The sequence below is a fragment of the Dama dama genome, chromosome 1 (genome assembly GCF_033118175.1).
Source record: "Dama dama isolate Ldn47 chromosome 1, ASM3311817v1, whole genome shotgun sequence".
Classification (NCBI taxonomy): Eukaryota; Metazoa; Chordata; class Mammalia; order Artiodactyla; family Cervidae; genus Dama; species Dama dama.
The window spans coordinates 51,963,962-52,082,205 of record NC_083681.1 but is presented as its reverse complement, the minus strand read 5'-3'; the positions used below and the strand labels follow the sequence as shown (position 1 = coordinate 52,082,205).

Below are 118,244 nucleotides of genomic sequence, written 5' to 3'. Positions count from 1 at the left end.
TAGCCAGCCTGGTCCTTCTTTGAAAACCCACACCAGAGTTGTCAGACAACCCTCAGCTCTGTCTGGCGGAGATGGGGCTGGGGGTTGGGCGGGAACGGGAGTGCCAGACTCCAGCACCAGCCGCTGTGTGACTCAAACTCGGACTGGACCCCCTCTGCCCTCGGAGTCTGGGCTCCCCAGAGCAGCTTGGGGAGCAAGGGAACATGTTGTCAGCGCCGCTGTCAGGACCCAGAGCCTCAGCGGGGAGCTTCCTCTGCTGGCCCGGGATGAGACCCTTGCCTGAGGAGCCCACAGCAAGCACCAGACTCGCCCCTACACACAGGGGTGGCCTTGAGGATTCACCCCTGACCCCCAGCACACACCTGGGAGCACTGAAAACCCTGGGACAAACCTCCCTGTGTATCTTGGCACACAGTAGGCCCTCAGCCTACAGTGGCTACCATTCCTTCCTGCCTGGCCAACACAGATATGACCACGGGAGAAGAGAGGATAAGGGCCAGGCTGGCCTCATCCAGCTGGGCGTGCAGTGCCGATGAGGATCCACCCCTGGACCTATTCCTAGAAGCGAGAAGGGGGGCAGGTAGCACGTGGACCACACAATGAAGAAGGACTAACATTGGGCCGGGAGAGTTCCTGGGAGAGGGGGTGGGGGTGGGGCTGTACCCTGAATGATCAGGAGGGTTCTAGAAAGGGGAGCCAGCAGAAGGAAAGGCAGAGCACAACCACAGCATCTGGTGGAGAGAGATAAGGCTGAAGATATAAAGTTCAAAAAGGTCCTGGAAAGAAAACCTCAATGACAGGGTGATGAGTCTGGACTGTAAATTGTTGGCCAAAAGTACAGGTTGCCTTAGGGAGGCCACTCTGGCGGTGGGCAGGGATGGGACTGGAAATGGAGGCAGAGAGGCCAGTACAAGAGTCCAGGCAAGGGCAGCAAGGCCAGAGCTGGAACATAAGAGGCGCCCTGGTTTTGCGAAGGCATGTCTTGGGCCTGCTCCCAGTCCTGGGCCACGTCCAGCCTGCTGGGGAACATGTGGCAGGATAGAAGGTAGGTCCCCTGCCTGACGGGTGAGAGCCAGAGCACCAGGGTGGTGGGGGCCTTGGGTAAATTCCAGCAGTTCTCAGAACCTCAGTCTCTCCCGCTTGTACAATGAGGCTGACCCTGTGAGCAGTGGCTGTGGGCTGAAAGCTTCCCCTCCTTGGCGAGAAACAGGCACCTCCCTCCAGCAACTGTTGCACCAATCCCAACTGGGGCCCCACTGGAAACCCAGCCTGGCCCCACCATCCCTGTCATTCATGGCGCCCAAGTTCCCAGAAAAGTCTGGCTTGGGCAGGGCACAGGGTGGGGCCGGGACCAGAAGAGGAGGTTAACTCTTGCTTAACCCTTCCCCTCGCCCTCCCCTTCCTAGGCCCTGAGCTATTTCCACCTCTTTGCTGGGGACGGAAATAACCCAGGCTCAGTCCCAAGAGACCAAGACAGCTATTCTGATCAGCCCCAAGAAGCACAACTCCAGTCATTACAGAGAGGACAGAGGGACACCCTGATCCCCAGCTCTAGCTCTCAGCCACACAGCAGCAGGGGTCTCTGGGAAGAATGTGGACGCTGAGGCCCGGAAAGTGTAGGCACAAGCTCAAGGTCACTCCCGGCCTGTCCCCCAACTCCTGCAGCATGTGGGTGGTTTTGGAACAACTCTGGATAGGGACATAGGTCCTCACAGGTATGGTGAAGGTCAAGTGGGACTCCAATTCTTCTCCCACTCTTGGAGCCTGGGCTATGCTGCTGACGCCCAACACTCCTCAGAGCTATACAAACACTCCTCAAGAGCTATACAGACTCTTCCCAAACCAGTTACAGGCTCTAGAAGGCAGGAGACAGGCCTTTCTGGTGACCTCTGGGTAGGGGCTGAGAGCTAGTGGGAGGGAAGACGGGGAGGAACAGAAAGGCCACATAATCTACACACCCATAATGTTTTAGACATGTATGCAAATACATACCATACTCAGAACTCGCAATGGCATATACCCTGCCAAGGCCACATTGCCAGCCCAGGTTGAGAGAAAGAAGCCCAGATGAGCCATGAGCAGCTTATTATGAAGGGAAGTGGCCCTCACCAAACATCTCACAGGGCTTCAGGAGCAGGAGACCTGAATTCCAGTCCCGGCACTGACCTGACTCTGCGTGACCTTGGGGAAGTCACTTTGCTTCTCTGAGGCTGTTTCCTTCTCTGGAAAAGTCACCGCATCTCAGAACCACTGTGAGGATTCACCAAGAGCACACCATAAACTGTTCGGCATGGCACTTGGAACCCTCGCCCCCACTCAGAATACAATCAACGTTTTCAAAGGGTGATAGCAGATGAGAGAACTTCCAGATCCCTCAGCAGGTGCCCCTTTACCTCTCCTAATTTCCATTTCACTTTGCAAGAACCTATAAGATCCTCTTGTGGGGGAGGGGGCCTCAGGAGGGTCTAGCCCAGATGGTGAAGAGGCCCTGTTCCAGCTCTCCAAATCAGAGACTACTCATGGGGACCCTGCCTCCTCTCCCCTCCATGAAGGGAACCAAAGAAAGGAGACAGGGACCAGAGAAGTCCGTGTCTATTGTTCAGAATTTTCAGCTTTGTTCGAGGAGGTGTGCTTCCAATCCGGTCACCACACTTGGGTGCAACCCCTGAGCCACTTTGTCCCTAGCAGACAGCCTGCCCCCATCCCCCACTGCAGTCTTTCCGCCTGAGGGAGGTAGGGGAGAACGGAGACAGTTGACCCAAAAACAATAGAGGATCCCAAAGTGATGATTCACAGTCTGTTCACAGCCCAGCACCTCTGAGTGCAGACAGGGAGACTGAGGCCCGGTGAGGGTGGGACCTCAGCGCAAGACTATGCCTGGGCCCAGTGGGAATACAGGTTACCCGGGGGCAAAGCTTTGCCAGGCCTCCCAGACTTCATGTGTGTGTGTTAAGACAGAGAAGGGTGGAGACTTCGTGTGTGTGTGTGTGTGTGTGTGTGTAAGACAGAGAAGGGTGGAGACTTCGTGTGTGTGTGTGTGTGTGTGTGTGTGTGTGTAAGACAGAGAAGGGTGGAGCCTGAGGCTACCTCAGGAGCCCTCTGCTGCTGCCAGACTTGGCACCCCAGGAGATGCCACTCAGCCTTAGCCTCACTCCCTTCTGCCAGGGCAAGTCACTCAGGACACAACCCCCTCACTAAACTGAGCTCCTGAGGGGGTGCCCTCTTGGGGACAGTCCTGGAGAGACTCTTGTCCCCTCCCTTGAGCCCCCCTTCCTTCCAGACCCCCATCTGCTAGCAGGTGTTTTGAGGTCCCTCCTTTCCACCTTGTACTCATCTCCCCGAGGTGCAGACGCGCACACAGCACAACTTGACCCCACAGCACACTATGCTTCAGGGGCTGGTTCTCACAACCACCCGGGCCTCTCTCCCTCTATTCCACGCTCACCCACGTTAATGAGGGCCCTGGCCCTGCCCTGCTCACGTCCCGGGCCACACACACACACACACACACACACACACACACACACTCAGTGACCCCAGTGACCCGGGGTCTCACTCATAGCAGGCGGGGGGGTCACAATCACCCGCAGTGACCCGGGGTGTCTCACACACAATCACACGCACACACTCTGCCTGTCACAGACACACAGTGCCCCTCTGTGTCTCCCGCTCGGCCCGGCGTCACCGCCCAGTGTCCCGGCCACACGTTCGCCCCGGCTGGGCCGCCTCACGCGCCGTGTCGCCCACAGTCACGGGCTGACACCGCTCAGAACCCCCTCCAGCCGCTCCGCGCCGCAGCCGCACTGAGGTGCCACGGTCCAAGTTTCCCGGGCCGGGGGCGTTTCCGCGGCCCGATCGCTCCTCAAACTGCAAGTCCCGTCGCCGCTTCCCCACCGCGCACAGCCGGGCCTGGAGCCGCGGCCGAAGGATGCGCAGGTCCCCGGCTAGGGGGGCTCAGAGACAAAATGACGCGGGGGCGGGGGGGCGCGGGGCCCTGGCTGCGGCATCCGCCGCGCCGGCGAACTTCCTCAGAGACGCGGGGAGGCAGGAGGCGCCGCTCGGCTCCGCATCCCTCTGGCCCCTACCGCGGGGAACGGACTGCGGGCTGGGGCTCCGCGCGACCTCCTTACCTGGCCGCTCCCTCCTGCAGCCCAGCTCCCGGGTCGACGCGGTGCCCGGGCCCGTATTGGCGAGCGCCCGGGCGGCCGCGCAAGCTGCGCGCCTTTTGAATGAATCGCCGCCCGGGCCTGGAAGACGCACGGCCCCGCCTCCGCGCGTCACGGCCGCCGGCCCCGCCCCCGACGTCAGAGCCCGGCCCGCGACCCCCGCCCCTGGAGGCTGCCTTGGGGCGAGAAGGCGCTCTGCGGCCCGGCCGTGCTGCTCTGTGTCGCCATCTCTCGTGTCCCGTAGGAATTGCAGGGGCTGTGCCAGACCAGCGCCTTCTGGGGTCAGCCCCATCTGGGCTCCGAACCAAGAAAGGAGTTGCAAGATAAACTGGAGACTTGGATGCTACTCTGAGACCTGTCATCATTGCCAGTGCAAACGGGGCCACCGCTGCTCCTCACTGGGTCTCGTTTTCCTCCTGGAAATTGGCAGCCAGGGTGAACGACCTCACTTTAGTCTTGTTGAGGAGGCCCAGGCCCGCCTCCAGACACCCCACCCATTTGGTGAGAAAAGGCCTGGTGAAAGTTAATCTATAGTGGAGGCCCACTGTGTAGGCTTCTGCCATTCTTCAGGGCCCAGCCCGAATCTCCTTCCTCCAGGAGGCCTTTCCTGTCTCCACCCCACTACCCTCCGCAGGGATAGTTAGTCCCTCCTTCCAGCAGGACAGGTGATACACTGCTTGCTTTCTGTTTCCTACCGCCAGCCGTCCCACCCTGCAGATTGCCAACCTCAACCACTGGGTGTCCAGCAGGGGGGCACTGATTGTATTGTATTTCCAGCTCTGTGAATCGTGTCCCTTGGAGCTGTGCCTTATGGTGGGCCAGAACTGAATGCAGCAGCTCAGGGGCCAAGGTTCCCCCCACTCAGTACAATTCAGGGGTCACCAGAGGCCCTCCCAGGACAGCAGGGCTGGATGGGGATGCAGACAGTAGGGAGAGCCTTGTGCTGGGAGCAGAGGCCTGGCGGGAATTAGGATAATCACAGCTCATGGCAGAGGTGGAGGAAGGGAAATTAGTTGTTAGGGATAGATTGTGAGGGGAGGTGGAGAATTCTAAACAAATTGAGTCAGAGAATCTGAGCCATGGGGTGAGGGGGTGGAAAAGGTCAGGTCCCCAGGGTCCAGGAGATCCAAGGAGGAGAACTGGACACCTGCAGAGGGAGGGGGGCAGGGAAAGAGTTTCCATTTCCTCGGGCCAAGCCCAGGATATGGGGGAAGGGCAGAAGAGGCTCTGGATGGCTGATGTTAGGATCATAGCCCCAGCCAGGCCCCTCGCATGACTACAGAGACCCCCAGGGCTAGATCAGGGGTGGTCCCAGGGTCACATATCCCACATCTGAGCCCACAGAGGTCCGTGCTGGGGACCTAGTGAGGGAGCTAGAGCAGCCCAGGATGCCCTTGTCCCTGCAATTGTTTTCTTTGTAAGAGGAACTTCTATTCCCCCATTCCAAGTTCAAATGGTGGCATTTCACATGCACTCAATAGGCCAGATGGGGATATGCTTTTTGGTAAAGCACCGGCCATTAACCAGACGTCCTATAGGGCTGGGATCCCCAACCCCTGGGCCACACAGCAGGAGGTGAGTGGCGGCCAGCGAGTGAAACTTCATCTGTATTTATAGCCCCTCCCCATTGCTGGCACTACCATCCTCCCCACTCCCACCCTCCTCCCTTGGTCCGCGGAAAAACTGTCTTTCTTGAGACTGGTGCCAAAGGGGACTGCCACTATAGAGGGTCCAGACCTGTCTCTGCTACCAGCTCCATGTGAGGCTTTGGTCAAATCCCTTCCCAGTTCAGCTTCCCCATCTGAAAATGAGGCTGCCTAACTTGTTGCCTGGAGGTCATACTAGTTCTCTGTGTGAGGAGGCCCAACCTGACCGCGTGTGAAGGGTGAGCAGCCACCAGAGCCCCGAGAAATGACCGGGGATGGAGGAGCCAAGCAGTCCCTCTGTCCTCCGAACCACAGCAAGCTGCACCTGGAACCCTGCCCAAGAGTCTGGGAACATTCAGCTGCTACAGAGAGGAGACAGGGAAGGAGTTGTGGAGGCCACAGGAGAGATTTAGATCGGCTTTTTACGGAGCTTGGAGAATCACAGGTTCGGGAAAACAAAGGACTCTTAGAATCACAGGCTTTTAAAACTCCTGGCATCTCAGATGGGTCCTTGGAATCTTAGCATTTTAATCCCTGAGCTCAAGCATCTCAGAGACAGACGATCGTGTTGAACCTCTGATAGGGAAGCCGGAGAACTGAGCCCAGAGAAGTCCTGCACCTCATCCTAGGTGGCACAGCACAAGACTCCAATAAGCTGGGCGAGCTGTGGTGACCCAGGGGCCGGGACGGGGGCCCCACTGAAGCTTTGCCTGAGGTGGGGATCCTGGGCGGCAGGATCAGAGAAAAGGGGCTGTTTGCAGGGGATCTGAGCAGATGGCAGCCTCTGGGGTTATGAGGGTTATGGGGTTAGGTGGCGCTAGTGGTCAAGAACTTGCTTGCCAGTGCAGGAGATATGAGACTGGGGTTCGATCCCTGGGTCAGGAAGATCCCCTGGAGGAGGGCACAGCAACCCACTCCATTATTCTTGCCTGGAGAATCCCAGGGACAGAGGAGCCTGGCAGGTTACGGCAAGAGTCAGACAGACAGGACTGAAGCAATGTAGCATGCACAGGGTTATGGACCAGAAATGGTGGCGCCCTCTGTGGATACCCTTAAATTCCAGTGTGACTGTCCAAAGCAAGAGGAAATGTCATGACTCAGACTTAAATTTCAAGACTCTGCACTTGGCTAACCCCCTAACTGGCCAGGTTCTATCCCTCAGAAGGCGGGCCGTCCTCCCGTGTCTGTTCCTAGCCTCCAGAGGGAGGGTGAGCTTGGTTTAAGGAAAAACGGGCTGGGAGGCAAGGACAAGGCAGGAGTTGAACTGAGGCTACCAGGTTTGAGAGCTGGGTTCTGTCCGCATTTATGTCCAGAACCTGGCTTGGGTCTGTAATCTCACTGGGATGGGGCTTTGGTGTCACACAGTGAAGGATCAAGTCCTAGTTCTGCCGTTGTCAGGCTGCATGGCCTTAAGCTAGTGACTTCACCTGAGTGCAAATTCACTCTAAGGGCATTGTGAGGATCTGCTGAGACCCCACACAGGAAGCACCAACTTATTCTACGCTGCAGGCTCAGAACCTGTTCTTTCTAGTCCCCATGCCCTGTGTCCTCTCCACAGCCCAGTGTCTGGGCTCTGCCCTTTGGGCTCTCCCCAGTGCCTACAATATTGCCCCCTCCCCATTCAGCCCTGCATCCTGCCCCTGACCCAGCCCCTTCACTTGCCTTTGCCAGGCAAGGCTCCTCGTTGGCCATAATGGGCCCAAAATAGTACTTCCCCTTGCTGTTTCCTGCAATCTGGCCTGTGGCTTAAGGTCTGTGAGGCCAGAAGAGAGACTTGGTGTTTGGCAGGCATGCAAAAGATGTGAAGAGCTCTCGGAGGTCACCTGGGTCATTTTTTTACTTTTCTGACCATAGGAAACCTTCCTGCCTGGTTCTCCTCTACACCCACCCCCAGTCTCAATGCTGCCTTGCTGTGTGACGTCAGATAAATCTCTGTCCTTTTCTGTACCTCATCTTCCTTGTGAGGCAGATGTCTAGCTAAACCCTGCTGTTTCTATCTAGCCCAAGGAAACACCTGGAGAACCCCCCTTGGAGAAGAGGTGGCTTTTGGCCCTGACTGTCTCATCTGAAGTCAGGATGTCCTTCCCAGGCTGGGTATGAGGAACATGAGCCAGATACATCATGAGTGGCTGGATGTGTCTTTGGCTGCTTGGACTGTCTCCTGTCCTCCAGCCACCCCATGTCACTGCCCTTACTCTCCTCCATGAGGCAGAGACCTCAGCAGACAGATCACATGCACATCCCAGCTCTACTGCTTAGTAGGAAGGCAACCTTGAGGAAGGCGTTTAACCTCTCTGAACCTCAGTTTCCTCATCTGAAAAAAAGGATAATGGTACTAACCTCCCAGGGCCACTGAGGATTAAACTGGATGATCCAAGCTCCTGGCTTGCAATAAATAAATGGGAACTGGGGCTATTATTCAGTGACATTCAAGACCTACAGGGGAACCTCAACTGAATTCTCTAGATTTAACTAAACAAATATTTACTGAGCACCTACTTTGTGTCAGGCACTGCAGGTGGCCTGCGGATGGAGCAATGAACAAACATCCCCTTTGCAAAGCTCACATTCTAGCTTCCTTGCCTTCTCCTCTTTCCTCACTGCTCCAGCTGGGCCTACACCTCAGACCTCTTGCTCCAGGTTTCCCTACCCCTCTTTGCTTTGACTCAAGCTGTTCCTTCACTCCTCACATCAAACCCGAGTCCCACTACCTCCACCCCAGTGGCATGGCTTGTGGGATCTTAGTTCCCCAACCAGGGATCAAACCCGGGCCCACGGCAATGAAAGTGCAGAGTCTTAACCACTAGACTGCTAGGGAAGTCCCTGGCTGTGCCCTTTAAAGCAGTGGTTCTCCGCCTCACTAGCAGAACTAAACCACGGTGTCAGAAGCCAGCGTGGTAGTTACCGGAGAAAGGGAGAGTGGGTGGGGGTACGTGGGAGCTTTCAAGTGGTGGAATGTTCGGTTTCTTAATCTGGGTGTGTTTCTTAATAAACTTATCTGGCTGCCCACTAATGACTTGAGTACCATCCTATACAAATGTTATACTTCACTTAAGTTTTCCTACAAATATGACTGACACCTGGGTCAGTCCCACCCTCAGAATTCTGATCTAATTGGTCTGGAATGTGACCTGGACCCCCCAGGTGATTACAATGTGCAGGCAAGATTGAGAACCACTGCTTTGGAGGAGCTGATGCTTCTAGGCTCTCCCCTTGGCCGGGTGCCTAGTGATCGATCGTGCATCCCAGGACCACCCTGCCCACAGCTGACCTGCTCAGGGCTGCTCATCTCTCCATGGGCTGCCCCGTGTCCTGGGATGTAGCCTTCTAAGGAGCAGTGGGCTGGGCCGGGCCCATTCCTACCGAGGCATATTAGGGAAAATGCGGAGGATCCGGCCTTGGGTAACCAGTGCTGAAAGTGAAGTCTCTCCAGAGGCAGAAGAGGGCCTCATGCAGCAGAAGTTGTGAAGCAGAAAATGGCGGCTGACTGGTGGTGAGGCAGGGATCAGAGACTCAAGGTGGAGAGTCCAGGGGTCTTAAGATGGGGCAGCAGTATATGGACCACTGTGCTAACAGCTATTTGATTCTAGGTCACGTTTCCACTAGTCAGCGCCCCCTTTATTTCTGGGCAGAACAAATCTTCCCTGCAATCCAAAGATCTGTGCACACCAACCAACAGTCCTGTGGGGGAAAGGATTATCAACCCCAATTTACAGATGACGAGATGGAGGCTCACAGGGAATACAGCTCATCCAAAGCTGCATAGCCGGTTAGTGGCAAAGTCAAAGTTTCCGTTCAGCTTCAAAACCTGTGCTCCTTCTATGCAGTTTCATCATAAATCCCACGTGAATGTAGCCTTCTACTCTGTGATGTATCTCTGTTTTCTGTTACCCTCTCCTCCAGATCATCCCAGTAGTGATGCTGCCAGATGTTTCATGCCTGTCCCATGGCATCAAGGGCCTGGCAGAACTAAGACATGTGAATACCAGTGTGCAAAGTGTGAGCCTGCACTCCTCTTTAGCAAATGATTTCTGTAAAGTCTTGATTGTTCAGGTTGGAAAATGTTCAAACATATGTTCAAGAGAGCTGAAGCCTGATCTGTTCTTTTTCTAGAAGTCATCACCTTGAGTCTTGCTGGTGCGCCCTGGTGGAAAGGGCTCTGTGCCCCTGTGAAGAACAGTCCTGTGTTGTCAGCCTTTGCATTCTCCTGTCTGATTTAATGACCAGAAATCACGGCGATTTGGAGTCTACCCCTGCTCACCTTGGCCTCTGTCAGATTCTGAGCCTCCTGAGCCTCCGCTGGAGAGCACCAGTTCTTATAGGAGCTGTAGACAGGCTCACATTCACCTAGTTTTCCTTGTAGCATGTGTCAGCTTCAGATTCCCAAGCTTTATCCCAGGCCTACTGACTCAGGAGCTGGGGGAGCCTGGGAATCTGTATTTACATACACATAATTTATGTATCATGCTTTGTATTTACAATGTTAACCTGTAAGGGGCTCTAAAATGCAGCCCTGGTTATAAAGCATCTGACTAGCACAACTCCTGGTTTTCCTGATGAGGAAGCTGCAGCCCAGAGAGACACAGTGACCTGCCTGAGATAACACAGCAAGTCAGTGGCCGCCTTGCCACCACAGCACTCTTCTGGGTCTCTGAGTCCTGCTCTGTCTGTCCAAGTGGGTGGGTGTCGGGGAGCCCACGCAGCTGGGGAGCTCGGAGGTTGTTGGCAGGAGGCCTCTGTGGCTGCCGATGGGGACCAGTTGTTTGGTGTTTCTATTTATTGACTCTTTAAACTTCATCATCCAAGGAAAGTTAATACATGACTGTTTGGTAGCAAGAAAAACATAATCTAAGACCGCAATGACCCACCCACCCCAAACAAAAACAGAACCAAACAAACCCCATCTGAGACCAGACCTTTGGAGCTGCAGCTGAAGAAGCGTGGGGGCTGGGGTCAGACTGGCTTCTGTGGTTCGGGGGTCGGGGGGGGAGTGGGGGCAGGGGAAGCTAGCCTCCGGAGTAGCCTTCCCAGCCAGGGAGGCCATGTCTGGCCCCTCAGCTTTGGGCGTCCTTCTTGGAACGGCTGCCCCTGCCAGGGGAGGGTGTGGAGAGAGGGAGTCAGTGGTCAGCCTGAGGGGCCCCTAGGCCCACCCTCTGCAGTGACCACGGGTGCCAGTGCATGAGACACAGGGGCTGGGGTGCAATGTGCCAGGAGAGGGCCCTGGACTAGGCCCCGACAGGGTTCCCACATTTGGGAACCACTAAAGGCACTGCCGACAAGCAAGGAGACGCCGAGGCCTGGGGAAGCCCCCCGGATGGGAGTCACTGCCCCACCCACGGTCACTGCCTTGTTCGTGATGACTGAGGGGACTTGGTCCTTTGCTCTGGATACTGGAGGGCAACCCAGTCAGGACAAGCTGTGGAAAGTTTATGTTAAGGGACAGTGTTTCAGTGCCCCAAACATGCAGTGTGTGTTTGAGTACATAATGAGGGGGGACTGGTCCCTCCAGGAAGGCTGGTTGGGGTCCCAGGGTGACTCCCAGGGCAGGAATAGGGTTGTTTTTTTTTTTTCTTCCTCTTCTGTCATTTTCTCCAATCAGTCCCTGCCCCAGGTCATTGCATAAATAAGTGCTTGGGAAAGTACACATCTAAAAAGAAACATAAATACTGTACACGGGAAAGGATTCCATCCCCCAGCCCTCCCACTGTCCCCAGGAAAATCCTCCAAATATTGCACATGGCCCTCCCCAGCCCTGTGGGGTCCAGGCCTGGCCGTGTCTTTGGTAGAAGCTCCAGGGACAGAGGTCCTGGGCAGCCCACATGCCCCCCTCTCCACACGCCCCCCCATCATGACTGGGTGCACCGAAGCAGCCAGAGGGCCGGGAAAGGCCCAGACCCCGCTGGCCAGCAGGTGCTCCATTGGGAATGCTTCCGCAAGGATGGGAGGCAGTCTGCAGGCACGGGTGTGCCCCTGGTCAGACACTCGTGTGAGGGTCTGCCGGTGGGCTTGGAAGAGGCAAGCAGGCGGAGGGCGGGTGGGTGGGCGAGTCCTGGGCCCCCGTGGACAGGGTCACACCCTCCATAGGAGGAGGTGGTTTGTGCTGTCGTCTCGGCCCACCGTCTCGCTGCTGCCGCCACCCCCGCTGCTGAGCCGGAAGTCCTCGTAGCCATCGCCTCCACTGATTACCAGCATTTTAGGCCTGGCCGAGGCAGGGCCTCGGTGCCGAGGGGAGTCCCGATGTTCCAGTGAGGGCAGCTTCTCCGGGCCTGGGGGACAGAGGGGAGAAGCCATGAGCCGGGGGGTGACCGGCGGCAGCACTATCTCTTGGTGCTCATCTCCTGCTTCCAACAGCCCTTCCCCAGGCAGGCAGCTTAAGTCTTCTCTGGACCCAGACAAGACCTGATCAAGGCCTCCCTGCTTCCTGATGCCCACAGCCATTTCCTCTTGGGAGTACGGCTTCCTGTCCTGCCAGAGCAAGACCTGGCCAATGGCAACCTCCTTAATGTACATCATTACCTACTAGGTTTCACTCTAATCCTCACAGTCCCTTTCCTATCCTATCTGCCATTCTACGTTCTGCTTTCTGGTGCTATTTCTGTTTCTCGCTCTGCCCTATACAGCATTTCACTTCCGGCCCTATACATCATTTCTAGTCCTGTTTTATTTCCTGTTGTATATATCCATTCCTGTGCCATATTCTAATTCTTAGTTCACTTCCTCATCTTCGTGACATTCTCTGGACAGAATTTTATACATATACACACAGTATCCTGATAGATTTTTAGTTTGGGTTTTCTATAGCCTACTTCCTATAATATACACCACTTCCACATCTGTATTACATTTTCCCTCCCTCTTAACCCTCCTCTGGCAGGGCAGCAGGGCATCCTAAACCCAAAGCCCAGGTCCTTGGATTGGCATAGGAGGTGTAGACCCACCTGTGTCTAGGGGAGGTGGTGGACTTGGGCAGAGCAGGTTGAAGCCATCTGGAAGTTGGACTGCGGCCAAGAAGCGGACGTGGCCAGTGTGTCCCTGGCCGAGGCCAGCAGGGCTGAGAGGCGCCCGTGGACAGCTGATGGTACTGGGTGAGGTGGGCATGGTGAGCACCACGCCAGCACTGGTGCCCACCCACAGCAGCTCTTCACACACCAGCAGCGCTGTGATCCTCAGGCAGGCAGCCTTGTGCTGCCTGATGATGGCGTCTGAGCCTGGGGTAGGAGACAGACCAGCGCTGGGGCCAAGTCCTGGCCCTGGCTTAGCATCCTCACTGCCAGGGACAGAAAAGCTCCAAGGGAAGGGGCAGTAGGAGCCTGAGGTCAGTACCTGCCAGCATCCTGTGCACAGGAGGTGTGACATCTACCTCTGCCAGCTGCTCAAATGTGTCTGGATGGTAGAGACACACGTGGGCACTACCTTTCAATGTCACCCACACGCCCAGGCTGGAGTCCACCATGCAAGCCACGCTGCGACTGGAATCCTGCCCCACGGAGAACGTATGCTGGGGTGAAGGTAGAGAACAGATGGGTGACTGACAGGCCTGCCTTCACTGGCCCCTCCCGGCCTTGTGCTTCACCAGTGCCCTTTCCTCCCTCCCTACAACTCATGCCAAATCTCTCCAGAAAGCCCACTGGATTGACAGCAAAGGCAGCCTTGCTCCTTGACCTGGATGATTAACCTTTCAAATCTTAGTTTCACTGGAGCCTCCCCACTTAAACCTCAGGAATTAAAATGGAAGTGCCCTTTCCCCAAGGAAGTTGAGTGAGTTAATGATCAGAGAAGTTAAAAGCTTGAAGAGTCTTAAGAGCAATCATTGGCCTCACCCTGTACAGCTGAGAAATGAGTCTAGAAGGGGAGGGAACCTGTCCAAGGGCATCGACAAGTCAGTCACAGACCTGGGCCTGAACCTAGTTTCTCCACCTCTTCACTCCCAGCCCCACCAACGATGGGACCAGTGAGAGGGACATCAAGGGAACGAGTTACTCCTGTATACGACCAGGCTGACAGCTACTGATGTACATGTAAATAAAATCAGGACTAAAGGCCAGAGTGATGATAAGGGGATGCTGACATCAGAAAGGAACTCTGTCCACCCACCAAAGACCACAATACCTTAGTTGAGAAATAGGGCTGGGGTGGGGAGGAGGACTAAAGTATTCTAATTTACAAGTACCTGTAGCCTTCATCAGCTAGAAGGAAATAAGGATTAGAGAAGGCCAGGGGCTGGCCCAGATTCACACAGTGGTCGGGGGAAAGCCCCGACCTCTCAGCTGGTTGCTTTTTTACGGACCTGTGGATCTCACCTCCTCTCTCATGGGCCTGGCTCACCCCAAGTCACCAATTCCCCGACCCCACCCACATCCCCACTACCTCCAGCTGCAGCGTGTCAGGGCTCAGGACAAGGACTCGGTTCTGGCAGCCACACCACAGCCGCCCACCCACAGACACCATCTTGGTGATGGGGCTCCCCTGAGCACCCAGGGTCACCGATTTGAAGTTATGGGGGTCCCAGAAATGGCCTAGAGTGGGAGTGAGATAAAGAAAACAGCAGATTCAATCTTATATTGCATTTGAGCCTCACTCTCCCCTGAAATAAGGTGCTAACAAATAACCTCAATTTATCAATGAGGACACCAAACCCCAGAAAAGACCTGGGAGTTACCCAAAGTCACATCTCCAGACTTGTGGTCTGGAGGCCCCGGCTTGCTCAGGAGGGAGATCCTGCTCAGGGTGGGGAGGGGAACAGTGGGAGGGGGACACTCACCTGCTTCTCTTTGGTAGACTACGAGCTCTCCATTGGCCAAAGACACAAACACCTGGTTATTCAGATACCTAGGAAAGGGAAAGGAGTCATGAGGGGTTTCAGGAAGCCAAAGGAGGTCACCTGAGCCCAAGGAATCAGACAGAATGACTATGGCTTCTGAAAGACCACCTCCTCCCACCCTGTGTTCTCTAGGTGGTGGGCACCTGAGTCTAAGAAGAGGCAGTGACTTGCACAAATGACACATGGTGTGTGGGAGACACAGTTAGCCTAGGGCACGCCTCTGTGCTCTGTGCCCAGGAGGTCCAGGTGAGCAGGAGGAGGTCTACAGGTATAGCTGAGAAGGGTGTGAACCAGAAGAGCCATCTGGGGGGCCTTACAGGATGCAGGTCACAGAGGCCGAGTGCTGGAGCTTCAAGCTGTTCCTGCGATCACGGATGCTGTCGGAGGACTGGTACACGTGGACACTGTGGATCAGTGGTGTGTACCTGTGACAAGTGCTTGGGCACACCAATCCCTCCACCTAGCTGCCTCCACCACCATCTCCTCCACGGCAGGTGCCACCCCAAGGAACCAAAATCCCACAGCCTCCCTGGGGGTTTCAGACCCTCTGGCAGCCCTGGTTGGCAGTACCCTTGAGATCTGACCCAAAGCCCTCCTGCTTCTGCTTCAGGATGCAATATGACTTCTTAAACAGGGACTTCAGGTTCTGTCATCAAGACTCCAGCCTCTCCTGTGTCCCTACCAGCCATCCTCGGTGCCCAGCCACACAGAACTCTGGTAGGCCTCAGGGTCAACGCTCAGCAGATCCTCCAGGCTGCCACGGGTGAAGGAGCCACGACTGGACCGACGAAGGGCTCTCCCATCCATGGGGCTGGTGCCGCAGGGACCGCCAGGCCCGAAGGAGCCAGACAGTGGCAGGAAGCCAGGCTCCTGTTCCTCCTCTGAACTGGTGGTCTCTGCTGTGGCCTCCTTGGAGCTTGGGGTCTCCTCATCTGATGGAGACAAAGGGCTCTTTCTCCCACTCTGCCAGGCCCAAGACGTGGTATCTTTCTAGGCCTCACACTCCCCTCAATTAACCCTTCTGGGCCAAGGTCTTCCACTGCTGTTCTCCCTGCCCTCTAGCCTCCGCCATCAGTTCAGCCCTTGTTACCCTGATGACTGACAGCTCAGTGCTACAGGCTCCTAGTCCCAGCCTGGCCATCTCCAATCCACCACCACGGACCAATCACCACCACCTCCCCCAACAACTCCATCTTCCTTAACTGGCCATTGCAGGGGCCTCAGGATCCAGTCTGACTACCCACTGCCCCTGGGGCCCTTGGTATCACAGCCCCGGCCCACCTTGCTGGGCCCCAGCGCTCTCTGCACTAGTGTCCTGAGACTGAATTCCATGGCTGTGCTCATCCTGTCTCTCTCATCCAATCAGCACTGGCTGGGCTGCCCCTCCCTGCCCCAAGCTGGGCACTCACTGCCAAAGCTAGAGGAGATGGTGGACCGGCTGGCTTGGCTCTGCAGGGTCCCCGAGGGGCTGGGAGAAGACTCATCATCCGAGTCGCTGTCAAAGGGCACTAGCTCCGGGCGGGGGTCACCCTCGGCGGGGCCTGGCGCCATCTCCAGGCCTGAGCCGGCTATGGAGATATGCAGGCATGGCTGGGGCCCTGGCTCGGCCAGCGTCGCTGCTTCCTCGTCCGCCGCCTCAACGTCCAGGTCTGGCCCGGTAGGTTCGGGTGCCGTCTCTGTGGGGTTCCTCAGCGATGCAGTCTGTTCCCTGGGAGACGAAGGGTTGGGAATGAGTGTCACTAGGAGCTAGGATCTGCCCCACACATCCTCATGCCCCTAGGCCCCGCCCACACCCACAGGACACGCCCACCCTCTGGCCAGGGGCAGGGACTCTGCCCCAGGCCCCGCCCACTACCCCGCCTGCCCCCGTCTGGCGGGCCTCACCGGTGGCAGCAGCGCTGCAGGCCTGGCACCGCCCCGATGCAGAGGATGCGGGCGGAGCAGACTGCGATGCAGGCCTCCACATCAGGCTCAGCGCGCAGGCTCAGCAGACACACCTGGCCCACGTAGCCGTCGCTGTTGCACACCCACACCTCGGGCGTGGGCTCGGGGCAGCTGCTCAGTGTCGGGGCTGCGCATGAGAACTGCGGAAGGCGCCAAGGGACAGGGGAAGGTGGATGGAGGAACTATTGCCAGCTCTACACCGCTCTCCAGGCCCTCCTGGATTCTCAACACACGTTCGGCATACATGTGCACACGTGACTCTTAACACATCAGATGCACACATCCCTCTGTGACATACATTCATACATGTGTGTTTACACATATATCCACACACATATATATACCCCAAATATGATCACACACACATGTATATGTGTAACAAATGAAAAAAATGGTAACTTTGTCCGTATGTATATAGACTCATACAAGCATATGAATTAGACACTTGCATATCAATGGTATAGCCTTTGTTCACATGCAAAGATACATAAATGCATGGATGTACCCATATACATATGACACATATGTAGTGCCCATGTGCTTGTACAGAGAGCTGTACCCTCAAAGATCTACATAATGCTGTACAAAGAACAAAAACACATGAACACATGCTGGCTTAGAATACATGCACCCAGGTACCTAGGTGCATACACACCTGCATGCCACTGCGGGTTTTCATGATGGGGATGGCCTTCAGGAATTCAGGGTCTAGACAGCTTTTGCTGGAGGCTGTAGAGGAGATGGACGGACAGACAGACACTGCTTAGCATCCACCTCACCCTGGTCCTGACCCTGCCCATTTCCCTTCCTCTTCTGCCCCTCAGGGTCTCTCTAGGGAGAATGAGGTGGCTGGGGGTTATGTCCTGCTTGTCCTTGGCCTCAATTTTCCCATCTGTACAATGTGAGAGGTAGACCCAGAGGTCTCTAAGGATTTTCTATGGGCCCGATCAACAGTGCTCCCTGATCCAGGCCTGCTGTGTGTGTGTGTATATGTGTGTGTGTGGTGGAGGTACGAGGTCCTAGTCACCCACTCCCATGATAGGGCCCCTGCCCTACGCTGACTGTATCCACAGAATCCCTGCCAAGGAGGCCCTAAGTGAGTGAGTGAAAGTTGTTCAGTCGTGTCTGACTCTTTGTGACCCCATGGACTATACAGTCCATTGAATTCTCCAGGCCAGAATACTGGAGTGGGTAGTGGTTCCCTTCTCCAGGGGATCGTCCCAACCCTGGGGAAGTCCTGTATTTCTCTGCAGAAGTCTCAGTCCACCCTTCCACTGGCAGGGACTGGAACACAGGACATGGCAGTCCTGAGATTTCTGGCTCCTGATGTCATACACAGCTGCAAGGCGCTGTCCACTCCTTGAAGGTTCTGAGAGGAGGGCACCATCCTGGGCCCTGGCTTACCCAGTTTCCTCTTGGCCTCATCAAAGGCCTGCTCGAAGCCGAGGCGGGCATCAGGGTGGGGGAACTCAAAGATGAAGGAGTCGGTGCCCTCGGGCCTTGTGGTGCACAGCTCCAGCTTGGTAGGAGGGAAGGAAAGTGCGTAGCACAGGGCCTGCTTCTCCGACAAGTCCCGATGCATGGCAGCCGAGAGGTCCCGCAGCGCGTCATCCAGGCTCTGCAGGGATAAGGGTCCAGGCCTCAGGGCCTCACTTCCCCGCTCAGCCGACTCCTGCCCTGGGGATGGGACTGGGTGTCTGCCTCTTCCCTCAGACAGAAAACGGGACTCTACTTCCCGGAGACCAAGAGGTAGCCTGGATCCCGCACAGACATGGTGGGCCCTCCCGCCTCCCTCAGCTGGTGATGGAGCTGTGTCTCCAACCCGCAGGCCTGGAACCCGACTTCCTTCAGAGACGGGATGAGGCTGTACTCTCCCCCTCAGATAACTGACAGGGATGTCCTTGCCCTCAGGCAAATGACAAGGCTGTTCTCTCTCCCTCAGGCCGGATGAGGGAATCTCAGGCAGAAGACGCAGACCTGGTGGGGGAAACCGAGGCTCTCAGAGAGCTTGCTCATCTGGCCCAGGGTGGTCAGGTCCTCGTCCAGGCGGCTGATCGCCTTCTGGATGTTCTCTCGATTGGCAGCTTGAGATGCCCCTAGTGGGGACAGAGGGAGGCCATGGGCAGATCCAGAGACAGACAAGGTCAGGTTGGAGAGACACTCCTCCCCTCCCCTCCCAACTCGTTGGGTACTGGAAGCAGCCTGACAACCGAGAGCTTGTAAACCGCCGGACCTTGGGTTAGCATGAACCCCAAAGTTTATGGGCAGCTTGGAGAGAAACTCCAGGCCCGAGAGCAGGGGACTAGGCCTGATTCACAGCCACCGGCCACAGGGTGTCGGTCCCTTGGAGAACTCCCTGGAAGAGCACAAAGAACAAACAGCAGGCAGCTCCCAGGTTATGCAGACTCCAGCTGATGCCGCTGTGGTGGTGCAGTCTCCCAAAGGGGAAGTCAGCTGGGCAGGCAGAGCCTCAGGCAGTCAAATGTGCTGACCCAGGGACTCAATACCCGCCCCACAAAGGAGGGGGCAACAGGCTGATGACCTAGATTTCCCTGGTCCTGTCCCATACTTGATCACTGCCAAGTACTGGCCCCACAGACCAGCTCAGCATCCCGCACACCCCACACTGCCTGGCTAGGGGCAAACGCCCCAGACCAGTGGCCCACAAATGGGCTGAGTAGACAGAGGTGGAGTGGACTAGACAAGAGAGGCCTGAGGACATTTGCTCCTTCTGAAGGAAACGGTCCCCCCACAACCCTCTACCACCCAGGCAGCCACACTTTCTTCCCTATGACCCTGCCCCTTTCTGGCCACAGCTGACTGGACCAGGGGTAGACACCTGACCTAGAGGTACTCATTTTATCCACGGGCCTGTTCTCTAGTGAGAAGAGATGAACTGGACCAATAATCAGCTTGCCTTCCTATGTAGGGGCCTGTGTGGGGCAGCCCTGGGTTCACCAAGGGGCTGAGTGAGCCCCTGCCTCACTGGGTCTGACCTGCCTGTTGGTCCCAAGGTGCCCTTACCACCAAATGACCACCCTACTCAGGAGGGTGGACCGCGCCTCCTGGAGCAACTCGGGCTGAGAGCTGAGGGAGAAAGGCCACGACGCACACAAGGCCGTGAGGGATCACGGGAGTTACGAGGAGGCAGACAAGGCCATGATGGATCACGGGAATTACGAGGGGGCGGAGAAAGCAGAGAGCAGTGAGGAGAACTGGCACAGAGGGGGCGGGAGTGTGGTGGGAGTCGGGGGAACATGCTCACACAGCAGAAGGAGCAGCTCTTTGAAGCTGCCTCAGCTCCTGACAGTCTCAGCCCCAAACAAAAGGATCATTCCAGCCAGCTTTCTGATTGGCTTGAGTTGAGTGTATCTGTTCCCCAGGCACCAAACTGCTGGACCAGAACAGTGCGCCATCATCTAAGATGGAGTGTATAAATGCATCTGTGCAGTGAATCAACCGCTACGGGCGTGTCTGCGCTCCCTGTAGTACTGCCGCCCCAGTCCACCTGCCAGTCCACGGCAGGCCCCTGCCCAATCAGAAGGTGGTCAGACTGGCTCCGTGGGACATAACCTGGATCCTGCATGCCAGCACCCTTGGACAGGATGGGAAAGCGAGGCCCGAAAGCAGAAGAGCAGGTGCACAGCCAGCCAACTTGGCCACGGCTCAAATCCTCCAGGTGGGCTTCTCAGAGGAAGACCCCCTAACACCCAGCACCCCCGGTGGGCCCGAGCCAGCCCCACCTTTGATGATGTCTGCGTCGTCCAGCGGCAGCTTCCACAGCAGCTTGTACTTGCTGGCCGTGTCGATGACGCTGGCTGCCGTGTACCTGTGGGGAGCAACAGGGGTGCTCTGGCCAAGGCGGGGGAGCGGGCCCAGGGAAGGACAACGGCCTCAAGCACCCTGGCCACTCACAGGCTCATGGAGCTGCGCCGCAGGGAGCCCGACTTCCGCTTCAGGGTGGTGCAGACGATGAGGTCCGTGAACAGGAAGAGGGACCGGTCCTTCTTGCCACCAACTGCCTTCTGTGGGGCCCGAAGACAGGATTCAGGCCCAGAGGCCCTCCCTCCTGCCCACCCTGCCCAAGGGGGACAGCCAGGCCAGGAGGGGAGGGCCCTCCAGATGCCCAGAGGCAAACTGGGACTTGACCCTGGGCTCCTGCTGGGGTGGAAGAGCAGGAGGCCAGAGGGCAGCAGCTGTGAGCAGAGAAGGTAACCAGGCAGGGAGGTGGGGACAGGGGGGCAGACAACGGGACACTTCTTACCACTTCAATGACCATCTCCTGCCTCAGGAACCGCCGCAGAGGAGCCTGGAGCTGTGGGGCAGGAGGGACAAGGCGTCCTGAAGGCTCACTATGAATCCTTTCCCCTCCCCAGACCCCAGTGACCCTTGGCCCCACTCGTGGGTCAAGTCAGTAGAAGCAACACATTGTCCACCTTCTCAATGCTGTGTCATCAGGCCATGCGACATATGGCCAGAAACAGACATGGGGGAGGACACAGATGCAAACCGAGATGGATGCAAACACACTGCAGCCATGACCACGGTTCCAGGTGACCACAGATGCAGACACAGGCATGGGTGGAGCCAGGCAGGACGGCACTCACATCCTCCATGCCCTCGATGTGGGCCTCAATCTCCTGCAGCACGCGGGCATGCCGCTCTGCCTCCTCGGCACTCCGCACACCCTTGTTGATGCGCTCGGCCACCTGCTTGATGTTCCGCTGCGCGTCCAGCAGGAGAGGGTAGTCCGGGTGGTCCTCAGGCGTATGCTTCAGGAGGTCCTGGGTGGGAATGGGCGGTAAACCCGTTTAGCCACCCCTGTCAGGCTCTGGGGCCCCACAGTGACTGCTGGAACAGAAGAGACTGTGGGTAGACTCTAGAGAGAACTTTCCTATCTGGCTCCTGCGGCTCCACTGGGTGGGGGCCACTGAGTCCCCTGCATCCCCACATGCCTCCAGACTGCCCACCTGCCCACCCAGCTCCATGCCCTCCTGCCCACCCAGCCCCATGCCTACCTGCCCACCCAGCCCCATGCCCACCTTCACCAGAAGCTCGTAGCGTGGGATCCGCTGCACAGGCTTGATCATGAGGTCGGACAGTGCCTGCTTCTCCTTGTTCTCACGCATGCTTTGCTGAAACCCGAAACAGGGTGGATGGGCACACAAGTGAGGCATGACAAACAAAGATGGAAACATCCAGGGACAGACAGGTCCCTGGTGAGCCCCTCCAGGTCTGAGGGGAGACACTGACCCACAAGCTAGGGCTCTGGTGTCCAGGCTGGGGGCTCCTGGGACCCCCAAAGCTGGCCCAAGAAGGGTGGCCGCCATCCCCCTGCCTGGCCCTGGTACCTCCAGGAACTTGAGAAAGGCAGGCCTCGCCTCCTTAGCCACACGCACGGCATCCTTTGCATTGAGGAAGTTATCGATGTAGGCAGAGTAGATGTTGACCAGGACGTCCTTGGAGAACTGTGGATGAAGAGGCAGGTTGGGACCCTCAAGGTGTCCCCTCCCCACCTCATCCTGACAGGTTTCCACTGATTCATGAGCCAACATCTGACTCTCCCTCCATCTGAAAATGACACGGTCTCTGAGGGATCGGGCATGTGCTACTACTGTGATGTCTGTACATGTCATATGTATGACTGTGTGATTAGGCATGTGCATGTATGTGCAGACACACATGTGCACTCAGACCTCCCTCCCAACAGGGCATTTCATCCCCTGGTCTCCAACCAGGCAGGTCTCCCTCCTTGCTGTCAGCCAAGTGACACAAACTTGTTCCTGCTGCTTGGCTTTTGCTCATGTAATTCCCTCCACCAGGAAGGCCCCTCCCCCATCCAAATCTCACCCACCCTGGCAAGGCAGAACTCCAGTTCTGCCGCCTCCAGGAAGCACTCCTACCCTGAAGAGGGCTCAGCTTGGAACTCTACCTGGCCTCTGGCCTCCCTGACCCCCCAAGGCAAGTCTGCCAGTTCCAAAGAGTAGGTGCTCCCATCCCTCCCAGTATGCTCTGCCTGGTGGCTAACACCTGATGGCTGGGCTCAATGTGGACGTTCTTGGCAGAAGCCCTGGCTGGGCATTAGGACACCCCAATGCCTGTCTCAGCTGCACCATGGATGGACTAGCTGACCTGTGGTGGTGTTTCTGGTCCCCTCTCAGTCTCCAAATCCATGTTTCTAGGTTCTTGATGCCAATCCCCACACCACCCCCCCCATCAAATGTGCTGCAGGGCAGAGGCTGAAGCAGCTCAGGGATAAAGACAGCGTCGCCTGAACTCCCCCCAGTCCTGGGACAGGGCATCCTACACTGACCCCTCCGTGGGGACCAGGGCTTCCACTGCTACCCATGGTTAACATCAAGGTCCAGACAGGGAGGGCATAAATCCAGTGACACCGAGGGCTGCGACAGACTGGAGATGTCAGCACTCAAGCTGGGGTCCCACCACCTCCAAGCCAAGGTTCCTGTTACATCAGTTTCTGGGTCAGCAGGCACCTTCCAAGACCTTCTTAGTAAGCCCAAGGCTCACCCTACCACATCACAAACACATGCAAACACACCCACATCCTATAGAAATAGATAAGGTGTTTCTTACTAGTAGAATTTTCTGGAAGGAGTTTTAGAGTTTTATTTTTGAAATTATTTGGCTCTGAGTAAGCATTTAGTTTGTGTTTCGCTGTGATTTCTCATTCACCATCGTGCTTTTTTTGGAATTCTGGCAAAACAAAATGTAACTGAAATTTTTTCAAATGTAATTAAACTCATGTAAATGAATACTAAATTTAACAATTAAAGAAAATGGCATGTTATGTTTTGCAGACATTTAGCTGAATGTTTATTAGTTTCGCTTTTACAGTTCTTTTAAAATTCTGAAGCCAATGCCTTTCCTAAGGTCTCAATCACTATTGTAGGATTTTAAAAAGCTTGCAGGTGGAAGTCTTGTCTGTGGTGAAAGGGACAAGGGGTGGGGTAGAGCATGGGCGCTGGAACCAGGTTTTTGGGGTTGAATCCTCTACCACTTACTGTGATTTAAAAAAAAAAAATCATTCGTTTATTTATTTGGCTGCACTGGGTCTTAGTTGCAACATGCAGGATCTAGTTCCCTGACCAGGGATTGAACCCGGGCCCCCTATATTGAAAGCCTGGAGTCTTAGACACTGGACCACCAGGGAAGTCCCTTACTAACCGTCACTTTGATCAGGTTATTTTCTCTCCCTATGTGGCAAAGTCATCAACTTTATTTTTTGCTTGTGGGGTTTTTTTTTTTTTGGCCTCGCCCCACACAGCTTGCAGGATCTTACTTCTCGGATGAGGGCTTGAACTCAGGCCCTCAGCAGTAAAAACATGGAGTCTTAACCACTGGACCGACAGGGAATTCCCAGAGTCATTAGCTTTAAACTTGGGAATAATCAACCATAGCTACCTCCTTAGTGTCATTGATATATATACTGTATTTAGAATACCTAGCACATAATAAGTGACAAATAGCCATTATTATTAAAACATCTGATGGAGAAAAGAGCTAGTCAAGACTAGGCCAGTGTCAGCATCAAGTCCAAGTCCAGGGTCAGGACCAGGACAACTATTTACATTCAGGTTAAAGTAGAGGCTGAGGTCAGTACCAGCATCCCTTTGAGGTCTGGGTCATAGTCAGTGGCAGCTCAGGGTCAGGACTAGGGTCAGGTCAGTGTCAGCAACTGGTTTGGGGGTTTAGTCGTGTCCGACTCTTTGTGACCCCATGGACTGTAGCCTGCCAGGCTTCTCTGTCCATGGGATTTTTCAGGAAAGAATACTAGAGTGGGTCGCTATTTCCTTCTCCAGGGGATCTTCTCCATCCAGGAATTGAACCTGGGTCTCCTGCATTGCAGGTGGATTTTTTTAACCAACTGAGCTACCAGGGAAACCATCAGCAACTGAGGCTGGGTCCAAGGTCAGGGTGTCTGGCTGGGGTTGGGGTCCATGCCAGAGTCCAGCCGAGCTCTGGGGTTGGGCTGTGTCAAGGTCAAGCCAGGATCTGGGGTCAGTGCCTATGTCTCATCAAGTTCTAGGGGTTGGATCAGGGATCAGTGTCCGTCTCGGAGGTGGGGGTGGGGTCCAAGGCCGCATCCGGTCTCTTCTAGGAGAGGCAGGGACATGGGGTGGGAGGTAGAGCAGTGGACAGCAGGGCCACTCACCGACTGGACTAGCAGGTCTCCCACCTTCTGCTGGGCATGCCAGTTCTGCACACAGTGCCGCACCTGCTCCAGGAACTGCTCATGGTGCTCCAAGAGCTCCGGGATCTGGTCGAAAATCTCATCCACTAGTGACGGGTCACAGAGCAAGGAGTTCTCCGGCTGCTTCAGTGGCTGCATATAGCCCTGGAGGGGCCACAGGGTTTGTGCCAGTCCCCTCAGAGAAATGGCACCCCAACCCACCCGCCCAGGTATACACAAAATCACCTGGGCCTGCTGCTCAGTGGCCCTGCCTCCAGGATCTCCCTCATTAAACTGAGAGCTCCAGGAGGGAGATGGGAAGATCTAGCCCCATGACCTTCACTCAGCAGCCAGGGTCTGGCACAAGTTGGGGGTGAGGGGTGTCAGGAAAGGTTTGTTGGATGCATGAATGAACAGAGCTTAGAATGAGGAAAGCAAGAAGACTGGGCTCCCGGGAAACTTCACACACTAATTCAGCAAATATTTTATTGAGCATTTACTATGTGCCAGGTACTATTCTAAAAACTGGGAGACAGTAGTGAACAAGAAAGGCCAAAATCCCTGCCCAGATTGAGCTTACAATCTAGTCAGATTAAATACACAAATTAAGTATATAAATAAATAAAAACCACATCATCGAATCTAAGATGCATCATTACTCTTCTTTACCTCAAAAAAAAAATGCTGTCAATTAAGTTATTATAGGCCATCAACTATGGGATGAACCTGGATTTCAGAGATGGTAAAACGTGAAGAATGTGTCTTAGAATTAATTACATGAAGAAATCCTGTGGTAAATTAAAAGACCATAATTGCTGTGGGTTAAATAAAGCAGAGAGAGGTACGGAGGGGTATATGGAAAGTTATTGAAGGCTCATTTGACAATATCCGAAACACTGTTTTCAGATCTTCTGGTCAATTAGTGACTAAAACTCCCATTTTTCACTTCAAATCCGCATTCAGAGGTATTTCCTGAGCTTGAATAGCCCTGCTCAGTGGCTAGTGGCTCATGTAGATGTCGCCCTCTACTGGCCTAAATTGTAACTACATGCCAAAGAAACTAGGCTGATTGAAAAAGTGTATGGAATGCTGCAATAAAATTTACATCAAACATTAAAAAGAAAACCTAGTTTGTTCTAAAACAAGTTTGAGAAAGTAAAGCTCAACAGAATCCTCTCGCCTGGTTTGGGATTCCGGAAAGGCGGAGGGGTCGTGGGTGACAGGACACATGTAGCCTTTCTCTCACAGCTCCTAGGCTAGTCTGAGCCCGGGCAGGATCTCTGCCAGGGTCTGTTGCCCAAGGAGTAGGAGTTAAACCGCTCACTTCTGGGTCCTAGCGCCTCACACAGAAGCCTGCACACCAGTTGGAGGAAAGAATAAACAGTGACAGGGAACTCGATGCAGAACCTGCTAGGAGCCAACACCTGCACTCACCCACCACATACTTGCTGAGCAACTACTGTGTGCCCTGCTTTCTAAGCATGAGCTGCATCTGTGGGCAGGCAAAAGCCCCTGTGCCTGTGCATCTGACAATTTAGTGGAAGGAGGGGGATAACAGTACCCTAAATGACAAAATTATCACACAGTGTATTAGAAGGTAGCAAGTGCCGTGGGAAATAAGACAGAGCGATTGGTCAGGGAAAGCAGTGTTATTAGCTGGGAATCTGCAGGTTGAAGAAAGACTCAAAGGGTGACGGTGACACTGAGGAAAGGATGCACCCTTAGGACCTGGGTTCAAATCCCACCTCTTTCTGGCTGTTAACCTTGGCATTTAACTTCTTCCTTCATTGTGAACTCCTGGCCCTCAGGAATAATACAAATCAACTTGAGTGGCAGCAGGCACTGCGAGGGATCACCAGGGCTGTAGAGGTCAATCTCCACCCTACAGTGAGACTGACAGGGATTCAACCCGGGCTATGGCACTCGTCCCCACTGTGAACCTGAACGAGTTGCTTTACCTCTCTGTGATCAGTTTCATCATCTGTAAAATAGGGGTCTATAATGAGGTTTATATGAATTAACATATAGAGCACACATATTAAGCACCCAATAAATGTTAGCTCTTAGTATTACTGCTTGCTATGGTCTGAATATGTCCCTCCAGAAGTCATATGTTGAAACAGAAGCCCCGATGTGGTGGTATTTCGGGGTGGGGCCTTTGGCAGGAGAGCAGGTCAGGAGGGTGGAGCTCTCACAAATGGGATTTGTGCCCTTTGAAAGACAGCTCCCTCAGCCCTTCCGCCACAGGAAGACACAGTGAAAAGACAACTGTCTACAGACCAGGAAGCTGGTCCTCATCTGCACTTAATCTGCCAGCACTTTGATCTTGCACTTCCCCACCTCCAAAACCATGAGAAATAAATTTCTATTTGTTTAGGTCACTCTATCAATGGAATTTTTACTATAGCAGGCCAAACAGACTAGGATCTCATTTAATAGATAGATGACTCTGGGCAGGTTTCTTCCTCTTTGAGCCTTCATTTCCTCAGATGAGGAAGAGCATTATTATAATATCTGCCTCACAAGATTAATACAAGGATTAAAGGTGATTTTATAGACACACACACACATGCGCATGCATGCATGCAGGCAGAATTGCCAGGCAGTATGTTAAATTATACATGCATCTCGTAATCTGCACCTGACACAGGTCTTATTATTATTCCCACTCAACAGGCGAGGAAACAGAGGCAGAGACTGGCTATATAACTTGCTCCAGATCACATGGCTCACAGATTACATCCAGATCAGGAGGTAGTGCCAAGTTTCCACAGCAGTGGCCTGGCTCCAGAGCTGTGCTCTGGACCCCTGGGCGGGACGTCAGTCCTTCCAACACAGGGCTGCACTGAGTGACGGCCGGTCTCAGCTGACACTGTCTCTCCTGCCTGCACCCATCTCCACCCAACGCTCTCCACTGGTGTCCTCAGCACCGAGCTCCCTCAGCTCTTCCACCCGCAGGCCCTGCAAGCCTCCACGTGTGCAGCCTGGCAGCCGGAGGTTCAGAGGGAGAGAGGCACGCCCACCCCCTCACCTTTTAATCTTCACACTGAGAGGAGGGTATGATTAGTTATATTTGCAGGACAAAAACGTGGAGGCTCAGAGGAGTGAGATTATTAGGCTAGGCATCACCCAGGAGGGAGCAAATGACTAAACCCCTGGACTGATTCCCACGCCTTTGACTCCCACTTAGGGACAACCAAGGACCCCCCCGAGACCCCTGCACAACTATTCCTGCCTGGCAGCCAGGGACACCTCTTAAAGATGGAATTCTGGCTGTGGGCCTCCTGTGACCTCCTTATGCTCACAGTAAAGGCCAGTTCCTTGCCCAGCAGCCACACTGGTGACCTCCCTATTCCTGGTTGCTCTAGGTTTCCTCCCGCCACCCAGCGCTGCTCCTGCTGTGCCCTCCGCCTGAAACAAGTCCCTCCAAGCTCTCCCCTTGCTTAAATCCTACCTACCTGTCAGGTCTCAGCTAAATACCCCACACCCTGGCCCCCAACACCAGGGCAGACCCCCATTCTGTGTTCTCACTGCGCTATGCATCTTAAAAAATACACACACACACACACACACACACACACACACACATATATAAACACTATTTTCGTGCTGTGATATATATTATGTATATATATAGCATAAAGTTTGCCATTTTAATCATTTTTAAGTGACTGGTTCAGTATACCCACATTAAACTACATTCATGTTATGGACCATCACCACCATTCATCTCTAGAACTTTTTTCATCTTCCCTGACTGAAACTCAGTGCCCACTAAATACCAACTCCCCATATCCCCCTCCCCAGCCACCAGCAACCCCATTCTACTTTCTGTCTTTATGAATTTGGTTGGCCATTCTAGGTACCCCATATAAGTGGAATCATTCAGTATTTGTCCTTTTGTGACCTGCTGAGTTCACTAGCATAATGTCCAGAACTTGTTGTAGCATGTGTCAGAATTTCCTTTTTGGCTGAACAAGATTCTGTTTTAAGAATACTCTCCATGCACTTTTACATCACCATGTGTCCTCACGCATAGCCTGTCTGGTTATTGTCAGTCTCTGCCACAGACTGTGAGCTCCAGGAGACAGGACCTCATCACTCACATTCACTGCTGAACCCTCCAGAGAACACTGCCTGCTTCGTGGTGGATTTGTGGAGTGAATGAGTGAATCCTTGGGATGTTTCCCCAGGATCTCCCTTCCACCCTTTGCTCTTGCTCTGCCCAGGTGGTTTGAGAAAACCTGTCCCCTAGTTGTGACCACCAGGTCCCACTTTAGCTCAGACCCACACTCTCTATCCTGGGCTCCAGACCCTGGGCTTTCCAGATCCCCACGTCTGAACCTCAACTCACCATCTCATCCCCTCTTTCTCACAAAGGGCTTCTTTAGTGCCTTAGTCACCTAAGCCAGAGCCCAGGCACCATTCTGGGCTTCCCCATCTTGCCCCACAGCCAACCAGTTACCATGTCTGGCCTGATCAGTCCACTTCCTAAATATCTGTCCCCAACTGCCCTCTCTGCAGTTACCCTCCGGGTGGTGGCCTCTCCTCCCTTGCCAGGCCTCAGTGGCCCTGACCTCCTCTTCTGCTACCCTCCTCCCAGCAGTCAGATAGACTTTATAAAGCGTGAGTCACACTACACACTGCCCCTGCTCAAAGCCTTTCAGTAGTTCCTAGGACCCTTGGTAGAGTCCAAATTCTCCTCCTGGTACTGAGGGTCCCCACCACGTGATCTCTGCTGGCTCCCTCAGCATCACCACAGGACTGAGCCCTGTGCTCTGTGCTGGCCGCATGGACTCCTGAAAGGGCCAGGTCTCTCCTTACTCGACCTTGCACAAGCTGTTCCTGCTGCTGAGAAGACAGGGCAGAAGGAAGCCAGCACTTCCTCCAGGGAAAATTCCTTGACTCTTTACCTCCCAGGTGCCCCCCCACCCCAACCTGATGCCTTAAGAGCCCATATACTCAACTATGTCCCTAGCAGGACTGTCAATTCCTGCAGCAGAGGCTTGTCTCTTATTTGTCCCGGTGTTTCCTGCACCTGGAACAGGGCCTGGCACATAGCGCATGCAAACATTTAATTCCATTCAACCAACATTTTTCCAGTCAATGAATGAAGTGAAGGTGGGAGTGGGGGTGGGGTGGGACCAGAGGGAGTTCACAGATCTAAGCTCAGACCCAGCACTGCCAGGAGAGGTGGAAGGTCAGCAGGAGGAGGAAGCATCTGCCCTGGGTGCCCCAGTTTGGCGTCCTTATGGCCCCTCTGCATTCTCTCCTGCCCTGGGGGGAGCTTCCTCTATGGATGGGTGGTATGCCCCAGGGTCATTCCTCTCTAACCTCGGTCCCTGGTGTTCCCACATGTCCAACAGCCACCTGGACTCAGAATGGCTGCATTCAGGGACCCAGGCCACCCCAAGTCTCACCTGCATCAGAGTGCGCAGTGACTCCACATAAGACTGCTCTGTGTCCAGCAGGGTCATGGTCACATGCTTCCGCATATCCTGGGGGGACAGAAGGCAGAGGGTGAGCGGTGCCTTGTTCTCACACGTGCCACCTGCAGTCACACGGGCCCAGAGAGCCCATCCACACCCTCTCCTAGGTCTTCAAGGTCTGTCCTCCCCAAAGCACCTTGGACCTCCACTCTACCAGGTCTGTGCTCACGTGCTCCCCCTGCAGGGAGCACCTCTCCCTGCAACTCACATGCCTGCCTCCCCAGACTGCGCTCCTCAACCTTTGTCCCTCTACTCCCCTCTCCAGGGCTATTGGCAGCTCTGGAGATCTCCTGTTTACTTCTTGGCTCCCCTGTTGGACTCCTGAAAAGGACTCAAGAAAGTGAATAGCTTCTCACATTTGCAAAGGGCAATGCCTCCAGGCCACCCCTATTCCAGCTGCCAACTCTGAAAACCCCACTTCTGGGCTGAGTCCTGTGGGGTGAGACCCTACCTTGGGCTTCACATCATCCCGGAAAGTCAAAACTGTCACTTCCTGCTACAATAAAGAAAAGGTGGCCCAGAGAGGTAAGGGCAGTGCTAAATGACACGCAGCAAGGCAGGGGCAGGGCTCAGTCCCTCTCAACAAGGCTGGGTCCCGGTTCGCTCAGTAAAAGAGGTTAACTGAGCCTTACTCCATGCCAGGCACTATTCTAAATGTCATGCACTATTTTCTCCTTCTGACCATCCTGTGAGGTATGTGTGATTATTCTTCCCATTTTAAGGAGATCCAGGCAGCGGTATCTCCATTTCGAGGCTCCAATGATCTGCATTATGGAGACTCCGCACTCACGCCCTCAGGGACAAGGTGCACATCCTTGACAGGGCAGTCCCTGTTCTCTGGCAACGCTTTTCTGGAAGTCAGTTTAGGGATGCTTTCTCTGTGTTCCATCCTGGGACTCCACTTACCCGCCCCTTGCCACCAGTTCCTATGCCTCTGGCCCACTCCTCCTCCAGGAAGCCTTCCCAGATAGCATAGCTCTAAGAGCTTCTCTCCCCAGGCAAGGACTCCACTCGAGGTCTCCTCCAAGCTCCTGGAGTGGTCCTAAGCCAAGTCCCAACTCCTCCAGGCCTTATTCCCCCTCTTTACTCTCCTTCCCTGTCAGTCCTCAGCTTGGTCTCAGTGGGAGCTTGAGCTCCAGCCATGAGGGCCTGCCAGTCAGCATGGATGCTCTTCATGTGTGACGATGCCATGGTGGGTATCTGTGTCTGTGGCCTCCCTCTAGTCCCCACCCCGAGAGCCTCTCAGGGCTGGGACTCAGACGGTGGAGCAGGGCTGATCACTACTGTGCCCACGGTCTGTGTCTGCTGAGTGGCCTAAGCACTGGGCTTGCCCAGTCAGCCTGATTCAGCCACTGCTCACCCCTCTACTCGTAGACACCTCAGGTTCCCCCCTCCTTGACTCAGGACTGAGCGGTCAGTCTTGTCCCCAAGTCTGTACTACAACAAGGCATCCTTTAAAAAGTAGGCTTCTATGCTAGGAACTCAGGGATGGGGGTGTGAATGGCACCCCCTAGGGTGAGGGGAAGAGGCTGGCTTGCCCCCTCCTCAGCACTGTGCTCTGATGGGTAAGAAGGCACTGGATTCTGTCTCAGAGCCCCCAGCTACAGCCAGACCACCTATGCTCAGTGCTTCTGAGGCCTTAAAAAAACCAGGGCAGTTTCCAGTGGGAGGCAGCACCGGCTAGGCCACTCTAGGATGACAGCTTGGGAGGGAGGGCATCAAGGGCCAGAAGGGCCTCCCAAGGAAAGGCCCAAATGCCCAGCCTCCTGCAGGGAAACACCTCAGCGTGTCACAGACGTGGCCTCACTTCAGCCTCACACCCACAGCTCTATGGCAAGACTTGTCATCTCCAATACACAGGTGAGGAAGTCAAGTCAGAGAAGTGGCCTGACTTGTCGGAGGTCACACAGCCAGTGGCTGGCAGAGTGGGTAACAGAGTCTCTTCAGCCACCTCATGCTGAGTCTTAGGGCCCAAGAGCTCAGAGTTCTCACTCAGACTGCCCAGCCAGCCATGAGCCACAGGGTCCCCAGTCTGGCCCCTCCCAGCTGTGTGACCATGGGTGGCCACCTAACCGCCTGGACTTCTACATTTTCCTCTATGAAATGGAACAAATAACACCTCCCTCCCAGTGCTGGGAAAGTGAGGACCTGGGGAGCAGGGCAGCTCTCCACACACACTGGGTCTTTAAGGTCCAGCCTCCCTGTGTCTCGGCAAGGTTGTTTATCTACATCCGTCTCCCTGCTGGACAGGGAACTCCGACTGTAGGATCAGGCCAGACTCGGCCCTGGGTGGCACAGCCCCCTCCCCCACCACTTCCCCAGCCCAAGCCTGCCAGGCCCAGCAGTGAGGGCCATGGGTAGGGAGGCCTCCTGAGGGAGGCAGGGTGGCTTGCTGGGCCTGATGGCCCAGAGCTGGCGTTAGTAACTCATGCAGGGAGGCTGACGCTGCAACAGCCGCCTTTCCAGCCTCCTCCCTGCTCAAAAGCACAGCGGGCCGTCACTCAGCTGTCAGGTAGAGGTATGGAAAACAAGGCCAGCTCCCTGTCACTGCATTGAGCGCCCCGTCCGCACGTGCCCGGACACGGGTGTGAGTATCGGTGGGGGTGGGGGCCAGGGGAAGCAGGGGACAGGCAGTGCAGCTGTCAACCAGATCAGCAGGCACACCTGTTCTGGGCGGGACAGCCCTGCAGGCCCAGCCTCCCCCAGAGCCTCTCACTCCTCAGCAGCCCCAACCCCAGACCGTCACTACACGGGGCACTGAAGGGGGAGGGGATGTGGAGCCCAAGGGATACAGCAGGAGGATGGGGTGGGAGTGGGGGGCTCTCCTACCAGTATAAGTGGGACATCATGACCCAAAGCCCAAGACTCCTACATATGCGGCATGAAGACAGAGACGTGTACAGAGAGAAGCCGGAAAGGCCAGACACCCCGCAAAGAGAAAAAAATCCATCCAGGTCCTTAGAGAATCACACAACACGGCATGGGGAGGAGGACAAAACCACAGCCCTCGCTGGAGCCCAGGAGAGCGGAACAATCAGAGTCCAGGCCCAGAGAGACACACAAAGCCCAGAGACAGCGGGTGGAAGCCTCCCCCTCCCCCGCAGGGGGACACACACTGAGCCAGGAACGGGGACACCATCACTACCACCCCAGCATGACTCCTCCCAGGCCCAGGGACTCCAGGGAGAGGACGGCAAGGAGGGGAGCAAAACTGACCGCCCCTTACCCCCCAGCACATACGTTCATCCTGAGACAGAGGCTGGCAAAACCTCCTCTCCCTGAGCCTGTGGACCCAGGGTACCCTGGTGACAGCCTCAGCCTCCAGGCTGACCTGTATCGGCGCTCAGTACAGGACTGCCAAGCACTGCTGGGTCTCAGGGTGCAGGCCTGCTACCCAGCTGAGCTTGCCAGCCCTTCTGCCATCCCCAGTTTGCATTCTGGTGGCACCAACCTCAGCATCTTGCCAGCCACACCACCCCTGCCAGGACTTCTCACATACCCTCCATCTCCCTGCCACCATCACTGGTCACTGAGTCCCCAGCCCCACAGCCAGGCGGCTGCTGGGCCCCAGCATCTCTGCCCGTGCCTCCCCCAGTACGAGGCGCCAGACTTCTAAGCCTTGGCCCAGGTCCCTCATTGCCCCTCCCCCCCGCCCCGTACCTGGGCCTCCCCGGGCTCCTCGGGGTCAGCGCTGTTGCTCCCCCCGGCGGGCTCCCCGGAGGCGGCGGCCGGGCCCAGATCGCGCATGTCTTCCAGCGCGATGGTGAACTGGGCCAGGGTCTTCACCATCTGTAGCATGCGGCCGGCCCGCCGCCGCCGCCGCCGCCGGGGCGGGGGCGCCGGGAGTCGACGGGCCCCCTCCTTCCCACCGAAGCTCCCTCCGCAGGGCTCAGCCGAGCCGCGGCGGCGGTCGCGCGGTATCAGTTCCAGCGGCGATCTGATGGCGGCAGCCGGGCCCGCGGCGGCGCTGGTGCCTCCTCCGCTGGGCGAGTGCGCCCGGCGAGCCCCGCGCGGCGCCGCCGGCAGCGCGGAGGGGAGGAGGGACTCCCCCGCCCTCGGGCCACCCCGCCCCCTCCACTCGGGCCCCTCTCCCCCAACACGCCAAGGGCGCCCCACCTCGCCCCCGCAGCTTCGCCACACGGAGGCCTCCGCTAGCAGACCTATCTCCCTCTGTGGACACAAGTCCGCGCACATCCGTGGACAAAGGCAAGTACACTTTTTCCCCACACCTGTACGCACAGAGGCACACGCAGGGGCATGCAAATGCCCACATATAACCAGCCCACATACATGGATGCCTGCCCTCGGTCCTCGATTAGTACACACGCGTGGGTCGGAGCCAAGGACACACACAATAACATAGTCCCATACAGACCTGAACCCTGACACACACATGAAACCGACCCGGTGCTGCAGGCAGCCACACGTGCTTCCGTGCTCATGCAACTATGAGCAGGCACAGACAGGCGCACAACTTTAGGGGTGTGCACACATACACATCCCTGGAAACTGCTGCTGTCCTGCATCCAGGTACAGAGCACTTGGACCATGGAGGGGACTACCAGGGAAAGGGCCTACCCTGAGTCACTCCTACACCTGCTCCACCCAGTAGACCTGTGTCCTGCGCTTGAGACGGTCCACGAGGCTTCGAGTCCTATTCCTCTCCACCCCATCCCACTACTGCCATGGGTAGAGGGCTCAGGCATTTATAGGCACCGCCCCCCGCCCCCCACCAGACTGTCCTCCAGGATGTCTCCTGGCGGGATCCTCAGGAACTGTTCCCTAAATCCCAGGTGGTGCCCAAACCTATTCCAGACTGATTTAATCATGAGGGGCATACATGAGCTTGGTTTTGTACCAGCTTCTACCTCACCAAGGGGCTCTGATGTGCCCTGCAGCTGCCTGGGGAACTCATAATTCCCTAGTGTACTGAAGGCTCCCACACTCACCACACTCCTAACAGATTTCCTTCCCAAACCTGCTTCCCTCTGGGTTTCCTGCACAGTGGAGAACTCCTGTCCCCATCAACCAAGCCAGTCCCAGTGCCCACAGCTCCCCCATGACTGAGACCCCTTCTCCTGCCACTTCCATCTTAACTGTGAGAAACAAACCAGGCTCTCTCCTGCCCCAGGGCCCTGGCCCATGTCTCTTTTCTCTCCTACAAGTGCTTTTCCTTTTTAAAATTTATTTATTTGGCTGCACCAGGCCTTAATTGCGGCATGAAAACTCTTAGTTGCAGCATGGGGGGGGCGGCGGTCTAGTTCACTGAGTAGGGATCGAACCCAGGTCCCCTGCATTGGGAGCATGGAGTCTTAGCCACTGGACTACCGCGGAAGTCTCTATAAGTGCTTTTTCTTTTCCTTTAAGGCTAGTCGTAGTGCAAATGTCACCTCAGGGATGCGTTCCCTGAACCTCTGATTAGTTCAGGTGCAGCTGCTCTATGCTTTCAAAGAGCCTCAGTTTTTCTTAACCAGGTATCACATTTTAAAATTATACATTTGAGCTAGATTGATGCTCCTCTGTTCCCAAGAGATTGTAAGTTCCTTGAGGGCAGGGCACATGACCCTTTCATAAGCCATAGCCCTCTGCTCATAGATTCTGCTGGCTAATGAAACAATAACTCCAGCAATTCTTCCTCCTCCCTTCTCCCCACACACCAAGCAGTCACCACCTAGAGGCAAAGAGCCTATGCAGGTCCCAGCTCATGAAACTTGGCATCCCCACAGCACAGGATCAACCCTTCCTGCTGGCCCTTGCAGCTTCCTATCCTGCTCTGCCCCCATTGCCTCCCCATTCCCCTGTTTGGCACACTCAACTAAATACCCCACATCCCTGGCCAGTAGTAGCATCTTCAGAGTCCCCAGATATCCAACACTAAAATTTTAACTCCCCAACAGACCAACCCCATGTAGCCAACAATGAAAACAGGCATAGGGAATTCCAAGAAAGTGGCAAGAAAAGACCGATGTGACCTGCGCCTGGCAGGGGTCCCAGAGCAGTGAGCACTAACTACCCAGAGGTGGGGGTGCTCCCAGAGGCTGTGCTAGGCAGCGGAGCCTGACACCTGATGGGTGCTTGCTAAGTCTGCCCTGCATAATGAGAGAACCACTGATGAACCCATCTGTCTCTCCTGGGTCTCATGAGAGCCCCACCCTAAGCAACTCTTGAGCCAGTCTGCTGAATGAAAGAACGGATGTAGGCAAGAGTCGGGGCTCTGCATGAACTCCCTTCCTGGTCCCTAGCAGTGGTTCTCAAAGTGTGTCCCTGTGCAACTCCTGAGGCCCTGTTAGAAATGCGCATTCTCAGCCTCCCTGACACCACCCAAGGAGGCAGAAGCGAGGGTGCTCCGGGAGAGCCCAAGCCCTCTTCTGCCTCTGCTTTGGGACCAGTGAGTCTCCCCACCTGTCACCTTCTGAGTGAGATGGACTGTGGACTTCCCTAGGGGCAGGGCCTGCTCCTCTTCCTCCTCCTCTTGGGCTCATAACATTGGGGGGAAGGTTGGGAACAGCCAGACCAGTTAACTGAGTGACGGTTTGAGCAAGAAGGATGGACACCAGTCCAAACAGCCAGGTCCCAAATGTAATCCCACATGAGTAAAAGGGCCAGTGGTCCGAAGGCCTCACCGCAGGGCCATTGCTTGATCACTGTAGCTACTTAACTCCACATTTGGCTTTCTCTCTGAACACCTCCTCCCCTATTCGACCCTCTCTCCAGCTATATGACCTGGGCCTTATTTTCTCTAAGTGGCTGGGAGACAGTGCAGAGCTGGGGCTTGTTAGTGAGTTGCATTCATTCCCTCCCTTACTCCAGCAGGACCAGGCCCTGCAGAGATGAATCCATTCTGGCTGGCAGCCAGGAGCTCCCAGACAACACACAGGGCTCAACAGAGGGAATCACTCATGCCTCAAGAAATGGGGGGTGAGGGGTATTCAGGGAGGGTTTCCTGAAGGAGCCAGGCAGGTTCCAAGGTCAACAGATCCAGAGGCAAGTGGGTACCCAGAAGGCAGAGTTCACCAGAGGCCCCCGCCCTGGAGAGCGGGGTGAGGCCTGGTGCTGACGGCATGGCACTGCGTGCTGTAGTTGCTTCATTAAAGACGGCTAATTAGATCCAAGCCCATTGCCGTGGCAACACAGGGGCTAGTGCGGGTGGGGAGATGAGGGAAGCTGAGAGAAAGAACAGGAATGCAGAACTGCTGCATCAGGGTGTCAGGCATCTTCCGTGTAACAGCACAGGTATCAGAGCTCCTCAGAGTCCAATCAGCTGGCATGGAGGCTGAAGACACCCCTGGGCAGTTTGGATTCTGCTGGAGCTCCTCTGAGCTCCCATTTCAGGCACAAATTTCTTTTCCTTTTGGGTATCTGCAGTTGTTTCAAGTGAATCTGGCTCGGAATAGTTTTTGTTTGATTGTTCAGGTAGTTGGTAAAGGCCCATCTAGCCCCCGTCTTCATACCCTAAACCCCACCACACCCCATACACCACCCTCCCCAGAGGCAGGAAAGGGCTCTGATCTACAAGGCCATCCCCTCACTCCAGGAGGCCAGCAGGGCACCCCTGCCAGCCCTGGGTGACACCAATCCTCCCGATCTCCACCTAGTCTGTGACTGCTTCCCCAATTCTGAGGGAAGTCTAACAACTCGCCAGCCTGCCTCTGGACACACTCCCACCCCAAGCCCCACCAAAATCACCTGCAAGACCTCTAACCCACTTAGGGCCATGTGAGCTGGGCCAACTAAGGGACCGGTGATGAAAAAGGACATATGGATGGACAAATGGATGACTAATGAGTAATGGCTGAAAAAATAACAGGATGGATTGATGATGGATGAATAAATAAATGGGTGGAAGAACAGGATGAATTGATGACAAATGAGCACAAATGGACACACAGACACATGATCCAATGGATGAGAAGTTAACTGAGTTTTTATTTTATTCATTTGTTGACAGTTTAACAAATATTTATTGGATACTTTCCAGGTACCAAGCACGGTGCTGAGTGGAGACTTAGAGGTAAGAAAAAAATCTGTGCCCTCTTGGGCACCACAGTCTGTGTGGGAAGATAGGAACTTGAAAACAAAAATGACAAGTACAATACAGGTTCAGGGGTGGTGGGTCCCATCAGGCTCTCGCAGGCTGGGAGGGGTCTCCAGCCTTTCACATGAGCATAGATACATAAGTATTTACCAGCAGAGTGTCTGGGCTCCAGAGCTGCTCAAATCAGAACACTGGGAACTCCATAATCTTAGAATCTTAACCACCACTCTTAACCATCACTAATGCTATTTAAACACTTTTCAGGTGCCAGGCACCCCACCCCTGCTTTCCAAGCCCTGGCTCTTCTGATCCCCACGGCAGTCCTACATTAAGCGTTTTGATACTGTTATCCCTGCATTTTACAAACAGGGGACCTGAGACTCAGGGAAGTCACCTACACGGTAAGGAGTGGAGCCTGGGTGGCTGCTTTCAGAGCCCGTGCTCTTAAACCACCACCTCCCCTAGGAAGAGCCCCCTCCACTTCCCCTGGGGCTCACCTGCCTCCCTGGTGCCCTAGTTGCCTGAACTGCCTTTCTGCAGCCTCATCTGTACTGAGACAATGACACATTCTCCTGACCCAGGACGGAATTGGTAGAAAACAAAATGCTGTCCATCCACAGGCAATGCTGGGATCACGGAGGCGCCTCTTCCCTGGGAACTGAGCCCTGGCTAATGGCCCAGATGGACTGTCTGCGTTCCTGACCCCACCAATGTCCACGGGCATGGAGTTAGTACTGGATGTTCCCAACCTAATGGGCTATCCATTTTGCTGATGGCTGCTACCCTTCTCAGGTCCTCAGGTTCATCAATGAAAGTTCCAAAAGAGGGATTTCTGGGCATAGCAATTAGGAGTGCAAACTGTGGAGCCAGACAGTTTGGGCTCAAATCCTGGTTCGACCAGGTGATATGACCTTGAGCAAGACTCTTTCCCCTCTTGGGGCCTCGGTCTCTCCATCTGTTCCTATTTGAGACCCCTTCCCTCTTCCTCCCATCATCCATCCCTTCCCATGTCACAGCCTGTCCCTTACAGACCCTCCCTTCTGGGAGGAGGGGCCTCTCAAGGCTCCACAGAGTTCCCAGGCCTCAGGCAGCTGCAAGGACAGTCTCCAAGCCACAGGACTCCCGCGGGACTGGCTGCTCTGGATGGGCCCCAGAATTCTGGGGAATGTGCTTTGAGAACAGGAAGGGGAGAGATCAAGGGCCTAAGGAGCCTCAGGTTCTTCCTGCCACAGGGTCACCGCCCCACTTAGGTCAGACAGTGTGCACTTGGAGGTGGGATTATGAGAGACATGAAACGTGTTTCAACTGTGCAGGCTCAGGCACGTGTCTGTGCGTCCCGGTCAGTGGTCTTCTGTGGCCACGTGACTGCACAGCAACTCCATAGGTGGTGATCCCTGTGGTCCTTGGCAGAGGTGCTAAGTGAAGGGGCCACATCAATAAAAACCAAAAACAGCTATAGCTGAGCATCCACCATGTGCCAGGCATGGGAGAAATACTTTACATCACTGTCTCATTTTATCCTCATAAGCAGTCCAGGGGTGTGTGGTAGCTTGCATTTTTCAGATAGCTATCACAGTATCTTCCATGACACATGGTCTTCTTACAATGTGTAACTGCCACTCTTCCTATAGAGTGAGGAGGTTTATGTTCCCTTGAAACTGGGTGGACCTTTGTGACTGCCCCAAACAACAGAGTACAGCAGAAGGGATACTATGTGACATCCAAAGTGAGGCCAGGGATGTCCCTGTGATCCAGTGATTAAGACGTCGCCTTCCAATGCAGGGAATGCCAGTTCAATCCCTGGTAGGGGAGCTAAGACCCCACATGCCTCATAGCTAAAAAACAAAATATAAAACAGAAGCAATACTGAAGCAAATTCAATAAAGACTTTAAAAATATGCTCATTAAAAAAAAGTCTTAAAAAAAAAGAAAAAACAAAGTTAGGCCATACGCATGCCATGCTCTTCTACCTTGCTCTCGAGTCACTCACTCATTCTTAGCACCATGTTGTAAGGAACCCCAGGTCACATGCAGAGGCTATGTGCAGGCTACCCCAGCTGACAGCCCGGATGAGGTCCTGCTCAAATACCAGCAGAAACTGCCAGATTTGTGAATGAGCGTGACTTCAAGATGAGTCCAGCCTAGCTACTACTTGACTGTGATTGCCCAAAAGATTCTGAGTAAGAGCCACCTAGCTGAGAAAGCACGCCCAGAGAAGTGAAGAGGCCATAGTTATGGAGTCAGTAAGTGGCAGAGCTGGGATAAGAACCCAGGGTCCTCAATGTCCTGATGGGAGGGATGAAGTAAGAGGATGATTTCTGCACAGACCCAGATTTCACTGTTGGTCCAGAGGGGTCCATCTGGGACCCCAACCTCTGTAGCACTAGAAAATCTCCCCACCCTTCCAGAAACCACCTCTGATGGCTGAAAGGATTGAGGGGGCAGCTCTTACTCTTTATGCTGGGGCTCAGGCCCAGCTTCTGGCAGCTCAACCCTGCTGCCCACCTTTCAGCCCAGATGGGACACCCCACCCACTGTACTCCTGACCCCTCATCTCAGGGAATGACATGCACTCTGTATACCCTTGGTGGGGACTTTTACTTCCATGTTCAGTGACGCACTGTTTCTTATGTATTATCTCATGCAATCCTCACACCAATTCTGAGTTACATATCACTACTACTGCCATTTTTATGGGCTTCCCTCGTGGCTCAGAGGTAAAGAACTTATCATCTTACGGGTGAGGAAACAAAGGCTAGGAGAAGTGAAGCAGCTTTTCTGAGGTTATGAAGTTGGATGTGGCAAAACTGGCTGAGATTTAGCAAAGCTAGGGTCCGACCCCACATTATCAGCACATCAGAGGAGTTGTGTGACTTCACCAGGGTCACAGAAAACATAAATGAGGAGCTGGACTGGGCCTAGAGTACCTTGAATTAGATGGTTATGGGCTGTGTTCTCTATTCTGTCCCCTGGATAATGTCCATAAAAGCAGAGACCAGACCTCTCTACAGCTGTGTCCCTGACATACAACAGGTGCACCAGGCATATCTGTTGATTGACTTGCTCTGACTTTAGTCAAGTTGCTCCTCATTCTGGGATTCAGCTTCTTCCTCTGTAAACAAATGGAAGAGGAGGGAAGGTACAGGTGGACTCTAAACTTCTCACCAGGCTCCCTGAGGGAGGGAGATAAGTGAGGTCACACCCGGAGATGGGGGGTGGACAGTTTGACCTTTCTCCCTGATTTCAGTACCAGGATCCAGTCTTCTGGCTTGAGTGAGGAAGTTGGAGCTCCAGGAACTGCACTTCCTCCAAACACCCACAGGTGGCAGCAGAGGCCCGCATAGCATGGGGCTGCGGTGCATGTGGTTTGAATTTAACTTCAGTCTTGTTTCATGTGGGTTTTTTCCCTTTCTTCTTCCACAGCTCTCCCACAACCACGCCCCCACGCCTTAATTTGAAGAAGATACAGCTGGATCTTCCAGCCTGGGAAGGAAGGGTTTCTTAACACCATGGATAATGGCCGGAAGCAGGAGGTGGAGGTTAGGAGGTAGGAGGGTAGACAGACCCCAACAGATGTGAAAAACATCTCCTGAAGAGCTAGTACACTCTGAATTAACTCATCTCCAGGGCCCAAGAGGTTGGGACTGTCACCACCACTTTATAGGCAGAGAAACCAAAACCCAGATTTTCTGGGTCCCATATCTGAGTGGTGATGCGTGTGCATGTGCGTGTGCTTATGTGGGGTGTGTGTGTGTGTGTGCACCCGCTTGTGGTGTGTGTGTGTGTGTGTGTGTGTGTGTGTGTTGGGAGGGTGGATGGGTAGTAGGCAGAAATACCATTGGGAATCTGATGAAGTCTTAAGTGTGTGTGCATGCTTAGTCGTGTCTGACTTCTCGACCCCAGGGACTGTAGCCCGCCAAGCTCTGCTGTCCGTGGGATTTTCCAGGCAAGAATAATGGAGTGGCTTGCAATTTTCCTACTCCAGGGATATTCCCAACCCAGGGCTCAAACGCGTGTCTCTTGCATCTCCTCTGTTGGCAGGTGGATTTTTTTTTTACCACTGCACCATCTGGGAACCCCAAAGTCTTAAAGTTGTTGTTGTTAAGTCACACAGTCATGTCCAACTCTTTGCGACCCCATGGACTGCAGCACACCAGGCTTCCCTGTCCTTCACCACCTCACAGAGCTTGCTAAAAACTCATGTCCACTGAACTGCTAAATCTAGCAACCCTAGCTCCCTGGAAATGCACCTACCCACCCTGTACACACTGCTGCTCACAACAGTGGTTTGGCCCCTGGCCTCAGTCCTGGCTCAGAACTTGTGAATGAGGTCAGCTTCCAGAGCCCTTCCCTACCAGCTCTAAAAATTATTCATTCAACATGTTTAAACCTTGCTCAGCACAGAACACTGCACAGAGTATCAGGCCCATATGCTCTGAGCCCAGCACCACCATCTTCCCCTCAGCCTTGGTTTTTTTCACTTCAGAAAGGAGGGTGGGGCTTCCCTGGTGGCTCAGTGGTAAAGAATCCACCTGCCAATGCAGGGGACACGGGTTCCATTCCTAGTTGGGGAATCTCACACGCCGTGGGACAACTAAGCCCGAGCAACTAATCCTGGCTCAAGAGCCTGTGCTCAGCAACAGGAGAAGTCACTGCAATGAGAAGCCTGCACACCGCAACTAGAGAGTAGCCCCCACTCACCACAAATGGAAAAGACCCATGTGCAGCAAAGATGACCCAGGGCAGCCATAAACAAATAAATCTTTTTTTTTTTTTTTTTTAAATGAGGGGGGACATCTATTGCAGAGTAAGTGCTCTGCAAAGGAGAGCTCACTTCCCTCACCTCCACCCATTCTCCAGCGTGCAGGCAGGCTGGGGTGAAGGATCGTGGGAACGGATGTTAGCCAGCGCCTGTTCCCTCCCTCCTTCCCTCGAACCCAGGCACAGTTGTGGCGGGGAGCCTCCATTTGTGTGTGCTGTCAGGGTGGGATGGGGTGTCCTGCCTCTAGAGCGGAAGATGACTCACTAGGCTGTGGGCCAGGCACCCTGGGAAAGGCCAGGCCAGCCTCAGGCCAGAGCCTTGGGGAGCCAGGAGGCAGGGAGGAGGGGGGCAAGGCTTGCCTGAGCCATAGACATCATCCTGGGGGCTCTCAAAACTCCGCAGCCAGTAAAGCCCATCTTCCCCACTTCCCACAGTGCCAGAAATTCTACTCAGACCAATGAAGGCCCAGGGAAACTTGAGGGTCTATCAGCTCCTACAAACCCACTAATCTGGCCTCTGTTCTAGATGTGGATGCTGCGTAAAGAAGGCAGAGGTGCTCCCTTCCCTTCTGAGCTCACAAACCGTGCCTAGAGCAGAGCCAGCCCATGATCAGTAAACTCCATGTGTGTGAATTAGTGGATGAATGAAGCAAGTATCAGTGTACTGAATGTGCATAGCACCTTTAGAATGTCCATGTCCAATCTTCCCTTGAAGGAGGGAGCCAGGGAAGGGACTGTTCCTTCCCATTTTACATATGGGCACTGAGGCCCAGAGAGGAAGGTGTCTCCTGACCTCCAGGGTAGCAGGCAGTTGAGGCCGGAACCAGGCCCTTGGGACTCCACTACCACAGCTTATCCAAAGGGGCCCAGCCAGCTGGGAGGCCTTGGGGCCTCCACCTCTCATGCCCCTACCCTATTCCAGGACCCAGAGGACACTTCCGAGAAAGAAGCAAGTTCCATCTGTTACTCTGGCTCTGGAGTGAGCCCTGAGCCCTGGTGACCCTGGTCCAACCCAGAGGCCAGGGAAGTGCCACCCCCCTCCCCCGACCCCACCATCACACCAGACAAGCCGAGGGTGGCCGAGATGCTCAGGGACAGTGACTATACCCTACTCAATGATCCCTCCAACTCTTCCTCAAGGGGGCTGTCACTGGGCTGGGGCCATGCTGACAAAAGTGTCTCTGCCTTGACTGACCAGAGGCAGCCACGGTTTCTAAGTCTTTTTGCACTGTATCAGCAACTGGTGACCAGCCCTAATGCCCATGCGTGTGTGTGTGTGTGTGTGGTGTGTGTCTGTGTGTAAAACATGTTTGTGGTGGGGGGGGGGGGTTGCAGTACACAACAAGATTTATAGCTGAAGGTCAGCCTGAGCCAAGTCTAGGTTCTGAGCCACTCTCCCAAGGCATCAGAATTAGGACCACCATGTCTAGGAAGCTGTCTCAACAGCCCAGATCTCCCCGCTCCTTTTCTGAGCTCCTTGGGCTTCTGGTGTTGCAGCCTTAAAATCTCAGAGTTTCTCTGGGCCTACTATTGTGATACTAACAATGAGAGACACCAACTAAGCACTTTAGTTTACAAAATGCTTGCAGGGCCTAATGTCATCAGATCCTCACAGCAACTCAGTGGGGAGATCGAGGCTCAGTGAGGAGCCACAACTTGCTCAGGTTCTTGTGAGCAGGAGGTTGTGGGGCTGGGGTGCAAATGCTCCTCTTCCACTGAACTGCTGGGGGTCTTTGGGTAAATCGATTAACCTTACTGTGCCTGAAGACAGGAAGAGAGCAATGGCATACAAACAGGACTTGATATCCCTTGAGAGGTTCATAATGTGCTGCTTACAGGTATTTATTTTAACCTCCAGATCAGCCTCCTGGGTGGGCCCTATTATTACCTTGCTTTACACAAAAGGATGGTGGGCACAGCGAAGTCAAGGGCCTGGCTCAAGGTCTCACAGCAGACAGGATTTGTGCATCTGGGGAGCCAAGGAGTCTGGCTATCCACACCTATTCCACAGTGTAGGAGAGGGGGTCCCTTCCAGCCCAACAGAGAAACTCAGATAGCAGGCCAGGCCCCCAGCACAAGGAGGACACCCAGACTGCCTTCTTCACAAGGTGGGAACTGACCACAGAGCTCTTTAAAATGCCATGGAGAAATGTTCAGTTAAATGAAAGAAGCAAGGATTTCCCTGGCGGTCCAGTGGTTAAGAATCTGTCTGCCAATGCAGAGGACACATTGATTCCTAGCTCAGGAAGATTCCACATGCCACAGGACAACTAAGTCCGTGCTCAAACGACTGAGCCTGCACGCTGCAACTACTGAAGTCTGCACATCCTACAGGCTATGCTCCACAACAAAAGAAGCCACCGCAATGAGAGGCCCAAGCACTGCAACCAGAGAGTAGCTCCCATTCACTGCAACCAGAGGAAGTCCATGCACATTCATGAAGACCCAGTGCAGCCAAAATAAATAAAATTTTAAAAAAGAGGCCAGAAACATGTAGCACACTGTCTCAGCATCATGAACTCTACATAGGAATATGCGAAGAGCAAAGCCTGCACTGGTGGCTGCCCTGGCCACTCGGAGGCCCACAGCTGTGCCTCAGCTCCTTCATCCATATAATAGAGAATTTAAAGGACTTACTTAGCATAGGACCTGGAACAAAGAGCTCTCAAGACATGCTGGCTGTTATGAATAACCAGAAAAGCTTAGAAGGCAGGTCATCTCAGAGGTAATCTTGACCGGCCCTCTTCCAGGGCAGGCAGCCCTTGGAGCCCTGTTCTTGTGGCCCCAGAACCAAGCAGCTCCCTTCCAATGGTCCCCTGGCAGCTCCGTGTACTATGGGCAGGTCTGTGCAGGAGAAAGACCAAGCTGGGCTGGGTCCCTCAGTCCCTGAGTGGCCTTAGCATTGGACAGTGGTGACCTTGGGAAGGATTGTCCATCTCCCATTCGAAATCCTCTGGTCTCAGACCTTTCTATGGGGTTATTTTCCAGGGGCAAGGTTGAGAGGGGCTTCCTGGGTGTCTCTCTTGTCCCCAGCCCAGGACACCACCTCTGTCCCTCCCACTGTCTCTGGGATAACTGAGAAACCATTACTGTAACACTTTGTGCTTTTTCCATTTTCTCCTATGGAAAACAAATGAGAGCCAGCTGGGTCTGACCTCCTCCCCAGCCCACCTCCAACCCCTCCACCTCCCAGGGGTGAGAGGCCCTCTCTGATTCCTCCCTGGACTAGCAGAGAACCCCCAAGAGGAGGGGCCCTGTGAGCTGGATGTTGCCATGGCAACGGAGCCCTGGAATTTGACCACTGGGGCCCAGGAGTGGGGGTGGGGAGTTGGTACAGGCCATGCTGGGGGCAGGGAGGAGGATCCATAGGTCCAGGAAAGCCAAGAAGAGCTAAGGCAGGGCAGGGGTCAGGTCCTTCCATGGCCTCAGTTTCCCCATCTGTAAAGGGGAAGAGGCATGGACCTCAAGATCTCTCTTTCCAGCTCTATTCTAAACTGGAATCTGGGTGAGGGCTAGAGGTGGGGGGAGTAACCAGAGCAAGGTCAGTTGTCCCTTTGATGGATAGAGACTCTAGGGAACAGGGACCCACCCCAGTAACACAGTAAGTCCAGAGCAGTGCCAAGACTAGACCCCGGGTTGGGGTGGAGGGTGGTGTCTGTCTACTCTGACTTTCCTGTTTCTCTACTGGTGAGGACAAGGATGTCTGTTTCATGTCTGGGGGTAGAGGACCTCCAAGAATGGCTATGACTGGCTCAGCCCACAGTCCTAAGACAACAGACGATGTGCCTGCCCCCAGCAACCCCCTGCATTCCCGGATCTGGTGGGCTGGCAAAGGGCCTGCCCCCACCCCTGCTTGCAGTGCTGGGCTGCAGTGGGTATTTTTAAATGGGTGCCTGCCCCTCTCCACCTTCCCGCCTGCCCGCTCCAGGAACATAGTGAATTCTACTGCCAGCTCCCCTCCAGTTCAGCCAAGCCTGAGTGGGGGCTGGATTGATGGCCATCCTCTATGCCCCTGCCTCCAGGCAGCCCTCTCTTGCTGGCCTCCTCCTTCCTTACAGTCAACCCTGGGATCAGGGTGATCTCCAGGGCCCCTTCATCTATGACACTCTAGGCCCAGAGAGGGATGGGACTTGTCCAAAGTCACAAAGCACATATGAGGATTTGGGAATGCGATGCCATCAGCCTGTGCCCCGTCTCCAACTGTCCATCAAGTTATTCCATGCTGCCCCAAGCCTTCCTCACCTCTTGGCCACTGATCCACAAAAGCCACAGCCCTGTTCCCCTCCCACTCCAAAAAGATGTTCCCATTCTGACCAAGTAATGCCTGAGTTGAAAATGCCAGCCATCTAGAAGAAAAACTGAGTTGGAACCATAACTCACACTACACAGGATGAATTCCAAGTGGATCAAAGATATAAATGTAAAATAAAACAAGAAAACATAAAATATCAATACCAGAGGAAAACATGGGAAAATGGCTTTAAAAGCTTGGACAGGGAAAGGCCTTTCTAACCATGACTCCCAACCCAGAAGCCATAAAATAGAAGCTTGATAAAGTAGACCACACAAAAATTAAGCTTCTGCATGGCAGAAATATACCATAAACAAAGTAAAAAGTCAAGTGACAAGGCAGGAAAAAATATTTGCAATCTATAACCTACACAAAGGACTAACCTCCCTAATATTTTAAAAGTTCCTAGTAATTTAAAAAACAAAAGGCCAATAACCCAACAGAAAAATGGGCAAAGGACGCAAACAGTTCACAGAAAAGAGAGTCCAAATGTCTCTTAGACAAGTGGAAAGATGCTCAGCCTTACTCATTGTAAGATAAATGTAAATTAAATATACTGAGATACCATGTCACCCACCAAATTGGGAAAAACACCCAAAGGTCTGACTCGGTGAGGCTGTGGGGAAGAGGTATCTTTTTCAGGTAGTAGACCCCTGTGGGCAGCATCACAATTAAAATCACATGTATACTCTGTTCCAGCTATTCCACTCCCAAGAAATTGCCTTAAACATACACCAGCCCCCATAGAAATGAACCTATGAACAAGCTCATACATTGCAGCACTATCTGTGACAGCAAAAGACTGAAAATGACCGAAATATCCTTTAAAATGTGGCTAAATACCGCTTGGTAATCTGTGCAGTGAGACACCATGTGGTCCAAGACGGAATACGAAAGCTCTCAGGGCAGTGATGAGCAGCCTTCCGAGTGATACTCAGTGGAGAGAAGTGTGGACTGTGAGTCACTGTCTGTGGGCAAAGTCAGTGCATTTGCTGGTATTTGCATATACAAGGATTCACAAGATCTAATAACTCAGTTCCTGGAATATGGCAGGGAGGCTATTATTGGTAGGGAGGAGATTTTTTTACCCATTTTGACTTTTATTAACCACATGAATATATTATCTATTCAAATTTTCAAATATATACATTGAATTAAAAAAAAACAAAACCTTCCCCTCATGGTCTGGCTCCTAAGCCTGCTCCAGGCTCACATCTCAGTTCTGAACAGACTTTGCAGCCCTTATCATCCTCCTCACCCATCAGAGGCCTCAGCTTCTTCCTCATGAACCATCCCTTCTGTGCACTCCCTCCTGGGTAGGGACCCTCTGGGCCACCAGCCACTGTAAATCTCGGTCCCCGCCCTGATCTCCCCGACGGTCACTGTCTCTGTGTGTGTCTGCACACTGCCCTGTGTTGCCCCCTACACACAGCGCCAAGTCCAGAGTGGCTCCAGATGAATGAAGAAAGAATGAAAGAATGGTGGGCTGCTCTGGACCCTGGGTTTGGAACCTTGTCTTCGCTTTCTCTCTCTGCTCTCCTAATTGGTCTCTCGGACAATTCCAGTCCCAGCTGCGAGCTCCTGTAAGATGCTCTCCCTGCCCCACCTCGTAGTCCTAGAGGGGCTTGACAAAGTCCTTTTCTTCAGAGAACTGCTAAATTCCTCCTTCGAAGGCCACCTCCCCACCCACACCCACTTCTTAGGTTGAGCGACCTCAGGGCTGGGCTTTGATTGAACCAGAGTTTGGAAATGAGTCCTCAGCCTGGATTAAGGTCCGGGGGGCTGGAACTCTCCGGGCAACTGTGAACAATCCTGCTCCTCTCTGGGCCACAGATACTCTCTGTAAAGTGAGGTTGGCACCAGGCAGCTTTAGAGCAGGGTGGGGATTTCTGCCACTGAGAAGCCGGCAGAGCCTCAAGCCCACAGAATCCCACCCCACCCCTGGTAGCCCCTTAGCTCTGCTCCTAGGGCAGCTGCCTGGGGGCAAACTCTGAGCCTCTCTTGGGAAACTCAGCTTCTCCCTCCTCCGACAAAGATGACCTTCTAGAATATTCCTGGTAACTCCATCCACTCTCTCAACCCCCGAGAACCCTCCCCAGCCAGGCCAGGCTACTATCCTCCCTTTTCTTTCCAATCTACCTTATGACTTCCTACTGATCCTCAGTGATCAGTGGTCCAGCCCCGCCACCAGAAACATCATCACATTTCTCACCAAAGCCCTGTAACAGGTGCCATCACAATTACCCCCATTTTACAGATGCACAAACTGATTCAGAGAGGGATAAGTACTTGTTCATTGTCACAGAGCTAAGAGGAAGAGCAGGATTTGAGCCTTAGCCATCTGGCTCCAATCTGTTCCAACCATTACACCAACACAACTGGATGCAGGGTCAAGTTCAAGCACTCAGGCTGGCCCCCGACTTCCTGCGTGACCCAGTCCTTACTGACCCACCAGCATCAAATTCCCCACTGTATCACAGTGACTGCATCTTGCTCTGGCTATCATACTTCCTCCAACCCATCACACTCTTCTACACCCTAGACTCTGGCATGTGCTAATCTCTCTGCCACGTGCAGCCTCCCCTATCTTTATGCTTGGCAATTTCCTACTCATTTCATGATTCTGGTGGCCAAAGAAGTGGGAGTGCAGGCTGTGTGTCGGGCCGGGTTAGGCCAGTGCCCAAAGCGGGCAAAGCCTGGCTCCTGAGGCCTTGGAATTGCCAGGCTCAGAGCTCAGGCTTCCTCCTGCCAACACCTGTTCACACTTCCTTTTTACTCACTCTCAACTTTGGGGAAGTCTCCATGACTCTAACCTAAATTACCTCACCCCAGAGGTACCAGTGGAACTCCTGGACCTCTAAAGGATCTGCCTCCACCAGACTCCAGGTGAGTGAGTGAGCCGGGCCAGACAGCATGCCAGCTCCCACCTCCCACAAAGGGGCCTGCACCTTCCCAAGCAGCAGTAGTTGGCAATCGGGGTCTTTCCATCATTCCCACAAGTCATCCTCCTGGTGAAGTGGAGCCGTACCTGGCTCTAGAGTCTCCTGGTCGGGGGGAATCATTTGCTCACAGGAGCCCCAGGGTGGGGTGCTCTATCAGCCTGGCTCCCCCTGGAGACCTGGCTCCCAGGGGAGTTTGTCCCTGCCCAGGGAGCCTGGCTGGGCTAAACTTGGTTTTATTTGGGGCGGGGGGTGGGGGGGTGGCGGGTGCTGAACTTCTGAGCCTGCAGAGAAACTGAAGGGAGAGGTTGTTCAGCTCTAAACCCTACACCAGAGCCTCACTGCCCCAAATAGGGATTCTCAGCCTGAGTCCCGGGGGGCTCCATGGAAGTACATCATGACGGAGATGTGGTCAAAGGGCAGCCATGGCCCCCACCTTCACTTAAATCAACAAGGTTCCAAGTTGACCTAGTTTATAGCTCTGTGTCAAGAGTCTCCTAGAAGAAAAGGTTCTACTATTTTTAAAAGCTTGGAAATTACTGCCCTGGGATCAAATCCAGACTTTTAGTGCTGGCCTTCCGGACTCCCCAGGACCCACCCGACTTCTTCAGAACCAGGGAACTTTCATGGTACCCCAGATGCACCAGAGCTTTTCCATAACAGGCCTCTGCCTTCCTGGTTCTTTCTGCCTGAAAGCCCTTGGCCCCATTTCTGTCTGTCAGGGCCCTGTTGGTTCTTCAAGGCTCTAGCCACGGCCCCACATCAGCCTCCCTTACCCTCCTTCTAAGTCTCAGTTCTCAGATGGGACTCCCTAGGGCAGGAACCCCTTCCCACGCACTCACCCTGAATATACAAGCACAATATATAGTGGATGGAAATGGAATTGAATTTTAAAGGTTACCCCAGGCTTTCTTCAAGCACTTTACCAGGCTGATCCCACAGTTAATTACCCAGGGCTAATTATAAAAGCCAGCAGCAGCTGTGCAGTCAGTTCAGTTACTCCACCAGTGACAATGAGCACCCAGTCCTCAGTCAAACTGCCGGACTTTCCCCCTGGGAGCGAGGTCCTGCTCCAGGCAGAAGGTAAGCTGAGGCCCTCTCCCCAGGCACCTGGTTCCAGCATCCATTGTCCAACTGAGCCCCATGTTGGACACTCAGGGTTCCAGTGCAAGGAAGAACTGCTCTGTTCACATCTCGCCAGATGGGTAACACCAACTCGTATCCCTTGTTCAGTTGACACCTGGCCGCCTGTATTGACTCCCACTTCACTGTCATTAAACCTTGCTCCAGGCGAGGTATGAGGGGTACTCAGGCTAGGTCCTCACTTTTGATGATCTGCCCAGATGTCTCCGTGGGGACAGAAGTCCACTGGGGATTGTGCATGTGTGTGTGTACATGTTGTGACTTCAGGCTGTGCTCACACTGGGGTGGATGGGGGTCTACAGTCAATTCCCTCACCTCACGGGAACTATTGGTTTTCTGTCCCCCATCCAGCCCGCGGGCTCTGCCAGGGCTCCTCTGCATCTCCAGGTGGAGCTCAGAGACCAACACTGGGTGTTTCTTCCCCAGCACACATGGCCCAGGCCTGGCCACGCAGAAGGTGGCCTGATGACAGAGGGGAAGGGGCCACAGTGCTGCCTGAGGACCAAGAATTAAACTCGTGGGACAGGGCTCAGGGCTAGGGGCCCAGGGGGAGACAGGGCAGGAGGCGGGGGATGGGGGAAGCAGTCTGGGCTGGCTGTGGGTCTGGGCCTCTCTGGGCTCTTTGTCCAAATATGGAAGGTTTTTTTGTCTCCATTTGAGTCACGCCGGCCATGGCCCAAGAGATCTGCTTTCCAGATACTGCAGGCAGGACTGCGCCAGCCCTGCCGGGCCTGCACTCCGCCCCCACCCTCCTTCTGCCTGTGGCTCAGCTCAGCACCCTTCCGACCTCCTGGGCCTGAGCTTTCTCCACCGGCCGAGTCCAGTACCCACCTCAGTGGCTCTCGAGCACCCAGAGAAGGTCCCTGGGCCCAGGACAGGAGGAAACATTCCCTCTGCCTGCATGTCACCCACTCTCTCCCCAAGGACCTCTCCTATTCAACTAAGCCAGGCAACTAATATTCACTGAGCAACTACTATGTGCTAGTTCTGAGGATGAGGACTGTGGACTGTGCATCCCAGGGGCTCCCCATGCCCAGCGAACCCCACCCTTCTCCTCCCATGTGCCCACCTTGGCAACGGCACCACCCCCCAACCCCAGCAGTCCTGAAATCCAAGAGCCCAAGTAACACTCACATATTCTGGAACCAGACTGTCTGGGCTCCGATCGCAACTCCTAACTTGTGCCTCAGGTCCCTCATCTGTGAAACAGGGAAACAGCCCTTCCCCAAAGACAGGTCGTGAGGATTAAATGAGGGAATATGTGGAAAGGGCTCACACCAGTGCCAGGCACACAGGAAGAGCTTTCCAAGCTCTGTGGCCATGACTGGTGACTTTCCACTCCCTTGCCTGCACCTTATTCAGGCAGGTGCTGTGGACCAGACCTCCTCAGACTTTCCATCACCTCCCTCCGGTTCTCTCTGCATTAGACAAGGTTCTCTCCTGCATCTCCTGGAGGGAGGTCGGCCTCAATTCCTCACTCCTGAGTGCTGTGACCCGAGCTTGGTACCTCACCCGCTCTGGGCCTCCGTGTCTAGTGCCCACCCTAATTCCCAATCAGTTCGGGCTCAGGAAGCGCCCTTTGCCCATCAGCCTAGTTGCTCAGGCCTGTGATCCCCAGGGCAGAGCCACACAGCGCTGGACACGGGTGGTGGGAAGAGCTCGGAGCAGCCTGGGAGCTCCCCAGGGGCAGCACCAGCTCTCCTCCTCCTGCTTCCCCACTCCCTCCAAGTCATTTAATGTGTTCTGATGCCCCACCACGTGCCTGGAACAGGAGGGCTGGCCTCCGGTGGAGTCACCTGACCCGAACCAAGCACTGAGTCACAGGTAAACTGGAGGCCCCACCCCATCTTCACACCCCCCAAATCTTCTGAGACCTGTCTACCCCCATGAGTAGAGAGGAGCTCCAACAGCTCTGAGTCCTGAATAGGGGAGGGGTCCTGACTCTCAGGCGAGGACACTGAAGGAACATCACCCTATACAGGGCCCTCTTCCTGAGGCCTGGTCCTGGCCGGGCGCCTCCAGCTTTGCTGGAGGCAGGGAGATGCAGAGGAGACACCAGACAGAGCAGCAAGACCAGGGGACGGGCGCAGGATGAACAACAAAGGAGGGAGGAGAACAGAAAGCCAGTGCCCACAGCGAGGAAAGGTCTGGGATGAGTAGAAGAAAGAGGTGGAGGCGGGAGGAGGCCCTCCCAGCTCAGGCCTGGGGTCCAGGTGAAGAGGCGAGGCAAGCGGAGGAGCAGCTTGGCCCGCTCTGCCCTTCTCCTCCTCCTCCTCCTTCAGCCTCTGGGCCAGGCCCAGACTATTTTTAGCTGGGGCTGAATTTAGCTGTTCCCTCGGAAATTCCTCACCCGCCCCAGGCAACGCCCCCGCTGGCCTTGGGGAGAAGCCTGGAAGCTCTGGTCCAGGCAGGAGTGAAGAGGAGGGCCCAGAAGCAGCAGAGAGCTAGAAGGATACTTAGGCCTCTGATGAGGAAACTGAAGCTCAGGAGCAGGCCCCAAATCTGAGTTACTCCTCTTCCTACAGCCTCTGCCCTGCTCTCCTCCAGGACTGCAGGGCCACAGAACAGCACTTGTCTTGAGGTCTATGACACAAACATCATGAGGATACTTTGCCTGCAACTACAGGACCCACTGTGAGCACTGCTGGCAAGGCTGTTGGCCTGTCCACCTACCAGTTCCTCTTCCCCCAGCTCCCGAGAGCCTGCAGACTCCAGAGCTCTTCTAGGCTCTGCCACATCTGGGACTCCCATTTTACAGATGGGAAGACTGAGGCCAAGTGCCTTATCTTGGGTCCTAGCCAGCCAGGGAGCACAGGCCTGCTCCTTTCCTCTCCCACAGGCTCCCCACTCAGGTTGCGCCTGGAAGGGCTGGCTGGGGGCGGGGGGGGGGGGTAGCCTGGAGCTCTGCTGTTCTCTGGTGAACCTGCTGAGAAGCAGGGCATTTCCACGGGAGCAAGAACATGGAACACAGAGGCAGGGACCCAAGCTGACTCAGAGCTCCCTCGCCCTTCCAGAAATGCAGAGGGAAGTTCTGCCCCAAGGCAGGAGGTTGATTCAGATGACCCTGCACCCTGTCCACTGCCTCATTCTCTAACTCCAGTAAGGAAGGTAGGCCCTACTCTCCCTACCCCAGCTTCAGACAGGAACTCTGAATTTAAGTTTCAATTTTACCTCCAAATTATCACCCTAGTAAGTATCTCTCCATCCCTGTATCACCTGCTCCCCTAAGCCCAGTTTTCTAACCTCCCTGCTCCCCAATCCAGTCATCACCCCATAAGCAGAGAATGCTTTTCAATGTGCCCGTCTCGCGCTCCTCCTCCTCCTCAGCTCCTTATCTTCCATGGCTCCCCACTGCCCACAGGACAAAGCCTCTGCGGTTTCACTCGGCCTTGAGGCTTTAAACCTGGCTCCTCCACACACAGCCCCTCCCCATGCGCTCTGGTCAGAGATCTCCCTGCGCTCCTGGCCCCAGACATACGTCGAGGCTTCTCTTTCCTGCCTGGTTCAGCCCGATTCTCTAAAACGCCAAGGGACTATGTCCCCTGCCCTCTCAAGAATTCCCCAGCGAGGCCCGTTACACCCAGCTGTGAGGTGCACGGGCAGATGGCTGGGCCTGGTCCACTACCGCGTGGCCTTGGGCAAGACCACTTCCCTCATTGTGCCTTAAGCTTCCCTGCCGAATCACGCAGGGGTGAGGGGTGATTAGAAGACACACTGGTTTCTAAGGGTCTTCTCGGGTGGGCCATCTTGGCTTTCAAGGCCCTGCCCCTCTTCTTCCTTCTTCTGCCTCCTAGCCTGCCAAGAAGCTGGACATCTCACACCAGGCCCCACCCCAGGGACACAGGGAAAGAGAGACAGGGACAGTGAGGAACCAGGAGCAAGACTGCGGTGACACAGGCTGTCAAGAGAGATGGAGCCAGTAGGATTTTCTGGGGGGAGTGGGGGGAGTCCTTTCCTGTCCTTCTGCCCCTTCCCTTCACATCTGCTCCTTGACCTCCAATGCCCTGTCCTGGGAAAGGACTGGATGTTTGTCCAAGGGGGCTTGGGGGAGGGAGGGGTCTCGGCAGTCCCAGGAGGCCAGGCTGTGGGGCTGGCTGGCAGCCAGGACCCCAGGCCTCCCTCCCTCCTGCTCCATGCTGCTTGGGGAGCAGGGCCTGCTCACCCCCTGGGAACCAATAAACAGGAAACAGACACCAACCTGGTGCTTGCTCCCTCAGCCTGGCCCCCACCATCACAGTCCCTCAACTGCTCTCCCACTGGCCCGCTTCTCCCCGGCCCCAGAATCTCAGAACCAAGAAGTAATCATCTCAAATGTATGAAAAAATTAAGTTAAAAGTTATGTCTTCTGCAGGAAAAAAAAAACAAAAACAAAAACTCAGACTCCTTCATCTTGAAACCAGGAGATTCTGTGGTCTAAACTGGCAATCTCAGAAGTATACCCTTTAAATTGGCCAGAATTCTGAGAGCTTCCAGACCTGGGGCCATGGGCTGAGGATTCGTTCCATAAGTTTTCTGTCTGGCCTTCACAGTAACTCCTTAGCATTCCCACTTTGCAGAGCAGTAAGCTGTGGCTCGGAGCTCAGGTGCAATGACTTGTTAGATACCACCCAGCTGTGAAACAAGGGTCAGGTCTGAGATGTCAACCCTTATCTGTCTAACCCCAAAGCCCACCAGGCACATGGACCTCAGACTTCCCACCTTGAAGGGCCTCTCAGCCCAGGATGGGTAGCAGAGGGGACTGAGAACCACTTCACTGGCCGGTTCCAGTGGGTCTGGGACCTGGCTCTGCTCCTAGGCTGGGGCTGGTGGTGACAAAATGGGTGAGGGAGCGGGAGACAGGAGCCAGGTCAGTGGGCATTTGGCTCCACCTCACTGCCCAGCCCCTCTCCCTCTGCCCACCTCCAAAGGCCCAGGGTGCTGGGTCACCCACCCTACAGATGTAGCCAGGATCCCACCACTCCTCCTATCTAGAGCTCTGTCCTCTGCTTCACGGCTGGAAAGAGATGCTGAGAACCTGAGCATTTTGGAATCAGGGTCTCTTAGGATCAGAGAATCCTAGCATCTAAGTTACAAGGGAAGGAGCTAACATTTCTTGAGGAAACCCTCCTGGCATGATTTCATTCAATCTTAATCATAATCTTTCATCGAGTGAGGGGATAGTTCACCCACTTTACAGATTCAGAGGGGTCTGAAAATGCTTGCCCTGGGTCCCAAAGCCAGCCTGAGAAGGGACATGGACCATGCTCCTTACCCTCCATGTGCCACCCTTCAGGGCCACCTCTTAGGTAGCACCTCGGCCCTTCGGGGCCTGAAGGGACCTGACTCTGGTCCAACAGCACCAGGGTCTCTAATGCCCCATACAGAGCTCCCAGCACAGGGGGAGGGGAGCTCCTGGCCATCTGCCCTGAGCCAGCCCAGGCCAGTCCAGCAGAGATGTGGAAATCTATGATTTCCACCATAGATCCCACTCTTCTCTCTCTGCCCTGGCTCTACATTCTCCTGCCAACTGCCCTTCTTGGGAGCTACTTCATCCCAATTTTTAGGCAGCGACTCTAGAAGCCAAACCCATCTACAGGGGATACGTTGGCTCTTCTGTCCCTCTCCCACCAGAGCAGGGCTCAGCCACCCTCTGGATCCCACCCACACAGGCGGGCTAAGACCCTTGTTGGGAATCCCTGACAAGCAAGGATGATGTCCAAGCTTTCTCTGTGTGTTCTTATTGCCCATCAAGGGCTCAACAAATGACTGCTGAATGAATGGATAAATGAAAGTGACAAATGATCAGGGAAAGAAATGAGTGCAGAATAAATGCAGGGGGCCTGAGTTCACCAGTTCTGCCCGGTGACCAGCACCTATTGGGGGCTCTGGCTTCCAGAAGTTGACAGCCTGACCCCTCTGCCAGCCTGTCAAAAGCAGAATAAAGGCCAAAGATGTCTGCGTCTGAATCCCCAGGACCTGTGACTATGTTATCCTACATGGTCTGAATCCCCATGATCTGTGAATGCTATCCTACATGGCAAGAAGGACTTTGCAGGTATAATTACAGATTCTGAGATGGGAAGATTATCCTGGATATTCCAAATAGGCCCAGAGTAATGACAACGGTCCTTACAAGGGAGGAAGGAGGTTTGGTTCGGTGTGAGAGAGAGATCTGAAGACACTATGTTGCTGTTTAGCCGCTCAGTCGTGTCTGACTCTGTGTGACTCCATGCACTATAGCCCGCCAGGCTCTTCTGTCAATGGGGTTTTCCCAGCAAGAATACTGGAGCAAGTTGCCATTTCCTACTCCAAGGGATCTTCCCGACCCAGAGATCGAACCCACATCTCTTATGTCTCCTGCGTTGGCAAGTGGATTCTTTACCACCGTGCCACCTGACTGACAGCTTTGAGAATGGAGGAAGGGGCCATGAGCCAAGAAGTGCCAACAGCCTCCGCTGACGGAAAAGACACAGGGCCCAGTTTTTCCCTAAAGGTTTCAGAAGGAACTCAGCCCTGCTAACATCATAATTTTAGGCCAGTGAAGCCCATTTTTTCTGACCTCCAGAACTATAAGATAATACTTGTATTAAGTCACTAAACACGTAGTCATTTACTACAGCAGCAATAGGAAACTAATACAGCACCCATCTGCCAGCCTAGACCCTGGGAATCAGCTCATGTTCCTCCCACCTCAGATACCTCTGGAGACTCCCCTCTCCTCTGCTCCCTGCCCCAGGAGTGTTCAGAGCTCCACAACTGCACCAAACCCCAAAGAAAGTGCTAACATCACACAGCAGCAGCATCAACACTTCTGTGGCAGGCCCCAGAGTGAGCCCCACAATCTGCCACAACTGTGGGGGAGAGACCCCTCTATATGTGCGGAAGGGTGCAGAGCAGCAGCTGGTTGTAGGGAACAGGGTCCCTAGGGGCCAAGTCTGGGTGAGTCTCAGCCCACTCTGAGCCTCAGTCTCCTCAGCAAGCTAAAGGGGACTGTGAATCCCACCCACCAGCACTTGAGTCTACTAATACAAGCTGGGATCCTACTAAGGACAGCTGTTACCTCTCCCAGCAGGAGAGGGAGTTCTTCCTGGTGCCTAAGAACATGAAGGAATCTATGACTCAGAGAAGGGAAGGGACTTACTTAAGGACACTCAGCAGGAAAACAGAGAGGCCAAGCCTAGAATCCAGGTCTCCTGATGCCTAGTGCCAACCTCCACGTGTCTTACCACGTCATCCCTCATGAGCTCCAAAGCTACTGGAGGGGGCTCAGATACCCTGGCTGGGTCCCTAGGCGCCTGCTTGTCATGGGCTGGGGACCAGTCTCAGCTCAGAGCGTGGCAGCCTGGCAGTCTTCCTCTGCCTCTGCCCACCCCTGGAATGCCCCAGAGGCCCGGGGGTGGGGGTGGAGGTTGCCTGGAGGATCAACTCCCATGGCGGGGGGGGGCATGGTTCTAATAGGCTCCTGCTTCCCAAGAGACCCAGCGCCCCCGTTTCAGGGCCTGCCAGCCAAGGCGCCAGGCTGCCTGGGCACGTTTCCCAATAAGTACGCCAGGGCTGCGAGCCTTTCTGGGAAACATGGGCTCCCCCTTCCCCCCGCCCTACTACCATCATCCCTGCCAGCTCTGCTTAGTGGGAACTCTGTGGGGCCAACGTATGGCCTGGGAGTCAGGACACCTTGGGCCCAATTCCATACTCGAGACCCAGGACCTGGGGCAAGTCTCTGTCCACCCTGAGCCTGCTTCATCTATGTACTGGGATGCCCCCTCTAGCTAGAGGACCAGATGGGAGGGATAGCACTGCCTGTGGGTGGCGCGAGCTCCCTGTCTCAGATAACACACAAGCTGGAGCTGACAGGTGTCACAGCGGTTGCAGAGGAGACACCAGTGGGATGAGGCACTTTTCACCTGCCTCACTGGGGCCCTGAAAACCTCCACCCTCCTAGCCTTTGAGCCACACCAACAGAGGTCTACAGGGGCGTCTGGTGCAGCCTACAGCTCCAGCTGACCCTGGGGGCTTTGTCAATCTCCCCCTCCCCACTCTAAGTGACCCCTCACAGCCACAAGAAGCTGCAGCAGAAACCCCCTACTCTATTGCCTCTGCCCCAGCCCAAGCCCACATTGTCTCTTACCCAGACTGTTCCAGTGGCCTCTTGATGCCCCTTCCCCTGGGCCTCTGCAGTCTACCCCCATAGAGCAGCTAGAGCAGACTTGTGAAAGCATAAGTCAGATAAGGTCACTACTCTAACTCAGAACCTCAAAATAAGGCCTGCTGTCTCACCTCAAGTAAACACTGAAGACCTCCTACTAGTCTCTGAAATCTACCTCATCTGGCCCCAGCCCACTTCCACTCTCCCTTAACTCTGACCTCATCTCCTACTTAACTCCATTCACACTGTCCTCTTGACTTTTACCCCAGGGCCTTTGCACTTGCTGTTCCTCTCTTCCCCATAAGACAGCCACCTGTCTGGCTCCCCCCAAGTCTCTGCTCTCCAGTCTCACCTCCTCAGTGAGACCTTATTCAGATTTCTTAATTTAATATAGCCCCCCCACCACCCTGTCATCCTCTATCTAGTCCCAGCCCTCATCTCTCTCTGAAACACACGGATTCCATTTACAGACAGGGCTCCTCACTAGCCTGGAAACTCCATGAGGTCAGGTCTTTGTTTTGTGTGCTGCTGAATCCCAGGGCCTAGAAGAGAGCCCGAGTGTCCAGGGGTTCAGTAAGCATTTGTTGCAAGGGTGAATGCATTGCCTTATCAAAGCTCACCCAAGTCTCTGAAACAAACTCCTAGGACACACAGTTTAATCTGTTCTTTCCCAACTACTAGCCTCTGCTCCTCCTAGAACCTCTGCCTGTCTTCTCTGGAGATTCAAAGCAGAGCTCCAGACAGAGCCTCCTCCAGGGAGCGTCTCCTGCCAGCACCCAGGCCAGTCCCTCAACATCCCACAGCCCCTTCCAGTCAGCTACTAGATCCTGAATTCTCTGAGTGCCTCGGCAGCCTGGCGGTGCCTCCACCCCGCTGCGGGGCAGCACGTGTAGCCTGAGAGATCACAGATGGGCGGGAAGGAAGCAGGAGGGACAAGTCCTGGGAGGGAGGGGGCTGGGGACAGGATTAGCAGCAGCTTCCCAGCCTCCCAAACCCAGCTGGTCCTGAAAATTCAGGGCTGGAAAATGTCAGACGCAACTCTGGTCCATCCCCCAGCTCTTCCTTGTAGTGGGGGGAGGACAACCTATTCCTGGGCCACACTCCCCTAAGAGCCCAGGACCCTTAGAAAGTACTGGGGGTGGGGGGGAAGACAGGGAATAAACAGACAAAAGGGACAGCCCTCTGCCTGTCCTCCCCTTCCCAACCTCCTCCTGCTGGGTGACAAGACATTTAATTATAGATATTTGGTACTGCTCAGAATTCCAAATGTCCTAATCGCCTCCCCTCCCAGAGCCAGTTTCCATGGAAAAATCAGAGTGAAAAGCCAAGGAGGGAAAGGAGAGAACCCCCACCCCGTGGGTTCCCTGCCAAGGAGAGACAGAGAGAAGAAAGGTGACAAAGAGCTGTAGCCAGGCGGTCCTCTGCAAGGTAGGGAGCTGGCTGGGCAAGAGGGGGGATAGGGGCCATGTCTGCTGGGGGCAGGGGGTGTGGGCAAGGTCAGGCTGGTGCATGGGCCCAGCTCTGCCCTGCCATACTAGGTGACCTTAACGTCAGCGTTCTCCTTTCTGAGTCTTGAAGTTCTTCCCACCACAAACCCTGGCCCCAGAGCATTAAGTAACTACCATGAAAGTGTTCAGACAGTTGGGGGTGCAGGAAAGGCCCCAACTAACCCCTGACCCTACCCCATTACTCAGATGGCAGGCCAATTCCATCAAGAAACAAGGACCCTCAGGCCCCTTCACCTCCAAGACACTGACATTCTAGGATTCAGTGGGAATCTAAGAGCCTGCAATTCTAAGAATTCAGCCTTGTGAGATTCTCACAGCTTTCATTTTTGAAGACTGAAACATTCAGAGAGTCTGGCATATGGTGGTGGTGGTTTAGTCACTAAGTCATATCTGACTCTTGCAATCCCATAGGCTGTAGCCAGCCAGGTTCCTCTGTCCATGGAATTTCCCAGGCAAGAATACTGGAAGAGGTTGCCATTTCCTTCTCCAGGGGATCTTCCTGACCCAGGGATCGAACCCGCCTCTCCTGCCTTGGCAGGCAGATTCTTTATAGTATGCACTTGATAAATGTCAGCCACTGTTACTGCCGTTCCAATACACTAAAGTTCTCTGAGTCCATCCATCTGATTCTGAGACACAAGCCACTTCCTGTTTCTGGACTAGAGTTGCCACTTCTCTCTAATGGGTATCAGGTACTTGAGGACAGAAGGTTGGATCGACTCTGTACTTTAGAGCCAGAACAGGGAAGCCTTGGGATGAAGAACTACTGATCTTCCAGGTTACTGTGGGCCTAAATGGAAATGACAAGGCATGTGGGAGGGGGCAGGGCAGAAATGCTCCATAGCTGGGCCTCCTCCACCCAGTATATCTGCAAGCAGGTGTTCATGGAAAGTGACCATGAGCTATCCCTTATTCCCTGGGCTCCTAGATCCTTACAGCTGTTGCATAGAGCTGCCTTTCTCTCCCTTCCAGCCATATCCTAACTCCTTCTGTTTCCCTTGACCACCCTACAGGCTGAATCCATCCTATAGACTTTCAAAGACCAGGCAGCCTAACCACCCACTGTACAGATGGGAAAACTGTGAAACCCAAGACGACTCTGTTCAGGTCTCAGAGGAGCTGGGCCTGGTACCAGGGCTCCTGCTCCCAACAGCGCGGGCAGCACCACATAGAGGGTAGAAACAGACTTTGGGGTGGGAGAGACCTGACTTTGAGGGACTCCTCACAGCCTAAGGGTAGGGTAGGAGCCCCCTCTGTCCCCAGAGCCTCTCCTGCCGGCCCCCTGGTTGGGCTCACATTGGTTTCTGCCTCATCAGCAAAGCGTGACAGCCTCTTCCCTTTTTATTCTGGAGCCCACACCACACCATCTCCACCCACAGCCCAGGGAGCATGACTGGAGCCCCAGGCCCAAAACAAGGGGACATTGTCTCCTCCACGGAGGCCAGAAGGAGGGCTGGACAGCTGCTCCCCATCTTCCTGGAGCCAGAAGGAAGGGGACAGCAGGAGGGATTCAGGCGAGCAGATGGGAGAACTTCCAGGCTTTATGAGTGAGTTGGGAGTCAGGGGATGGTGAATCTCTTTTGAGCTGACTGAAGTCCACCAGGTTATACTGCGGCCAGAATGCCCAGTCCTGTGCTCAGGAGGCAGTAGGGCGCCGGGAGGAGGGGCCGAGGCTGGTCACTGAGAAGCAGCTGAGACAGTGAACCCTGTTTTTCTCTCCTCTCTCCTGCCCCCAGGAAGGGTGTGATCATACCACCCACGCCCAGTATACACAAGCCTGCCAGGTAGAGACCATTACTTACAGAAGGGAAAGCTGAGGCAAAAATCAGGGACGGGACTGATCCTAGGCCACACAGGGATCTGGAGCCAGGGCTCAAACGCTGCTCTTGCAACGACAGACTCACCAGTTCCCTAAGGGGTAAGAGGGGACACTACGCTGGGCCTGGAGAGAGAAGGGGACTGGAGCGAGCAAAGGCCTGGAGGCTGGAGAGAGCCTTCACTGAGCACAGAGAGAAGCCTGTGTTATGAGCAGGTATGTTCCACCTCATACGCCTCTGGGGGCAGCATGGGGTGTCTGGGGCGTTTAGGGCAGCTAAGCTTCTCCCTGAGACCAGGCAGGACAGGAGGACAAAGTGATGAGAGTAGACCTGGAGTCAGTTCTGCAAAAACTCCCACCTCCTCTCACTGCGTCTTCTTAGGATTAGCGCCCCCTCCCCCCAGTCTCTCCAACTCCCTCGATTCACTCCCCTAACTTACTCCTCAAGGCTCCCAGAGGAGATAATTATATGGGAAAAGTATCTGGGGAGGGGGTCCCTGGCAGGAGCTGCCCCTGCTGTCATCCCTCCTCCCCCGCCCCCCCACAAAGACAATAGGCACCTGAGCTCCCCTACCAAGCTCTGAGAAGGAAGGACAGGTCCCAAATGTTCCCTCTCCCTGCCCACTGACCGCAGCCTCTGTGAGAGACACCAGAGCCAGGACTAGGAAAAACTAGACAGGAGGGAGAAACAAAGAGAGAGGGAGAGAGTTCAGAGGGGGCCGTGAGAGCGCTGAGAACCGGCAGTGACCAAATTAGTCCAAGGTTTAGGGTTTTTAGGTTCCTCACTCTGCAGGGAACACAGTGGGTGTGTGAGCCATGGTTGAAATAACCCCAGGCCATCTCCACTCCAGACTCAAAGCCAGAGCCTCAAATCTAGCTTCCAACTGAGGTGCCAAGCCATAACACTGCCTAGAACCCATGTGAACCCAAAAGCCCAAACTCCAGAAACAGCTAAAGACAGAAGGCAGAGAGGAGGTCTCTGGGAGAATGAGTCCCAAGGCCTGGGGTCTGGCAGAGGAAGGAGGAAGCATCTCAGAGTCACCAGAAAGGGGGAGAGGGGAGAAGATACAAGCCTGCAGGATGAGGGACAAGTGCTCCTGTCGTGTCTGCTGACAGCCCTTCCGTTGACCCTGCGCTTCCCAAGAGGTCTTCATTCTAATTGGAGGAGGCTTTGGCAGATTTCAGGTCCAAAGAGTGTGCCAAGCCACAGACTCCCCACAAATCTGTATAGCACAGCTGGAAGGAGATAGAGGCACCACCTTGTCCAAAACCCCTGATTTTTATGGATGGGGAGGTTGAGTTACAGAGAAAAGCCAGGGCTGGCAATGTCCCTTACGAAGCCCTCTCCACTTTATGGAGACAAAGTCATGCCTTGTACCTCTTCATTTCTCCCAGGCCCAGGCTCAGACCCAGATTTTGATCTACCACAGGTAAGCCACATGAGGAAGGGCAAACCCATGTCATCTGTGGGCTTCCAAACTCAAACATCCTGAGGGGGTCAGCAAGGAGCTTGAGAAACTTCCACCACTCTCACAGCTCCTCATGTATTGATAAAAAACCAGATATGAATCTTTAAAACTATTCCCTGCAAAACATTTAAAGGACCAGATTAGAACCCTTTGTAATTATCACCCAGAATACACTGCAGCAGATAAGAACCTCTGACGCTAGCACCAGCAGAAGCCTCGGGGGCCTTAGTAGACAGGAGCCATGTGTCATTAATACTCTTAAAACCACCTGGGCACTTCCAGGACCCGAGAAGCTTCCTTACACCTGAGCACGTGCCCAACGAGCACACTCAAGAGACTCCTGCAGAAGTCACATCCATTGCTCCCCTTCGGCTCGCCCCGAAGGCCCCCCCACTAAGACTCACCACTTGCGGCTTGCTGCAGCACTTGCTGGCTGGGGCAGGCTCATCTGGAGCCCGGGCTGCCTCAGGTGGCTTGGCCTCCGCAGACGGTGGTGCGGTTGGAGTCAGGCAGGGCATATCCACAGGCACTGGGGCAGGGACCCCACTGGAGTGGAGGGTCAGCATGTACTGCTTAGTGACGTCCTCAAGAGATGGTGCCTGCATCGTGGGGTGGGCTTTGGCAGGGAAGCCCATGGGCTCCGGCACAGCCACAGGGGGGCCAACGCAAGTCGGTGTCTCAGGCACCATGATGGGTGTGAAGGTGGCAGGCACACTGGCATGGCGAACGTGTTTGGAGGAGGGTCGGGCCAGAGACAGGCTGCCAGCCTGGTCCTGATTGCCCTCCTCTCTTGAGAGCTCCTGATGACTGCTCCGGGCTGGGCGCTTCTTGGAGCCACGGCGAATGAGCCGTGGGGACAGAATGTTAGCAAGTTTCGGGTCAAGGTGGAAGTCATGGTGGGTAGTGGAAGAGGCAGGTGGGGCCTCAGGTAGGGCCCTCTCAGACTGTGCCCGGCCCCTGGCAGGACTGGGCTCTTCTGGTTCTGCCCGCTGCTCAGCCAGGATGGGTTCACTGCTGGACGGAGGCAACATGGGCTCGACCTCTCTGATGGGCTCCCCTCCAGGACCCTCGAATCCAGGCCCAGCCAGCTCCCCACGGCGGCTGGGGTCACTCAGAGATTTCTTCTTGGGGGCTTTGCCAGCAACCCTGTCATCCACCACACACCCTAAGGCACCCGGCCCCTGAACAATGCTCTGAATAACCTCGGGGTATCCCTTGCTCTCTTCACTGCCCACAGACCAGTCACTGTGGCCTCTGGTCAAGCCCTCATCCACAGCTGGGGTTGTCGGAAGCCCTGTCTTGGGGCTCAGTGAACCCAGGAGGTTGCTATCCACAGAGAACCCAGAGGGTTCCTCAGAGGTGGCGGCCCGGTGGCGCTGTGGAATTGGGTCACTCAGAGACCGGTAGGCCTCACCTGCCTCCCCATTGCTCAGTTCAGTCCCACCAGGGCCTGAAGGTGGGATTTTGCGTCTGCGGCGGAGGGCACCAGGTGTGGGAGGGGTATCAGGGGACACGAGGGCCCACCCTCCCAAACTCTCTTCAGCCCCAGGGCCATGGTGGTTGGTCTGGGCTGAGGACGAGGAGAGGGGTCGCCACACTCCGGTGGGACCCAGGCTGCAAAATGCTGAAACAGAAGGCTCAGGGTCCGCTCCAATGCCCTCATCTGTCAGACTCGACTCAGGGCCAGAGAGTTCTTCTTGAGACCGCTGCCCTCCGGTCACATCTCCTGCCCAGTCAGGACTCCCAGGGGGGACATCACTTCCATCATCCTGCTGGGCACCCATGCGCTGGATCTTCTCAAAAACCTGACGGGCTTCTTGAACATACTGATCCTGGACGACGAGCGGCAGTGGGTCCTCCTCGGCACCTGGGCCTGCCAGCAGGTGTTCAGAGGAGCTGGACTTCAGGACACCGGTGCGGGATAGGCGGCGGGCCATGGGCTTCTCAGAGCAGGTAAATGACTTTGCCCTTCGGAGGGTGGCCGTCAAGTCCTTCAGTGTGGGGCGGGTGCCAGACGATGCTGGGGCTGGGGCGGGCATGGGCCCAAGTTGCCCCACCGAGCTATCTGCTGATGGTGAATCTCTTCCATCTACTGGGCCGCTTCCAAGGTCTCCAGGTCGCCCACCAGGCTTTCGGACTCTCAGCTCTGAAAGGTCTGAACGTAGAAAATTGAGTAGTGTAAGGGTCTCCGAGGCAATGTCTGGATTCGACAGGGACTTCCGTTGCCGGCTCTTGTCCGGGTCCAATCCTCCATCCCTCGATACCCTCGTGGTGCCCACGGGTCCCTTGCTGCGGGCTCGCACCTGGGGCCTGACGAGCCCTTCCCCGGCTCCGAAGCTCGGGGAGCGATACACGCCCCAGTTCCCAGAACCCCGGCTTGCCCACAGCTCCTCATCCTTGAGAGTCTCTGTGCTGGAATAACGGCTGCTACCGCGGGAGCCTGCAGGGCTGGCCAGGTAGGCGGGAAAGCTCACCTTGGCCACGCGGAACGTTCCCCCCACAGTGTCTGACAAGGGCCGAAGTCCTTCCTGGGGACCTGGTACACAGGGAGGAGAGCCAGTACCCCACTCCTGGGGTCCTTCCTCGCCAGGAGCTCTTGGAGGAGTTGGGGGATCGTGGCTCCCAGATCCCCCTGCCGAGTCCATGCTGCTCGGATTTAACCCATAACTGTCCGGCCTACAGCCCTTATCCAGAGAGGAGCTTCCAGGCCTGGGCCCCGTCCTCCCTCCCCGGCAGGGGCCACCCTCACCGTCTTGGTCCTCGTCACTGCCTGAGGAGTGGCCGCCGTGGTAGGCCGGACTCTGCGCCCCGGGCAGCGGCGGCGGCGGGCCCTCCTCTTCCTCCTCGCTGGAGCTGGCAGCCCGGCTGCGGCTGACAGGATAGGAGGACGCGATGGAGGAGGAGGAGGCCCGGGCCCAGGCCTGCGGTTGGGAGAAGCTATGCCAAGAATGTAAACCATCCGCCGGACGCTGCGCTCGCTCCTGCTGCTGCCGCCGCCTCCTCCCCTCGGTCCCCGGGCCGGGCAGCGGCCGCGCCGAACGCAGGCCCGCCAGAGGGAAGCACGTCCGAGGAGGTGGCGTCGGGGGCTGCCGGGGCTCCCGAGTCGCGGGCTCCCACGCGGCCCCGTCAGGGCTGGGCGTCCCCGAGGCCTCTGAGTCGGCACTGGGCCGCCTGGAGCCAGGGCCCCCGAAGAGCTTGCGCATCTCCGTGACGCTGGGCCAGGCTCCGCGCGCGGCTCCCTCTGCCGCTTCTTCCGCTGCCGCCGGGGAGACGCCCCCGTCTCGGGCCCCGGTGGAGTTGTCGTCCGGACGCTGTGCGTCGAAGCGCCGGGAGAGCTGGCGCACCGACGGCGAGAGGCTGCGGAGCGGGCGCGGCTGCGCGGGGGCGGCCGGGGGCCCCGACGCCAGCTTGGACACGCGCCGGGAGGGCTGGGCCGGGACGGCCGCGACCGGCCGGCACGAGGAGCGGCGCCGCAGTCCCGGAGCGTCCGTGGCCTCTTCCCTCGGCCCGGGCCCGCCGCTCCAGCGCTCCAGGAGCTTGAACGAGACGCTGCGATATAGCTGGGGCCGGGGCGCCCCGTCCGCCATGGTGGCGGGACTCACTCTGGGGGGGCTGGCCTCGGGGAGCCGCGGCCAACCCCCCCTGCGCCCCCGTCCCGAAGGAGCGCAGCGGCCGGGGTCCCAAGGCCGGGGTCTCTCCAGTCGCAGTGCGAGGCGATTAGCGGGGTAAGGGTGCAGAGACCCGAGCAGAGGTTTAGCTGCGGCGGCTCAAGTTTCTGGGCGCGCGGGCCGCCTCGGCTCCATCCCGCGCGACCCCTCCCGCCTCAGCGTCGACTCCTGGGCCCAGCCCCCGCCTCGCCCGGTGCGGCCCGGAGCATGTCGGCCCGACCCGGTCCCGGCAGGATCCCGATGCTCCGTTCCTCGGCTCTGCACCCCCTCCTCAGCCAGCCGGCCTGCCTCCCCTCGAGCTCCTGCTCCCGCCCCCTGCCTCTGGGCTGCTCTCTCCTAGCTCCCTTTTGTTGCAAATAAACTTTGTGGCAGAGGAAAGGGGGTGGGGGGCGGGGCCTCGCGCCCAAAAGAGGGGGTGGGCTCCGGGAGCGCGCTAGGCTGGGAATAGGCAGTTGTGGGGGGTGGGGAGGGGAGGGAATCGGGGAGGAGCCGACAGACCGCTGGAGCAGAGGCTGACTGGAGCAGCCCTCCAGATGAGCCCCTTGGGAGCTCGGCGGGCAGAGCTACCTCCCCCCAGCACTCGCTGCAACACGGATCGTCCGAGTGTGGTCAGCTCCGCGAGCACACAGTCAGGGTGGCGCACCCACTGCTTTCGGGCGGAAAAGCCTCCTGCCCCAGGGACCCCCAACATGACAACCTCAGACCCACAAACACCCTTTGACACAGGTACACGGAGAAACACTCTGCCCGCCGAGAGACCCGCCACCAGGGGGAGCAGTGCGCGCCTCGGGCCAACCTGGGCGCTCGCTGCTCCCTGTCCCGCCCCTTCACCCCGCCCGGGCCACGCCTCCTATCAGGTCTTTCGCGGCGAATCCCATTGTAACTGCGACCGGGTCCAGCCCCTGGCGCCCCCAAACGCCCCGTCCCTCCCACCTCTGCAGCCAGTCCAGTTCTGACCGCCCCCCAAATCCTCCCCAAGCAGCTCCAGGAGTCCCACCCTTTGTGACTACGCCCCCACGTTTCCAGAGGCCTGCCCCGCGCCCCCTTTCCCCCTCCTTCTCCGGCGGCTCTCTGGGGTACGCGGTTCTTGCGCCCTCTGCTGGCCGATTTTCCGGCCCCCCGCTCTTCTCAACCCTCGTGGAACCTTGAACGAGTAAAGCAACACCCACCACAAAAAGACCCCGAGAACTGGTTAAGACTTCACTTCCTTTACTTCATTCTTGTCGTTAACTAGTCCTTTCAGGAGCCATTTCAAACCTATTCCCTTCGCAAAGTGCACTGCCCCTCCTTCGACTTCACTCACACAAAGCGCTCGGATGGAACGTCCTCAATTTACCACTGCCAAACCTACACTCCTACCTGAGGCCGATCTGCCCTCCGGATAGGCAAGGTGTGGGTGGCTTCTCCTGCTTCACTCCGCCCCTTGAAGGTGGATCTCACTGTGCCTTCTCTATGGGTCATGAAGGCGGAGTAACTTTGACTAGTGTCAAAGTCAGGAAATGGTAGCTCCTGGCAAATTCAGGATGCCAATGCCAATGCCAATGGCAATGGCAAATTCAGATTTCAGGAGCTTCAAACACCATGCTCCTCCAGACAGCCTTTGCTAATTCTAGATCCCTGATGAGCCCTCAGCAGTATTGTCTTCCTCCTTGGGCCTGGGTTCTGCCTTCCCAGAAAGAGAGGATACTCATGTTCCCCTTAGCCCAAGAGGACTGTGGCTGCCATCAACCCCCTCCACCCCCAAACACACACCCCTCACCCCGTGCGTCCAGATGAGCAGGCATGGCTTGACATAGTGTAGGATGGTAGACACTCAGGGATTGATGGTAGACCTCATGAGACTGGGAGGACTCAGCGAGGAACTCGGGGCCCTGCTTGCTGCTTCCGTTGGATTACAGGAAATGGCTATAGGGAGAAAGCTCTTCCCCTTTGAGTTGAGACCGGTCTTCTGTAAGTCCCTCACCTCAACCTTGTCTCAGCTCTGCCTCAAAGTGGCCAGCATATCTCTCCCTCTTAATTGGGAAACTGATAGTAAGGAAGAGAGCTCTCCCTGGCGTATTACCCCTCTACCTTTTCCTTGCTGTGTGACGTTAGGTAAATCCTTTCACTTCCCTGGGCCTCATCTGAAAAGTATGGAGTGGGTTTAAGTTTCCCCAAGGGTGCCTTTCTCTGTCTCTATTTGAAATCAGACTCTTGTCTCCTCTAGATTGTTTTCTTTCTACTCTTTTGAGGAAATTTTGGTGTGGTGCGGGGATCGTCTTCCTGGAAGTCACTGCTCCTCTCCAATAATAATGATGGCCCCTGCCATCTGAAATGTGTGATTTTATTTTTTTAAACTTCATTGTTACATATTTACTTATTTTTGGCTGCACTGGGTCTTTGTTGCTGCTTGCCGGGTTTCTCTAGTTGCAGTGAGTGGGGGCTCCTCTCTAGTTGTGGTGTGTGGGCTTCTATTGCAGTGGCTCCTTTTGTTGTGGGAGCACGGGCCATAGGGCACATGGGCTTCAGTAGTTGGTTGAGGGCTCAACAGTTGCAACTCGCAGGCTTGTTGACCCATGGCATGTGAAATCTTCCTGGACCAGGTATCGAACCCATATCCCCTGCACTGGCAGGTGGATTCTTAGCCAGTGGACCACCAAGCAAGTCCTGAAATTTGTAATTTTCCAAGCTCTTTCACACCTGGTCCTGTTTTGTCTTCAGGTCACTTCTGGATTAGAGGATAGAGGTTTTTATTCCCAAATCACAGATGAGGAAGCTGATGGAGAGGAGCAGAGACTCAGGTCACAGGTTCCAGCACCATGCAGCTTGGCCTTGAGGTGTCCATGGAGCACTCATGAGATGCTGTGAGCAGGCAAGTCATTCTCTGATTGGTGAGCTTCCCAGGGTGGAGGCCCAGTTTAGATCCTTAAATACCCTCCCTGTCCACCAAAGGGATTCCTGGTCCAACGGCTCTAGCCAGCCCCACCTCAATACTGGAGTGGGGTGCCATTTCCTCCTCCAGGGGCTCTCCCCGACCCAGGGATGGAACCCACATCTCTTGGGTCTCCTGCATTGTTCTTTACCACTAGCACCACCTGGGAAGACGATAGGAGACTGTGCTTAACTAAAAAAGATTTGACACTATAGTTGGCACAACTTCCTTGGGGTCCCCACTTTCTAGGACTGGGTGGGGCAAGTGGGCACTTGGAAGGCAGGTGAAGAGAGGAAAGGGGAGGGGAGGGAGGGTGAAGCAGGGGAGGATCTAGTATCTGGGTTAGAGAAAGGCTATGTGACCTGAGTAAGTCAGTTCCCACATTCAGATCCCAGCTTCCCCATCTGTAACAGGAGGTATTATAAGTATTAAATGAGAAACTGAGTGTACAACAATTTGATGGTACCTGGAATCCCGCCAGTGGGCGTTACTGTCGTCGTGGTTCCACAGTGCTTCCCTGGCCGACAGCCCTTTTCTTTCCAGCTTCATATCAGGCCACAGTCCTTCCTATCCCTCCTCCAACAGCCTCCATGCCTTTGTGTTGTTCCCTACACCAGCAACACTCTTATCCCCTTTCCTTCAGTCTAATTACAACTATCCAAGACCCAGCTGCACTGCTTCAAGCCCAGAAAATCTTCCCTAACCCACAGAAGAATCCTCGGACCCCTTTGAACCAGCATGGTCCCTTCTGCCCCTCACAGCACTCCACCCCTGTCTGTGTCTTCTCTGTCCCCATTCCAGCAAGTAGACATGCCCAGGGTCAGCCCCTATGCTGACCCCTACCCTCCATCACTGAGAATGCTTGGGTTAAAGTGAGGGGGAGGAAGGAGGATAGGGAAGAGGAAAAAGAAAAAAAGCAGGAGAAGAGGAGGAATTCAAGCCCCCAAAATGGTGCTTGGAATCCCTGTCCTGGCATGTAATAAATGATTTTTCCTTCTTACAATAACAGATAGGGCTCATGGATTATGGCTCTTGTTCTCAAAAAAGTGTGCTGGGTTTTTTTTTGTTTTTTTTTTTTCCCATGAAAGACTGGCTGCCTTCTAGGTAAAAGAGAAAGAAAAACCTTTGCAATCTTCTCCTTAAAGCTCCTTGTTTAGAAAACTGCTATGCCTATTCCTAGAGATGGACCCTAGAGGAAGCTCTGTGCACAAAAGGTGAAACCACGATATAGCAACATTCATTGCATGCCTACTGTGTTCCAGGTGTCATTCTAAGTGCTTTGCGTATGTTAGTTAATTTAATCCTCACAACAGTTTTACAAAATAGGTGCCATTATTACTCCCATTTTACAGTTAGGGAAGTTAAGGTATGAAGAAGTTAAATAGCCTGTCCAGAGTAATACAGCTAGTAAATGAGAGCCAGGATACATACCCAGGTGATCTAGCTCTGGGGTCTGAACCCTTTATGCTATTCTGTCTTACAAGAAAAACTAGGAATGGGATTTATCTGTGGTCCACAATTTTCACTCTTGGAAAAGTAACCAGGGGGTCACAGTTTTGTGGGTTGCTGGGACAATCCTCTGGGCCTCACTGCATTGGCTGCTGGTGGAGGCCCTCTGCCTTCTGCTCTTCCGTCTCCTACCCCCTGTGACAGGCAGCTGAAGAGCCTGGTCTCAGAGGCAAGATGGATAACACCTGGACTGCTTGGCTCAGTTCTGCATTATATAGAGACTAAGAACCAGTCTCTGTCTTCTGATGTCCCCACACATCCATCTCCCCATGACCCAAAGAATCAAACTACCTTCTGTCTAAACTCTCAGCCTCTCCAGCAAGGGCACTTTGAATGGATTCCTCCACCAGCTGTAAGCACACCTCTGACATTACTGTGGTGTTTCACCCCTGCAGAGCCCTTCTCTAAATGTCCCTGTGGCTGAACAGCCTTGGCAGTTAGGCAGGGTGAAAGGAAAAACACTGAAGAAGTTATTCTGTCCTTCCCCTCCCTGCCTTGACCCTCTGCCCTTCCCTCTCTCCGTTCTACCTTCTAAGGCAGAAGACCCCCTTTGCCATGACCAGTTCTGTCAGTGCCGGGTCTGTGTGATGTACCAGCAGCTACAGGCCAGCCAGTCTGTTCTATGGGAGGAAAACTAAGATCTGGGAGAAAGGAATAAGGACTAGAGGAGTAATGGGGGTGGAGTGTGGCTGTGTGTGGATATGAGGACAAGGAGCAGAGAGGATGAGGAGCCAGCAGAGGAGTGCCTGAAAGAGACGTGAGCAGGGAGAAAACAAGTGAAGAGGACTTGGAAAGGCTTTATGTGGTATAATTCTCCTTTGTTGCCTTCTCGGGGGACCTTCAGTGACGATGCCGTAGGGAAAGAGCCAATTAGCTAAGATGGAGGTAGTCAGGCTCTCTCACCCCACGTTTGTGAATACATGGTTATGAAACAGCTGAGATCACTTATAGCATTGTGCGTGCATGTCATGATGACCCACTTGACCACAGGCCACTTTTGTTCTATAAACCTATATAAGCACCACCTGAAAAGCTCTTGCAGGGGGGCAAGTTGGTAGAGTCCAGTGAAGTCAAGGCAGGTCACGTGGAGTTGAATTGCACAGTCGTCGTTGCTGCTGTGTCAGCCATGAGAGAGTAAAGCAGGTCTCCCTTGCTGCTGCGAATAAACAATGCCTGCACTTCCTACGGCTCCTTGAGTTTTCTTCTGGCTTCCCCACTCCCACCTTGCCTACCCTGGGTTCAGTGAACAGTGAGATACAGCAAGACACAAGCCCTTCCAAGGTTTTATAAGCTCAGCTCTGTGTTTGAGATGCTTCCATATGAGGGTGCCTCCAGGCAGCCTTCCAGGTACACACAGGCCAGAATGATGGAGATGAGACGACAGGGGTAGAACCTAGAAGAAGTAGTCTGTCCTGAGGCTGATCTGCAGGCTCCAGGCCACGGGATCTCTGTGTAGCAGCCTCCGATTGGCCCTGAGGGTAGCCCTGCATCTCCTCAAGTTGCTGACTTCTCCTTTAAGAATGAGGCAGTGTTGTATCAAAAAGTCTACAAACAATAAATGCTGGAGAGGGTGTGGAGAAAAGGGAGCCCTCTTACGCTGTTGGTGGGAATGCAAACTAGTAAAGCCACTATGGAGAACAGTGTGGCGATTCCTTAAAACCTGGAAATAGAACTGCCATATGACCCAGCAATCCCACTGCTGGGCATACACACCGAGGAAACCAGAATTGAAAGAGACACGTGTACCCCAATGTTCATCACAGCACTGTTTATAATAGCTAGAACATGGAGGCAACCTAGAGGTCCAGCAGCAGATGAATGGATAAGAAAGCTGTGGTACATATATACAATGGAATATTACTCAGCTATTGAAAAGAATGCATTTGAATCAGTTCTAATGAGTTGGATGAAACTGGAGCCTATCATACAGAGTGAAGTAAGTCAGAAAGAAAAACACCAATACAGTATATTAATGCATATATATGGAATTTAGAAAGATAGTCACAATGACCCTATATGCCAGACAGCTAAAGAGACACAGATGTAAAGAACAGACTTTTGCACTCTGTGGGAGAAGGCGAGGGTGGGATGATTTGAGAGAATAGCATTGAAACATGTATATTATCATATGTTAAATACATCGCCAGTCCAGGTTTGATGCATGAGGCAGGGTGCTCAGGGCTGGTGCACTGGGATGGCCCTGAGGGATGGGATGGGGAGGGAGGTGGGAGGAAAGGTCAGGATGGGGAACACAGGTACACCCATGGCTGATTCATGTGAATGTATGGCAAAAACCACCACAATATTGTAAAGTAATTAGCCTCCAATTAAAATAAATTAAAAAATTAAAAACTCAGGGAAAAAAAAAAAACGAAGCAGTGTTGAAGGGCTGTTTTCCCTCCCTCGGGGGCTCTTGTGGGGGTGTCTCCAGGCACCAAGGACACCCTGAGCCTGAAGGAGGCACATGTGGAGGGGTGAGTGGAGGACAGGCGGGATCTGGGTTCTTCCTGGCATTTAATGCCCTAGTCCCACCCAGCTCCATTTCTTGCCACTCCTCTCCACACACCCAACCCCGGGCTTATCTAAAACTCACTGGTGCTTTATAATCGGCCTTGGCACATCTCTGCCTCTGGGTTTTGTAGACACAGTGCCTTCTACCAGATGCAGCCTCCTCCACTCTGCCTTTTAGATTCCTCCCAGTTCAAGCCCCACCCCTTCGAAAGTGTGCTCCCTGATTCCTCCGCTGAGAACCCCCAGCCTGGAGCACCTGCCCCACTCTTGCCATTGTCTGGAGGGTGGCCACGAGACGGCTCTTATTTTCTCAGCCTTCACACACAAGAGGCCACATGCCCTCCACTCCAGCTTTCTGCCTATCTGCACGGGGCAGAGCCTGGCACAGGGATGGCCCAGGCTGCTCCCCACTTCCATTTTCAGAGCTCCCACTCAGCCTTCAACATCTGGTTCAAATGCCCCCACCCCCAGCCCCTTTCGAGAGACTCCTAGACAGGGTCATGGGCATCCTCTGGGCACCCTTGCCCCCCAGCCATGCCTCCCTCTGTCACAGCCTTGACATGACTGTGTCAGTGTCTGTACCTCCAGTAACTGAAAGCTTGTATGGGGGTGGGCTCGAGATGGTTCTTCTCGGGCCCCAGAACCAAGTCAGACCCAAGCACAAAGTGTCAGCAAAGATATACTGAATGAATAGAACATAGCACACACCCCAGAGAGCTCATATTCATCCTTCAAAACCCAGGTCAAATGGCCCTTCCCAGAAGCTCTCACTTCCACCTCCCATTTTCTTTTACTCCCTTTATTGGTGACTCCAAAGTATGCGGCATACTCCTCAATCATAGTACATGTTATACTGTATTTTTGTGAGAAGTTTAACATGACTTCTGAATTCTCCATGGCTTCTTGGGGCCTTCTGGAGAACCAGGCCCAGGCTTGTCTCTCTCTGTACCCATGGAGCCTGGTCCAGAAAAGGGGTTTAATAAATAGTTGTTGAAGTTTCGGGGTCTGTGAGGGCTTCAGTCTATGCCCAGCTGAGCTAAGCTCTAATTCTCTGCATGCTTTGGAGCTGTGGAGCTCCTGGTGCCCCAGTCACGGTGGCAATCACAATGGTTGCCCTGCCCCCAGGTGTCCTGCCCTGGAGGACTCAGCGACCCTGTCGCTGCCACTTGGCCGTGAGTTTCTGTAGCAGCTCATGTGGCCGCTGGCGGAACTTCTTCTGGGTGAAGTAGAAGAGGATGGGATCCAGCATGCTGTTGACACTGGCGAAGGGCCGGGTGACCTTGTAGGCTGCTGCAAAGGCCTCCAGCACAGGGCAGGAGACGCCAGGGGTGGAGCGCACCGCCAGATAGGCTGTCTTGGTGACGTGGAAAGGCAGGAAGCTGATGGCAAAGACAGCCGCCACCACCACAGCCATGCGGGCTGCCTTGCCACGCCGCTCCTGGGCCACTGGCCCCGCTGGGCCATCCTGGCGGCACAGACGACGGGCCAGGCAGCAGTAGCAGGCCAGAAGGGCAACAAAGGGCAGCAGGAAGCCGATGACCGTGAGGGTCATGCCATAGGGCATGTAGCGGGTGGCCAGGGCGGGTGGGCTCAGGTCATAGCAGACCGTGCGGTTCCGCTGGATTCCTGTGGAGGCAAAGAGGGCAGTGGGCAGGCACTGGGTTGTCACGGCCAGCCATACAGCCCCACACACGAGCCAGGCAGCCCGGCGGCCCCCACGCTTGTGCCAGGGGGCCAGAGGGTGACAGATGCCTAGGTAACGCTGGAAGCTGATGCAGGTGAGAAAGAGGATGCTGCCATGGAGGTTGGCATAGAAAAGGAAGCGGACCAGGCGGCAGGTGAGGTCTCCGAAGGGCCAGTGGTCACCTTGGGCGTAGTTGTAGATGAGCAGGGGCAGGGAGCAGGCATACAGCAGGTCAGCCAGGGCCAGGTTCAGGGTGTACACGGCCGTGCGGGTCAGGGCCCGGCGGGACATGCAGATCTGGGCGATGACACAGGCGTTCAGGGGCAGGCCGACCGCCAGCACCACCGAATACACGGGTGGCAGCAGCAGCTGCTTGAAGTTCTCTCGGTAAACGCAGTTGGTGGGCGGGGCGTCCAGGGCCTGGCCTGTGCCATTGTCCCATGCCATGCCTGTTCAGCTGGGCTTCCTACATCCAGAGAGGCTGGGGAAGCAACACACAGTCCGTCAGTGACCACACTCGTGGACCACCCAGTAGGCCCCTGTCCCTCTCCGGGCCCTTGATTTTCCTGCCTGGACCATCTCTGATACTCACCACCCCACCAAAGCCCCTCACAGCCCTGACTTTCCCAAGATCCAGAATACAATAAAGCTCAAACTTGAGAGAAATCCAACTCATTTTCTTTCTATAATATTCATTTCCCACCAACCTTCCTGATGAATTTCTATTCATCCTTCAAAATGCTAGTCATAATGGCTCCTCATAAAAGGAGAGTGACAGACTTTGGTTTGAATCCCAACTGCGCTTCCCTGGTGGTTCAGACTGAAGAATCTGCTTGCAGTTCAGGAGACACGGGTTCGATCCTTGGGTGGGGAAGATCCCCAGGACAAGGGAATGGCTACCCACTCCATTCTTGCCTGAAGAATCCCATGGACAGAGGGGCCTGGCAGGCTATAGTCCATGGGGCTGCAAAGGGTCAGACACAACTGAGTGACTAACACTTTCATTTTTCACTTTCTGCTACTTACTAGCTATGTGACTTTGGTCAAGTGACATGGTATATTAATACATTACCTGAGTCTCAGTTTTCCCATCTGAAATGGGAGAATGATGCACCCATCTCTCAGGATGTCATGTAATCAGAGGCGCTAAATCATGCTAGGCAGGGCTTCCCTGGGCTCCCTGGAGTTTGGGGATGGTAGTCATGGTGGGCCTACCTGTCTATCTCTTTCCCACAGACTGAAAAGCTCTTAAGAAGTGCCAGGTCTGTGTCTGAGAGCCCAAACTGGGGCCCAGAGCAGGGAAGACCCTGTTAATTAATCAATCAATATTAGCAGAATGTCAGACTTCTGGGCTAAGGGCTGTGCTCACCTTCTCAGCCTGGACTCCATCTTCCTAATCCATGGTTCTTCTTTTGGTTGCAGTCTACTTATCTGTAAAATGGGGGGAAGATGGTGATCTGTGTTTATGCATGCTCAGCTGCAAAGAAGGAGGTGATTTAAGAGTTCCCTATGTCCTTCCACTGGACTTGAAGCTACAAAGGCGGGTCTGGCGAAGCCACTGAGGCCACAGTGTCCTCTGGTGGCCAGAGAGAAAAGAGCTTCCCCACAAAGGCAGATGGCTGAGGGACCTACCTACAGCTACTTTGCTGCTAAGTCACTTCAGTCGCATCTGACTCTGTGCGACCCCATAGACGGCAGCCCACCAGGCTCCCCTGTCCCTGGGATTTTCCAGGCAAGAACACTGGAGTGGGTTGCCATTTCCTTCTCCAATGCATGGAAGTGAAGTCACTCGGTCGTGTCCGACTCTTAGCGACCCCATGGACCGCAGCCTACCAGGCTCCTCCATCAATGGGATTTTCCAGGCAAGAGTACTGGAGTGGGGTGCCATTGCCTTCTCCACAGCTACTTTACAGAGAGGAAAATCCAGGCACAGTTAGGGGCACTGACTGCTCAATCTCAGAGAGTTAGGAGAGTCAGAGCCAGAACCCAACTGCCTGTCTAAGAGGAGGCAATTTAGCATGACCCATGGACATGGACTGGAAAGGTTACAAATCTCGCTTCAGAGCTAGGCAGGTCTGGTTCAAACCCTGGCTCCTCTGCTTCTATGCTGGTCTACCTAGGGAATGTTGCTTGCCTTTGCTGGGCCTGTGTCCTTGTCAGTAAAACTGTTATAGACCTGATACACAGTAGGTGCTTAATAAGTGCCATGCCATGCCTTTGTATCCTACACCTTGTTCTTCCACTCATCCCTTTAGGCTGAGTTTTAGGGGAGCCAGCAGCACAAATGTCTTAAGAGGTCCCCTGATGGGATCAGTCTGATTTGTTGATACTCACCTCCCCAATGGCATTTCCATATTTACTGATGTCCAGAGAGAATTCACAACTTTAATCCAATGGTCCTATAAGGGAAAACCTTTGGGATAGTGACTCAAATCATCCCCTCTTCCTATTTTACAGATGAGAGAAACTGAGGCCCAGAAAAAACATGAAGTCCTGCCAATACACTCAGAGAGAAATAGAGCGTTGAAGTCAAGCATATGAGCTCTGGTCCAGATGTCCAGGTTCAAATACCAGCTCTGCCACATGTGAGCTATGTGGCCTAGGCCTATTAATGAACCCCCGTGCTTGGCTTCCCTATCCATAAAAAGGGATAATACAGTACCCGCCTCATAGGTTTGTCGTGAGGATCAGTGCCTGCCACAAGCAAGTGTGAGCGACTCTTAATGCAAATATACCTAATAAAGTTATAAAAGTTGTATGAGAGTAAAATGTAACTCCCCAAACTAATTTCTCCCATTTGATTTCAATGAAAATGTTTTACCCAGATTGTGGGTAACTGAAAAATGATGATGCTTAGATTCTCTAGTCTGTAACCCACATCACCTTTAATTATCAAGCATTCTTCCTGGGGCTGCAGTCCCAGTCCCAGTCCCAGTTCTGGGAGCATGGGGCACCCAGCTAACCAGTGAAGCACAAGGTGGAGGCCAGAGGAGGAACTACAGTGGTCCCCCCATTGTTGCCAAGAAGCCGAGATTAGTACAGGCAAGAGAAAGTTCATTCATCCATCTTTTCATTCATTTGTTTCGGCCATTCTTTCATTCTCCTGTTTTCACATGGGGCTTCCCTGGTGGTTTAGCTGGTAAAGAATCCGCCTGCAATGCGGGAGACCTGGGTTTGATCCCTGGGTTGGGAAGATCCCCTGGAGAAGGGAAAGGCTATCCACTCCAGTATTCATGTTTTCACATGCCAGACATTTAATGGGTACTCACTACTTGCTCACTGCATGGGGCACAGTGTATAGATGTAGATAGGTGGACACATAAACAGATAGATGCATACACATACACGTATTCATAGACATATGTCAATCTGAAGGGGGAGACCGGTGTGAGACACAGGATAGAAGACATTTTCAGAGGAGGATGAAGGATGGAGCAAATCCCTGGTGGTTGAAGAAGATGTGCATGGGTGGAGAGGGGTGAGAGGCCCCCTGGGGTGACCCCAGTGGGGAGGAAGTGGGAGCAGGCAGAGTCCGAGAGGAGAGCAGCCTGCTAGGACAGAAGGTCGTGGTGAGGAGGAGGAACTGGGCAGAAGGAACTGTGCGGTGCCGCTGCACTCTCTTTGGGGAGGTCTGTTCCCCTCAGACACCACCCTGAGAGACAGCCTTCTGACTCAGGGGACTGGGGTTTCCAGGCGTTTTCCCCCGCTCCCCCCATTTAATTAACTTTTACAATGGTGGGTGAGTTTCTTGCTGTACAAAAGTGAATCAGTCATATGTATGCATATGTCTACTCTTTTCCGGATTTCCTTCCCACCTAGGTCACCACAGAGCGCTGAGGGGAGTTCCCTGTGTCATACAAGAGGTTCTCATTAGTTATCTATTTTATACATAGCAGTGTCGGTCCCAACCTCCCAGGTCATCCCACTCCTGCTCTGGGTGTTTTCTGCCTCCCACTCCCTGGCAAGACCAGTCCTCTTGGAAGGAGGCAGGGGCTGCTCGAGGAGATCCAGGAAAGGTGGGCCTGACTGTCACCCTGGCTTCCTGATCCACTCGGCCCGCCGTCTGAGGACCTGGGAGGGGTGAGCGGTTCTCCCATTTCCCGGCAAGAGCTGGTCCCCAGGGAGGGCTTGTGTGGTCCCTGCCTCCCGGCAGCGGCTGATGTAGGCTCTTTGGGGCTGTCACATCTGTCACTCACTCTTGGGCCGTGTGCCCTGGACCAGCCCACACCCCAGCCCCTTCCTGGGCTCCAGCCGCTCTGTCGGTAGCATGTGTGGGGGGTGGGGTGGGGTGGGGTGCGTGGTGCTTTATAATAGGTGCTCTCCTTCTCTGGATCCCTTGGCCCTTGGGAGAAAAACTCAAGTTCTTGTCCTGACATTTACGCTCCTGCCGAGCCCTCCAGCCTCATCTGAAGCGCACCCACATGAAGTGCTTCACTCTGCTGCTTCCTCTCCTGCCACACTGTTCTCAAGAGCCCGAGACCGCCACACAGCCATTGACAGCCACAGATCCAAACTTCCTCTTCAGCCTCCCCATCTTCGCTATGCCCTCCACACAAAGCGCCATTTAACCCCTCCATTTGTCAAAACCCAGTGTCCATCAAGCTCCAGATCTAAGCTTACTTCTTCCTTTTTCTGATCCCCCAGTTGGGTGGAGTCCCTTCCTCTCTGCCCACCCCCCACCCAAATCTTGGATCTTCTTGAGGTCAGTGCTGGACCCAGCCTGCCTGCCTGCCCGCCTCTCCGCCCTGGCCCATGGCCCCCGAGACGCGCCAACACTCACATACAGCCTCCTGTCCCCGAAACGCACGCCTTGGTGGCCCCAAGTGTGTTGGGTCAAGGGGAGGCCAGACACGAAGCTCTCCACTCTTCTGCTCTTGGCCCAGGCTGTGATACCGCTGAAAGGGCAGCTTCCTCTGTTTCCTGCCACGTCTGTCTCTGACTGAAATAGCCCCTGCGGGGGCTGCCCCCTCCCCGCCGCTCTCCACACCAAAGCCTGATGGAAACTGAATCTAAGGAGCAAGGAAGAGGAGAAAAGTTCTGTTTCCCGGAACCCTCCTCACCCCAGCAGAAGAACCTGGGTGATGAGGATGCAGAGAGAGGTGGAGAGGGCAGAGACTGCTGATGGAAGGCCAGCCCCACAGATCTGGCAGCTTCCTTTCTCCTCAGCCTTCTCTCAGTCTTCTTATCTATCAAATGAGTAGTCTGGTGATTGCAGAACTTTTGGGCCCTCTTTAACTGTAATAGGAGTTTCCCTGCTGGCCCAGAAGATAAAGTCTGCCTGCAATGCAGGAGACCCAGGTTAAACCCCTGGGTCAAGAAGATCCCCCTGGAGGAGGGCATGGCTACCCACTCCAGTATTCTTGCCTGGAGAATTCTATGGACAGAGGAGCCTGGCGGGCTATAGTCCATGGGGTTACAAAGAGTCGGACACAACTGAGCGACTAACCCTTCAGCTGTAATACCCAGACCCACCTTTTGGGTCACTCCTCCATCCATCCCGCCATTCCTTTTTTTTTTTTTTGGGGGGGGGTGTTGATATTTTTAGATTTTTAAATTAATTTTTATTAGAGTATAGTTGCTTTGCAATGTTGTGTTCATTTCTACTGTACAGCAAAATGAATCAGCCATATGTATACATGTATCTCCTCCCTTTTGGACTTCTGTCCATTCAGGTAATCACAGTGTCTTAAGTAGAGTTCCCTGTGCTATGCAGTATGTTCTCAGCAGTTACCTATTTTAGACATAGTATCAGTAGTGTATAGGCGTCAAACCCAATCTTATCCCCCCTTTCTTCATTCATTCAATAGCTCACTCCTGACAATCCACCTAGGCGCTCACTTACTCAGCCACCTTCTCCCTTCCTCTTTCCCTCTCTTCACAAGCACGCATTGAGCGACTATAAACCATCAGATCCTCCCACATTCCCCCATGTAGCAGTCACTAGTCCCTTCGACACTGCAGGCCCAGAGCTCCCTGGGAGTGAGGGGTGTAGGTTGTGGGGGCAGAGTTGATGTTCCAAGAACTTATCTGGGCGCATTCTCCCCTGCCTGTGCCAGCCCTCCCCTGGCTGCTCCTCACCACCGAACCAGCTGTTAGGACAATCAGAGGAGGAGCTATGGCTCCTTGCTGTCCCAAGGGGGCCAGCTCTGGCGGTGGAGACAGTACTCAGGGGGTGACCTGGAGGAGACGGGCTTTCATTTGGAGCAGAGGAGGCAAATAGGGGAGCGGAGACAGAATGGTGCAGGGGACGATCCCTGCTCAGGAGTTTGAGGTCCAGGTCCTCATTCTATCTTGGCGCCTACTCACTGTGTGACTCTGGCAGGGTCAGAAGTTTAGACCAAACAGAAAATTCAGATTTGAACTGCCAATAAACACTTGACCAGGGACCTCCCTGGTGGTCCAGTGGTTGAGAATCCTCCTTCCAATCCACAGGGGACGTGGGTTCGACCCCCTGATTGGGGAGCTAAGATTCCATATGCCATGGGGTGACTAAGCTGGAGCACAGCAACCATTGAGCCTCATGCCCTAGAGAGCCCTGTGCCATGGCTAAAGATCCTGCACGCCGCAGTGGAGATCCTGCGTGCCGCAACTAAGCTCAGTGCAGCCAAATAAATAAATAGATATTCAAAAACAAAACACTTGGTCAGTTGTGCACAAGCTTATTCAAGTCTGTGCTAGGAGGTCGCTTGTGCCAGCTGAGAGGGTGGATATCCTGGTCTGATATGTGCTGTGCTGGAGCTCAGGAGGGTAACGATGCATGGTCTTCAGTCCAACACCACTGGATTCCCAGGATGACCTCCTGCGGTCACCCCCAACCCCCACCAGGGCGTCTGTCCCAAGAATGGGAGCAGCTCCAAGGACTACCTGAAGGTGTCAGCCCCAGGATAGGGCTTGGGTCTCAGTTCCTGCCCTCTGGGTGGGCCTAGGAGGGAGAGCTCAGGACTTAGGGGTCATGGGTCCACCTGGAAGGTCTTCTGGAGAAGGCATGTCTGCTGCTTGACTTTAAAGGGCAGAGGTGACCCAGACACATAGAATGAAGAGGGCATCCCAGGCAGAAGGTGAGAAATGAAGAATAAATATTGCAACCAGAGCATGGCATAAGTTGTGTGAAGAGGGGACCAGTTGGGAAGCATGAGGAGGGGTGGCCCATAATAAAACTTCAAGCAGAGCTCCAGGTGCCACCACCAGGGCTTTCCCCACCAGGCTTTCCAGCCCCTGGGCCCATCGCATGCTGTTTCCTCTGCCTGGGACACTTTCACTCACTGTCTCTGAATCATCTCACTTATCATTCCTCATAGTTTTCTCATCTGTAAAATGGGAGTGTTCATTGGTACCTACCACACAAGCTGTTGTAAGAATTAAGTGAAACTGTATGTGAGCGGCCCTAGCACACAATAAGTACTTAATAAATGTTTGTTAACTGAATGAATCCATTCCAAGCCCAGCTCTGGGCTCCGTTAGTGCACCCCAGTCTCCAGGGATATCTGGGTCATCGGCACCAGGTACCTTTCATTTCTTCACTGCCCACCCTGCACTGGATGTTCTATCTGACGTTCTGGGCAGGTAGTGGTGGAAATTATTCTCTCCGTTTTACCAACTAAGGAACTAAGACTCAGGAAGGCTAGTGAGTTTTCCAAGGTGTCCCAGACTGGTGGCATTTCAACAAGGTCTTTCTCATTATACAGCCACCTTTTCCATTGTTCGCCCAAAGCCCATGCTTAAATGGTCCAGCCAGAGAATTCCCTCAGTCTTCCCTGCACTGAGGGCCTCTGGCCAGGAGGTGGCGCCAGGAGACTACCCAGGATAGTCAACCTGCCGGCTTCGGACAGCTGCCCTAAGACGAGGGCTGGGGGCATGTCTCCACATTGCGGGAGCCTGGCCTCTGGGGCTGGCGCTAAGCAACCTCAGGACTGGGTTCCCAACCTCAATTCCTCCTGACCCATGCCCCAGCCCTTCTCCCACTCATGCCCGGACAAGCTCCAGCCTTGTTCTCAGATCCCCCACCTGGGTTAGGTGACTCTCAGGAGCCAATGGAGATACTGGCAGGGCCCAGAGCCAGGGCTGAGCCGTCCAGCTGAGGAAGAAGCCCAGGGAGTGTCTGCCAGACTCCAAGCATTCACCGCCCAGCTCCACTCCATATACGCTATTGGCAGAAACACTGAAGACCCTCACCCCTCGGAGGGGACTATCGCTGCCATTTCCTACTTTCAGTTCAAATGACAATGCTTAGGGTTGGTCTCTGCCTGTAGCAGAAGCAATCCAGTTTAGACATAAGAAAAAACTGATGGGTTGAAGCTCCTTGGGCCCCTTGGATCCTGGGGTCTCAAGATACCCCTTTTGATGACTCTGTAGCCTCATCCCATCCCAAACCTCACCTCAAGGCCCTCTTATCGGGAAGGGATGAGGTGGCCTGCTGGCCAGAGGCAAGAGCTGGAAGCCTGAGTCACGACCTGCCAGACGGCCAGGAGCCAGCTCAGACCAGGCTGGACAAGGGAAGAGGCCTCCTAACCTTGGCCTGCCTGCCTGCCTTCTGGGAAACAAGGCCTGGAAACCCCCTCATCTGCCCCCCTCCCAGGTCTGTGAGCTTAGCAGCAAGTGCACAGGATGACAGAGATCAAGGCCCAGCTTCCTTCCCTTGAGGAGTCAGATAAGCTGGGATCCATCACGAACTTGCGGTGTGTCCCAGAGTGAGCCACGTACCCTCTCTGAGCCTGAGTCGTCACTAGAGAAATGGCTAGATTCCTGAGGTCCATTCCTCCCTGGCACCCAGAGAACAGTGGGCCAGGGCACAGCCAATCTCTCCTGGAGGGGTTTTGGTCTCACCTGTGGGATCGGGCTGTCTTTAAAAGCAGGCAAAACTTGGCAGGAGGATGGCACACAGAGGGAAGGGAACTTGATTTCTCTTTTCTTTTCTCACTTCCCCTTCTCACCTCCTGCTAAACAGAAATTAAAGCTGGAACTGAAATAGTCATTTTGAATGTAAGGAAGGGGAAGCCACAGCTTTGGGGAATTTGGGAGTTGAAGCTGCTGCTCCTAGACCTTCTCTGGCCTCTATAGGTTGAGTAAAGAAGAAACTTGGTTCTCCTGCAGCTCGACGATGCACAGGCCCCAGCTGCCCATCGATGAGCTCGTGTAATCCCCACCACAGTCTGGACAGATGTTCTTATTGTGCAACAATACTTCACAAGCCATTATCTCATCTACTCTTCAGAGTTACCAGTACTTCACAGGCCATTATCTCATTTACTCTTCACAGTTACCAACCCCACTTTGCAGACGAGGAAGCTGAGGCCTGGCGAAGTTAGCAAGAGGTTCTCTCTTAGGCACATGTGTGTATGAGGAGGTCTGAGATCATGGTGACCTTGTGGACACAGAGCTGAGAAGTCACAGGCAGTCTTGGGGTGAGGAACTATGCGACAGAGCACAGCTCAGAGAGCCAGCTGCGACAGGCGGCCCCTGTCAGAAGAAGGAAAGTCCGTAACGGCCGACTTTCCAAGTCCACGCCCATGGGGGTGGCAGCACCTCCCAACCAGGGTTCTGGGAGATTCCAGGACCTTTCAGTAAGCCCTCTTTCCCAGTGCCAATGTGAGAGTGTCTTTTATTCTTGCCTGGACCCCCCAGCCTGTCCCACTTTTAAAATCTCCCCATGGAGGTGCACCACTTGGATTTCCCTTCATGAAGGACCCTGCTGCAAGGGGTACATGGCTGACAGCCTCCTCTACTACCTTCAAAACCCACCTATCCTCCCAGATAACCAGGCTCTAGTCTCCTGGGGAAGAAATGGCCCAGGTCCAGCTGTCTGGCTTGTCTTACAGGCCATCATGGTTCTGTTCCTCTGTAGTTTCTCCCACATAATTCCCAGACCCCTCTCATGATGACAGCCTCCCCTCCTTCTTTCCCTGGAGCCTTGAGGATCTGGGAATGAAAGGCCTGTGACCTAGATCTGCCGAAGAGACAAGAGTGGACTCCTCAGGCCCTGTAGCTAGCTCAGGGGTGGATGGGCAATCTTTACTGAGTGCCTCCAACTCTGGAGCATTTGCTGGAACACTGGAAAGGAGTGAGGTCTCCCACTGGGTTTGCAAAGCTAGTAGGAAGTGAGCCTGGAGCTGCTGGAGCCAGGTTAACTACGTGCCTGGCACTATCCTACAAACTGAAGATACTACCACCAGGGAGGAGACTGTCCAAAATAAAGCCAAGGGATGGCAGAGTTGTTCCTGAGAACACCATCGAGCACCTGATTCCAGCTATGCCTGAAGCTTTACCTCGCACTTGACTTTTTGAAGGCATGAGCTAATACATTCCCTTTCTGCTTCAGTCTGTTTGACCTAGGACTGTCACTTAAAATCTGGAGTCCTGCCTACAGTCCTGCACCCCGCTGCTTCCCTTCCCCACGGGCTGCCCCCAAGAGCCCATCTTTATAGCTTTGGCCATGGAATCCTAATATCCCTGCAGTGGAGGCTGGAACTGGCCATGAGCCTGGAGGATATCAGCAGAGGGGCAGGAAGCCACTGAGGGCCTGTCAGGTCAAGCATGGATTCCATGGGGGCAGCCAGGGAGCCCCCCCGACCACTCATTTTCCATGAGGAGAGCCCTTCTTCCATCAGCTTCTGGAGTGACCAGTCACCTCAGTATCTCCTGAGAAGGAAACTAGAAAGGCAGAAATCCAGGGTCTAGTCTTAGACTCATCACTCACTTGCTGTGTGATCCTGGACAGGTCACTTCACCTCCCCAAGCCTCATTTTCCCAAACAACTTTACTGCTATAGCTTCTTGGCTACCCAGAAGGTGCCAGGCACACAGCTAAGTGCTTTTGTGGCAGGATCTCTTTCATTCTTACGACAGCCCTGTGTGGTGAGCTATTTATCCACATTTTACAAGACAAGGAAATGGGCTTTGAGAAAGCTGGTGACTTGCCCAAGGTGACATGGTGAGTCAGAGGTGAGCCAGGGGGTAGTACACAGATCTGATTAATGATAAAGTCTATGCTCAGGAAGAGAGGTGACATTTTCCCTACAGGAAAACTGAAGCCAGAGAGATCAGGAACTTTCTCAAAGTATACAGTAAATCCACAACTCCACCCTGTCTCTCGGGAACTCAGTGGCCTGAGACAGGACAAAGGGATGGGGACCAGGAGTCAGGGCAGAAAAGAACAACCCAAGGGACAATGTTATCCAGACACCCTCATTTCTTTAACTTTGTTAGGAACTGGGGACAAGGTCTGCTTTCCCTTTGTGGCCCCAGAGACTAGCACAGTCTCCAACTCCCAAGAGGCACTGGCAAATGTCAGATGAGTGGACCAGTCTGTAAAGATGAGACTCAGGGCTCTGTCCTTGGTGCTGCCTGGCAAAATAAAATAAAACAAAACAATAAAATCAAATCTTTGTCTTGGCTGATGACATAGAAGACTTGTCAGGGGGAATGAAGGTCATGGCCACAGGAGCAGCACCTCTGAGCCTACCTGCGTCCCCCAGCCGCTGACCCTCAGGAAGGGTAGACCACCCACACTGCCTGAATGTTTACTGCAGGTTATGGTCCTGCCCATTTCCCAGATAGACACTGAGGCCCTAGAGGTAGGTAACTATGTCTCCAACTCTCACAGGCAAGGTTTGGGTGCAGAGAACACTTCAGAGGAACCCCTCACTACCCACAAAAGGCAGCCCTCTGTCCTGGCCCTGCTCTGATCATCTCCAGCACCTGAGCCCATCTGGCAGAATCAAGAGACCCACCTGGACCCCAGAACCCAGGGGTCAATGATAAGTCTCTGAGTTCTGGATCACTAGGCCAAAGAGGCCTTAAAAGCATCTGACACAGAGCTCTCCCCCACCCCTCAGAGAAGGAGGCTCCCTGAAGCCTCTTTGACAGACTTGTCTGGCCTCTGCTCACATACTCCCCATGACAGGGAGCTCATTCTTTACCAGCTGAGCTACCAGGAAGCCCCCTTTCTCCCAGGTCACTGCATTTCACTTTGAGAGAACTCACTAAGATGTATGCTTTGTCATACTAAGCCCAAGCACTGCCCCCGTCACTGCTTCCATTCCCCAGTCTAACCTGCCTCTGGGATCCCGGACCTGGCTGCCTCCAATCCCTCAGGACCCCCTGCAGAGACTGTCCCAAGACTGTCATCAGCTGGTCTTCATTCCCGCCAGCAAGTCCAGGGTTCATGTCCAGGCCCAGGGAACCTAGTAGTGGAGCCCAGAAACCAGGCAGGAGGTCAGGAGGCCATAACCATTTCCACACCTGGGGATAAAGCCCTTTGCCTCCATGCTGTCTCACTCCCTGCATGGGGACTGTGAGGGGGCGTGGCCTCTTCCCTCATCTTCATATGTGGGACTGGGGTCCCATCTGCGGCCAACCCAGTATGGGAGGACCAGTGCATGGTGGGCATCTGAGAGGTGGCCTGGGAGGAAGACAGCAAAGTCAGGCACCTGCCAGGCTCAGGGTGTTGAGAGGAGGGTCACTGGGTGCCACAGGGGGTCTTGCTGTGGAGTACGTTTCTGTGTGTGGAGTGTGTATGAAAAACACAGGACAGACCTTACCTCCTTCAGGTGGTCACTCAAATGACATCTTCCCGGTGAGGCCCTGTCTCTCCACTCCAGTGAAAACTAAACCTCCCACCAGCACACACTCATCTCCTCTCCTGCTGTATTTGTCTCCTTAGAGTGTATCATCCTTTTTTTTTTTTTTTTTTTTTTTGAGACATCAATGGTTTATTGGACAGAGAAGCACACACCATCTTTAAATGTATTATTTTATGTGTTTGCTTATTGTCTATCTCCTCCCATCAGAACATAAACTTCACCAGGGCAGGGATTTTCATGTTTTATTCACTATTTTATTCACTGCATCCTCAGTGCTTAGGGTAGTGCCTGACATATAGTAGGTACTCAATAAATATTTGTTGGATGGATGGATGAATTTCTAGGGCTAGTTTGAAAACAGAGTAGACATAGGAACAGAAATCTGATGGCTCATAGGGAACTTGACTCAAGTCTGTGTTTATATCGCAAGCTGCAGTCGGTACTTGCAGTGTGTGTGTGTTGGGGATTGGGGGCCGATAAAGACCCGTGGAGCTGCCCCTAACTGGCGGTATGTGTTGAGATTCAGGCTGTGAGCAGTCCCAGCTGAGAAGGGTGAACAGAACATGGCTGGGTGGGCCTGGGCTGCCTGCTTATTCCTCCTGGCTGTCCAAGGTCCCCATCTCCTCCACCTCCTCCACTGACCCAGCTCTACCCTGCTCTCCCCCAAGAGCCTCCAGCCTGCACACCATCACTCTCTTTGCACCAGGGCCTCTGAATTAGAGGCCTCCAGCACTGGGCCAGCATCTTCTCAGCCCCTTTCCTTTCCCCTGCCAGCCTGGACCTTTTCCCCAGGACACCAGACTCCTGAGATCACAGCTCCTCCATTTGTATCCCTCATCCCTGGCACCAGCAGCCTGCTCAGCCCCACACTGCCAAGCCAAACGTGGATGAAGGACGTGACTCAGCCCAGGGCCCTGAGGCCCAGGAACTGATAGCCACCCGGCTTGGCTGGACTCCCAAACTTCTGCCTGTCCCGGAGCAGCCTCTCTCCCTTCTCGTCCAAGACTTCACCCCGTCTTTCTTGTTGGGCCTCCTCTCAACCCCAATAGCCCACAACTCATCCTTCAGAGCAAAGAAATGCCTTTCAGAGGCACCTCCTTCAACTCCCTGGGCCACAGAAATAAATCCAAGGCTGCCCCCCGCCCCCAGCATTTCTGCACCCCTGCTGGCTCCTTCCCTCAGCCCACAACACTCTCCATCTTCAGCTCTCCTCTTAGCAACACCTCTTCCTTGACCCGTGTCTCTCCAGCTGTGCTTCTTCCTCCTTCACAATCAAGCTTCTGGAAGAGTCCTTGCTGCTCTGCTTCTGCTTCTGCCCTCTCTGCCCACATTTCTCACACCCATACAGTTGAGCCCCGGGCACAGTAAAGCAGGGGGTCTTTGGGCCCAGCTCAGGGGAGAGCAGTAGGCACCCTGTCTTTTGAGGTGAGATGGGGCCTGGGAACCAGTGACTATCTGAGCTCCATCACAAGGAAACCTCAATCTCAGAAGTGATCTTGATGCAACAGGGTTTCAGAAAACACAGGCCACTGTGAGGTGACTTCTGTTTGATGTCACTCCTGCTGAGGCTGGTGCAGGTCTGGGGGGAGGGGAGCCTCATCTGTGGCTTCCAGGAAAAAGCCTGGACTCTGTTGGGAATTTGGGGTGGGGCTCTGGATAGGCATGGCACCACCAGAACATCTGTTTAGGTGGGAACTGGAGAATTCTGGAGGAGGTAGGTGAGAGGACTGACACCTTTACATGGCTCATGATATTTGTTTGAGAAAACATCAGTTGTCTGTCTCACACACTAGGATGGGCTGTTGATCACAGAGCAGGTGAGGGTGGGGGCACAAATCTCACTCAGCTATCCCCCAGTATCACTCCTGATCATACAAAATACAAGGCTCCACTCCCAAATGGGTCTCTCCTCAGAGCTCCCTGGAAAACCCAGAACTCTTCAAGCCCAGACATTCTAATGTCTCCCAGACATTCTAATCACTCCCATATACTTCACTGAACCTACCCTGGCCCCTGGGTGGGGTCCAGGTCAGTTAGAGTCAAATGTCCATTCCTGGCATCTCCAACCCTCTGCCAGCCATCACAACTCCCTCTGCAGATCTTGGTACCTGGCAGACCTGGTTTCCATCCTGGCTCTGCAACTTATTAACAGTGACTTTACCTCTCTGAGCTTCAGTGTCCTTAATGATAAAATAGAGATAACAATGCCCATCTCACAGCACTGTTGGGGCTCAAATGTAGTAATGTGTAGCTAAGTGTTCTAGAACACTTAGCCCAGAATCTGGTGCAAGCAGATATTCACTCAGTGGGGCTTCTTACTCATAATTTCATCACAGGCCAGCTTAGAAATGGCCTCACTTGCAATCTTTACTTATCTACCCACTCACTCACTTATTCACTCATTCATTTGGCATGCATTTGCTGGGAGCCTTACGATATGCAGAAATTTCACTGGGCTTTGGTCTTTGCCCTTGAAAAGCCTCAGCTGATGCAAAGACAGATGAGGTCTCTGGGAAGACAGAGGAGGCCCCATCCCTGTCTGGGTTATCAAGGAAGGCTCCCTGGAGGAGATGATTCTTTAGTGGACTATGGACAAGGAAGGGGAGGGTGTTCCCCACTGAGAGACCTACTGGAGATATAAAGGCACAGGTATCCACAAGTGTTTGTGTTTGCAGGAGGTGAGGCTGAGAGGTCATCAGAGCCAGGTCCCAATAGGGACCAAAAACACACAATTGCCAGACCACAAATTTGGCCTCTGCATTATGGGCTCCAACCAAGGAACCCTAGATGGTTTGTAAAGCAGAGCAGAAGTGTGATCAGATTTGAGACTTAGGAGGTTCTTTATGCTGCTGGATGGAGGATGGATTGAATGGGAGACAACAGGGCCTGAAAAGGGGCCCTGGCCCTGGAAAGGGGAGGCTGCAGGGCCAGCTGGTGGTAGGGCCAAATCAGGGGCCTTGACTGCCTGGCTCACAGCAGGCTCTCGCCCCTCTTCTGCACCCCTGGACAAGCTTTGACAGCCGTCGTGCTGGGAAGACAGACTGGAGGGGTTAAGTTCTCAGAGATAACCCATTCCCGTCCTCAGATCACAGATGGGAACCCAAGGCCCAGAGCACTGGGCCCTAGTCTCAGCCCTAGGGCTTCCCTGGTCTACAGCCTTCTAGAGTCTACGGAGGGCTTCTGCCCTTGAACCTGTTCCCAAGCCTGCCACCCAGTCTCTTCCCGGGGGAAGCAAGGGTGTGGCTTGGGTAGATGGGGACTCAGAGGGGCCCAGAAGGATGACTTGTTCCAACTGCCCAGCCCACATAGGCCCTCCCATTTCTGAGTGGGGAGAGCGGTCTTAGAGTTTCCTGAGTTCTCTCCTCTCCTCCTTCACACCCTTTTGACAGCTAAGGAAACTGAGGCCCAGAGAAGAGAGGCATTCAACTCCTGGGATAAACACAGCTCTCTGGGCCTTGGAATGAGTGTCAGGTGTGGGAGACAGAACACTGGGCCCCAGTCTCAGCCCTAAGGCTTCCCTGGAAACTCAGTCAGTAAAGAATCCACCTGCAGTGCAGGAGAATGGGGTTCGATCCCTGGGTCGGGAAGATGCCCTGGAGAAGGAAATGGCAATCCACTCCAGTATTCTTGCCTGGAAAATCTCATGGAGAGAGGAGCCTGGTGGGCTACAGTCCATGGGGTCGCGAGAGTTGGACATGACTGAGCAACTGAATCACCACCAGTCTCGGCCCTGCTGCGAGGGGCTGGACTCATGATTCCTGAGGACTCTCAGCTGGGGAGGGGTGGAATTCCTCCTGAAACAGCATCTGGCTATGGCCTGGCCCCGGTGCCAGCAATGTTTCCAGTGCTGTTCCTAGGGCACACTTCCCTTCCATACCAGCCTCTGGGAGGCACGGCTGAGGTCCAAACTGGAAGAAACCATGTGCTCCCAGGAGGGAAGGTCTGGGCTGGCAGAGGAGCCCAGGCCCCACCCTGCCTAAGGGGACAAATGATCCCATCAGCACACCCGGGTCTCCCTGGGGGGCTTGGTGAGGAGGCCTGGCGCTGGTCCCTAGAGCCTGCAGACCTGACCAAGCCTCCTCCATGTCTGGCCTTGTGCTTGACCTTGACCCTATCCAGGGGAGTGAATGGACTGTGGGGGGTGTATGGGACTGCACTGGAGAGACGGTTACTAACTGGTTACAGTGATCAGTGCCACGTGACGGCTACCCTCCAGTCTCATGAGGAGAGGCTGGTGCGAGGGGCGGTGGGCAGAGCCCCACTCACTGTATTTCCCCGATGGGAAACCTGAGGCCCCACTTCAAATTAATCACCAAGCTCTGCTTGTTCTCCATCTTTTTACCTCTCAAGCTGTCCCCTTCTCTCATCCTGCGGTCCCTGCCTCAGCCTAGTCAGCAGCCACTTCATGCTCCGTGTCTTCCACCTCCCCAGCCAATGCATCCCCTTTCTGCAGCTAGAGACATCCTTGCTCAGCAAAAAACTAACCTCAGGGCCCCCTCCCCCACCGCCGCCCAAGCACTGTATGGCTTCCCAGTGCCTAGGGATAAGATCTGCCTAGTCCCTGCAGATCCCTCTGTTCTCAGCACTCACACGCAACCCACCCACTCACACATAACCCACAGGGCACCAAGCCATTGTCGCTTCCTGAGACCAGCTGTGCTCCGCTTCACGTCCCAGTCGGTGCTGTGTGTACCCCTGGATCGCTCCACAGGGCAGGTGGCAGGCTCCGGCGGTGAACTCAATGACTCGGGAGACCCAGATCCCGCCCTCAGGAGCTCAGCATAGAAAAGGAACTTACAAGTACCCGAAGACCCACAATCCGAGGCAGACATCCTGTTCCAGAGCCTGGTGGGAGCCCAGGTGGGAAGGGATGGTTCTGGGGGGCAGGGAAGGCTCGATAGAGGAGGCAGCAACAAAATGGCCAAGTGTCCACAGAGGCCAAGGGCGTTTCAGAGAAAACAGCAAGGGCAGAGACTGGATGAGGCACGTGGAAGGACAGTGAACACAGCTGGAGCGGCCAGTGTACCAGCAAATGTGGTCAGGAAAGAGGATCAAACTTATAATAATAATGAGACAAGCACTGAGCCCAGTGTGCCAGATACACAATCCCCATTTAATCCTCATCATGACCTGTGAGACAATACTGGTATTGTTTTCATTTTATACTTCAGGTGGGAAAACTGAGGCACAGAGGGGTTAGTTGACTTGCCCAAGGCAGCACAGGTAGGAGGAGTGATGGGCTATGAGCCCGGGCAGTACAGATCAGAGTCCATAGTCTATAGTGCACCAGGGCTGGGGTAGGGAGGCTCTCAGGTGGCAGGCAAGTCCAGCCTCTCCACTGCTCTGCCCCACCTGCCTGGGACCTGGCTTGCTTAGGCTCACCTTCTCACTAATCACAGGGCCCCACAAATGTTGCCTCCTCCAGGAAGTCTTAAGGCATCAACAGAAGGATTCCCTCTACTTCCAGAAGCCCCCATGGGAAATCGGAGATGAGGTATGACTTTTCAAACAGAGCCTCCTAAGTCCAGCTGCCCATTGGATTCCTGGACCCCCTCTGCCTGTCAAGGATCTCTGACTGTGGGGAGCCCCCTCCTCCATTTCATGATAACCTTGTTCATTCAAGGTGGGCACCTGACCCAGAGCGGGTCAGTTACAGCAGCCATCCAGACCCCATACCAGTGATTGGTTTGGGGGAACCAATTAGGGTCTACCCCAGAATTTTGGTGGAATCAGCATGAAAGTTTCCCTCCCAGGATTATTAGCCATGAGGGCCATGGGAAGCCTGGTGCTTCTGGAAAGGACTTGGATGAGAATGTAGTAATCCAGCAGAAGGTCAGGACCTAGATGAGAATGTAGTAATCCAGTAGAAAGTTAAGAGAGGAACTTCCCAGGTGGTCCAGAGGTTAAGACTCCACACTCTCAATGCAGGGAGCCTGGGTTGCAATCCCACAGGTCACAACTAAGACCTGGTGTAGCCAAAAAAATAAATATTTGAAAAATAAAAGAAAGTCAGGAGAAACGATAGAAAAAGAGAGAGCACTGATGGCATCATTGTAATTGGTGGATCTAACCATGTCTGATCTAGGTCTACTTCTGAATTTTTCTTTACATCCACTAACACAGTTCCTGTTCAAATTAGTAGCATTTGTCAGATGCAATCAAAACATGCCTGACCAACATAACACCAAAACCACAGACAACAAAGGAAAAAACAAATTGGATTCCATCAGAACTGAAAACTTTTGAACATTAAAGGACACCATCAAGAGAGCAAAAGGCAACTCACAGAATGGGAGAAAATAATTATAAATCATACAGAGGATATGGGATTAGTATCCAGAATATATAAAGAACTCACTCCTACAATTCAACAACTACAAAAAAAAGGCAATGCAAAAACTGGTAAAAGACTTGAATAGATACCCTCCAAAGAATATGTCCAAATGACTAATAAGCACTCAAAATCTGTGTTTTGAAAAGATGCTCATCAAAACTAATCAGCCGGAAAATGCAAACCCAAACCATATGGAGATACACACCTCACAGTCATCAGGATGGCTATTATAAGAAAAAACATGAAATAGCAAGTGTTGGTAAGGATGTGGAGATAATGGAACCCCTGGACATTGCTGGTGGGAATGTAAAATGGTGCAGTTGTGAAAAACAGTAATGGCAGTTCCTCAAAACAAAGAAAGAAACAAACACAGAACTATTAAAAGATCCAGCAGTTTCACTTCTAGGTGAAAAGAAGTGAAAGCAGAGACTTTCAAACAGATATTTATACATCAATGTTCCTAACAGTATTATTTACAACAGCCTAAAGGCAGAAACAACCTAAATGTCCATGGATGGAAGAATGGAGAAACAAATGGTGGTACTCGTGTGGATGTTTGCTTTCAGTTTTCTTGGGTACATACCTAAGAACAGAACTGTTGGGTCATATGGTAACTCTATGTCTAACTTTTTGATGAACTGATAAAATTTTGCAAAGTGGCTGCACCATTTTACATTTCTACCAGCCACGTATGAGAGTTTCAATTTCTCCACGTCCTCATCAACACTTGTTATTGTCTTGTCTTTTTCCTTATTGCCATCCAAGCAGGCATAAAGCGGTCTCATACTGTGATTTTGACTTACATTTTCCTAATTACTCCTTTTTTGTTATTGTTTATATTTCACCTGTTCAGTATATGTATTTCTGATCTAAGGCCTGACATCTTTGGTGGAACAAGTACCCCACAGAGTAGGAGAAGCTTGACTTTCAGGGCCAGACTGTCCTGGTTTTGCATCCTGCCTCAGCTTCTATTAATATTAGCTATATGACCTTGAGCAAGTGATATAAAACTCCGAGTCTCAGTTTCCCCGCTGACTAGATGTGGATGACAGTATTAACCTTTCATGGTATGGGCCTGGCACAAGTAGGTCCTCAGTGACTCACTAAGTCTGAGAGTTTGACAGTGGCACTTTCCAGGTTGGTCAGGAGACCGAGGCTAGTGACTGTCCCGTTTTTAATCTATTGTCTGTTTCACTTGAGCAACTTTCTACAGCAGAGGTATTTTAGGCTGCCTCAGACCTCAGCCTCTGTGCTTCTGTTTTCCCTCCGTGCCACGAGAAATGAGACTGCGCACCATAATGTCAATGTTGGTCAATCTGGAGTGTTCATTCTAACACCTTAAAAGTCTTGTCTTTTGCCTCAACCATCAGACTGCTGATGGTTTAGCTGCTACTTACAGGAATATCTCCTCCCTCATAAAGAGCTCTCCAGGGCAAGGAAGGAAGTGAATTAAACCTTCCTACGTATGTGTTAAGTCACTTCAGTCGTATCTGACTCTTTGCAACCCTATGGACCATAGCCTTGCAGGCTCCTCTGTCCATGGGATTCTCTAGGCATGAATACTGAAGTGGGTTGCCATGCCCTCTTCCAGAGATCTTCCCAACCCAGGGATCGAACCTGTGTCTCTTATGTCTCCTGCATTGGCAGGCAGGTTCTTTACCACTAGCACCACCTGAGAAGCCCCAAACCTCCCTAAGAACCTACAAGTAATGTTATTTATGTGCAGTATTTTCTTTTGTCCACTCCATGAGCTGGCCAGGTAGGTTTTAGTACCCCATTTTACAAATGGGGAAATTGAGATTCCAAGAAGTTAAATGACTTGTCTGAAATCACATGGCCAGCAAATGCTGGTACCCAGATGCAAACCCAACTCTGATTTCAACATCTGATTTCTTTTCTCTGTGCAAAGTGTCCCCCACCCCTACCCCGCCTCCCAACAGAAGGTCCTTCAGGAACTTCTGAATGAATGAATGGCTGATTCTCATCCTCCTGACTTGACAGAGCTATTGTCATCTCTTTGAGCTGAGATCTGCCTCTCAGACAACACAGGTCAACACAGGTCTCCTGGGGCCACAGAACAACCTCTACTCTGTTCCAGGCCATAAAAATCAGTGCTGCACAGGGAGTCAGGATTCCAGGCTCTGCCCCCATTACAGATTTAACTCATACAGGCTTCACTACCCAGCCCATGAGTTCTCTAATCAAAGGTCTGGATCTCCTCACCTCTGGGTCCCTGGCATGCAGCACAGGGCTTGGCACATATGCCACTGAGCCAGCCTAGGCCATCTCCATAGACCCACACGTGCATCTTGCCCAGGCCTGCCCTCTCATGGGAGCTGTTAATGACGGGGCTGGCCCTGGGGCAGGGGTAACAGGAAGATACCTCCACATGCCCAGCTCAGGGCACTGGCCCTTACCAGGTGTGCCAGCAGTCAGAGAGGAACAGTCAGAGCTGGGCCAGCAGATCCCCACTTCAGAATGAAAGAGAAACCTACTTCAGATACAAATGGGGAAACGGTTCCAGGATAAGAGGGGTGAGGGTGGGTGTCACTGGGGAGGGCCTGATAGACACAGCTTCCTGAGAGTCTTGACCGGCCTCTGTTGCAATGGTACCTGTCACCAGGCTCCACTAACTCACCCTTCCTCTAGGGAGGACAAGTTAGAATCTCAGGTCCAATATGGGACAAGACACTTTAATTTCTCCGAACCTCGGCCTCCTCCACTTCAGAATGGGGTAACAATAATCTTGGATGCATTAGCTTTCATGTGAAGCACTTAACACGTAGTAGGTGCTCAATAAATGATAGCCATTGTTATTATCACATAATCTTCTCTTTCAGCTCAATATTGACTGAGTGATTTATTCATTTGTTCTTTCATTCATTTATTCATTCAGTCAACCAGTCAGTACACCCCTGCTAGGTAGGCGGCAAGAGTCAAGAATAAAGATTTTGGAGTTATGTAGGAGTTGAAACCCTGTTGCCACTAGTTGGGCTGCCTAATGTAGGGAAAGCCATTTCCCCTCACTGAGACTTCATTTCCTTGCCTGTAAAGTGAAATTAGTAAGAGTACCTGGGTAGAGAGTGCTGGGGGTTTTATGAAGAGCCAAAGGGACAGTGACGTGAGAGTGGCTGGCATAGAGCCTTGGAGGGAAAACAGGTGGCAGGTGGGCTGTGCAGAGGGGCCAGGTGAGCTGCCAGCCCTCCAGACTGGGCATCTGGGCCTCCAGGGGCAGGATGGGGTGAGGACGGGCTGGAGAGGAGAAGAGTCAGTGAATTCAGAGACAACTGCTGTTTCCGGACCACAGGCAGCTCCCTTCTGGTAAACTAAGAAGCAGTGAGGAAACATGAGAAAAAAGACTGGGAAAAGTTTAGGGGGGAAGAGTGCCAGCCAAATGGGAAGCCTCGGGCAGCACGGAGTTACCCCCCAGCCAGGTCAGGGGACCATGCACAGGCACACATGTGCACACACACTCACAAGCTGCACATTCTCACTCATGCAAACACACCTAAGGGCTTGCGCACACACATACACACACACACACACACACACACACAGATGCACCATCAGAGGCCCAGCACTTTAGAGTCCGCAAGCAGCCTTCTCATTTATCACCTCATCTGATACAGAGGGGTAGAGAGACTGTCCCTGGATTGGCTTCGGACCCGTTCTAAAGCTGCCAAGAGATGTGCGTCCCTGGTACCTTCCAGAGGCCAGGGCCCATCCCATGGGTGGTGCTGCTCAGCTTTCCCTTCACGGTATCGTCGGAGTTGGATGACAACAGAAATGCCAGAAAAGTTTTAACCCAGCTCCCCCAGATAGGCTTGTTCACCCTGCTGTGCTCCTCTTTAACAAATCGCACCAGGACGCCGGACTCACTTTCCTCACCAGTCACACGGAGGCAAGTGCCTCTTCCATGGATGCCCATCTGGTCCTAATCTGTCCCAGCCTCTTCCCACCACAGCCTCCTGCGGGCACAGCCTCCGCCCTGAGGGGCACTCATCAGCATATAACACTCAGTTTTCCAAAGATCAGGGGGAGGTCACTGTTACCCCCATTCTACACACTGAGGCCCAGAGAGGGAAAGTGACTCAGACCAGGCCTGTGTGACCCTCAGTCCTGCCTGCTCTGCTCGTTCCTCCTCGCAGCCCAGGCCCACATCGTCGCAGTCTCCTCCACCCTCTGCTCTGCACAGACTGTAGCTTTAGCCACAATCAGGCCAAAGAAGGGAGGAGAACCCCCACGTCCGCGCGCACTCTCTCTCCATGAGAGAGTGGGCTCATGACCTGTAATGAGCCAAAGTGGCTGCAGGTGGTCCCTGTGCCAAGCTCTGGGCGGGGGGTGGCACTCAGCACCCTCAGGGCACTGACCCAGAACACTCACCCAGGAGGCAGTGAGCGCCACGCAGGTCCGTCGAGAGTTGGGAAAACTCTGACTCCTGGAGCAGTCCCTCCTTCTCGTCAGTTCCTGTGCCCCCAGCTGTCACATGTACGGCTCACAGTCGTCCCCGGAGACAGCCAATGAGGAAACCAAGAAATCGAGGAGGGGAAGTAACTTGCCTCGGCCCAGAGCTGGCAAGCAGCAGGGCGGGGACCCAAATCCCAAGAACATTCCAGCTCATGGCTCTAAAGCCAAAGCTGACCCAGCCACTGCCCAGTCACTTCATGCTCTGAGTGTGATCATCCCTGGAATGGTACCATCAAGTCAACCCCAACGGCTGCCGGGAGGACTGAGTGAGGTGGCATTTAAAGACCAGGGGCTTGGCCCTGGGGCTTGGCACTCAGCAGATGACTGCTTTTCTCCTCATCTCCACCCCACCCCTCAGCCCTCTCCTGGCCTTTCTCAAGTCTGCAGAGAGTCCTGGCCCCGCTCACTGCCACCCTAGGGAATAACAAACCTGGTTTTCTCAGCAGTGCCTGGAAGGTCCATTAAAGGATGTGGAGACCCTGAGACCAATGGCTCTATGGTCTGGTCCTCACCCCACAGGTCCAGATGCCATGGCCTCCCTCAGAGGACTGAGGATGGCTCCTCAGAGTAAGGGGGATTTTGGGGGGAGTCTGAGCTCAGGCCAACCCTCTTTCCTAGCTTCAATCCAACCTTAAGCTTGGGTTTGATAAGAGGGCAGTCAGGGGGACTCTGCCTCAGGCCGGTGGTGTGTCTGGGCCAGCTCCTCCCCATCTGAAGATTAGTCCTCCTCCTCTTTCTTTTTCACAAGTATTTATTGGGCACCTTCTCTGTGCAGGTAGTGTTCAATGCACTTAAGAGCACAAAACAAACTCTTTGCCCTCATGGCATCTACATCCTAGCAGGGGGGACAAATTTATCTTAGTTTATGAGTAAATACATAGCAGGTCAGGTGGCGATAAGAACTATAGACAAACATAAAGGAGGGTAAGGGACAGAGATCCACAGGGATGGATGGAACTTTCTGGGTCTTCTTCTCACAAGACCAACTCCCACCTAACCTGGAGCAGAACCGAGGCCCTGAGCCCCAACTCTGTGCCAGTCCCTGCCTTGGTGGATCACAGCAGAGGCCAGGGGCCCGGGCTGGGGATCCCCGGGCACAGGCCACAGCTCAGGACCCCCAAGGCTGCAACATAGAGCACCCAGAGCCTGCCTTCCACTCGCAGCTCTGCAGATGCTTTCCCCAGGATTGCAGGAGAGTATCCACCGACCAACCCTGATGTTTCATTGTAGAGACCGATTGTGGGTCCAGAGAGGGGCAGAGATTTGCCTGGACCACACAGCAATGCAAAGGTGTCTTTGTTCCCCTCTCCTCTGACGGGTCCACAAGGGTGGACTAAGGGCTGAGCCTCAGCAGGGCACTGACCTGTGAGAGGCTGCCTGTGTCCTCAGCCAGCTCCTCCACTAGGCCTACCTAGCAGCACCAGCCCACTCCATCTCCCAGCTCTGATAACCAAATTCTCCTCTAAGCCCCTGGAGGCTGAAACCACTTTTCCTAGCCCAGTCTCAAGAGACTAGAATTTTGGTCAACTCTACCTCGTCTTGCTCAGATGTAACTTCATGTGAGTCCCATCAAGCCCTGTGGATCTCCACCCATTCCTCTCCCTCATGTCATGACCTGACCTAGAGCTCTTATCACGACCTGACCTGCTACCTACCTCAGTTCCCTCATCTGCCAAATGGAGGAAATGAAGGCAATTAGTCTTGGGACTGTCATGAAGAGCGAGCAAGACACTGGCCAGAAGGCAGTCTGCAGACTTTCAGGTGCTACTCACATGGCAGAGGTTGCTATAGGCTCAACATGCCTGTGTATCTGAAAGCCAGCCTCCTCATGCTTCTGGAGCCTTGAGGCAACCCCCAGAGCAGGGTCTTGACCCTTAATGGGAAATAAGTGAAAATTCCACAGAACTGGTTCAGAAAAGAAAAAAACATTCCTGCTCCCATCCCGGGGGCTGGCAGCTGACAGGAAAAGCCCTTCCTCTATCCTTGTAGTGAGAAGGTGAGGGGGGAAACATGGAAAGGGAGAGGTTGGGAACCCTGGGAAAACTGTCCTTATTCTAGGAGGAGAAGGTGTGAGCTGAAGTAACTATGCATCTCAGGCCCCTAGGCTGGGAGAGGACGTTCCTACATGAATGGCAGGTACACACATGTCTGCATGGAGTGGGAGGTCAGCAAGGTGTGGGTCTGACCTGGAAGATGCCCATGTATTCACAGGGTGCATGAGTTTGGAACTGCACCTGTGTGTATATGGCACACGTGTGTGTCTGTGGCCCTAAAGCCTGTATGTTCACATGTATGTTTGCCTGTGCTTGTGTCTCTGCATGTGGTACACACATGTGCCCACTCCTGAAAGTGAAAGTGAAAAAGTGAAAGTACTAGTCACTCAGTCCTGTGTGACTCTATGACCCCAAGGACTGTAGCCCAACAGGCTCCTCTGTCCATGGGCTTCTCCAGGCAAGAATACTGGAGTGGGTTGCCATTCCCTTCACCAGGGGATCTTCCTGACCCAGGGATCGAACCTGGGTCTCCTAAATTGCAGGCAGATTCTTTACTGTCTGAGCCACAAACCCCCAGTGCATAGGCCTTGTTTTCCCAGGCTCGGCAATCCTTGCCACAATCTCAGGTAGCCTGGGATGCCACCGAAGATTTGTGGGGTTCCTGGTCACAGCTGGTTCTCAATTTCCCTGGGAACAAAAGCACTTGCATAAGATGAAAAGGAATACTTAGAGGATTAACTTAGCCTGCTCAGCCCTGGATGTAGGCTTCTCATGTGAGGGGGTGTATGCCAAAGGCCAAAGCCCTTTTCCTGGGGTCCTCAGACCCTCTGCTGCCTATGGGCACTGGCCCCTGCAGAGCCACCCTCCTGCCTTCAGTCACCAGCAGGAGCCCCCGTCCAGGTACAACAGTCAATCACTTTACAGTTTACAAGGATCCTATCCAGAGCCAAGTCCTCACAGAGTGGAATGAAGTGTGAACTTCGAGCAAAAGCACTGGTGTCCTTCGATGGCAGGTCAGGAATGTGCCTGGAGGCCTCACCTCAACCTAATGAATCAGATCCTCAAGGGATGGAGGCAGACACTGACACTTGAAAAGCACTGATATAGAACATCCCATACAGAGCCAGCCCCTCATCCTGTCAGTTCTCCCAGGATGGCTAAGGCCCATTCAGGTAATCTATACTGGCAACCCCAGAACTCACCAGAGTGCTTATACTGTCTCACTTAATCCTCACAAACCCACACAAAGTAGGTACCATGATTATTACCATAACAGAGACGGGAACGTGAGGCACACTGGGCGGATAGGTAACTTGCCCAAGGTTCGTAAAGGTAGTAGTAGCAAAGCCAGGATTTGGACACTGCTCCACTGTGCACCAATGTTTCCATGTCTGGGTGGGAGTCAGTATGGTGGGAAAGGCAATTTAAAAAAAAGTGAAAAATTCAAGAATCAGTGGATGTTCTCATGAGAATCTAGCAAATACCAGATTTTACTGGTCGATGGCTTTAGAACTTGCATCTCTGTGCATAAAGGGCTAGAAGCAGCTCAGACAAAAGCCACACATGCCGCATGATCCTATTAGAGGCAGAGCAGAAGGACAGCAGCAGAAACCTAGACTGAGATGGTGACTGAGCTTGCTGGCAGCCAAAGTAAAAGGTGGGAGGTAGGGAGGCTGCGAGGATTCCAGAGCTCGGCCAGAGTCACAGGGCTGGAGACAAGGTGACCACTGGAGGGATACAAGGGAGGCAGGTTCACTGGGGCTTGATAATTGAATGGGGGAATGGGGAATAATGAGAAATGAGGAAGAAGCCAAGGATGCACCCAAACCCTTCCTTCCTGTTAGGGTGACTGCAGGGCAGAGAGCACACAGGCAAAGACTGGACAGTGCCTCACACAGCAGGTGCCTGGTGAGTGTGTGCCACCTGTCCCCTGCTCTTCATTCATGCCAACGCCTGCTCATACCAGGGCCACTCCCACCTTCCCCCCCACCTCACTCAGCCTAGAGGCTCAGGACCCTCCTGGCTTCACTCTTCCATCAATCTCTTGGGGGTTCCTGGTTTACGACCCCAGCCTCCAGAGCCACTGCCTGAGCTCCTTCCTTCAGTTGTCAGCTCGGGGGCCGGGGAGTGACCATAGGGAAATAATCAGGGCAAATTTCGTGAATCAGCAGGCCTGCTGCCCAGGGCTCCGGGCAGGGCTGGCAGTGGAAATGCTACAGGACAAGGGGTGACACCCAGGGAATTCCCCCCATCTCTTAAACTCTCCACCAATACAGGGTTCTGCCCAAGGAAATTGCCCCCACCCCACCCCTCCACCCTGCCCCTCAGTTCTTTAAGTTCTGAGACCAATTTCTCACATGGGGGCTATGGCTGAGTGGAGAGAAGGGAAGAGGGAGCACAATCATGGTGCCTTCTGCTGTATTTTCACTTCTCTTCATCTGCTCATTCATTTCTTTATTCTCTCCTCACTCATTCGGGCTTCCCAGGTGGTACTACTGGTAAAGAACCTACCTGCCAATGCAGGAGACGTGAGAGAGGTGGATTTGATTCCTGGGTGGGTAAGATCTCCTGGAGGAGGGCATGGCAACCCACTCCAGTATCCATGGACAGAGGAGCTTGGCGGGCTACAGTCCATAGGGTCACAAAGAGTCGGACACGACTGAAGCGATTTAGCACGCACGCTCCCTCATTCAACTAATATTTATAGACTGGTCCAAGGACTGGGTCTCCAAGATAGTGCTGGTGTCCCCAGTGGTCAGAGAGAGAGATCAGGGAGTTTTAGTCCTGCAAACCAGATTGCCAGAGGAAAGTGACTTTTTTGTCCAAAGTCACACAGCTGAAGCGGGGGCTGGCCATCAGCTCTCCACTTGCAGCCCACGCTGAGTTCAGATTCGGCTGTGCTTTAAAGGTGCTGTTCTTACTAGCACCACAGGAATCTTTCCTATGATCTAAGGTGCTTGGAGAGTCTCTCAGACATGATAATGTTTGCCTTTGGGTTCTCCTCAGCCCCATTTCTTGTTCTTTCCCTTCTTTGTGTCTCCTCCAAGAGCCCAGTGATCCCACAAATCCCTCATCCTGTGGGGAACGATGACAACTCGGGATCTGAACAGTTTCCTCTCCTGGGACACCCTCTCTTGAACCATGATCTACTCCAAGCACCTCCCTTGCCCTGATGAGAAGGAACCCCTGGGTTCACTGTCATTCCTCCTAGGCAGCATGTGGTCATGGACCAAGGACCTTCCCTCAGCCCAGAGGAGCAGTTCCAATGGCTGTGGCTTGGTTGTGCAGGCCCTTTCCTGGGGGCTTCTCAAATAATTCTGCTGAAGTGACCTCTAGTGTATCTTTCCTGGTAGTTTATAAACTTGAAAGTGTCAGACTGCCAGAGCCAAGGTCAGAATCCTTGAATACTGGAGCTGGAATCAGGAAATGTTATAGCTGGAGGAAAGAAGTTGGAATTGGGATTCCAGGCTTTTTTAGAATGCTTGAGTTGAGATTACAGACTCTTAGAGCTAGGGCTGTAGAATCATAAATAATGAGAGCTGGAATTACAGATCAAAGGAAATGAGAGACAGAAATGATGTCAGCATTACTCCATTCCACCCCTGAGATAGCCAAGAAGAGAGAGCCGACCCTGGTCACCCAGCCCGTGGAGTCTGGGCCAGGCCTTCCGCTGCCCCACAGAGCTCTGTTCTCCAGATCTCCCAGAGTGGCAGCCAGGGTCTCTGGGGCCGAGGCACTCCCTGCCTGGGGAGAGTGGGGACAGTGGGGACAGTGGTCTGCTGCTCCCCTATCCTGAGCCTCACTGCCAGCCCATCACAGCACCCCGCCACCACCCTGGATATATTTAGGTGCCCTCCCTAAATAAGTTTCCACAGCTCTGGCCACTGCCTTTTATGTCCCCTCCTCCTCTGAGGCCTCCAGGCATCTTCTCTAAACTGACCTAATGAAATCCCCAGGAACAAGGGCTCTTGCCCGGCCAAGGCAAACATTTCTCCACCAGAACGAAGCCCGGCCTGAGGGGTCTCCTAGTCCACTCAGTCTGGAGCTCAGACCCACCTGCTCGAACTCTGACACTGCAGCCTCCCTCTAGCTCCCAGGGCCTGCTCTGGCCCGAGGACCACACATCCTTGATCCTGCTCGTCTTAACTTTCTTCATTCCAGGCAGAGACCACCCCTGCCCCTGCCGTTGACAGTCCCCAAACACACACACACACACACACACACACACACACACGTGCACACACACACACACACTCGAGAGCACAGGCCAGCATTCTTCTGTTTCCTCTGGTGTTTGTTGGGAGAGAGGCCTCCGTCCCAGCCCCACTCTGCCCTGGCACCTCTCCTCTCAGCCTCTCTCCCACGCTTCATCCCAGGCCTTGCCAGAGACTCAACATCTTCCCCTTTCAGACTGAATCTTCCCAGGAGCCAGAGAGTCACTGAGAGTTCAATAGTGATAGAGGCTGGAGACAGGAATGGATCCCTCAGGCATTCTTAAATGGGAGACCCTTAGACTCCCACCTGCCCAGCTCCAGGCCAATCATTGGCTCTGTGGAATCGGAGACTTCTTAGGGCAGGAACAGAACTACTATGGGGGGGGGGGGGCTCCATCACTATCATTATAGTTTTATAACCTGTTAAGGGTTTTTATGTGCCAAGCACTTTACATCCAGGAACTCATTCAGTCCTCACAATAACCCTACAAGGCAAACACAATTAAAGTCTCCATTTTACAAAGGAAGAAACTGAGGCACAGAAAAGTTTTGCCCTAAGTCCTACATGTAGAGAGTGCCAGAGGTAGGATTTAAACCAGGCCTTGACAACGCAACTGCCTTGACAGTCCCAGGTGGTGACGTGCTATAGGAACTCCCTTCCCCATGGTCCCCTGGGGTCCTGTAGCCTTTTTCTGCCCAGCCAGTGCAGAAAAGATGAGAACATTATTGATGGTCAAGTGTTCCTCCTGAGAAGCCCAGTTTCCCTGCCCCTGCACTAGAGATGACCAAGACAGACTCCAACACAGTTTCCCCATGCAAGACACACCCCAACTCCACTGTGACCCCTTCCTTCACACAGTACACGTGGCCACACACAGCTCCAGCTTCCCAACACACAACTCTGCCGCACACATGCACACACACCATGTACCAGTCACACTGCCACACTCCCCCAGGAGGTCTAAGCCCTGCCATCTCAGTTTGGAGGACAGGTAGGGGATTCCTCCTACTTTGCAGGTGCCAGAGGGCTCCCAGCAGGATAAACCCAGCTTATCACCAAGCCCTGTGTCAACTCACTGGATAGGAACTTACCAAACGATATTTTTGTGCACTCTACAAAAACATTACATAGAGGGTTGCAAAATCCACATGAGTTTTGAAGATTAAACAATGAGACTTCAAAGAAGCTTCTCGTGTGTGTGTGTGTGTGTGTGTGCATGTGTTTGCTCACCCATGCACACCTGTGGGAGAGTGAGCATGGGAATAGCTGCACTTCCTCCAACCAGATCCAGGGTGAGCTTTCACTCTCCCAAGCCCTTCGGGGTGCTGGGTAAAAAAGCCAGAACCACCCTAGGGTCATGGGAAATGATCTGTCAGTAGTAAGAGCTGCATGAATGCTTCTCATCTTCCATAATTTGGCTCAGCATGCTTCATAGAGCCATGGATGTGCCACACATAGTGAGCACACATTTCACGACAGGCACAACAAGCATGCATGCACCATCACGTGATGGTTCCCACCACACAGTGGGCACACACCCTGGGCACACACGTGGAACCCCCAGGTTACCCTGGCACAGTCACTCACAGCCGTAGGTAAGTACCACACAAACTTTTTGCATGCAGAAAGTGAAAGAGTTAGTCGCTTCAGTCTGGTGGGACTCTTTTCGACCCCATGGCCTGTAGCCCACCAGGCTCCTCTGTCCAGGGAATTCTCCAGGCAAGAATACTGGAGTGGGTTGCTGTTCTCTTTTCCAGAGGATCTTCCCGACCCAGGGATCAAACCCGGGTCTCCTGCATTTCAGGCAGACTCTTTACCGTCTGAGACACCAGGGAAGCCACAGTTCACTGGTCACACACAGCAAGCAGGCACCATCGCTAACTGCATACACCCAGTACACACACGTTGCCCACATTAATTTCTTAAACACTGCTCACAATAACCCCCGCCTCACCCCCAACACACACACTCTCCATCCCACACCCACACTCACTTCCGGGAACCCTACCTGGGGCGCCAACGCGTGGGCAGACCTGCCCTGTACCCATGCGCCCCGACACCGCCTGCCCCTCGGTCCCCTGCCCCGCACAGTCCTCACCTGGACCGCGCAGCACCAGTGCCGCGGGACCGGGGACGGCGCTCTCTTCGACTGTCGGCTAGGAGGCAACCTCCTGAATCCAAGCGTAGCGTGGGCAGCGGCAGCAGCTCAGACCACGGGGGCCTCCCGGCTCCTCGCGCCGCAAGAGCAAGGAGGCGGGGAAGGGGTGTGGCCCTGCAGCCCTGCGCCGGCGCTGGAGTCCGTCCAGCCGGGCTGGGCAGGGCTGCCCGCTGCTGGGGGCTCCGAGGGAGATATAGATTTGGAAGAGGCCACAGGTGTCAGGGTCTGCTGCTCTGAACTGGGACCCAGGACCCCTGGACTCCATACCAGATTCCCTCACCTCTTCTACCTTCCCTTGGCCTCAGTTTCCCCCTTTGTGTTGGGGCCAGGGGTTTAAGTGGTTATTCTGACTTTCCAGCTCTGACATTCTGGAGTTCTGGGATAATGAAAGGGAAGGAAGGATAAACATAAACGCTATTTCTTGAGCATCTACTATGTGCCAGGCATCCTGCTAAGTGTTTTAATACATTACCTCGTTTAATCTTCACAACGATTCCAGAAGTATTATCCTTATTTTACAGATGGTGAAACTCAAGCACAGAGAAGTGAAGTGACTTGCCCAAAGTCACACAGCTAGTAAGCGGCAGATCTGAGATTTGAACTCAGTCCAACTCCAAAGCCCAAGTACCCCAAGTGGATTGGTGGCACATTCCGTACCATACGCTGTTCCCAGATCCTCATAATAATCTCAGGAGCTTGCCATTACAAATCCATTTGACGGATTAAGAAACTGAGGTTCAGGGAGATTATTTTACTCCAGGTCACCCAGCTACTGAGACATCCTACTAAAGATGGGGGTGGGAGTGATACTGGGCTAGTATAATGAAAGTGCCTGGCACATCATTGGTGCTCATCATTGTCAGTATTCCTCCTGTCACTCCTCCTCCCTCTCTTTTATCTCCTAAGCTCTCTCTCCTTTTTTAACATTTAAAATTTTTTATTTATTTTATTTATTTATTTTTGGCCATGCTGGGTCTGTGTCACTGTGGGGGCTTTTCTCTAGTTTTGGTGCTTGGGTGTCTTCTCATTGCAGTGGCTTCTCTTGTTGTGGAGCACAGGCTCTAGGGCAGGCAGGCTTCGGTAGTTGTGACAAGTGGGCTGAGTAGTTGCAGTTCCCAGATTCTAAAGCACGGGATCAGTCGTTGTGGTGCACTGGCTTAGTTGCTTCTTGGCATATGGGATGATCCCAGATAAGGGATCAAGCTCGAGTCTCTGGCAGGTGGACTCTCCACCACTGAGCCTCCAGGGGAGCCCTCCTCAGCTCTCTTATGCACAGTGGCCTCGAATTCTCTCATCTTGGAAACCTCCCCTGACCTGTAGCCCTCAGACTAGCCAGCCCCTCCTCTTGGCTGCCATTGCAGCTTTTAGTCACCAGTTATTGAGTTCCTATGTGACAGGTTCTGTGCTAGGACTGTGGATCTAAATCAGTAGGAGACTCCAGATAGTGCTGGCCTCATGGAGTTTATAATCTAGTGGGGGCCCTAGTTGTTAAATAGTCACATAAATTAATATGTAATTACCTATTGTGGTAAGTGCTTAGAAGGAAAAGTGAAGCTTAGGGGAGATAGTATAATGGGAGTGGGAGGGGGAAGGCATCTAGTTTAAATTGAAAGATTTAGGGGAATTCCCTGGTGGTCCAGTGGTTAGGATTCTGCACTTCCACTGCAGGGGGCATGGGTTCAACCCCTGGTCAGGGAACTAAGATCTCACATGCCCTAGGCTCACTCAGCCAATAAATAAATTGTAAGTTTTGGGAAGATTTCCCAGAGGCCAGAGTGAGGAGTTGGCCTTGGCCTCAGTCAGGTGAAAGTTGGGGGAAGAGCGTCTCAACCAGGGAAAATTTGAAGAGGGTGAGACAGGAAAGGGTTTGGCTGAAGCTCAGCCAGAGTGGGTAGTGCCACATCAGCCAGGAGGCTTGGTGGGAGATGGGGCTGAAGGAGCAACAGCAGCAGCCAGCCCAGAGCCCAAAATCAGGACTTTGGCCTTTGAAGAACCGTGGGAGTCATTAAAACATTTAGAGCAGTAGAGTGATGTAATCAGATATCCTTTTTTTTATGGGGGTATAGTTGATGTATAACATTTTATGAGTGTTGGTTGTACAGCATAATGATTCAGTATTTGTATATCCAATATCATTTTAATCAGTGTCTCCAGCTGCTAGATGGAGATTAAGGAATGGGTAGGAGGGGCAAGGTGGCAGCAGGTCTCCACGTAGGAGTCTGTTTTAGCATCTGAGAAAAGATGATGGCAGCTGGCCCAGGAAGGATGTGGGGGATGGAGTTTGAAAGCCAGAGCAGGGATATTTGGTGTCATGAACTGTGGTCATACTGTAGTCCCCCTGACCCGAGGGGCCTTGAGGTGCGGCCATAGCAGAGGGGCGGGGTAGTGGTGGTGGTGGTTGCTGCCAGTCCTTTGTGGGGAGAAAGTGTTTACCTGTGACTCAAGGGACTTGGGTCTCTAGAAACCCTCACTTAGGGAAGCTCTCCTCTCCCTTCATGGTAGTCCTTCCAAACCCTCCCTCTTCACAAACTCTAACTCACTGACATCCCAGCCTCGTCTGCTACCTGACTCACCAAAAAATTCACTCAACAAATGCTCACTGGTCTTCCCAGGTGGCGCTTGCCAGTGCAGAAGACAGTAAGAGACATGGGTTCAATCCCTGGGTTGGGAAGATTCCCTGGAGGAGGGCATGGCAACCCACTCCAATATTCTTGCGTGGAGAATTCCACGGACAGAGGAGCCTGGTGGGCTGTAGTCCACGGGGTCGCAAAGAGTCGGACACGACTGAAGCAACTTAGCATGCATGCAATTGTTTACTAGTTCTGACCTGTGTTAGACAGACATTAGGACTGAGGCCAGGCTCAGTGGAGGGCACTCACTTAAGTTCCTGTGCCCCCCACCCCAGCCTTTCTGCTTAGCATCCCCTTCCCCAAGAGGTGGCTCTCCTTCTATCTGAGATGAAGGCCCCAGTAGTGCCCAGAGCTGCTCTCTGCTTCTGCAGCCAGGTCCTCACACCCTTGGGAATCCTGGTCTCCCTCCCTGCTGGCCTGTGAACATGCTTCAGTGTCTTCTCAAGCCTTGCAGGCACCCACTCCAGCCACTGCCTTCTCTTTTCTTCACTGCCAGTGGTCTGAGAAAAGTTGCCTCCTCTGCAGTCCTCAGCCCATTTGTCTAGTCTCTGCTTGCAGAACCTCCCCCTAATGGCCCTTCTAAGGACCCAGTGACCTCCGTGCCCCTGAAGGAGTGCATAGGAAGTCACTTCTAGATACTGTCAGAAACTCCCTGTGTGGTTCCCACAGCACCCTTCTCCTCCTGCTTCCCAGACTCCTCCCAGGGCTCCACCCGATCCTCATCTTTTCTGCTCACTGAGCACATTCTCCCTGGGGCAGGGCAGTGGCTCTCCTCAAATTACCCCTGTGTGCTGGGCACTCACACTTCCCACCTTCAGCCCAGCCATCCTCCTGCACCTCAGACCTACTGCTCCCTGGACTTCTCCCCTCTGATGACTGAAGTGTCCTCTTCTCTACAATAATCTCCCCCAGGCCCTCATCTTCATGACAACACTTCAGCCCAACACCTGCAACACCTGGACAAGACAGCCTATCCTTTCAGTTCCATTGCAGCTGGTATTCAACAAACATTTATTGAATTCCTACTATGTGCCAGGATTAAGGAGGCTTTCTTAAACAAATGCAACAACAAAAAAGAAAAAATCATAAAGGAAAAAAATCAATAAACTCAAGTGTAGTAAAAATTTAGAAGTTCTATTAATCCAAAATACTAAAATAAAAAAAAAGACCACAGACTGAGAGAAGGTATTGCAAAATGTAACAAAGGACTATTATTCAGCACATATAAGTATCTCCTATATACCTATAAGAAGAAACCAAACAACGGAGTAGGAAAATGAGCAAAAAACATGAGCAGGCATTTCACAGAAGAGAAAGCAGGCATGGTCAACACATATATGAAAATACACTCAACCTCACAATCAACCAGGGAAAATTCCATTAAAACCACAATGAAATACCATTTCACACACATCAGACTAGAAAAAATTAAAGAGTTTGATAATACCAACTTTGTTGAGGATGTGGAGAGACAGGAACTCTTATGTACCATTGCTGGGACTAGAAATCGACCACACAAGCTGAAGAACAGTTTGTCAATATCTAGTAGCTGAAGATGTACACGGTCTAAGATTGAATCATTGCACTCCAACATAAATAACCTCGAGAAACTCTGGCAGGTGTAGAAAAATGTACATCACAGCATTGTATCTAAAGCAAAACATTCAGAACAATCTAATTATCTATCAATAAGAGGATGGAAAATACATTTTTATTCAGGTGTCCCGTGCTATCTGAACTCACTCTGCTGATAATTGCTACTGTGACTTTTAAAACTTTTAGCTAAAAAAAAAAAAAAAACTTTTAACTAGTAGAAAACCCAGCTTAAACCTGCAGGTGTTTCCCAGCATGAGCCTGGGTGAGATGACGTGAAGTGAGCTGTGGTGGTAACTCAGCTGTTCAGATAGGATAGGCTTGCACGTCATGCTCAAGTTCCTTAAACTTACTTGGTATGTAATTGTGACAATCTTCTCCTCATTGTTAAGCAAAACTGTCTTCTAAGAAAGTGGGAAAGCCTGAATCTGAGAGGCTGAAGAAAGCCCACTCATTAGAAGAAAACGTGGAAGTAATAAAGCTCATTGAGAGGGCTGAACATGTGCAAGTTGTAAGCTTGGCCAGGCATGTGTGCGTGCTTGCTAAGTTGCTTCAGTCGTGTCTGACTCTTTGCAACCCTATAAGCTGTAGCCTGCCAGGCTCCTCTGTCCATGGGATTCTCCAGGCAAGAATACTGGAGTGGCTTGCCATTTCCTTCTCCAAGGGATCTTCCCAACCCAGGGACTGAACCCAGGTCTCTTATATCTCCTGCATTGGCAGGCAGGTTCTTTACCACTAGCACCACCTGGGAAGCCCTTTGGGCAGGCCTACATCCCCCTCTATCACACATAGGAACTGTCCTATGTGTGAGAAGACAAACATAAAAAGCTCATTCAGTGTCAGATAATGAATCAACCAGTGTTTTAAACGCTTTAGGACTTTATGCAATGATGGAAATATCCTATATCTGCTGTCCAATATGATATGATGGCCTTCAGCTTTATGTGGCTACTGAGAACTTGAAGCGTGTCTAGTACAACCGAGGACCTGAAATTTTTAACTTCATTTACATTTAAATAGTCTCATGTGGCTAGTAGATACCATATTGGACAATACAGCTTTATACTGTGCAGAAATCTCTGGTGATCATTCATTGTTTTAAAGAATTTCAATGATATTGGGATAAAATTAGTTGAAGTTTACGCATGAGCTGGCAACATATTATTTTTCCCAACTAAAATTCTGTAATAGGAGCTTCCATGATGGCTCAGTGGTAAAGAACGCGCCTGTAATGCAGGAGATGCGAGTTTGATCCCTGGGTCTGGAACGTTCCTCTGGAGAAGAAAATGACAACCCACTTCCGTATTCTTGCCTGGAAAATCCCCTGGACAGAGAAGCCTGGTGGGCTACAGTCCATGGGGTCGCTAGAGTCGGACACAACTGAGCACATGCATGCATATGCATGCATGCATGTTGCTGCTGCTAAGTTGCTTCAGTTGTGTCCAACTCTGTGCGACCCCATAGATGACAGCCCACCAGGCTTCTCCATCCATGGGGTTTTCCAGGCAAGAATACTGGAGTGGGTTGCCATTTCCTTCTCCAATGCATGAAAGTGAAAAGTGAATGTGAAGTCGCTCAGTCGTGTCTGACTCTCAGCGAACCCATGGACTGCAGCCTACCAGGCTCCACTGTCCATGGGATTTTCCAGGCAAGAGTACTGGACTGGGGTGCCATTGCCTTCTTCCAATGCATGCATGAGCTTTCACTATCTACAGATTTACTGTTAGGAATGGACTGTGTTCTGATAAAAAGGGAATACCTGTATAAACATATAATGGAATACTATATAACAGAGAAAAAGAATGAACTAGGGCAACATATCAGGAAAGCTAAACCTCACAAGTATAATCAGACTGAAAAAAGAAGTATATGGAAAGATACACACAGTATGATACTATGAGCATAAAGCTTTAAAACATGCAAAATAATACTATATTCATGTATAAAGATATGAATGGGAATGATCAACTGGGTAGAGGTCAGCTTTGATGGGAAGAAGGAGATGAGATTGTCGGGGCACACTAATTAGACTCTGCTTCTCTCCTGACTCCCCACCACCTGCTGCATGCTCTGTAAAGACAGACGGTGAACAGGGCCAGCACAGAGTGGAAGCACGTCCTCTTAGAAGGCTACTCTGTCCCTCATCCCATCAGACAGAGCCTAGGGCCTCCTCTGGCTCCCAAGGCCCCAGTGTTGGCCTCTGATACACCCAATCACTCCAGCCTGATGTCTCTCTCCACATCACTCCCTCATCAGCAGAGATCTTCCAGAACAGGCACTGTGTCTGTCGTTCACCAGCCCTGTTTTCTCTATACTTGGCACAGTGCTCTATAAATAACTAAATGAAGGAACAAATATAGGTCTCTTTGGGGATTTAGAGTCATCATTATCATTCATTTCTTCTCTGACCCTTTCTGTGTGCCCAGTATGGTCCGGGCACTGGGGATACAAACATGAATTGTCTGTGGCTAGTGCCCTCAAGAAGTGTTTGGTGTGGGGAGGGGTAAGCCAGGTTGTGGGGGACACTGGGATGCAGAGACATGGACTGAGGCATAGGGGCCCAGAGAGAGCCCTGACCCAGCCCGGAGACAAGGGGCACAGGGAAGTCAGGGTACAAGTCCTGAGCTGGTGTTTAAGAATAACTAGAGTCATCTGCGTGAAATCAGGGGCGGGGGCAGCATGCAAAGACCTGGAGGTGAGAGAGAACATGGCCAGTTCTGAGACCCTTGTGTGGCTCAGTCCTGTTGGAGGGTCCAGTGGAAGGGAAGAGTGGGCCAGACAAGGCTGAAGATGGGGGAGGGACCAGGTCTTGCAGGGCCATGAATGTCGCTCAAAAGCTTGGTTTAACCTCAGGGCCATAAGAGCCATGGAAGGTATAAGTAGGGGAGAGGCATAATCAGTCATGTCTTAGAAAGTTCACTTGACCCAGCTGCTGTGAGGAAGGACAGGAGAGGAGGCAGGGGACCGGTGAAGGCCAGTGGTCCATGCAGGTGACCAAGGTGGTAGGGGTGCAAGAGGGGTGTTAAGTGAGGGGCTGATTAGAAAGGGGGTTGTGAGGACTTTTTAGCAGGTAGAATCAGCAGGATTTAGGCAGATTGGATGTGACTGTGAGGAAGACAGAGGGAGTATCTTGGTTTGGGTTTCCCTAGAAGCCAATCTTGAGGCATGGATTCAAGTGCAAGTAGTTAATTTCTGAGATGATCGTGAAAGCATCAGTATAACAGCGTGGAAAAGGAAAGAAGCCAATTCAGGGTGGTTGTATAGTCAGGCCACTCAAGGTGGCTGTTCACCTTGTTCTCTGTATATATATATATATCTCCTGCCTTACCAGTGCTTGCTTCACCTATATCTTACTCACATGAGTAAACTTTCTACATACTTACCCCAGGCCCCAGCTAGTGATTGTTCTTATCAAAGAGGTATAGAGGGGCATACCCCTCTGCTGGTTTCCTTGATAACCAATGAGACAACCCAATGTCAGTTTCCCCCACAATTGGCAATCTCTCCATCTACCCCCGGGAGGGAAAACTGCCACCATTGTTGCTCTAAGACGTTGTTTCAGATGTCTATGCTCCCCCATCCAGTAAACCATTGATATCTCTGTTGCTGACTCTGGACTCTTTTTTCGGTCTTGAAGCTGGGTGAGCATAGGCCTTTGTAGGCCTGTGAGGTGCAGCCCAACACTGATCAATGAGCAGATTATCACTGGGGGGTGATCCCACTGGGAACCTCCAGGAGGTGGCAAGAACCTGCCTCAGAGATGTCCCACAGGAGGGGCAAGGAATCCAGAGTATTTATCAATCAACTCTGCCTGTCATTGGTTAAAGGCTGGTCTCCAAATGTTCTGACACTTCTGGTCAAGTGTGCTCCAAATGGCCAGAGAAAGCCTCAACGCAGAGTCTCAGGCACTCTCGGCAAGAAGGTGCAGGGGTGTAGGGAGTAGTGAATGCTGGGGGTCATGAGCAGGGACCTGTTCCAGCATCTGCTACAGGGGAAGGGAGCCCCATTTGCCCCCAGTAGGTTGAGCCCTGATTCTCCAAGGTGGGTAGAGGAGAGGAGTCTGTTTTGAAATTGGACAGTGGGGGTTGGCTTGATGGCCCTGACTTCTCCCCAGCATCCTATCCCCAGTCCTCAGCCCTCAGCATTTCTTGTCTGGTCCATTCACTGCCCCCAGATGGTATGAAGACCCTCACCTGATTTTGGTGGAGACTGTGCTCCAGCCACTGGAAGTGTCTATCTGATCGGCTTAGCCAAGTGGTTTGATCGGCGCACATAAATCAAGTCAGAGAAACTTGGTGACTCTTTAATAAAATAACATCCCATCACCCCCAGGGTTGGCAGGGAGCTGGAGACACAGATCTGGGAAACATACCAATTTAATGTTTTGTTCTCTAGGCCATAGAGCAGGTGAGTTTGCTTAATGGGAGAGAGGAGATCGAGAGGAAGCTTTGGGCTGGAGCCATCAGTTAAAGGAGGGAGGAGATGCCCGCGGGTAAGACTGAGGAGGAGCAGCCAGAGCAGTGAGGTGGGCAGCGGAGTAGTGTGGTGTCACCGAGGCCAAGAGCAGACAGGCTTGGGAGAAGCAAGGAGATGGCTGCGGGCTCAGAGAAGGGCCCAGGAGCCAGGCCTCATCCCCCCGGCTCCAGCAGAGGTCAGAGAGCCCTTCGTTAAACCGGGTCTGGCAGCACACTTGCCTCCTTCTCTTCTCCTCCCTGTTCCTCCTCCCTCTCCCGGCCGCTGTCCGTGGCCTCCAGCTGGCAGGCATCCAGTGAGACCCAGAGTTTACGAGCTATGTCTGGCATTTCCAATGACTTCGAGACTACCCTGCTCCTGTCAGCCCCCAGTTTTGATGTGCCTGCAGCCTCCTCCCAAGGCCAGTGCTGCTCTTTCAGCCCTAATCATGGTCCCAAGACCCCCCAACCCCTTTCCTGAGGTCCAAGAGCCCCATGTTGCTCCTTTTTGTTCTGTCCATCCAGTGTCCATGGGCAACTGATGTCCTGAAAAGGGCCACCACTTCCAGAAGTTTCTCCTTTCACATTCCCACCACATTCCAGCTGCCCAACCTGATATTAATCCACAATTTCATGACCCAGGAATTTTAGCCCCAGCAGTACATCCTCAGGGTTTTGAATTCCCCACCGCCCCTGCCAATCAATGTACATTGATGGGAGGTAGGGGGTGATTCATTGCTCTTTTCTATTTCTTAGTTTCCTCAACTACAAAATTTCCTCAACAATCCCCTCTCTGCCTCCCTACCATGGTCACAGTTTGTAAATTCTGTTTATGCATGCTGTTTGTCCTCTTGGAATGCTGTTCCTTTCCTTATCCTTTTCATGAGTCCTGCTCACCCTTCCAAGCTCTACTAATAAAACATGCTATAGTTTTATTTATTTGTGCTATACAGTAGCTTCTCACTAGCTATCTATTTTAACACATGGTAGTATATATCTGTCAAGGCTACGTCCCCAATTTGTCCCACCTTCCCCTTCCCCACACACATCGTGTCCACATCTGTTCTCTATGTCTGCATCCCTATTCCTGCCCTGCAAATAGGTTCATCTGTACCATTTTTCTAGATTCCACATATATGTGTTAATACAAATGCTACCTTTTTTTTTTCACGTGTGCTATGAGCCAGCACCATACGAA

General features: G+C 53.5%; 3 protein-coding genes and 1 non-coding gene across 10 annotated transcripts in view; 1 reads left to right on the top strand and 3 right to left on the bottom strand.

Moving 5' to 3' along the window:
- RELT (RELT TNF receptor) overlaps nucleotides 1-4,264 on the bottom strand; it is an 18,535-nt gene extending 14,271 nt beyond the window's left edge. Inside the window, exons 1-2 of one of the 2 annotated variants that reach the window (XM_061149776.1) lie at nucleotides 4,131-4,264; nucleotides 2,167-2,250 (exon numbers count right to left, since the gene is read on the bottom strand). The gene's annotated coding sequence lies outside the window, so the exon portion shown is untranslated. The remainder of the gene's footprint in view (nucleotides 1-2,166; nucleotides 2,251-4,130) is intronic. The other variant, XM_061149767.1, reaches the window with a different exon arrangement.
- Nucleotides 4,265-11,367: 7,103 nt separating this feature from the next.
- Nucleotides 11,368-68,351, bottom strand: ARHGEF17 (Rho guanine nucleotide exchange factor 17). Its single transcript, XM_061149734.1, has 21 exons — nucleotides 64,749-68,351; nucleotides 30,189-30,266; nucleotides 24,751-24,933; nucleotides 21,929-22,045; nucleotides 21,620-21,712; nucleotides 21,185-21,361; nucleotides 20,842-20,892; nucleotides 20,493-20,602; nucleotides 20,321-20,406; nucleotides 18,555-18,673; nucleotides 17,982-18,195; nucleotides 17,233-17,306; nucleotides 16,518-16,717; nucleotides 16,043-16,341; nucleotides 15,316-15,565; nucleotides 14,951-15,037; nucleotides 14,574-14,641; nucleotides 14,180-14,328; nucleotides 13,136-13,310; nucleotides 12,751-13,020; nucleotides 11,368-12,078 (listed from the first exon to the last, which is right to left on the bottom strand). Exons 1-21 carry the CDS (start codon nucleotides 67,929-67,931, stop codon nucleotides 11,882-11,884), a joined length of 6,180 nt encoding a protein of 2,059 aa, XP_061005717.1. The 5' UTR covers nucleotides 67,932-68,351; the 3' UTR covers nucleotides 11,368-11,881.
- A 5,845-nt stretch (nucleotides 68,352-74,196) lies between these two features.
- P2RY6 (pyrimidinergic receptor P2Y6) lies at nucleotides 74,197-108,404 on the bottom strand. 6 transcript variants are annotated; one of them, XM_061149703.1, is made up of 5 exons: nucleotides 99,922-100,022; nucleotides 85,451-85,563; nucleotides 78,962-79,026; nucleotides 77,997-78,058; nucleotides 74,197-77,108 (listed from the first exon to the last, which is right to left on the bottom strand). In XM_061149703.1, exon 5 carries the CDS (start codon nucleotides 77,072-77,074, stop codon nucleotides 76,088-76,090), a length of 987 nt encoding a protein of 328 aa, XP_061005686.1. In that variant the 5' UTR covers nucleotides 77,075-77,108; nucleotides 77,997-78,058; nucleotides 78,962-79,026; nucleotides 85,451-85,563; nucleotides 99,922-100,022; the 3' UTR covers nucleotides 74,197-76,087. The 6 variants fall into 6 exon arrangements, with proteins under 6 accessions (XP_061005686.1, XP_061005676.1, XP_061005666.1 ...); XM_061149693.1 differs by lacking the exons at nucleotides 85,451-85,563; nucleotides 99,922-100,022 and adding an exon at nucleotides 108,313-108,404; XM_061149683.1 differs by lacking the exon at nucleotides 85,451-85,563 and having other exon boundaries at nucleotides 99,922-100,047.
- Nucleotides 108,405-109,997: 1,593 nt separating this feature from the next.
- TRNAG-UCC (transfer RNA glycine (anticodon UCC)) lies at nucleotides 109,998-110,070 on the top strand. Its single transcript has one exon. It is a non-coding gene; the product is annotated as a tRNA-Gly (tRNA).
- Nucleotides 110,071-118,244: the final 8,174 nt, after the last annotated feature.

Excerpts from the sequence above, each read along its gene's own strand:
- ARHGEF17 (XM_061149734.1), bottom strand. The coding sequence starts at position 67,931 with ATGGCGGACGGGGCGCCCCGGCCCCAGCTATATCGCAGCGTCTCGTTC. Across the intron at positions 18,196-18,554 it reads GCCTCGGTTTCCCCCACCAG|AGCCTGGATGACGCGCTGCG; the intron begins GTCTGCGTCTTC and ends TTATCCCTGCAG. Across the intron at positions 14,642-14,950 it reads GCCTCTGTGACCTGCATCCT|GTATCTGAATAACCAGGTGT; the intron begins GTAAGGCCCCCC and ends TCCCTTTCCTAG.
- P2RY6 (XM_061149693.1), bottom strand. The coding sequence starts at position 77,074 with ATGGCATGGGACAATGGCACAGGCCAGGCCCTGGACGCCCCGCCCACC.